Raw genomic sequence first — 115,469 nt, forward strand, 5'->3', positions numbered from 1 at the left:
AAATGTAAAGGCTGCATTATCACATGAGTTATCTCCAAAATAAGCACATAGGCCAAAAAAGACTAGTCCAATATTTCAAACATGGGCACGATATTTAAGACCAGACAGCACAAGCCAACTTAGGCAAATGTATAGTGAAATAAAGTTTCACACTGACATTTGAAAAATGTAAAATTGAGAAGCAGTCTACTTCGCACATTAAAGAACTTGCTACACAGGCAATTATACCATACGACTGCAGCCTGCAATTCTCTTAGAAATGTATTTAGAAGACAACAGCCATAAAATCAGGAACAAGTCTAACACCCCCATTGTACTGGTAACAAGTGACCTTCACATCACTTGTAATTAAAAGTGCAGATGATCTATACATTTTACCGCAACACATTCCACAATGCTGAGAGTCTTTTAGGATGCTCTCTGCAAGAAATGTTACATAGAATGCTATAAAGCTCACACATACATATCCACATATGCTAACCCTTATAAAATGTTAGGGGACATACACTTCAATAGCTTACAACATCTCTGGTCGAGATATAGTGTTATTTGACACCAAGTAGGATAAGATCATGTTGAATATGACAAACTACAGACTGGCTGTTATCACGATTGTTAAAAAAAAAAAGATTCAATGAAATGCTGAGCTTCCAGACACCACTCCTCATCTCTGTCCCTTTTAAGGACATGGTATATTACTTTTCCTCACTGTTACCGTTATGGAAAGATTCTCAACATTCAAAACGATCCAGTCCTATCCTCAAAGCTAAAGGTAATCAATTATGATCCACAGTAGGGAGGGACATATGACAGTGACCTCTATGACTCTACATTAACTGCTCCTACGAGTCCCTCTATCTAACATATGGTATTACAACAGTATATTACCATGAAGGCACTGCAGGGGGAAATGTGCTAGGAAGTTAACACAAGCTGATTCACACTAGTTCAAACTGCAACAAGTCTACGAGATGAATTGTGTTTTATTTACACCAGAGCTGACTTTTCAGCACCACTACATTTTGGCTATATACTCCATCCTGTATATAGCCATGTTATTTTCTACTCCCTATACAGTGCCTTTGGAAAGTATTCAGACCCCTGGACCTTTTCCACATTTTGTTACATTACAGCCTTATTCTAAAATGGATTAAATATTTTTTTTCCTTCAGCAATCTACACACAATAAACCCATAATGACAAAGCGAAAACAGGTTGCTAGAGATTTGAGCAAATTTAGAAAAATGTAAAACAGAAATATCTTATTTACAAAGTATTCTGACCCTTTGAGACTCAACGTTGAGCTCAGTTGCATCCTGTTTCCTTTATGGTAGAGTGGCCAGATGGAAGTCACTCTTCAGTAAAAGGCACATGACAACCCGCTTGGAGTTTACCAAAAGGCACCTAAAGGATTCTCAGACCGTAAGAAACAAGATTCTCTGGTCTGATGAAACCAAGATTGAATGCCAAGCGGCACGTCTGGAGGAAACCTGGCACCTTCCCTACGGTGAAGCATGGGGGTGGCAGCATCATGCTGTGGGGATGTTTTTCAGCAGCAGGGACTGGGAGACTAGGCAGGATCGAAGGAAAGATGAACGGAGCAAAGTACAGAGAGATCCTTACAAAAACCTGCTCCACAGCACTCAGGACCTCAGACACAGCCAAGACAACGTAGGAGCGGCTTCTAGACAAGTCTTTAAATGTCCTTGAGTGGCCCAGCCAGAGCCCAGACTTGAACCCGATCAAACTTCTCTGGAGACCTGAAAATAGCTGTGCAGCGATGCGCCCCATCCAACCTGACAGAGCTTGAGAGGATCTGCAGAGAAGAATGGGAGGAACTCCCCAAATACAGGTGTGCCAAGCTTGTAGCGTCATACTCAAGACTCAATACTGTAATCACTGCCAAAGGTGCTTCTACAAAGTACTGAGTAAAGGGTCTGAATACTTATGTATATGTAATATTTCAATTTTTTTTATTTAATAAATTAGCAGAAATGTCTAAAAACCTGTTTCTGCTTTGTCATTATGGGGTATTGTGTGTAGATTGAGAAGGGGAAAAAAACTATTTAATCAATTTTAGAATAAGGCTGTAACGTAAAAAATGTGGAAAAAGTTGAGGATTCTGAATACTTTCTGAAGGCACTGTATGTTATTTTTACTCGTTATTTACTGTGTATTTATTCCTCGCATCACTATTTCTATTTTATTTTTTATCTGATCTTTAACTCGGCATTGTTGGAAAAGTACCCGTAAGTAAGCATTTCACTGTTAGTCTACTATGCCGGTTGTCTACGAAGCATGTGACAAATAAAATGTGATTAAATTTTTTGCATCAAAAAGTAAATCTACAGAGCCAGTTCCTTCCAGCTTGTAAGACTCAAAAGGCCTTGCAACAGCTGAGACGGAGTGTGTTCTCTGAAACAAAATACACCGCCCTCTGATTCCGCACAATCATCTCTTCAGTCATTGGACAGCAGTCGACAATCACTCCTCCCCTTGCCGCCATTTCTGGGATTCCTCCTGGCGTGCGTCTGGGTGGATCTGGTTCCTCATGCCCCCCAGTACGTTGGAGGTGGCCTCGGTGGCCATGATGAGAGGCTTGACCACAGCTGGGGGGAGCTGTCTAAGGACCCCACCCACTGCCCCGGTCATCCCACGCTGCTCATGCTCCCGTGTGGCCGTGTCATAGATGGTCAGAGCAGTGTCCGTGATTCCCTGTTGGGACACACATTGAACATGATTTATAACAGTCCTGATAAGTAACTTCATTCTGTACTCAATATTGTAGTGTTACACTTTAAGCAGCACTACAAGCAGATGAGATGCAAATTGCTAGCATCTTGCAATTTACCTCTTTTACAACACTGTAAGCGTTGGCTACTCCTTCTCTTAGGTCAACTGGCTGATGAGCAAATCGGTAATGAGAGAACCGTTTTATTCTCTTCATCTCCCTCTCATCGGATCCTGGAGATACCATGTCATAGGCAGTCTCTGCTGCTGCCTGAAGAGCACAAATCGTTTTGCATTCCATTATGGAGCCTGACAAACTGCTAACACAGAAGTTGAGATCCCGGACAGTTACAACCTACATTAGAAATATTTCATCTGGACCAGGGTGTGTTTATACCTGGATAGTCCGCACCATGCGGTTGGTAAGCTCCAGAGCAGCCATAGCTGTGGAAGTGCCAAAGGAAGCAGTACCCCGCTGCAATCCCCGTACAACCCGACCATCCTTCCGGTACTGCTCTATCGGGAGCCACACCAGATCCCTAAATCCCTGGACTGAACAGGCAGAACATTTTATTTGGTCAACACAAAAAAAAAAATAACAGGATTTCTGACTTTAATTTAGTTTATTAATACATAAAAAAAGTACTCTAACATACATACTGAACAAAAATATAAACGCAAATGTAAAAGATTTTACACTTCAAGTATTAAAGTTCATATAAGGAAAATCAGTCAATTGAAATAAATTAATTAGGCCCTAATCTATGGATTTCACATGATTGGGAATGCAGATAGGCATCCCTTGGTCACAGATACCTATAAAAAGTAGGGGAGTGGAACCAGTTAGTATCTTGCATCATGCAGCGTGACATCTCCTTCGCATAGAGTTGATCAGGCTGTTGATTGTGGTCTCTGGAATTGTGTACAGATCCTTGAGACATGGGACAGTGCATTATCCTGCTGAAACATGAGGTGATTGTGGTGGATGAATGGCATGACAATGGGCCTTAGGATCTAGTCACGGGATCTCCGTGCATTCAAATTGCCATTGATAAAATGCAACTGTGTTTGTTGTCCGTAGTAAATGCCTGCCCATACTATAACCCCACCACCCCAATGAGGTACTCTGTTCACACATTGTCTGCGGTTGTGAGGCCAGTTGGACGCACTGTCAAATTTTCTAAAACGATGTTAGAGGCGGTTTATGGTAGAGAAATGAACATTCAATTCTCTGGCAACAGCTCTGGTGGACATTCCTGTATTCAGCATGCCAATTGAATGCTCCCTCAACTTGAGACATCTGTGGCATTGAGTTGTGCAACAAAACTACACATTTAAGAGTGGCCTTTTATTGTCCCCCGCACAAGGTGCACTTGTGTAATGATCATGCTGTTTAATCAGCTTCTCCTTCTATGCCACACCTATCAGGTGGATGGATTATCTTGGCAAAGGAGAAATGCTCACTAACAGGGATATAAACAAATTTGAAAGACAACATACACAACATTTGAAAGAAACAAGTTTTTTGTGCATACGGAAAGTTCCTGGGATCTTTTATTTCAGCTCATGAAACATGGGATAGACACTTTACATGTTGCGTTTATATTTTTGTTGTGTGTAAGCATAAATACTATTGTTTTTATGTTGATCCAAAAGCTTACAGACTAATTTCCTGTTTGGCGCAATTGGCCAAAAGCATGACCTTTGTCACAGTATCTTGTGTGGTGCTGAGAGGCTGAGACAGAATCTTCTTACAAAGATCCAGTTAATCATTTAAGGAAGCCCTTGCAAATTAAACCACATGCAACATGCTGTCTGATTAATAGGTGAAGGCATTAGTGCCTCAAAACCAGTTTAACATACACATGTCCTACTTACCCAACTGTACCAGCGAGTGGATAGGTCCCACTCCACCCAACAGTCCTGGCAGCTGGTTCTTCTTGATGTCGTTAAGCCACTCATTTATTGCATAGGAAAAGAGCTTATCCACTCCCAACAGTCTGGAAGAAAACCAATAATGTCCTCACAGTTACTGCATACTGTATTATTCATACTATACATAGATAGCTTGTGTGTCATCATTTAACATAAAGAATGACCCAATTAAGTGTTTGTAGGTCCAATGATAACAAATCATACTAATATGAGGGGACTGTACTGATTAAACCTACCCTTGTCTGTAGCATAACCGCCTTAGTTTCAACTCGGAGCAATTAAGCTGTGTCAACCCAATCACAATACCAGCAAACGTTCCCTGTAACAGAGGAACAGCGTAGGAAACATGAGCAAAATGTGCTACTGTGAGGGTAAGAAATGTTATACTTATAAGGAATGTGCTTATCCATCAGAGCTTGTGAACCAAAATATTGCACAATATGTAAACTGGACAACACCAGTTGTCAAGCCTGTCAACACTGGAATCACTGAACACAAAACTGAATGTGTAAGCAGTGTTTTTAAGAGATTGTTAAAACAACATACCTGCTCCATTGAAACATGTTTCCCATGGTAATCCAGACGAATGGGAACTTCAGAAGTAAACCGAAACTCTCTGAGGGAAATCAAACAAATTAAAACAAATATTTCATAATTTGCTAACAACATCAAACACAATGTGGACACCTGCTCGTCTCATTCCAAAATCATGGGCATTAATATGGAATTGGTCTCCCCTTTGCTGCTATAAAAGCCTCCACTCTTCTGGGAAGGCTTTCCACTAGATGTTGGAACATTGCTGCGGGGACTTGCTTCTATCCATTTCTTTTTGGACCTTGCCATGCTGAAACAGGAAAGGGCTTTCCCCAAACAGTTGCCACAAAGTTGGAAGCACAGAATCATCTAGAATGTCATTGTATGCTGTAGCATTAAGATTTCCCACGAGTCCAATGGCGGCGAGCTTTACACCACTCCAGCCGATGCTTGGCATTGCACATGGTGATCATAGGCTTGTGTGTGGCTGCTGCTCATCCATGGAAACCCATTTCATGAAGCTCCCGACGAACAGTTCTTGTGCTGACGTTGCTTCCAGAGGCAGTTTGGAACTCGGTAGTGAGTGTTGCAACCGAAGACAGAAGATTTATACGTGCTACAGCACTCTGCGGTCCCGGTCAGGGAGCATGTGTGGCCTACCACTTCGCCGCTGAGCCGGTGTTGCTCCTAGATCTTTCCACTTCACAATAACAGAAATTACAGTTGACTGGGGCAGCTCTAGCAGGGCAGAAATTTGATGAACTAACTTGTCGGAAAGGTGGCATCCTATGACAGTGCCACATTGAAAGTCACAGTTCTTCAGTAAGGCCAGACTACTGCCAATGTTTGTATATGGCAATTGCATGGCTGGGTGCTCGATTTTATATACCCGTCAGCAATGGATGTGGCTGAAATAGCTGAATCCACTCATTTGAAGGGCTGTCCACATACTTTTGTATATACAGTCGTATGAAAAAGTTTGGGCACCCCTGACAATTTCCATGATTTCCATTTATAAATAATTAGGCGTTTGGATCAGCAATTTCATTTTGATCTATCAAATAACTGATGGACACAGTAATATTTCAGTAGTGAAATGAGGTTTATTGGATTAACAGAAAATGTGCATCAAAACAAAATTAGACAGGTGCATAAATTTGGGCACCCCAATAGAAAAATCACATCAATATTTAGTAGAGCCTCCTTTTGCTAAAATAACAGCCTCTAGACGCTTCCCATAGCCTCTAATGAGTGTCTGGATTCTGGATGAAGGTATTTTGGACCATTCCTCCTTACAAAACATCTCCAATTCAGTTAGGTTTGATGGTTGCCGAGCATGAACAGCCCGCTTCAAATCATCCCACAGATTCTCAATGATATTCAGGTCTGGGGACTGGGATGGCCATTCCAGAACATTGTACTTGTTCCTCTGCATAAATGCCCAGGTAGATTTTGAGCAGTGTTTTGGGTCGTTGTCTTGTTGTAATATCCAGCCCCGGCGTAACTTCAACTTTGTGACTGATTCTTCAACATGATTCCCAAGAATCTGCTGATATTGAGTGGAATCCATGCGACCCTCAACTTTAACAAGATTCCCAGTACCGGCACTGGCCACACAGCCCCACAGCATGATGGAACCCCCACCAAATTTTACTGTGGGTAGCAAGTGTTTTTCTTGGAACGCTGTGTTCTTTTGCCGCCATGCATAACATCCCTTGTTATGACCAAATAACTCAATCTTTGTTTCATCAGTCCACAGCAACTTATTCCAAAATGAAGCTTGCTTGTCCAAATTTGCGTTTGAATACCTCAAGCGACTCTGTGGCGTGTGTGCAGAAAAGGCTTCTTCCGCATCACTCTCCCATACAGCTTCTCCTTGTGCAAAGTGCGCTGAATTGTTGAACGATGCAGTGACACCATCTGCAGCAAGATGATGTTGTAGGTCTTTGGAGGTGGTCTGTGGGCTGTTTTTGACCGTTCTCACCATCCTTCGCCTCTCCGATATTTTACTTGGCCTGCCACTTCTGGCCTTAACAAGAACTGTGACTGTGGTCTTCCATTTCCTCACCATGTTCCTCACAGTGGAAACTGACAGCTTAAATCTCTGCGATAGCTTTTTGTAGCCTTCCTCTAAACCATAATGTTGAACAATCTTTGTTTTCAGGTCATTTGAGAGTTGTTTTGAGGACCCCATGTTGCCACTCTTCAGATGAGAGTCAAAGAGAACAACAACTTGCAACTGGCCACCTTAAATACCTTTTCTCATGATTGGATGCACTTGTCTATGAAGTTCAAGGCTTAATGAGCTCACCAAACCAATTGTGTGTTCCAATTAATCAGTGCTAAGTAGTTATAGGTATTCAAATCAACAGAATGACAAGGGTGCCCACATATTTGCATAGCCTATTTTTCACATCTGATTTAATTTCATACAACTTAATATTGCTACACTAAAAATCTTTGTCAGGACAATACCCCAGTACTCAGCTTTTATTAGAAAATAAATGGCATGCCACTGTGATCATTTTCTGTGACGACAGGGTAAATTATTATGCAGCCTCAGAGGGGTGCCCAAACCTTTTCATACGACTGTATAGTGTACCTGTCTCCACCTCTACACATAGTAAGGACATCTACCTGAAGAAGATGGGCTGGTCAGTGAAGGATGATGCAGTGGCAACCTCAGATTCCCCAGAGTCGCTGTTACTGGGCAGGGTGAGGCCGTTGAGACTGAGGCTGGAGCGGCTCTGTGCAGGCACAGAGATGATGGGGGCAGGGTCCTGGCTCCCACCTCCATTCTTAGTGAAGCTGCACGAGACCTCTGGGGCAGACGGCTTCTTCATTGAAACACACAGTGCTGCAGACCAACAAATGCATCATTGAGGGTCAACATTTTGCTCAGCGACAAATCATGAAATTAAAGCAGTGATGAAAATGCTATTCAATAGGCTACATATTTCATACAATAGTAGCCTCTAGCCAAGGATATTTTACCTTCTTGATCAGGTGGAGAGAACATCTCAACTTCAGCAGCAAGGCTAGCAAAGAAGTCTTTCAAGAAAAACAATGCATCCTACATGAAAATAAAAAGCCTGTGTCATTTCAAAGGGATCAATATTAAAACTGAAATGTGTTAAATGAGAGCATGTGAAAGCCTACAAATTTCCATCTTTTTAAATCTTTTGCAAACCTCAGAAGGATGTATGATTAACTAGATAAAACCAGCATGTTTTTCTCTGGCTCACCTGATCGATGTTGAGGCGAAGGGGCATGAGTGAGACTCTCAGACAGCACTCCTGGGGTGCTTGACCCGTCTCTGGACACATGTGCAGAGCCCGAACTGTCAGCTGCAAGAAAACAAAAACGCATTCAGCCTCATCCACTACCATGTCTTTGATGTGACCACAGTCACATGGACATTACTCTAGATGCCCAGTGTCCCTCACCATGTTGGAGTGGGCCGTGCGGGGCATCTCCTTGCTAGAGTAGAGGTACAGGAACTTGTTCATCTGGGAGGTGGCCAGTCTGTCTCTGATCTCCAGGTCCTGCACGATGAGCACCTGCCGGGACACAGGCTGGTCCGCCGCCGACCCAGAGGCCACCGGGACCTGGGGGTATACCTCATGTTGGAACCGCACCTGAGAAAAGAGCAAGAGGTCCTAAACTTTAGCTTCAGACTCATAGGCAACATGTTGTATAGTTACAGGAGAGGGGGGTTGTGTCATGTTCTCTTACCTTGCTGAGCTGGATCTCCATCAGGACGTCAGGGTTCCTGCCCCGCCCTCCCCCGGCCCGTCCTCCACCCCTGCCCTGTCTGACTGGGGTCTGGGAGGGGGAGCTGTGTGGGGTACACCTTCAACATAACCCAAACATTAACAGAGGAAACTTGATAATCTGTTGCACCTTTTGACCATTACATCAGTTTCTTTCTCTAGCCATCCCGACATTTCACACAATCTCAGTTCACATCTCCCAGTATTGTTGTTGTAATAAAGAACAGTTGAACAGTCCAAAGCACACACACACTCACCCCCAACTTCTAGCTGGAGAGGAGGTGAATGTGGAGCTCCCAAAGTCCTTCCCCCCGTACAGGTGCCAGATGACAGAGATCTCCCTGATGAGGTAGCGCAGCTCTGGGACAGGGAAGTTCAGGGCTCCCCTGCTGGAGTCGCTGCTGTCCAGGGGCAGGCCAAAGTGGTCGTCTTTGATCTCAATGGAGTCTGGGATTAACTTGTTCACCACGGGCTCCTCGTCCCGATCCTGAGACAAACACTCCCATCACACCAATGCAATGGAGTGACACTAAAAATGTACAAGTTATTCAACATGTTGAGTAAGTAAGTATGAGATGCATGCTCTTACGTCTGCTCTGGAGCCCGGGGTCTCTAGAATACAGAAGTCGTCGGTCTCTGGGACCAGGATAGGGGCAGGGGTGATGAGGGGTGAGTGGAGCGTAGGGTAAGTGGGACTCAGCTCCTGTGGCAGATTTCCGCTCTCGTCCGGGAAAAGGAAGAGGTCAGAGCGAGGCTGGTCGAGGTCATGATTCTGCTCCTCATGAATTCCTGTGGGGGAGAGTAAGGACAACGTAAAATCACTCAGACAACTACTATGCATGTAGTAAATGTCAAGTCGTTTTAGTTGTATGTAGTCTCACCGTTGTGTTGCAAGGCCAGGCTGTGCTGGTTGTCTGTCTCTTCCATGGCCTCACTCATCAGGTCCTGCAGCATCTGCTGCTCAGCGTCGGGGAGCGGAGGGGCCTGGGAAGGGGGCCGGCTTGAAGCCTCCGACTGACCAAACAAACAAGGACATGAACACCATTTTAAGTCAGCAGACAGTAGTCCATTGCCTCACAACAATATTTACACCAGTATAATTTCTACACAGTCCAGACTGGTCTACTCTCTCTAGGCAATAGTTTGATATGCTGTAATGGCTATGTTGAGTCATAAATAAGCCTCACAATTTACAGATACAACAAATTCTCCACTGCCCGGTCACTGCTCTTCACTCTCAAGGCAACAGTTTGATATAGCGTAATGGCTATGATAAATCATACATGTATCTGAGGGGTATAAATGCTGACCTTGGCTCTATGCTTGGAACAGGTGCTTTTGGCCTCTGGCCCAGGAGGGGGCACTAGGTCTCCATAGCTGGCCACATACTGGATGAGGTTCATCAGAGCAGCACAGGAGTCTGAACACGTTCTGATGTGGATGACGTCACTGGAGCAGCGCAGCTCAAATCTGGGCTCAGTCTGTCAAAAGACACAGTGAGAAGACTGGATCAACGGTGCCATCTTGCTGTTGGAAAGACTTTTCTCATAGATCAACAGAGGTTGTCAGCTCTTACCAATTCTCCGTCCACTCCAGGTTTGACAGCAGTGATCCTCAGCTCTAATGTTCCCATGTCTACCACCTGCACATAGTCTGGGAGATAAAGCACATGGGTTACTGGTTCAATCAAATCTGTTTAAATAGAGAACATGTTAAAGCATCTTTGAATAACACATTTTACCAGAGTTTGTCTCACCTCGCATTAGATTTACAGAGACGGCATTGCTCTTGTCAGAGAGGAACAACGCTGCTTCATCCAAAATGATCCTAGAACCAACACAAAATACATACTGAAACACATAAACGTCCAACTTCTGATTTCCTGTCATTGACACGTCCATTGCTGCAACTGTACCTGAGAGTGGAGGATGAGTGGTCTAAGGAGACACTGCTGGAGATGCTGAATGTCTCCACAACCAACAGAGACCTGAGTGGCAGGTACAGGGGTCTGCAGAGAGGATATACACCATGTTAAAATACAATCATACAAATCGGGTATTCCCAAAATGGGGTACGCACAATGCCGTCGGGGGTACGCCAAATAAAAATGTGATTCCCATTTGTATTTATCTTTTATTAAAAATATTTTTTCACATTTCAAACAGTACATTTATATTTTCCAACGGGGCTATAAAGTTGGGTGAGGTTTTTTTCCTCACCTGACTAGCCTCGTTTCACTGCCAAAAATTAAATTAAACCATCTTGTGTTCAGCAAAATAACACAATGTCAAATACAGTTAGCCTAGTCAAACAATTAACATCCAATCACATTAACCGTTACTTTCTCGCAGGAAACCTTCACTCTTGCGTAGACATTTAGAAACGAAACATGACAATTCGAAAAATAAGCCACAGGAGTTTTTTTGAGCGAGAATAAAGATGACTTTCAAGTAGTAAGACATGTATAAAAGCAACAGATACCATTAATAAGGGTCTAAAAGCGTTTTATATGGTGAGCTACAGAGTGGCTAGGACAGGCAAGCCCCATACTATTGTGGAGGACTTCATTCTTCCTGCTGCTACGGATATGGCTGGGACAATGCTGGGGGAAAAGGCCAAAAAAACTAGACAATGCCTTCATCAAACAACACTGTTTCACGACGCATCAGTGAAATGGCAGGAGATGTTTTGAAACAATTATTACTTTGCATCCAAGCCAGTGAATTCTATGCGTTACAGCTGGATGAGTCAACAAATGTGGCGGGCCTGGCACAGCTCCTGGTATATGTGTACATTTATGGGGTCAATTAAGGAAGACATCCTCTTCTGCAAACCACTGCAAACCAGTACAGATACAAACACATCTTGACCACCAAAGTCCATTTGATGTCACAAATCTGTCCAGTACTTTAAAAATATCCTCTCCTGTTTTTTAAAGTACTGGACAGATTTGTGACATCAAATGGACTTTGGTGGTCAAGATGTGTTTGTATCTGTACTGATGGCGTAAAAGCCATGACAGCGAGACATAGTGGAGTGGTAACGTGCATGCAAGAAGTTGCTCCCGACACCACTTGGGTACACTGCAGCATCCACCGAGAGGCTCTTGATGCCAAGGGAATGCCTGACAGCTTGAAAGATGTTTTGGACACTACAGTGAAAATGGTTAACTTGGTTAAAGCGAGGCCCCTGAACTCTCGTGTATTTTCTGCATCATGCAATGATATGGGCAGCGACCATGTAACGCTTTTACAACAGCGCGCTGGTTATCAAGGGGCAAAGTATTGACCCATTTCTTTTAAATTGAGAGACGAGCTTAATGTTTTCTTTACTGACCATCATTTTCACTTGTCTGACTGCTTGCATGATGACGAGTTACTCACACGACTGGTCTATCTGGATGATCTGAATGATCTGAATCTAGGATTACACTTTCCATCAGTGTATGATTTTTTGTGTGCAAATGAACTCAAGCTTACGGACAATGTCAAATGTGATATAGCGAAGCACCTAAGTGAGCTGGGTGCATCATTACGCAGGTACTTCCCCGAAACAGATGACACAAACAACTGGATTTGTTATCCCTTTCATGCCCTACCTCCAGTCCACTTACCGATATCTGAACAAGAGAGCCTCATCGAAAATGCAACAAGCGGTTCTGTGAAAATGTTATTTAATCAGAAGCCACTGCCAGATTTCTGGATTGGGCAGCTCTCAGAGTTTCCTGCCTTAGCAAATCAAGCTGTTAAGACACTGATGCCCTTTGCAATTTCGTACCTATTCTCTGCCCTCACTAGCATGAAAACTAAATACAGGTACAGACTGTGGAAAATGATTTAAGACACAGATCTCTCCAATACAACCCAACATTGCAGAGTTATGTGCATCCTTTCAAACACACCCTTCTCATTAACCTGTGGTGAGTTATTCACTATTTTTGATGAACAAATAAGGTTTTATATGTAAGATGGTTAAATAAAGAGCAAAATTATTGATTATTATTATATTATTATTATTTGTGCCCTGGTCCTATAAGAGCTCTTTATCACTTCCCACGAGCCGGGCTGTGACAAGAACTCACACTCATTCTTATGTTTAATAAATGTACCGTATCGTGTGTGTGTGGCAGGCTTACAATGATGGCAAAAAATAACATTTGAGAGTGCGCTGACCCTGGTGCTAGAGCAGAACACAACTGGAGGTTCAATGTTCAAAGGGGTACGGGACTAGAAAATGTTTGGGAACCACTGATCCAGATACACAGCCGAATTAGGTTACAAACGTGACTTATCTACACTGTAGTCCCCTATTTCCCCAACTCCAGTCCTCCAGTACCCCCAACAGAACACATTTTTATTGTAGACCTGGACAAGCACACCTGACTCAACTTGCCAACTAATCATCAAGCCCTAAATGAGTTGAATGAGGTATTTTAAGCTGGGGAAACAACAAAAACGTGTGCTTTTGGGGGTACTCGAGGACTGGAGTTGGCAAACACTGGTCTAGTTAACAGCACCTGTAGTCCAATGAGCAGCTCCACAGGTGCAGATGAAGGGTGGTGACTGAGGCAGGTGGGATGTAACCCAACACAGGCTCATCAGACACATTCAGGAAGTCCACAATCTGTTACACACAACAAAGAAACACTGATCAGACAAGAGTATGGTTAATTTTATCCAAGGGATGCTTAATTTTGTGGCCTCAGATCATACACAAACACCTTGGATGGACATGTGTTGTGTTTACCTGGTCATACCAGCCCAGTTTGGGGGGAACCACTCGGTGCTGGAGTGTGGTCCCTCTCACTCCCACTGCAACCAGGAACTCCTGCAGAGGAAACACATACTAACAGTGAGCAAATATCTCCCCGTCTGTCAAAAATGACATGGCTTTTCTTTCTCAAGCAACAGACTAGTGTTTGAAACACTGGCACAAGTTAATGAACACCAATAGTAGAAATGTAAATGGGGTGTACCTACCTTGACATTGCGCTCCATGTTCTGGGAGGAGATCTTGACGGCGACAGACAGCATGCTGTGGTCCTCCAGGCCGATGCCCTCCGAAGGGGACGCCCTATCAGTCTCAGAGGGGTAGATGGCCGGCTCCAGCCAATGAGGACGCGTCCTGCAGGGCAGCTTGATGTCGGACACTGGGGTGTCTCCTTCCACCAGACCTAGGTAGAGATATAAACCCATACAATGTAACAGACACAGTGGCATCCCCATGAACAATGGCATATTGACTCATTTGCAGAGGGGATCTATGAAGCTCCACCTCAAATGTGTGCCCAGGCTTAACATCTCCCGTCTTACCTTGGTGATAGAGACAGATGTTGCTGGTGTGGAAGCAGATGTAGTGCCTGTCTTTGTAGCCTTCGTACTGTGTCACACTGAACAGGACCCCATTCTTCACCTCCAACCAGAACTCTCCATGTCGGTTATTCAATATAGTCTTATCCTCCTGCTGGAAAATAAAAATTGGGGGACCAGTCAGTCAAACAGTCTCAGAGAATACCCAGCTGTTTAAATGCAATGTAACTGAGAAATGACAGATCATTGTGAATGTAACTCGGGGTTACCTTAGCGCTGGTCTGCAGAGCCACCAGGCCGTGGTTGACGGTGAGGATTACAGAGAACAGGCTCTGGGAGGTCTTGCTCTGGGCTTTGGGCTTCTTCTTCCTGCGAGATCTGAAGCACTGCTCAGAGGCAGGGGAGTAGTGGTGCATGGTCTCCTCCTCCGATCCACTGTCCTCCTCTACAGGCACAGGACACCACAGCCATACGGGTGGGGAAAGTTGCAGTTCATTTGATATGAAGGAATAACATTTTAACCATTACATTTTAGTACATTTTTACCTGGTACATTAGTACATCTCAATAATATTAATGCACAGAACAGAGTGCACTACAGATTTGCAGCTGCGTATGAAAACCATGAATGAGGTTGAGATCCAGCAGATGTTGGTTGAACTATGTAGGGAGAGTCTCACCCTCAGGGCCAGTGGAGCGGAACGGGCTGAAGCTGTCCTTGGTGTAGTGTGCAGCATTGATCAGCTGGCTGGCTACAGACAGCCCTACTCCATACGGCATGTTCTCCACCGTCTCCACAGGCGAGGGAGCGTTGGGCTCCCATAACAGCAGGTCATTGTTTATCCTGCAAGAGAGGGGGAGTTGATTATAGACATAGTAAAATGATCATAATAATAAAATACATTTGATTAGTTTCCCCAGTTTTTTGTTCACAGTACCTGTTATGCAGTTTCTCATAAAAGGCTTTGTTGGGTAATGATAATTGCACATTCGGCAAGCACAACTCTAGGATAAAGCGGGAATTGCTCATGGTTTTCTCCTGGAACTCTGTCATTTCAGCCACATCCCCAGGAATGACCATCTAAAGGAGAGGGGAAGAAATGTCAATCATTCAAGTTGCCTTAATTACCAGTCCTAACTAAATGTTGATCAATCAGTCCTAATTATGTTCAAATGAGCGTTTCAATAATAAATGTGCTCCTACCTCCTCATTCTCATACATGACCCGGCGTGAGGAGAAGGGGGAGGGTTCAGGCTTCCCAAAATCACAGACATCCTTCAGTGAGTGGGCACCTCCCCCCTCCTCCTCCTCTTCCTCCTCAGGGGAGTGGCCTTCAGCCCCCTCGTCCTCCTCCGCAGTCACACGCTCCAGGATGGAGTGGACAGCGGTGGGGTTGACTTTCAGCACCACTCTGGAGGGGCAGGGGAGGGTTAGTAAGGAGAGTTTCACAACATCTAAGGGACAAGGTATGACATGAAGCAGTACAGTACTACAGGGACAGGTGTACAGTACCTGGGCCAGTCAAACTTCCCACTGTCAGAGGTGGTCATGTCTCCATCCATGGTGTGAGAGACCCTGAGGAACCTGGCTGCAGGCTGGTCCTCCTGTTCCTGGAACTTCCCTGTGCGAATGGATGAAAAATGAATACAGAAATGATATATATCAAAAGTGGTTCTGGTTTTGAGGCTAACCTGTCCATAAGCAGCTGGGTGACATACATACCGACTAGTTCTCTGAAGGTGAGCTCCATCTTGGTCTGCTCTGGGGAGCTGCCGCCTGTGAACTCTGTCTTCACCTCCAGGTCCTCCAGCTCCAGGTACAGAACCTCCTTCTGCAGGGACTTCTTAAACCAGGGGCCTCTCTCCTGGTCCGAACGCAAGTCTGGGATGGGGAAGCGCACCACCAGCCTCAACACAGGAGCATTGACTCTTATCGACACGTGAGTGTTGGCTGGAGTACGGCTGTCATCAAGGAAGACCTCTGTAAAGGCCTTGTGCTATGGGGTGGATGGAACATTTGAGGTTATTTACTTTTTCATAGTTATTGCAATAATAGGCAGCTTCCTTAAACACATGGTAAAATCGCTGCTATGACTGTGTAAAGATGGTATTAAGACGGTCCTCACCAAGCTGATGTGTTTATTATAGGATGTGTACATGTGAGAGGCCATCATCTCTGTGGTGACCAGTTTCTGTGGCTGTAGCAGAGAGTTGAGGCGGTCCACGATGCTGATGTCCAGCTCAGAGCGGACCGCCCCCAGCTCCACCTGGAAGTCAGCCTTCCTGGGCATGGTGCTCAGACGCACCTGTCCACCCTGGAAGAAAGCATGTAAGGGGGTAATCTATCAGGCACTGTACAGGATTTGCTACATACTGTACATTGTGGGCCGAATACTAACTTGAGATGCACACAAATCTCAGTTTGACATTAATGCATGACTGATGCAGAATTAAGTTGGAGTTACTTGAGAGTATGGCAAGTTGGGTTGTGGAACTGGGAATCTAATTACAGTGCATTCACTGCAGCTTTTAATCTCCCTAAGATTGCTCTTACCTGCGGCCCTCTGCGTTCAGACAGTTTGTAGAGCAGGTGGAGGCAGGTGGCAGATGGTGCCTCAGTGGTGACAGGGGTATCAAATGTCAGGAGCTGAGGTGGGACAGACCGAGAGAACATCAACATCTCTACAAGCACATGCCATCTACGCCTAGATCCAAAAATAGAATTAAACATCTGTTATGTTGTTATGATATCTGTTATGCGCATGTGTTGTAATCTGATTACTGGGACACGGTGGATGTTGTTGGTGGGGAGGGCCTTTACCTCTGTGTACTGGACCCCTCTTAGGGACACACCCCTTTGGGCCTCAGAGGGGAAGAGACACTCCAGCAGCTCCATCTGGCCCAGGGACACGTCTGTGCTGAAGCTGTGCAGGCTGGAGCCCTGACAATGCTCATATGTCACCTTCATCCCCTGAGCCACAAACCTGAGAGATAGAGGACACATATGACATGGGATTGAGTCAGTCAGGTTACTAAGGTGGCAGGGGAGTGCAAAATATGTCAATAAATTCACCTGAGGTGGTCATAGGGGCAGGCATCGTCAAACGCTGTGCGTAACTGGATGAACCCTGCTGGGGGGAGCTGGTCGGAGCAGACAACCCTGAAGAAGTCAGCAGCCATGGGGGCCAGGGGGCTGGGGGCAGCATCTGGTGGGGGCAAGGGGTCGATGTGGAGAACACACACAGCCAGGCTCCCCAGTGTCAGCCTGAAGACCAGCTCCGGCCTGGACTCATCACCATGGGCTTTGGTTGGGTGGGCTGAAACATAGTACAAAATGAGTGAATTACTGACTTGTAAACACCCTGCTCAGTTTATTCTAAATGGTAGTGACAGTGTATCCTGGTTCTTACAGGTCTGTCTCAGCAGCTTGTGTTGGAGTGGTGAGTCCCGCATCAGGAAAGGGCTTTCTTGGGTCTGCTTCTCCCTCTGTCTAGGCACATCAAGGTAATCGTCCCAGAGGTTCTTAGAGGACAAAGGAACAAAGAAATACACTATGTTACAATAACTATGTCATTAGATCAGGTTAAGATGCTTTTACTAAGTCTAGTGAGACGTACCGTGGCATTGCCAGAGGGAGACTCTCCTGGAGAGGGGGAGTAGTTACTGTTGAGTGACAGGTCCAGGTCCACAGTGGGCGGTTCCCCCAGTGGGGGGAGGGATGACAGGCTGTGAGACATGTCCATGTCAGCCATGGAGAAGAAGACATCCTCTGCTCCAACAAGAAAGAAACTAGATCAAACAATTGTTCATGATATTTAGATATAAGCCTATAATAACTACCAAAAAGCTCAATACAAGTCATCAGGTTATTAAACAGTGGTTGGAGGTAACAATTAATCTGAACCTCGGCTGGACACAGTTCTGGTGGTCTGGCTCTCGAAAAGGTCAGGGTCTTCCCCGGCCATCATTGAGTCCTTCTTCAGGCAGCGGTTTAACTCCATGTGGAGCCGATACTCATCCTCCTGCTGCATGGGACGGTTCCTCTTGTCCTTCCCCCACTCCGGCCCACCTTCGGACACAAAAGCAGAGGCTTATAGTGTTTCACTCAACAACCTCTGAGGCAGCTCCTTTTAAGATATCATCATTAAATTGCAATCATTAAACCCACCTGAGCCTGAAAAAACTCCAAACATGTCCAGGAGTAGGTGAAGTTGCCGTGGAGATAGCAGCACGATCATTGTACTGATCTGTCCATCAACATCCAACTGAAAAACAAAACAACCCTTTCAAAGACCAAGACATTCTGTGCATTTCAGTGTGTCCAAGTTTCACAGCTGCTGTGCCATTTCAATCGTGTGAGAATGCTGACCCAACCTTTGCTCCAGGCATGGTTTGGTTCTGTTTCAGGACAAGCGAGAGATCGATTCTGCCACTAAGGTGACCAATCTGCATGGGTTCAAAGGGTGTTGCAGAGGAAACAGGCTCCGTGAACTGGGGGTGTGGCTCACAGATTATTCTGGGGTTCCAGCTGGGGGATAACTTGGCCTCTGTCTCCTAAGGGTGTGCAGAAAAGGGAAGAGCAAGTGAGTATCAGTTATCTGTGCTTAAAACTACACATGCGATTATTTGGATGTAGACTCACTGCTGGGATGGGTGAGGATTTGAAGCCAGCTCTGGCCGCCTCTGAAAACTCGTCCCAGAAGACGGTGACACCCTCCAGTTGCAGGTTTTTATGTGCAAATGTGGTGGGCTGGTGCACATTCACACTGGAGCTCTCCTCGCCCGTCTCATCACAATAAACAATCCTGAACAACACAAAACAGATAAGGATTTAAGAGTTCACGTAAAGAGTGGAAAGCTCTGTAAACTGCTCAATAAAATCAGGAATACCTAAGTAAAAGTTATTGGACACTACTCGAATGTGCAAGTAGTTGTTATAACCTAACTTACTTGTTGATTCGCATCTCAAGACCGATTCCTGTTTTGGAGTTTTCTGGAACATGTTCTATTCTGAGAACCGTGTCCAAAAAAGTCACCTTGACTCTTCTCAGAACTACAGAAATGAAAGTAGAAATCATAATCAACCCTATTGATCCTTGGGAAAAAGGCCCAATCAAGTGTTAACTTATTGTACAGTAACTTTGTACTGCACCTGTTTCTATGGTCTCTGCAAACTTCTCCAATCCCTCTAGTGGCTGAAAGCTTTCCCCCAAGTCATCCGTTAGTCTCTGGCTCAGACACTCTTTGGCAAGCTGCATGCTGCTCGTCATGAAGCTGGACCAGTACATGGGTTCCAAACCTGATGCTAGGGGCACACAGGAAGAAACAGTCATGGTCAACATGATTTATTCAATTTGTAGTCGATGTGGAATCGTTAGCTAGTTAGCTGTGTGCGCACTCGTAGCAGGTAGCCACAGTACAATGATGCTGAAGAAACAAACAAATGGAGGTGTCTTCTTACCCATGCGTGGTCTGGGTCTGAACACCATCTCCAGTCCCTTGACCTCGAGGGCACAGTTCTCCTGCAGCAGGGACGCCCATGGTACGGTCAGGGAGATGGTCTGGATGAAGCCCTCTATTACCTCGAAGGGGGCATCCACTGACTCCAAAATCTCATTCAAAGACTGAAGGGGAAGAAATAGCACTCAGGCAAAGGTACACACAAAGCATTTATGTCAATACAAATCCAATTATGCCATTGCTATTATTTGTTTACATAACAACGGTTGAACTTACCCACTTGTCCAACGGCACTTGTGCCAGGGATCCAGTGCCTTGATAGAGGTCTAAGCTAAGCTGATCTAAACTCAGTTTCTCTTGTAGGAAATTGCCCAAATACCGATGCAAAAGGTATCTGCATGCCCTCTTCTTTATAGACTCAGAAAATGGCCAAGGCATGTTGGTCTGATAATTGTGGTGGCTGCCAAATGGCTCCAAATATGGAGAAAAAGGATGTTGGAGAACTATATATTTAACATAAGCATGGGTAGCATCGGTCTTGTCATCCTGGCAATTTAAAATCAGGAAAATGTCAGCTTAAACATCCTATACATACAGGGAGAATTCTATGGTTTCTATGGAGAGATGTGGCGATAATTCCAACTTCAGTTCGCTGTACCTATCAATGAAAAGGAACATAAGATTGAAACTCAACTTCACATTTGAACACCACACTAGATAACAAGTTAAGACTTCAGTACCAGTACCATAGCAATATTGTTGTCATTCCTAAGAAAAGTAGACAGCATTACTGTTGGTAGCTACATGTGGGTGACACCACCCTGACTTCCAAGCGTCGGGTTAATATCTATAAAGAATGGGTGGCAATATCTAGCTAGCATCACATCATTGTTTGCGCAAACCGGGTGTCTAACGTTACTCGCTTGATAATCCTGTCCATACCGTCAACTGAAAGGATCCGGCGAAATATGATAGGTTTTAATGGTTTGACAATACTGCTAGGTTATTTTAGTTTGATTACAAATATGTAGCTAGTATGACAAGCTTACCAGGGTATGTCGATAGCTATAAAATTAAATCCCCACATAATCGACTTGTTTCTCGTCTGGGGTTGTTAGCTAGCTAATGTTAGCACGACCAAGCTAGCATGAACCTCTTGAACATTTTGGACTAGAACTAGTTTGTCTGCCACGCTCTTTTGAATATAGCTCAACTGACATGGCACGACAATATGTTACGTGTCATATAATGAGTTCTATATAGCAATTTGATGGCATAATAGCTTACGTTTCTCACCGTCTGCATGAATTGTTTACAAACACTTTCATGACACTGCACCATTGAGAGAGTTCGATAACGTAAACCAGTCTATGGCCCGTGACATGTGACCGGGCAAAACCGGTGAGTGAGGGACGCCCTCTCAAATCGAACAGTAATCTGCGCGCTCATCCATGTTGTCAACAAGGCAGCATGATGCATCGTTAAGAAACACACAACATTTATTTTCCATAAAATATGTTCTAATTTTCAAACGAGATAAATCATTTTGATCTAAATCAATCACTTTTGTATTTAAAAACACATAATCAAACTATTACTACACGTGATTAACCTACGCCAATTTTGTTTTGAGCAGTCTTCGCCATCGGCCAGAACCGGGCACCTGGCTCACGACCGGTTTCCAAAACAGATGCAATCAAGGCTAACCCGCTTCACCCGGGGTATGTCCGGGCATTAATATAACTCCCTCTTGACGCTTTCCACGCTCCGCTGTACGTAAGAAGACAGGGGGACGTACACAACCGCACTCCACCCCTTCTGCGAAAATCTACTAAAAGTGTTTACTGCTCATATGCTCCCAGTAAAACTTTTTCCTCCACAAGCCATTCCACTTGAACTGTTTCTTATGACTTCTGATCAGAATATTGCCATGTTCAAAATCAAGGTGTAGAAATAATTGCAAATAATTCATTATCAAAAATAATTCATAACAGTGGTGTTGAGGGGGGTGCTGAGGAGTATTTCTGTCTGTTATAAAGTTATTTTGTGGAGAATAACTCATTCTGATTGGCTGGGCCTGGCTTCCCAGTGGGTGGGCCTGTCTGGGACGGGCAGATGCCTTCCAAGGCCCACCCATGGCTGCACCCCTGCCTAGTCATGTGAAATCCACAGATTAGGGCCTAATGAATTAATTTAAATTGACTGATTTCCTTATATGAACTGTAACTCAGTAAAATCATTGAAATCGTTGCATGTTGCATTTATAGTTTTGTTCAGTATATAAATTTTTTTTAAATGAATCTATGGCATTTATTTAAGATGCTTAAGACAAAAGCTTATACTAAATAAAACAAATGATTTAAACAGTGCAGAAAGTGTGGTTTCACTTTTTTTTAAATGAAACAGTGTGTCTTCAACCTCACCCTCACGTCCCTGAATGTTCTCTGCTCCCTACCTGCTAAGCTACCAGTCAGGGCAATGCCTCAATCACACCGAAAGCATCATTGCGTTTTGGTACACCAGAAGTACATTTATTTCCAATGAAACGCTGCGTTTGCCTTGCAGCATCGCGTTAGAGAGGCAGTTGCCGTACGTTCTGTGTGGTGCATACATTGGATTTATCGAGTGTATGCTTCAAACTGTATGTACAGTAGTTGAATGTTGAACTTTTGTTACACACACAGAGATGATGCTGCATACCACTTTGCACAATAACGCTGTATGTGTGATCGAGGTGTAAACTACTTCTTTGAGGTTTATTGGCAGACTACATAAGGTGTATTGGCACAATCTAATGTAGAGGTAGTAAAAAAAGGTTAAACCTTTATTACAAAATACTAACTATATTTGTAAGTACATTGTCCAGTAGAGGTCAGTGTTTGAAAGTCGTTTGGAATCGAAGAAAGCACCAGAACCACAGTGAAATCAGTGGGATCTCGCATTTTGCAACACATGGTTGCAAACGCAGCGTTCTGTTGGAAATTAATGTACTTCAGGTTTACCAAAACGCTGTCGGTGTGTTCGAGGCGTTAGCTGCTTAGTGATTTCAACTCATGCCTCATTTCCGATATCAAACGTAAAATCACTAGTGAACAGTAGTAACTATGGTATGAGATGCTAGTCATACTCTGGTCTCAGTAGTTATCACATGACTCATGAATGAATTCCAAACCATCACAACACACCAGGCTTTAAATCAAATTCAATGTTATTTGTCACATGAGCCGACAACAGTGAAATGCTTACTTACAAGCCCTTAAACAACAATGCATTTTTAAGAAAAATAAGTGTGCATTGTTAATTAAAAATGCATTGTTGTTTAAGGGCTTGTAAGTAAGCATTTCACTGTAGTCCGGGTAGCCATTTGATTAGCTGTTCAGGAGTCTTATGGCTTGGGGGTAGAAGCTGTTAAGAAGCCTTTTGGACCTAGACGTGGCACTCCGGTACCATTTGCTGTGTGGTTGCAGAGAGAACAGTCTATGACTTGGGTGGCTGGAGTCTTTGGCAATTTTTAGGGCCTTCCTCTGACACCGCCTGGTATAGAGGGCCTGGATGGCAGGAAGCTTGGCCCCAGTGATGTACTGGGCCGTACGTACTAGAGGTCGACCGATTATGATTTTTAACGCCGATACCGATTATTGGAGGACCAAAAAAGCCGATGTCGATTAATCGTCCGATTTTAAAAATAGATATATTTGTAATAATGACAATTACAACAATACTGAATTTTAAAATTTTTATTTTATTTGATTTCACCTTTATTTAACCAGGTAGGCAAGTTAAGAACAAGTTCTCATTTGCAAGTGCGACCTGGCCAAGATAAAGCATAGCAGTGTGAACAGACAACACAGAGTTACACATGGAGTAAACAATTAACAAGTCAATAACACAGTAGAAAAAAAGGGTAGTCTATATACATTGTGTGCAAAAGGCATGAGGAGGTAGGCGAATAATTACAATTTTGCAGATTAACACTGGAGTGATAAATGATCAGATGGTCATGTACAGGTAGAGATATTGGTGTGCAAAAGAGCAGAAAAGTAAATAAATAAAAACAGTATGGGGATGAGGTAGGTAAAAATGGGTGGGCTATTTACCGATAGACTATGTACAGCTGCAGCGATCGGTTAGCTGCTCAGATAGCAGATGTTTAAAGTTGGTGAGGGAGATAAAAGTCTCCAACGTCAGCGATTTTTGCAATTCGTTCCAGTCACAGGCAGCAGAGAACTGGAACGAAAGGCGGCCAAATGAGGTGTTGGCTTTAGGGATGATCAGTGAGATACACCTGCTGGAGCGCGTGCTACGGATGGGTGTTGTCATCGTGACCAGTGAACTGAGATAAGGCGGAGCTTTACCTAGCATGGACTTGTAGATGACCTGGAGCCAGTGGGTCTGGTGACGAATATGTAGCGAGGGCCAGCCGACGAGAGCATACAGGTCGCAGTGGTGGATGGTATAAGGTGCTTTAGTGACAAAACGGATGGCACTGTGATAAACTGCATCCAGTTTGCTGAGTAGAGTGTTGGAAGCAATTTTGTAGATGACGTCGCCGAAGTCGAGGATCGGTAGGATAGTCAATTTTACTAGGGTAAGTTTGGCGGCATGAGTGAAGGAGGCTTTGTTGCGGAATAGAAAGCCGACTCTAGATTTGATTTTCGATTGGAGATGTTTGATATGAGTCTGGAAGGAGAGTTTACAGTCTAGCCTGAACAGTTGCATATCGCGGGGACTATTCGATGCTATTGCAGTCCGCCACAGGATGTTTTTGTGCTGGTCGAGGGCAGTCAGGTCTGGAGTGAACCAAGGGCTATTATATCTGTTCTTAGTTCTGCATTTTTTGAACGGAGCATGCTTATCTAAAATGGTGAGGAAGTTAGTTTTAAAGAATGACCAGGCATCCTCAACTGACGGGATGAGGTCAATGTCCTTCCAGGATACCCGGGCCAGGTCGATTAGAAAGGCCTGCTCACAGAAGTGTTTTAGGGAGCATTTGACAGTGATGAGGGGTGGTCGTTTGACTGCGGCTCCGTAGCGGATACAGGCAATGAGGCAGTGATCGCTGAGATCCTGGTTGAAGACAGCGGAGGTGTATTTGGAGGGCCAGTTGGTCAGGATGACGTCTATGAGGGTGCCCTTGTTTACAGATTTAGGGTTGTACCTGGTGGGTTCCTTGATGATTTGTGTGAGATTGAGGGCATCTAGCTTAGATTGTAGGACTGCCGGGGTGTTAAGCATATCTCAGTTTAGGTCACCTAACAGAACAAACTCTGAAGCTAGATGTGGGGTGATCAATTCACAAATGGTGTCCAGGGCACAGCTGGGAGCTGAGGGTGGTCGGTAGCAGGCGGCAACAGTGAGAGACTTATTTCTGGAGAGAGTAATTTTCAAAATTAGTAGTTCGAACTGTTTGGGTATGGACCTGGAAAGTATGACATTACTTTGCAGGCTATCTCTGCAGTAGACTGCAACTCCTCCCCCTTTGGCAGTTATATCTTGACGGAAAATGTTATAGTTGAACACTTATTTTAACTTAATATAATACATCAATAAAATCAATTTAGCCACAAATAAAGAAACATGTTCAATTTGGTTTAAATAATGCTAAAACAATGTGTTGGAGAAGAAAGTAAAAGTGCAATATTTGCCATGTAAGAAAGCTAACGTTTAAGTTCCTTGCTCAGAACATGAGAACATGTGAAAGATGGTGGTTCCTTTTAACACGAGTCTTCAATATTCCAAGGTAAGAAGTTTTAGGTTGTAGTTATTATAGGAATTATAGGACTATTTCTCTCTATACCATTTGTATTTCATTAACCTTTGACTATTGGATGTTCTGATAGGCACTTTAGTATTGCCAGTGTAACAGTATAGCTTCCGTCCCTCTCCTCGCTCCTCCCTGGGCTTGAACCAGGAACACAACGACAACAGCCACCCTCGAAGCAGTGTTACCCAGGCAGAGCAAGGGAAACAACCACTCCAAGGCTCAGAGCGAGCGAGTGACGTTTGAAACACTATTAGCGTGAGCTAACTTGCCAGCCATTTCACTTCTGTTACACCAGCCTCATCTCGGGAGTTGATAGGCTTGAAGTCATAAACAGCGCAATGCTTGACGCACAAGGAAGAGCTGCTGGCAAAACACAGTAAAGTGCTATTTGAAGGAATGTTTACTCACCTGCTTCTGCCTACCACCGCTCAGTCAGATACTTAAAATACTTGTATGCTTGTATGCTCAGTCAGATTATACGCAACGCATGACACGCTAGATAATATCTAGTAATATCATTAACCATGTGTAATTAACTAGTGATTATGATTGATTGTTTTTTTTACAAGATAAGTTTAATGCTAGCTCGCAACTTACCTTGGCTTACTGCATTCGCGTAACAGGCAGTCTCCTTGTGGAGTGCAACAAGAGGCAGGTCGTTATTGTGTTGGACTAGTTAACTGTAAGGTTGCAAGATTGAATCCCCCGAGCTGATAAGGTGAAAATCTGTTGTTCTGCCCCTGAACGAGGCAGTTAACCCACCGTTCCTAGGCTGTCGTTGAAAATAAGAATGTGTTCTTAACTGACTTGCCTAGTTAAATATAGCTGTAAAAAAAAAAAAAAAATCTAAATCGGTGTCCAAAAATACCGATTTCTGATTGTTATGAAAACTTGAAATCGGCCCCAATTAATCGGCCATTCCGATTAATCGGTCGACCTCTAGTACGCACTACCCTCTGTAGTTCCTTGTGGTTGGAGGCCAAGCAGTTGCCATACCAGGCGGTGATGCAACCAGTCAGGATGCTCTCGATGGTGCAGCTGTAGAGCTTTTTGAGGATCTGAGGACCCATGCCAAAGCTCTAATGTAATATTGTTTACAGTCAGTCTGGGTCCATCCACAAAAACATAAACCCTGGAGTTAGGTGCATTCCGATGTTTGGAACTTTGGACTTACTTGTACCATGTACCTACCTTACATCTTAGTTTACAAACTCTCCTATGATGACAAAACACATTTATTATATGGTGAAACACTACTTTTTTTTCTTTTTTTTGTTGCACTTAGCTTGCATTTACTACACTTAATTGTATTACTTATTGCACCTTTAACATCAGTTGTCCAGTGATTTTGTATGTGTCTGGTGTAGGGGATATAGATACACTACCAACTAGAGGACTCGTTATATGCAGACAATGTACTTTTATACCTCTCCGACCCAGTAGCCAATGTCCCTAAACTACTAGACTTAATCAATTAATTTCACAAACTATCTGGCTATTCAATACATTGGGGAAAAGTGATCTCATGTGTATCGCAGATAATTTGACAATAAGGGAGCTAGAAAGGATACCATTTAAAGTGGTGCATGACCACTTAACTTACCTGGGACTAAAAATACCTAGAAATCCAAAGCTCCTCTTCAAGCAGTGAACAGTGAACTGGTTGCAAAGCTAAATCAAAACATGGAGAGCTGGAGAATCCTGCCTCTTTCTATGATGGGGTACATTAATGCCATAGAAATGGTTTCTCCCCCCCAGGTTCCTTCATCTTGGCCAGAATCTCCCGATTTTTCTTACCTCATAATTTTTAAAGACTTTGGACTGGACAATCTCTTGTAAGGATACAAAAAACACCATATTCGTAAAGCCCACTAGGAAAAGCCCAAGGAAAGTGGCAACTTAGGCCTACCCATCTTTAAGCATTATTACTGGGCTGCAAATGACATTACCGCACTGGCAACTGGGTTTCCCTGAAAGTCGGACACTGTTGCCCCCCTGTGGCTAAATATGGAACTCAAGTCTATCACAAACTCCTCTCTTCCAGTCTTGCTTTTCTCCAAAGCAGAGTTCCATATTCCATAGAAACTGACAGGCAACAACTTGGCTTTGAGAAATTCTTTAAGAATTTTAAACCAGATTAAGCATGTTTGTAAGGTGCCTGATACTTCTGTATACACCCCGATATGCTTTAATCATTATTTTGTTCCATCTCGGTCTGATAAAGTGTTTCTTGAATGGAGGGAGAAGGGACTGGCCACATTGGAAGACTTCTATATAGATAAGCAATTAGTATCATTCATCCAATTAGAATAAGTCCATTCACATGTTTTTCTGTTACTTACAAGTCAGACACTATATCAAAGGGGAAATTCAAAATGCTGACACCCTCCCTGAACAACATTCGTTTTATGATTTGTTACAACGCCCTCCCAATTCAAAACACCTCATCTCACAGTTTGTCTCCTTTTTTCTCCAACTACACAGAAGCCTCTACTAGCCATCTCAAGGAGACCTGGGGTAAAGAGTTAAATATTGAGATCTCAGATGATCTATGGGGAGAAGCCCTGTCAAGAATCCCCTCCTGTTCCATCAATGCCAGATATCAATTGATACAATACAAAGTCGTGCATAGACTTCATTACTCCAAAACCAAATGACATAGAATTTACCCCCAGGTCTCCCCACTGTGACAGGTGTAAAGCCTCAGAGGGTTCCTTAACTCATCTTTTTTGGCTCTGCCCCATACCACACTCAATAATTATTGGAGGAACATCTTTGATCCATTCATCACAGAATGGAAGTAACCCACACCGTTGCTTTAGTGGGTGGCTAGTAGAAATGATTAACACCATTAACTTGGAAAATATTTGTTTTTTTTCCGGACCAACTCCTCAAAGTTTGGGGTCCGTAAATGAGAACTTGTTCTCAACTTGCCTACCTGGTTAAATAAATAAATAAATAAAAATGTCCAATCAATTGAATTTACCACTGGTGGATCCAATCAAGTTGCAGAAACATCTCAAGGATGATCAATGCAAACAGGTCTCATAGCAAAGGGTCTGAATACTTATTTACATAAGGTATTTCTGTTTTAAAAAATGTATACATTTGTAAACATTTATAAAAACCTATTTTCGCTTTGTCATGATTGGGCATTGTGAGTAGATTGATGATCAACATTTTTTATTTAATCATTGTTAGAATGCGGCTGTAACGTTACAAATTGTGGAAAAAGTCAAGTGGTCTGAATACTTTCCGAAAACACTTCAGAAAGTATTCATACATACATACAAGTATTCATTTTGTTACGTTACAGCCTTATTCTAAAATTGATTAAATAAAAAAAATCCTCAATCTGTATTACAGCCTGAATTCAAAATGGATTAAATAAAAAAAATCCTCAATCTGTATTACAGCCTGAATTCAAAATTGATTAAATAAATAAAAAACACCTATCTACACCCAATACCCCATAATGACAAAGTAAAAAAAAAAAGTGACATTTTTACAAATGTATTGAAAATAAGAATACAGAAATATCTCTGGGATGCTGGCGTTCTAGGCAGAGTTCCTCTGTCCAGTCTCTGTTATTTTGCCCATCTTAATCTTTTATTTTTATTGGCCAGTCTGAGATATGTCTTTTTCTTTGCAACTCTGCCTATAAAGCCAGCATCCCGGAGTCGCATCTTCAATGTTGACGTTGAGACTGGTGTTTTGCAGGTACTATTTAATGAAGCTGCCAGTTGAGGACTTGTAAGGCATCTGTTTCATAAACTAGACACTCTAATGTACTTGTCCTCCTGCTCAGTTGTGCACAGGGGCCTCCCGCTCCTCTTTCTATTCTGGTTAGGGCCAGTTTGCACTGTTCTGTGAAGGGAGTAGTACACAGCGTTGTACGAGATATTAAGTTTCTTGGCAATTTCTTGCATGGAATAGACTTCATTTCTCAGAACAAGAATAGACTGACGAGTTTCAGAAGAAAGTTCTTTGCTTCTGGCCATTTTGAGCCTGTAATCGAACCCACAAATGCTGATGCTCCAGATACTCAACTAGTCTAAAGAAGGCCAGTTTTATTGCTTCTTTAATCAGTACAACAGTTTTCAGCTGTGTTAACATAATTGCAAAAGGGTTTTCTAATGATCAATTAACTTTTTAAAATGATAAACTTGGATTAGCTAAAACAATGTACCATTGGAACACAGGAGTGATGGTTGCTGATAATGGGCCTCTGTACGCCTATGTAGATATTCCATTTTAAAAAATCAGTCGTTTCCAGCTACAACAGTCATTTACAACATTAACAATGTCTACACTGTATTTCTGATCAATTTTATGTTATTTTAAAGGACAGAAAATGTGACCCCAAACTTTTGAACGTATATATACAGTACCATTTAAACGTGTGGACACACCTACTCATTCCAGGGTTTTCTTTATTTTTACTATTTTCTACTGTTAGAATGTTTTGCAATTGCCTGCCATAGCCCCAAATAAAATGTAAACATTGGCTGGTTGGGGTCGCGAGAATTTTCAGATATCCAAATGAGGTCGTGGACGAAAAAAAGTTTGGCAACCCTTAGTCTACAGTAACAAATCCATCAATCCAACGTTCACTTGTTAACTACCTTTCTATCTTCGTTTGAATATACACCGATTATAACAAGTTGTGAAAAATATATATTAGGCGAACAAAACAACTTTTTAAAACACACCGCTTGGGTCCTTCAGGCACAGTTAGAATAAGCCAGATATTTCACCGGATGTATTAATGATAAGCATTCCTGCCAGCATCTGTTTGGCGTTTCCACTCACTACCAAATATGGTCATGAGAGGAAGCCCAGTTGCCGGAGGTGGGAGAAGATTGAGCGATATGGATTTTGGCCGAAATTCTGCACATTTTCTCATCAATTAAACATTTGATCACCATACAGTGTTTTTTGTTGCCAAAACTGGAATCGGTGTTTTGTAGACTACCCTTTCTCAACGTTTCTAAAAGGTGCGTTGTTTGGGAGTGCAAGGGCGAATTGCGTTACTGCACACGCGCACTTCGCAGAGTAGGTATTCCCTAACAGAAATATGCAAATAAATGCTAGAACGCGACAATAGGATCTCACTAGCTCGTTCTTGGCTCTGTCCACCTCCTTTCTTGTTCTGCCCACGATTAATAATTTTCTCCCATTAGAAACGACAGGCTCTGGTCTATCTTGGGTTACTTATAAAACATCTTTGCTTCAGGTACAGGCCGACAGACACTCCTTGTCACAGGAAAATGTCGCGAATCTACCAGGTCCGCTGACTGACGTTGAATGTAACGAATCAGATATTTTATATATTGCACGGTAGGCGTTTCTTGTGACGTCGTGACCAATCGTTTTCCGTCACTTGATCTGACGCCGCAGTTTCTCCATGTTGGGGGTGGGCTTTCTAGCTACAGTGTTATGGAAGATGTCATTCCTAGGTCGAGGAGCTATGTTGAGTGCGACAAAGACAAGAGCATGGACCCTTGCTAGGTATACAATAAGCAATTATATGGGTATTGAAATATACGGGAATTGTTTAAGAAGGCATATAAACAACTTCATTCTGTCCATTCCGCTCTCTTAACATTACAGCATTGGTTATCATTTTGTGTCAGTCAAGCTTTCGTCATCTAGCTACGTAAAAGTTTGATTGCTGTTAATAAAACATTGTCCTACCATCTAATCAGACAAATACTTTGGACTTAGTCAACGTTGTGTGTCTTGATCTAGCTACACATGGGTCTAGCCAGCTCTCATGATCCACTGAGCCTTTATACATGACCCCAAGGCTGGACCCATCCCTATAGGCTTTGGGACGCAGGTTAGACTCCCAGAGTTGTGCATCGTTCTGGTGGGTGGCGATGGAAAAAAATAACCTTACCACAATATTAACCAACAGACTCCCGATGTTGTGTTCCAAAGCTAATGCCTCGATCACACAAACAGTGTGATTGCATTTTGGTACCCCGGAAATACATGCATTTCCAATGGAACGCTGCGTTTGCCTCGCAAGAGCAGTGGCAGTGTGTTCTCTGGTGCCTATGTTGGATTTATCCAACGTATGTGTAGACTGCTTGACAGAAATGGTAGCAGAAGGTGAATGTTGAACTTCTGATGATGCTGCCTACTATTTTACGCAAATTCTCTATTGGTGTGATCAAGGGGTAACGCCCCGATCACACTGACAGTGTTATCACATTTTGGTACACCAGAAGTACATTGGTTTCCAATAGAATGCTGTGTTTGCCTTGTAATATTGCGTTCTATGTGGTACCTACATTGGATTTATCAACATATGCGTCAAACTGTAAGCATAGAATTTTGCACAAACGCCCTTTTTAAAATATATACTTTTTTAACCTTTATTTAACTAGGCAAGTCAGTTAAGAACATATTCTTATTTATAATGACAGCCTACCAGGGAACAGTGGGTTAACTGCCTTGTTCAGGGGCAGAACAGCAGATTTTTACCTTGTCAGCTCGGGCATTTAATCCAGCAACCTTCCAGTTACTGGCCCAACGCTCTAACCACCTAGGCTACCTGCCACCCCTTCCCTGCAGCGAACGCCTCGATTACACCGATAGCGGCTTTGTGAAAAATGGTATGCAGCATCATCTGGATATGTGTGCAACAAAAGTTACACATTCACCTTCTGCTACCATTTCTGTCAAGCATACAGGTTGACGCATAAGGGTTCCATTGGAAATGAATGTACTTCTGGTGTACCAAAATGCCATAACACTATCGGTGTGATCGAGGCGTAAGGAGTAGTAACTAGTAGACTGCACTGCTGTCAGTGTAACGTTAGGCCTTATATGTCAGTAGTATAGGCATAGAGTTGCATTAATTTGTACTTAGTTGGTCAGCATTAACTAGTTGATTCGTTTTTATTTGGATGAAGAAATTGTAACTACACTATATTTACAAATGAGTGGATTTGGCTATTTCAGCCATACCTGTTGCTGACAGGTTTATAAGATTTGTGCACATAGCCATGCAGTCTCCATAGACAGATATTGGCAGTAGAATGGCCTTACTGAAGAGCTCAGTGACTTTCAACGTGGCATCGTCATAGGATGCCACCTTTCCAGCAAGTCAATTCGTAAAAATGTTGCCCTGCTAGATCTGCCCAGGTCAACTGTAAGTGCTGTTATTCTGAAGTGGAAACGTCTAAGAGCAACAACAACAACAGAGCCGCGAAGTGGTAGGCCACACAAGCTCACAGAATGGGAACCCCGAGTGCTGTCCTCTGTTGCAACACTCTACCGAGTTACAAACTGCCCTGGAAGCAACGTCAGCACAAGAACTGTTAGTCGGGAGCTTCATGAAATGAGCAACCATGGAAGCGTCGGCTGGAGTGGTGTAAAGCTCACCGCAATTGGACAACGCCCCCTGCCTGAATGGATAGTGCCAACTGTAAAGTTTGGTGGAAGAGGAATAATGGTCTCGGGCTGTTTTTCATGATTTGGGTTAGGACTCTTAGTTCCAGTGAAGGGAAATATTAACACTACAGCATACAGTGACATTCTAGATGATTATGTGCTTCCAACTTCATGGAAACACTTTGGGGAAGGGCCTTCCTGTTCCAGCATGACAATGCCCCCGTGCACAAAGCAAGGTCCATAGAGAAATGGTTTGTCGAGATCGGTGTGGAAGAACTTGACTGGCCTGCACAGAGCCCTGACCGCTACCCTGCCAAACACCTTTGGAATGAATTGGAATCCCGACTGCGAGCCAACATCAGTGCCCGACCTCACTAATGCTCTTGTGACTGAATGGACGCAAGTCCCTGCAGCAATGTTCCAACATCTAGTGGAAAGCCTTTCCAGAAGAGTGGAGGCTGTTATAGCAGCAAAGGGGGACCAACTCCATATTAATGCCCATGATTTTAGAATGAGATGTTTGACGAGCAGGTGTCCACATACCTTTGGTCATGTGGTGTATATTCAAAGTGAGTGATGTGTATGTCTTGAGCATCTTTGGTACTGTGATTTGACTGAATAATTGTATTTATTTTAGGGCCTCTGCTCCCCTTGTCACCAATGTGGGCCAACCAATATTACTGAGATGTTCCCAAAGGTCACAACCCTTCTACACAGATTTCTCTCGATTAAGCAGCACATCAGCGGAAGAGGAACCAGCAGAGTCCAGTCCAGTTGAAGAGAAAGTATACCTCAGTGCATCATGTGTTAAGGTTAGGGCAATTATTCACTCAAGTTGCTTACATGTCATGTACAGTATACCATGTAGCGTCTCATTTGAAATAATTCCCATATGTGTGGGCTGTAAAAGCTCTGTTTTTCTCAAGCACTCACTTTCACTTTCATCAACCCTGATCAAGTGATACAAGGACACTCCACAATGTCAAGGACTGACATAATTACCCTTTTCTCTGTGTGTTGTTCAGAGGTTAGGAGAGATCATGGATAAGGGAGAGTACCTGAGAATACAGGTGGAAGGGGGAGGCTGCTCTGGGTTCCAGTACAAGTTTATCGTTGACAGTACTAGGAACGAGGATGACAGGTAATTGTCATTGATTGATTGTACCTCTGTAATCATTCAAGAAGACCTCATTATGAATGAACTATTTAATGTGTTGAATGGCATGCAGCAGGAACACAATTATTTGTGCTAACACAATCATTATTTCAAATCAAATTTTATTGGTCACATACACATGGTTAGCAATGTTATTGCGAGTGTAGCGAAATGCTTGTGCTTCTAGTTCCAACAGTGCAGCAATATCTAACATGTAATCTAACAATTCCACAACAACTACCTAATTCACACAAATCTAAGTAAAGGAATGGAATAAGAATATATACATATATGGATGGGCAATGACAGAGTGGCATAGGCAAGATGCAATAGATGGTATAAAATACAGTATATACATATGAGTGATGCAAGGTATGTAAACATTATTAAAGTAGAATTATTAAAGTGGCTAGTGATCCATTCATTAAAGTGGCCAATGATTTCAAGTCTGTATGTAGGCAGCAGCCTCTCTGTGTTAGTGATGGCTGTTTAACAGTCTGATGGCCTTGAAATAGAAACTGTTTTTCAGTCTCTTGGTCCCAGCTTTGATGCACCTGTACTGACCTTGACTTCTGGATGTTAGTGTGGTGAACGGGCAGGGGCTTGGGTGGTTGTTGTCCTTGATCTTTTTGCCATTCCTGTGACATTGGGTGCTAAAGGTGTCCTGGAAGGCAGATAGTTTGCCCCCGGTGATGCGTTGTGCGGACTGCACTACCCTCTGGAGAGCCTTGCGGTTGGGGGCGGTGCAGTTGCCGTACCAGGCGGTGATACAGCCTGACAGGATGCTCTCAATTGTGCATCTGTAAAAGTTTGTGAGGGTTTTAGGTGACAAGCCAAATTTCTTCAGCGTCCTGAGGTTGAAGAGGCGCTGTTGCGCTTTTTTCACCACACAGTCTGTGGGTTTGTATAGCTGATCATTACACTGTGTTACATGCTATCTCTCTGTCCTCAATCCCTCGAATTCTCCTTTTTTAAAATTCCATTCTAAACTCTTTCTACTGCACCCCATTTTTTTCTCAGGGTGTTTGAGCAGGGAGGGGTAGGGATCATTGTGGACCAAGATAGCCTGGAGTTTGTGAAAGGCTCGACACTGGACTATACTCATGAGCTGATCCGCTCCTCCTTCCAGATGCTGAAGAACCCCCAGGCAGACCACGGCTGCTCCTGCGGAACCTCCTTTTCAGTCAAGTTATGAGTCTCGGCCTGAGGCTTTCAGCTCTCAAACCCTCATCCCCTACATCCTTCACTAAGTCATAAAATTATATATTCAGAGACCGTGTTCTCATGGTTGCATAAGTTATTACACAATTCACAGACGATACTTGTAGCAACTCAGCAACTAAAAACATTGACAGACTGGTGTATCTTTAGGTAAAGTATGCTTGGTTACAAATTAAACTAAGTGGATGAGAATGTGAGATTTTCTTGGATACAAATAGATGGATTAGTGTTACATTTCATTACAATATAAAACACTGTCTTATTGATTCATTATACATTTATACTAAATGAAGACTATGCTTTGGAGTGGTTTGAATGCGCTAGAGTGTATCCCGTACCTAGATGTGCTTGTATATATAAAAATGGGTCATATCTCTAACAATAAAATGTGTTAAAAGGATGTTACATGGCTTTTTGATTTGGGATCAAATTGATGTTGGTGTATTTAAACTGGTCATAGAGTTTACGACAGTATGAGTCATAATACCCATAAAACCTAGCAGTCAAACAGGGAAATGATTCCAATTGTTTTTCCACCATTCATTATTCCCATAGGGGATTTTAGAAACACTTAAAATAAAGGCTGTGTTTCATGTAGGTTTACCCTCTCATGATGTTTTGATAACTGTAAATCCCACTAGGACAAGGTGATTTATCAATATATTTGCCTGGATTAACCCCGCAAAAATGAAATGCAAATTAGCTGCTAATATGGCTACCATAAAGAACTACAAATGCCATGATGATCTGGACGAGACTGCCGAATCGAGGCAAAGGTAAGAATCTCTGGATTAACTATCTGTTAGTTAAATGTAATAATGAAAAAATTGGCAAAATATCTTTAAATTGACAATTATGTGAACTATCTTGTGCTAGTATTAAATTGACACAATACCTGTTAGCAAAAGTGTCAGCTAGAGATGACGTGCAGGATCTTGCAGCGATTTGTAGTTTTGCATGATGCAAATGTTATTCACACCAGATACTGATAGATTTTCTGATCCAGACCCTACCTTTTTTAAGGTATCTGTGACCAACAGATTCATATCTGTATTCCCTGTCATGTGAAATCCATAGATTAGGGCCTAATGAATTCATTTGAATTGACTGATTTCCTTATGAACTATATGAACTCAGTTAAATCTTTGAAATTGTTTCATGTTATGTTTTTGTTTAGTGTAATTACCCACTGAAATGGGAGCTTTCTGATTATGTCATGAAGATGATTGAGTAGCTAGGAAGTGTGGTCAGTCAATCACAGATAGGTCTATCAATCAGCACTAGGTAACTACAGTACAGGAGTTCAAGTTCTCATCACTGCGAAGGATTTCCTTATAAAGGTTTTCAATGTTTTTATATAAAAAAATATTAAAAAGGAGGATTGGTCAAACTCACAGTTCAAATGTACAAAATGATCATCTTTCCCTAAAATCATGATGGTCATGACTTTTTACATGAAAGGGGAAGTTAGATTGTTTAAGGGGCCAAGTTATCTGAGATTGACAGTTTTAGTCATGGCATTTTGTTGTTGTTTCTTTAACGCCTGCAACTACCATTAGGGCATTACCATTTTAAATACTCTTCTCTGTTTCGGAACATCAACGTCATTTTGTGAATGATAAGGGAATTATTTTTTCTGAACAGGCTATCATCTCAACAGTTTATTATTAGCTCAGCAAACCATCAAATTTACATAGCTTAGATCACTGCTGTATGCAAATAGTTACTGGATTGATATACCTTTTTGGTTGAGTTAGTACCCTCTGCCTGATAAAGAACTTATGTTGTTGTCTATACATTTTCTTTATTAAAATGTGATTTAAGAAACATTTCACAAAAAATATACAAAATAATATTTACAAACTATATTTACATTGATGTAATGTAAATCAAATATGCAGTAAACATGTCATCTATTTAACAACGTAATTAAAACAAGAGGGAAAACATTCTTCACATTTCATATTTTCAATTTACTCTGTTAGGTGTATCATATCTGGTTACAAGAAACATACACCTATATCCTTGTAAAAAATAGCCACTCACTTTTAAACATACAGTGCCTACAGGAAGTATTCATACCCCTTGACTTATTCCAGATTTTGTTGTGTTCCAGCCTGAATTAAAAATGTATTACATTATTATTTTCTCACCCATATACACATGTTGACAAAGTGAAAACATGTTTTTATATGTATTGAAAATGAAATACAGAAATATCTAATTGACATAAGTATTCACACCCCTGAGTCAATACTTTGTAGAAGCACCTTTGGTGGCGATTATATTTTTGAGTTGTCTTTGGTACGCCTGTATCAGCTTTGCACATCTAGATTTGTGGATTTTCTCCCATTCTTCTTTGCAGATTTTCTCAAGCTCATAAATTAGATGGGGAGCGGCATTGAACAGCAATCTTCAAGTCTTTCCACAGATTTTCAATGTGATTCAAGTGTGGGTTTTGACGATGCCACTCAAGGACTTTCACATTCTTGTTCTGAAGCCATTCCAGCATTGCTTTGGCTGTATGCTTGAGGTCATTGTCCTGTTGGAACATAAATCTTTGCCTCAGTCTAAGGTTGTTTGCACTTTGAAGCAGGTTCTCATCAAGGATGTGCCTGCATTTGGCTCCATTCATTGTTCCCTCTATCCTTACCAGTCTCCCAGTCACTGCTGCTGAAAAGCATTCCGATAGCATGATGCTGCCACCACTGTTCTTCACGGTAGGGATGGTGCTAGAAGGGTGTTGAGCTGTGCCTGGTTTTCTCCAGACATAGTGCTTTGCATTTAGGCCTAAGAGTTACATTTTCGTATCATCAGAAAACATAATATTTTGCCTTATGCTCTCAGTCTTTCACGTGCCTCTTTGCAAACTCCAGGAGCTCGGTCATGTGCCTTTTTTTGCTTCCATCTGGCCACTCCCATAAAGCCCATTTGTGAAGTGCTGTACAGACTGCTGTCCTTTTGATGGGTTCTCCCATCTCAGCCAAGGAACTCTGTAGTTCTGTCAGATTGATCATTGGGTTCTTGGTCAAATCAAATCAAAGTTTATTTGTCACGTGCGCTGAATACAACAGGTGTAGTAGACCTTATTTGTAAGTACAAGCCCTAACCAACAGTAGATTTTTTTAAACAAAAAAAATAGGTTTAGGTTAACAATAGATAAGTAAAGAAATACAAAATAAAAAAACAGTAAAATGACAGTGAAAATAACAGTAGTGAGGCTATATACAGGTGGTACCGGTACAGAGTCAATGTGCGGGGGCACAAGTTAGTCGGGCTAATTGAGGTAATATGCACATGTGGATATAGTTAAAGTTACTATGCATAGATGATCAACAGAGAGTAGCAGCAGAGTAAAAGAAGGGGTTGGTGGTTGGGGGGGTGGCGGGACACAATGCAAATAGTCCGTATAGCCAATGTGCGGGGGCACCGGTTAGTCGGGCTAATTGAGGTAATTAATATGTACGTGAATGTATAGTTAAAGTGACTATGCATAGATGATAAACAAAGAGTAGCAGCAGTGTAAAAGAGGGGTTGGGGGGGGTTAGCCATTTGATTACCTGTTCAGCAGTCTTATGGCGTGGGGGTAAAAGCTTTTGAGAAGCCTTTTGGTCCTAGAGTTGGCACTCCGGTACCGCTTGCCATGCGGTAGCAGAGAGAACAGTCTATGGCTGGGATCTTTGAAAATTTTTGGGGCCTTCCTCTGACACCGCCTTTTATAGAGGTCCTGGATGGCAGACAGCTTAGTCCCAGTGATGTACTGGGCTGTACGCACTACCCTCTGTAGTGCCTTGTGGTCGGAGGCCGAGCAGTTGCCTTACCATGCAGTGATGCAACCAGTCTGCAACCAGATGCTCTCAATGTTGCAGTTGTAGAAACTTTTGAGGATCTGATAACAAATCTTTTCAGTCTCCTGAGGGGGAATAGATTTTGTCGAGCCCTCTTTGCAACTGTCTTGATGTGTTTGGACCATTCTAGATAGTTGGTGATGTGGACACCAAGGAACTTGAAGCTCTCAACCTGCTCCACTACAGCCCCGTTGATGAGAATGGGTGCGTGCTCGGTCCTCCTTTTCCTGTCATCCACAATCATCTTTGTCTTGATTACATTGAGGGATAGGTTGTTATTCTGGTACCACCCGGCCAGGTCTCTAACCTCCTCCCTATAGGCTGTCTTGTCATTGTCGGTGATCAGGCCTACCACTGTTGTGTCGTCTGGAAACTTAATGGTGTTGGAGTCGTGCCTGGTCATGCAGTCGTGTGTGGACAGGGAGTACAGGAGGGGACTGAACATGCACCCCGGGGGGGCTCCAGTGTTGAGGATCAGCGTGGCAGATGTGTTGCTACCTACCCTCACCACCTGGGGGCGGCCCGTCAGGAAGTCCAGGATCCAGTTGCAGAGGGAGGTGTTTAGTCCCAGGATCCTTAGCTTAGTGATGAGCTTTGAGGACACTATGGTGTTGAACACTGAGCTGTAGTCAATGAATAACATTCTCACGTAGGTGTTCCTTTTGTCCAGGTGGGAAAGGGCAGTGGAGTGCAATAGAGATTGCATCATCTGTTTATCTGTTTGAGCGGTATGCAAATTGAAGTGGGTCTAGGGTTTCTGGGATAATGATGTTAATGTGAGCCATTACCAGCCTTTCAAAGCACTTCATGGCTACAGATGTGAGTGCTATGGGTCGGTAGTCATTTGGGCAGGTTAACTTAGTGCTCTTGGGCACAGGGACTATGGTGGTCTGCTTGAAGCATGTTGGTATTACAGACTCAATCAGGAACATGTTGAAAATGTCAGTGAAGACACCTGCCAGTTGGTAAGCACATGCCCGGAGCACACGTCCTGGTAATCCATCTGGCCCAGCGGCCTTGTGAATGTTGACCTGTTTAAAGGTCTTACATCGGCTACGGATAGCATGATCACACAGTCGTCCTGAAACTGCTGATGCTCTCGTGCATGTCTCAGTGTTGCTAGCATTGAAGCGAGTATCGAAGTGATTTAGCTCGTCTGGTAGGCTCGTGTCACTGGGCAGCTCGCGGCTGTGCTTCCCTTTGTAGGCTGTAATAGTTTGCAGGCCCTGCCACATCCGATGAGCATAGGAGCCAGTGTAATAGGATTCAATCTTAGTCCTGTATTTGCACTATTTGCCTGTTTGATGGTTTGTCAGAGGGCATAGCAGGATTTCTTATAAACTTCCGGGTTAGAGTCCCACAACTTGAAAGTGGCAGCTCTAACCTTTAGCTCAGTGCGAATGTTGCCTGTAATCCATGGCTTCTGGTTAGGGTATGTACGCACAGTCACTGTAGGGATGACATCCTCGATACAATTATTGATAAAGCCAGTGACTGATGTGGTGTACTCCTCAATGCCATTGGAAGAATCTGAGAACATATTCCAGTATGTGCTAGCAAAACAGTCCTGTAGCTTAGCATCTGCTTCATCTGACCACTTTTTTATAGACCGAGTCACTGGTGCTTCCTGCTTTAAGTTTTGCTCGTAAGCAGGAATCAGGAGGATAGAGTTATGGTCAGATTTGCCCAATGGAGGGCGAGGGAGAGCTTTGTATGCGTCTCTGTGTGTGGAGTAAAGGTGGTCTAGAGATTTTTTTCTCCTCTGGTTGCACATGTGACATGCTGGTAGAAATGAGGTAAAACTGATTTAAGTCACCCCCCTGACCAAGGTCCTTCTTTCCCGGTTGCTCAGTTTGGTCAGACAGCAAGCTCTAGGCATAGTCTGGGTAGTTCCATCTTTTTTAAATTTCCCAATGATGGACACCACTCTGTTCTTGGAAACGTTCAACACCCTAGAAATGGTTTTATATCCTTCCCCAGATATATGCCTCATCACAATTCTATCTCGGCGCTCCAAGGGCAGTTCCTTGGACTTCATGGTAGTTTCTGCTGTGACGTTCTCTGTCAACTGTGGGACCTTATATAGACATGTGTTTCTTTACAAATCAGGTCCAAACAATGGAATTGGCCACAGGTGGAATCCAATCAAGTTGTAGTGACAGATCAAAGGAATGATCAAAGGAAATTGGATGCACCTGAGCTCAATTTGGAGTGTAATAGCAAATGCGTGTGAATACTTGTGTAAATTAGATATTTCTGTATTACATTTTCAATACAGTGCAAAACAAACATGTTTTCACCGTCATTATGGGCTATTGTGTGTAGATGGGTGAGAAAAAAACATTTAATCCATTTTGAATTTAGATTAATGAAACAAAATGTGGAATAAGTCAAGGGGTAGGAATACTTTCTGAAGGCACTGTATATCAATATGTATGCTCTTAGTACTGTATCATAGCAGCACACTGAAAAATGATGAAAGGAAATATGCAACAGTGCATTGAAACATCCCTTTTTCGCCTTTTTCCTTATCTGAGGAATTTAGTTGGACAGGGAATCCGGTATTGTCTTTCGATAAGCCATACACTCCCATTTCACACATACACAAAGCCTCAAACAAGTATACACACACATGACATGTTATGAAGGGTTACAGCACAACCTAAAAGATCGCTACAACATGGTCACACACTGCTGGGGTTTTGAGGTTCAACCAGTGGACAACACGGTCACATACACAAATCATTAGGGTAACACAGTGACCAGGTCGGGTGTACAGTGCATAGTATGCTTTGGCATGCTGACATCCAGATCGTAACTGTGGATGTTACATTCAGGAGGAAGGCCACAGGAGTTTAAATCATTGGTCAAAAAAAAAAAAACTAGAATTAGTCCAAAAAACCCCTCTGAAATGATATAAAACAAACATCAAACCACTCCAAACCTCATCAGTCACTCCAGTAGATTAAGGCTAAGATAGTTTGTTACACGTCTTTAAAAATGGCATTTTCATCAGTCACATTTACTCGTACTAACTGGCAAAACTGCAATTTAGAACGTTGACACAGAAACACTCCACAATGACCATCAAAATCATGTGCAGGTGATATGAAAGGACGTTTTACAACAGTGATGTTTTGGAGGGGTATTTTGCAACGGTCGTGACTCAATGTCCTCTACCTCAGGGCTTCTGAAAATGAGGCTCACTCAGACGATTGCACCTAGTGTTGAGGCAGTGAGTCATGATTACTAGCTGCCAGGTGCGTTGTCCGTTTTGACATGCTTGCCCCACAGCGAAGCGGGTTCTTCTCTCTGAATAGCCATGCTGGGAAAAGCCCATGCAGCCCCCTGGACTGGATGATGTGTCGCTCCAGTTATGTATCTCAGTGTGGGGCATGGACGCACCTCCAGACAAACAGGCTGCAGAGGACACCGGAAAGGAAGATGCAAAACACACTTATTACTGTAACAGTTAGACAGCAGTCTAACCTACAGTATTTCATACACAATTACAATGTTTATTTAATTGTTAATTGCTGCAATGAACCAAAAACACTATTAATGACAATGTTGTAAATTGAGACTTTCAGCGGAATATTATACGAATAGAGATGGGAGTTCTACCTTCTATCGTCCCCGCCAGCACTAATGACGAAGCGATCCCCACTTGTGAAGCGAATATTAGTCAAGTGGGCTGAGTGGCCCAGAAAGCGTTTATGTTTGGCCTGCAGGGAACAAGAAGTGTTTTAACAAAATGCCTACTGCAAAATACCAGTAGCTGAGCTAAATTTAGACTGAATTTAGAATAGATGCATACTGTAGGTTAGGTGGCACTGTTATTATGTCATCCTGGTCAACCACAGGCACAATAACATCACACAGACACATGAATGGTACACATTGAAACCACAAACATAAGCCCGGAACACATTAGTGGAAGTTCACCAGCAAAATAAATAACTCCATTCAAATCAAATGTCGAAAGCTACTATTTTATTTAAGTCAAAGTGAATAATGTAGACTACTGTCCAACATGATACAATTAATGAGTAGTCATTCAACAAGTATTAGCAGTTGTAAAAAATGTGCAGTATTACATTTTTGTAAGTGACGTAAATAAAGAAATATATTCTATTCTATAACTGTAAATGTATACATTTCTGCCATCTTGGATTCATAAGGTACAATTCAACCAGAATTCAATATTTACACAGACACACAAATCAGCATCATAGAACACAGATTATACTTACAAACTTTTCTGGACATGGAAAGTCAAACAGCTTTACCATTCCAAAGTCATCGCCTGTGACGATGTTCAGGCCAGAGTGGGACACACAGGCACAGGTGACGTCTGCTTTGTCAGTGTTACGGGACCAGATCCCCACAACCTCGTCCCCCAGGACACTGACCAGACAGTGAAACATCACACGTTAGACAGGAAGTAACTCCAATGATTATGTGGTGCTTTGACGGACCTATTCTAAATTTTGAATTTGCTCAACTACTGTGTCCTCTTTCCTCAGTCCTCTCTCGCCTCCTTATGAAAAAGGTCAAAAGGTAATTGAGGAAAGGAGGCGAGGAGAAGGAACACGGACGAAAATGCGCTTGTATTAAATGAGACTCTACTCACACATCAACAGGCAAATGACTATTACAGGGAAGGAATCCCCAAAAAATGCAAAGTGAGGATAAGTAGCATATCGTTTTTAACTGTTGCATGTTTTTCTCCTTCGAGAAAACAACTGCTTTAAACGGGGTGCGGCAGATATCAAAACTCTTCCACGAAGAACTCGGGTAGGATACACATGACTGTCCTCGATGAAAGGTGGCTAACGAGGAGGCGAGGACACTCTTCCGTTCGCCTACTAACTAATTGGCACTCTCTTTGACCACTTGACCAATTATCGGTTTCCAGGTCACAGAGGAGAGAACAGACTTTTGCCCAAATGAGAAAAGGCCAGGGTGTAACCCCTGTGTCCTCAGTATGGATTACTTCATATGGCCACGTCAGTAGTGTGATTACTATGGCCCTAACATAACGCACACTCACCTTGTCCATGTGGCCCAGGTTATCCTGTCTATGACTGCCTGCTCTGTGGCCTGCTTCCCAGATGGTACCTCATACACCAGCCGCTTGTAAGCACCAGTAGATATCTGTTTGGGTAATAGCAAATAATAATGCAGTCTGAATATTGTGAGAGTTTCATATTGGAGAGTTAGTACACATTTGCACAATCCTAGATACACAGATCTTGTGCCTCTACCTGAACATAGCAGCTGTCTGCAGAGAAGTCCATCTGCATGACAAAGCTGGGGATGTCCCTGCAGCAGTTAATACGGTTGAGTTGTGGTCCAAGCGTCAGGTCGTAGAAGTCAACCGCACTCTCACTGGAGCCCACTGCCAAGTAGCGTGAATCTGGACTGAACCTGAGGAAGAAACATGTTCAGTTGAAAATGTGTCCTCTGACACTTGTTCCAACACAAAGAAGAATACTCAGTACAATTGGGACAGGTTTCCCCATAATAAGCACTGCGATTTATTTATAGGGATCCCCCTCCCACCTGATATCTTGGATGGGGGAGCGGCGGTCCCTTTTCTTGCCCCAGATCTTGAGTGAGGTGACCAGCAGGATAATGAACTCTCCGTTCTTCATGCCGATGGCCACCATGTCCCCCTCAGGGCTGTAGGCCACCGTACGTGCTGGGTGGCCCAGGTTCACCTTGTTCAGCATCTTCTGTTACCCCCAAAAAGATTCAACACAGAGAAAGTCAACACACAAGGTTCTTATAGTGCCTCACTCACAACACATGAGTAGAATCAAGTACAATACATCTGTAAGAAAGATTCCATCAAAAAGCTAACAGGACACACAGAGGCTCCTGACCTTCTCTGGGATGTCCCACAGCCTCACAGTGCCATCCTCTGCAGCGGACAGGAACACATCCCGAGTGGGATGGGTGCCCACACCCCAGATCGGTCCATCCATGTGGCCGTTCACCAGGATGTTGCACGCCGCGTTCTTCTCCCCCACCTCAATGATCTCAGCATTCCTCGTTCCTACAAGGATTTTACCCTTCAACAGAAACAAGGGAAATGTGGATGAAAAATCCAGATGTGGACTTGATCCTTAACCAAAGCATGATCCATTACCATATTCTTCATTCCCAGTGGATGGTGGAGAGCCTTACCTTTCCTCTGCATACGGAGCGCACACAGTCTATGATCTGTCCGGTCTCCAGGCGGAAGGCTCTGCAACGCTTCAGCTCCTGGTCCCACAGCTTCAGAGCACCTCCTTCCTTTGACCTATAGGGGGCACCAAAACACAACACCGTTGTGACTACTGTAAACCATTCAGGTTTCTTACAAAAACATATTTAGGAATGAGAGTAAGAAACCGTATTAAATAGCAGACTTAGATGAATTAATCCAAATCAGTTTATTGAGTTCAGAGGGCTAACAATAGTGGTAGCTGGTACAGTGAGGAGAGGAGCAGTACTCACGGCCTTTCCTTGCCTCCTGTAACGATGAGGCCATCTCTTAGTGTGGTGTACATGGTGAATACAGGCCCTGTGTGGGCCTTAGCCACTACTCTCACTAGAATGTGCTCCTTCCACACACACACATCCCCACTAATCGTACCTGTAAATGTCAAGTTATTCTGAAACAAAAAACAAAAACTGCACTTATCTAGTGATCTGAAAGAGCAGAGGATCATTGCACAGACAATCAAGAAGTACAAGAACCAATTACATGGCATGTTATCAGTTGTTATCCGTATCATCGTTGTTAACCATAGCCAAGTATATTCAATAGGCTTTTATATGCATGTAATTATTTCTACATTTATCATATCATACTACACACCATTGTCATGCCTTTGAAATGAAAGGTAGGTTATATTCAAATGTTTTCAACATGAATTCAAGTCATTAGGAAATAAATTAAATAAGTATAGTATGTCTTAACAATAAGCCAAATGTCAAAAATATTAACGCTGATTATACATATACCATAGGGGAAATTGCATATGCGGTAACTGTATTGTCCGATTAGGTATCATATGGCAATAGAGAGTGGGGAATGGACTTACAGCCCCAAAAGCCACAGAGAGCATGGTCTGCATGCGGGCGTCCTCTATGTTACTCATCATGCCCTTCTTACTGAGCAGAGACCGGCCCGCCAGCGTCCAGAACCTCACATGCTTGACACCCACAGACACAAACTGGGTGTCCGAGTCTGGACGGAACTCCGCCACAAAGATCCGCTGAATGTGGCCTGACCGACTGGCCACGTTGGCACCTTGAGAAGAATGATTTATTAGAACAAGCTCTGTAGGTGATACATTGACCTGTATTAATTCCAGCTGGGCACTAACAGGTGCACCGTGATGAGGTGAATAGCCTCTACTGAGTTAGTGTCAGGTGTTTACCTTCTTGCCACTTCCAGATGGTAATGGTGTGTTCTGGGTCCAGACCCACAGAGAGCAGCAGCTTCCCAGTGGCACTGAAGCTGACCGAGCAGACCCCCCGCGAGTGGAAACAGCGCAGGACAGACAGCGTCTGCTTGTTCATGGCGTCCCACACGTGAATGGAGGGCGACGTGGCTGAAGGAGGGAACAAGACAATTGTAGATTCAAGCTTCATGTATGCTGACTGAGAAGAGGACAGAAACGTTTGGCCCAAACTAAATCCACAAATGAAATGATTATGCGATTGTGACTTTTTGATGAAAAATAGTTGATCATGGATATCAAATATCAATGGTACATTCATATAAAAATGTGCCTTGAATAAAGTAGCCTACTAATGTAAGTGGGGGTCAAACAAGAGCTGCAAAGACTTCAAAGCAAGCAAGTTTGTGTGAGGTGCACATTTGACCTTCCCAACCCACTAGGTGGCAGTGTATCAATATAATACATTGTGGATGTAGCAGAACAGGGTTCCCCAACTGGCGGCCCGTGGGCCGAATTTGATCCACGGGTGGTTTGATTTGGCCCCCCCAAGTTTTCTGAGCAATAATTTTGATTTTTTTTTTGATGTCGGACATCAATTCTGTAAAAACACCAGTTATTAGAATAGTTTTAATCTGTTCCCAAGTATTCCCATCCCACACCCATCCCACACATCCCATGTTCCCATCCCACACATCCCATGTTCCCATCCCACACCCATCCCACACATCCCATGTTCCCATCCCACACATCCCATGTTCCCATCCCACACCCATCCCATGTTCCCATCCCACACCCATCCCACACATCCCATGTTCCCATCCCACACTTAATAAAGAGACACGTGATCGTATACAAATGTAAGCAAGGTTTGAAATGATCATGTTTTTGTAAAATATTATATCTGTTTGGGATTTGTGAGGTCAAATTGCAGTCTACAAATGATTTGTAATTATGTTCCAGCTCCCTGACCGTCCGCTCAATAAAAAAAAAATTGCCCATGGCTGAATCTAGTTGATGATACCTGTAGTAGAAGGTATCTGGGTAGCTGTCGATCAATTAAACCATGCTCTGTATGAAGAAGATTAGGATATTCTCAATCTACCATAAGAAACACATCTTCATATTTTCCCTTTAGTTTATTGAAACCCTCTCCTTCAGAACAACATTCTCTGCTGTCTGGAACAAACCAAAACTATTGAACCAAAACTAGTTCTTACCTGACATATCACCAGTATCACCTGTAAGGAAAAATAAATATTTAAAAAATACTACTAAGATCAATGGCACCACTACAACTCTATGACACTATTTTACACAGTCCAAGTTTTAATAAGATTTTTGTCATCATACTGTATTGTAGTAGTCTTCCTCATTAAGAGCCAATAGGCACATGGGAAATGTACAAGGAGCTCCTACATGCAGCTTTTGATTCTCTCTTTCCAGACAAATAACAGTTGCTTACAGACTTTGACTTTGTTTGATAGGTTTCTGTGGATTGCGAGGCACAGAGCATGCGTGACAATGATTATTTTTATTCAACCGTGTGAATATTGCGATTATACAGGTTAGCTGCTTCAGAGGACAGATAAGAGAGGGGAGGGGAGCACAGTAGTCCCCCAGCAGAACACACAGTTATAACACATAGGGAGAAACACACGAGGTCAACCTCTCACAAACATACCTACTTGGCCAGTTGCTACCACGTTGGGGAATTTGGGGTGTTGATTGATAGTCAGGCACAGAATGTCATCACTATGTTCTATATAGAAGCTTTGGCAGGCTGCAAGGAAGCACACACACACACACACGCACACAAAAATATATATGAATTGACAGTTCTCGTAAGAACATGAAAGAACATATTTAGGATCTGAAAGAACAGCATTAAGACTCATTCAACAGAACTGTAAAACTCTGTTCAGATGAACACAACTCTGCCCATCCCTTCTTTACTCTAACCCCCCCCCACCTGTGGTTAGGTTGAGGATGATGCCAACAGAAGCTGTGTGGTAGATGATATCTGCCCCCTCATTCAGGTAGTGGACGTTGTTGCGGCAGTCATTGCCACGGTAACCAAAAACCAGATCCAGCACCAGGTCCTGTGGGAGAGTCGTGAAAGGGCCAGGGTCAGAGGTAATCCTCATAGCTACAGAGGGCGAGACAACTTTCTTTTTTGTCAGTGCCAGGAATGGCAGAACAGCAGGAGCATGTACTTCCTCAAAATGAAATTAGGATTAAATCAGGGTCCCTGAAGAGGAGGTCTGGAGTGGACAAAGAAGAACACTTGATTCTAAAGGATTGCATTACCAAAACAATGACCAACCCATTTGCTGAATGACAAACGCATTTGATGAAATAGGTGGGTTGCAATAGCCAACATCCATAAAACATGATTTGGACGTGTGTATTTGTCCTGAGGTAACACAAGTCTCACCTCGATGGGCCTCTTCTTCTTGCCCACGTTGTTGGTCTGCAGCTTCTCAGGCTGTGGCAGCGCCCTGCTAACAGGAGGTCTGACACAGAATAAGAGGAGCTGCTGTGTATGATCCCATCGACCAATCTTTCTCAAGTCAAAGATCCAAAATACAAGTCAAGACATTCATGAAACACGTATTTCCAGAAGACCTTTCTTGAGCTGTAAGTGATCAACAAGTGAAATTTGTGTCTGAAATATTTAATCAGAACTTAATATGGACCAGAGGAGATGTGTCTTACCTTGACCCTCTTCCATGGCAGCGATAACAAAGGGAAAGGGAACATTAGAACAGGGGTTCTGACAGCACAGCGTTCACAGCTGCCCCACCGACTCAGCAGCGTAACACAACACTGACCCTGCAGCTACTGAGGACATAAAATACACCATATTCAGCGCCACGGAGTATCCATAACAACCAGCACCTTCAGGATCTCTATGACAACCACTAACCAGCACCCACAGATGCTGCACGGGTTGTCCATCCATAGACTGAAGCAGACATGATTTTTTTATTATAGCCGGAAACCAAAAACATTTCCAAAACCCAAATAAAGACCTTATGTACGGCTTATTTAGACAATAGGTTATGTGAAATACATATATTAACATCCTTTATCAATCGATACTTGAGATAGCTGAAACTGAGATACTGTATCTCAGGGTTTACAGTATATTGTGCCTAGCAAGAGGTACTTTTCCCTAAAGTAATAGTTATGTCTTGTGTAAAGTCTCTTACCTGACTACCCCCTGCCTTCAAGTAGAATGAAAGAGGAGAGCAGGACAGACAGAGACAGATGGACAGACATTGAAGAGAGAAGAAGAGAGAGGTGAGGTTATCCTCAAATGGGCAGTATGAATTCACGTAAAGGCAAAAAATAAACGTGATTGAGTAAATTTGAATTTACACAAATTGAGTTGGTGGACCGTTTGGTCTCACTTTGATACATTCACTATGAGTCCCCAATTGGCTGTGCTTTCACTACATCTCGTTTCACTTTAAACTGATTGGCTCAAAGTATTTAGACTGTTCAAGATTTGTCCATCATGTGTCCAATAAAGAAAGCTCAAAAGAAAAAGAGTTGATCCCTTGGGTGTCTCTCCACAGTCCTGTGGTTCGTTACCTCTCGTCCACAGACGGCTCCTTCAGCTGCAGGTGGGGTTTGACCCCAGTCATGGGACGCATGTTGGTGGATAAGGCCTTGATGGTGTAGTTGATCTCATTCTCCCTCGTCACATCACTGTCATAACCTGGCCAATGACAGAAAATATCACACAGCCTTTTTACTATCTAGGGGAGGCTACATAGAATGACGTATTAGAGGGAGGCTAAATATATCCGTAGATAGTGACTCTGTGATGACTTCAGACTGAAGCCCCCGGTTTAGCTTGGGGTGTATTTCTCACCCCCATCATCCTCGCTCTCGATGTCCGACTCTTCACTGTCACAATGTCTGGCCTCCCGGTGGCCCTCTGCCTCGTGGGTCCAGATCATGAGGCACGTGTCACCCCCGCCGACCGTCACCAGGAGACCGTCATCATGCGTCCAACGTACGTTAGTCACATGGGTACTATGGGCCACGTAGCGCTTGAACTTTGCATACTTTCCCTGTGGGCAGAAGAAGCATTAACTTAAAATAAAATTGTTTTAACATTAGCATAGAATTAACATTACATTAGTGTAAATGTTACAATTTTATAATTAAAATTAAATAGTCATTTAGCTCTTATCCAGAGCGACCTACAGTTAGTGCATTCATCTTAAAACAGCTAGGTGGGACAACCACATACAAGCATCTCAGTAAGTCATTTTTTCTTCAATAAAGTAACTATCCACAAAGTCAGTGGTGTAGGAAAAAGTAAAGTGCGAGTCTGTGCAAGGGTGTTTATATTTATGCTTTTTTAGAGGGGTAGGGTGGGGGGGGCTTGGGTGCTGTGTGGTTATTTAAGATATTTAAGAGGGTTTACATTCCAGTAAGGGCAAGAGGACATTAAAATATAATATTTATTATATTATAATAAAATATTATTAACAGTGTCTTACCTTGACAGGATACCTGAATAGCTTGACGTATCCCAGATCATCCCCCGTTGCTAGCACCTTTCTGTCGTTGCTAAGGCAGGCAGCAGTCACCTCGGTAACCTCACTGACCACAGGCCAGATCCCCTCACAGGACGTCCCGAGCACACAGGTCCATGTGCTCCAGTCTATCTTCTCCACCTGAAGGAGAGGAGGAGTGAGGAGAAGTGCGAGAAAGGAGGAGAGGAGGACACCAGTGGTTCCTATGAGATTTGACACAGCACCAGCCTGACAGACTCTATCATCTCTAACCCCTATCTTCTTAGTGCCCCCCGCTCTCTGTGTCTCACAAGGTGTCTGAATGTCACACAGTATAAGGCCCTAAAAACACTATCCCATTGAAATTGCCAGAATAAGAACGATGCTGGTGAAAAGTGGGCCGTGTTAATGCTTGAATGCCCTTCCCACGCCGTCCTGTGACATGCCAGGGGGGGAAGTAGGCCAGCCCCGCTATACCCACCACAACGCCATGAGCCATGGCAGCAGTGTCTGTGCTGTGCTTACCTCGGTAGCAGGAATGGTCTGCTTCTTCCCCCGTGGAGCTTCGAAAAATAACTGCTCTTTAGCACCAGTGTTTACTTGAAGTAGTTTTCCTGTGAATGAGAGAACACAGTTAAGATTGAATCAGATTACAAATTAAACACATTTGTAGCATTATCATTCAGTTTTATACTTGGAATAACACAAAACAACTATTTATTTACCCAGGATTTCAACACATTGTGAATGAGCCAACAGTAACAATTGCCTGAAATACAATGGCTTTGGTTCAAGTCCACAGTCAGTGTAGATGTTAAACCAACATGTTTACCTCTCTTGTCCCAGTCCAGATGGGTGATGTAGATGTTAAACCAACATGTTTACCTCTCTTGTCCCAGTCCAGATGGGTGATGTAGGTGTTAAACCAACATGTTTACCTCTCTTGTCCCAGTCCAGATGGGTGTTGTAGATGTTAAACCAACATGTTTACCTCTCTTGTCCCAGTCCAGATGGGTGATGTAGATGTTAAACCAACATGTTTACCTCTCTTGTCCCAGTCCAGATGGGTGATGTAGATGTTAAACCAACATGTTTACCTCTCTTGTCCCAGTCCAGATGGGTGATGTAGATGTTAAACCAACATGTTTACCTCTCTTGTCCCAGTCCAGATGGGTGATGTAGGTGTTAAACCAACATGTTTACCTCTCTTGTCCCAGTCCAGATGGGTGAGGTAGATGTTAAACCAACATGTTTACCCCTCTTGTCCCAGTCCAGATGGGTGATGTAGATGTTAAACCAACATGTTTACCTCTCTTGTCCCAGTCCAGATGGGTGATGTAGATGTTAAACCAATATGTTTACCTCTCTTGTCCCAGTCCAGATGGGTGATGTAGGTGTTAAACCAACATGTTTAGCTCTCTTGTCCCAGTCCAGATGGGTGTTGTAGGTGTTAAACCAACATGTTTACCTCTCTTGTCCCAGTCCAGATGGGTGATGTAGGTGTTAAACCAACATGTTTACCCCTCTTGTCCCAGTCCAGATGGGTGATGTAGATGTTAAACCAACATGTTTACCCCTCTTGTCCCAGTCCAGATGGGTGATGTAGATGTTAAACCAACATGTTTACCTCTCTTGTCCCAGTCCAGATGGGTGATGTAGGTGTTAAACCAACATGTTTATCTCTCTTGTCCCAGTCCAGATGGGTGATCTAGGTGTTAAACCAACATGTTTACCTCTCTTGTCCCAGTCCAGATGGGTGATCTAGGTGTTAAACCAACATGTTTACCTCTCTTGTCCCAGTCCAGATGGGTGATGTAGGTGTTAAACCAACATGTTTATCTCTCTTGTCCCAGTCCAGATGGGTGATCTAGGTGTTAAACCAACATGTTTACCTCTCTTGTCCCAGTCCAGATGGGTGATGTAGATTAGGGACCCCTTGCACACCCCCACCCTCTTGCTGCTCATCACATTATAGATGTCCACAAAGCTGTCGCCCGACGCCACCGCCAGGTACTTCCCTGCACCTGAATAAACACAGCAGCCATGTTTCAAAAGGGTTTCCTCATGTGTTTCACAAGACTGACAGACCTTCTGATCAGCAGCCAGGACAACAACACAAATAAAATAAACTCTGACTCCATATCTACAGTATGTGGTCACAATTCTTTATAACAAAAACAACTATCTTCGAACCCTTTTAAGTTACTATCAGTGATGTGTTGGGAAACTGGATCGAGAGTTTAGTTTCTAGCTCTCACTTTATCCTCCCCCACTACTCTCTTCCCACGCAGACAGACTTTGTCTCTCCCTGCCTGGCCTTGTTACATACAGTAGTGTATTTGGGTCAAGCCTGCAGCAATACCTCTTCTCCTCACAGCAGGGGGAAATATGAATACCTGGCCACATCTCTGCTTATTTTTGATTTATTTTTAAGAAAGTTCACTTTTACACTCTGTCTTTCTTTCCTCAGGGAAGAATATCTGGATGGGGTTTATAGGGAAGGAGGGATGAAGAGAGGGAGAGGTGGAGGGAGGCGAGCATCTGACCTGGTGAGAAGCGTATGTCTGAGATTATGTCCTTGCGGTGGTGGAAGGACACGAGGTCCTCCAGGGTGTCTGCGTTGACGATGAGGAAGCTGCCGTCGTTCAGGCCCACCGCCAGGGCCTTGCCCTCGGGGGAGAAGCAGCAGCAGCGCCCCCCTATGGAGGACGTCAGTTAGTACCAATGCACCTAATAACTGTAAGAATGCACCACAGAAAGAAAGGAAGGAGGTGAATGAATGTAGCATAGACCTCTCTATTTTGAGGGTTGAGTGACTCACCTTTCTTGAGCTTGCGTACAGCCAGCATACAGTGGCTGGGGGACAGGTCCCATATACGCAGGGTTTTGTCATCGCTGACAGTGGCACAGAGAGGGAGATGAGGATGAGTGGCCAGGCCCCACACCTCACCCTCCATGTGACCCTGTGGACCCATCAAATAGACAATATCATTGAATTCAGTGCAGCTCAGTTCAACCTAATCAAGGTCAGAGAGAAAGGAGTAAGGAACCACATTTTATAGGGTGAACCATCTTCTGACCCCTACATAAAATATTTTATATACTTAGTTAAATAAATACATGTCTAGCACAGCCTTGTATTTGGCAAGCACACATCCACAGATTTATTGGTGGAATTATTAAGTGCATCATGAAAATCAATGGAGGAGCCATAGCCTCTGTTGCTTGGCTTCACCCATAAGAAATTGCTCATTTGCTCTAGAGCATTTAACAAAATAAATCAATAGCATTAGTTCTGGGTTTCCTATGGGTCAAAGAAGGCCTGGGGAATTTGAATTTACATAATGAAAAGTCTGCAGTGCAAATGTATCAGTCTTGTAAAAAGTTGCCTAACTTTTTCTGCCACATTAATCCAGGGAAAGGGAAAGGGAAGTGGGGATACCTAGTCAGTTGTACAACTGAATGCCTTCAACTGTAGTGTACAGTAGTTTTACAATGGTTTCCAAAGTGATGGGACAGTTCCCCTCACTGCCAGTCTGTTTGCAGGATTTAAACCCCCAAATAATGTGCCCCCCAGCTAACCCCTTCATTACTGACATCTCACTGGCTCCCACAAAACCAAACGGCAAAAACCTCGCTGACACATCCCTGCTGGCCGGAGTTACAGCTGGAGCATGGCACGTGTGCTGGTCATTGTGGCATTTGTGACAGACAGTTGACTTTTTAATGACACTGTATGTAACTCTGTGTAACCGCTCACCTGGACCAGCAAGGTGATGGGTCCACTCTTATCCACCTCCAGAATCTCTCCGTTCTTTGTCCCCACCAGTATATAACCATGACCAAGAGATATGGCACGTATGGAAGGGTTGTCCTCCAACAGTAACCCTATAGAGTGAATTATAGGATAACGTCAAAGACCTTCACTTTAACCAGCGTCAGAGGAAGCCATCTTCATTAAAGCTAAATGGATTGAGTGTTTAAATGGATTTCCACTGAATGATTCCATTGGCGTTGGAGCTATGAGCCCAGTATGTAATGTGATTGGCTCCACGGTGGCGGTATGAGAGAACGGTGGTCTTTCTACCTTTGGAGCCTGGAGCGAGGACTGCTCTCTTGATGGCGTACGTCTTGAGGCATCTCTCAAAGGTGTTGTCCCACAGCGCCACTATGCCGTCCTTCCCTCCGGTCACAAATCCCTACAGAGTGGAACGTCACGAGAGAACAGGAGATAGATTAGAATCTCTCTTCTTTAATCACTCACATAGCGTCTTCGTATAAAACTGACGACTGAAATAATACAATCCTAGTACTCTCTTCATTGACAATACTACACCATCAGAATTGTAATGGCACAAACAAAGAGAGAAACAGAGATAGCGAGAGAGGAAGAAAGAGAGTTATAGAAACAGAGAGAGACGTCTCTATTTAACATTTCAAATGGCCAGTGTGTTAACCCCTTCCCTTCCAGTACCTTCTCCAGGGCGTGCATACTGAAGACTGGGCCATCATGGGCTTTGACTGTCTTCACCAGGAACATGTCCCTCCAGATACAGATGTCTCCTGTGCATGTCCCCGAGAACACCATCTCCTCTGTCCAGCCATACACAGCACACATCATCGTCTCGGTCTTCCCCATGTTGCCCTTACGCCCGATCAGACCACCACCTGAAAGAGAGGTTGTGTCAGTAACTCACATGACAACACATCACACCGTTCCTCGAGACACTGCCGAGTCAACTCTCGTCTGACTTTGGGGCCTCTTACCTGTTTTATGCCAGAACTTCATATGCTTTATTCCTGCTGTGATGAGCTTGTCAGGACAGTATGGATTCACTTTGATGACGAAAATCTTATCCTTGCTTCCCCTGAAAAATGATTGCATTAATTCCATTCACACAAAAATACTGTGGATCTGAAATGGAAGAGGAATAGACTTAGAAGGCAGTTAGTAAACAGTGCATCTGCATAGTGTGGCTGCCACCCTCCCTCAGGGCTCTTAATCACTTCACATATGAACAATAAGGATCAGTGGCCTTTCCTGTCTGATCCAATGGAGCGTAGTGCACTCTGGGATGGCTCCCTAATCACTGGCCTTTCCTGTCTGATCCAATGGAGTGTAGTGCACTCTGGGATGGCTCCCTAATCACTGGCCTTTCCTGTCTGATCCAATGGAGTGTAGTGCACTCTGGGATGGCTCCCTAATCACTGGCCTTTCCTGTCTGATCCAATGGAGTGTAGTGCACTCTGGGATGGCTCCCTAATCACTGGCCTTTCCTGTCTGATCCAATGGAGCATAGTGCACTCTGGGATGGCTCCTAATCACTGGCCTTTCCTGTCTGATCCAATGGAGCGTAGTGCACTCTGGGATGGCTCCCTAATCACTGGCCTTTCCTGTCTGATCCAATGGAGCGTAGTGCACTCTGGGATGGCTCCCTAATCACTGGCCTTTCCTGTCTGATCCAATGGAGCGTAGTGCACTCTGGGATGGCTCCTAATCACTGGCCTTTCCTGTCTGATCCAATGGAGCGTAGTGCACTCTGGGATGGCTCCTAATCACTGGCCTTTCCTGTCTGATCCAATGGAGTGTAGTGCACTCTGGGATGGCTCCTAATCACTGGCCTTTCCTGTCTGATCCAATGGAGCGTAGTGCACTCTGGGATGGCTCCCTAATCACTGGCCTTTCCTGTCTGATCCAATGGAGCGTAGTGCACTCTGGGATGGCTCCCTAATCACTGGCCTTTCCTGTCTGATCCAATGGAGCGTAGTGCACTCTGGGATGGCTCCCTAATCACTGGCCTTTCCTGTCTGATCCAATGGAGCGTAGTGCACTCTGGGATGGCTCCCTAATCACTGGCCTTTCCTGTCTGATCCAATGGAGCGTAGTGCACTCTGGGATGGCTCCCTAATCACTGGCCTTTCCTGTCTGATCCAATGGAGCATAGTGCACTCTGGGATGGCTCCCTAATCACTGGCCTTTGAGCTGCTGCATCACTACATGGCCCTCACTGAGGCCAGAGCAGAACTGACACCTACTTCATCTCTCGATCCCTTTCAAGCTCACTGAGGCCAGAGCTGTACTGACACCTACTTCATCTCTCGGTCCCTTTCAAGCTCACTGAGGCCAGAGCAGAACTGACACCTACTTCATCTCTCAGTCCCTTTCAAGCTCACTGAGGCCAGAGCTGTACTGACACCTACTTCATCTCTCGATCCCTTTCAAGCCTTCTCACTCACTGAGGCCAGAGCAGAACTGACACCTACTTCATCTCTCGATCCCTTTCAAGCATTCTCACTCACTGAGGCCAGAGCAGAACTGACACCAACTTCATCTCTCGATCCCTTTCAAGCCTTCTCACTCACTGAGGCCAGAGCTGTACTGACACCTACTTCTTCTCTCGATCCCTTTCAAGCTCACTGAGGCCAGAGCAGTACTGACACCTACTTCATCTCTCAATGCCTTTCAAGCCTTCTCACTCACTTCCTTCCATCCCTCTCTCTTCCTCCCCCTCCCCCTCTCTCTTCCCCTCACCATGCTCCTCTCCCAGCTGAGGACTAGGCAGTGCAGTGCACAAGGCAGGCTCTGTCAGGCCCCATTTCCCTCTGTCCGCCTCACTGCACTGCCCACCAGGGCCTGCAAAGGAGATTAGTGCAGCTCCAAGCTGTCTCTGAGCTGCCACGGGAGCACAGTACACAACAGCTACGGCACGCAGGCTCTAACCAGCCTGATGGAATTCCAATGGACTGTATTATAGCTATGAATATCAAGTGCAAAGCCATAGAGGAACAAGACCAGCAAAGACTGGGAGAAATGGGGGTGTCCATATAGATGCTAGATGACTATTTTGAAATCCTGGATATTGGATGTTTGCTCGTTTGAATTGCCATTTCGATTTGACATAATTGTCTATTTCTAAATGGGCACTTTTAATTTGAGATTAGCACCCACAGTGAATGCAGTCTGAACCCAGGTAAGATGGATCCGGGTTAAGGTGGATCCGGGTTAAGATGGATCCGGGTTAAGATGGATCTGGGTTGAGATGGATCCGGGTTGAGATGGATCCGGGTTGAGATGGATCCGGGTTGAGATGGATCCAGGTTGAGATGGATCCAGGTTGAGATGGATCCGGGTTGAGATGGATCCGGGTTGAGATGGATCCGGGTTGAGATGGATCCGGGTTGAGATGGATCCGGGTTGAGATGGATCCAGGTTGAGATGGATCCAGGTTAAGATGGATGGGCAGGAGATCTGTACCAGACATACACTTTAATCATTCAGCTGTGAGTTGGCAGGGCCAAGTGTTCTCTATTCAGAAAGTCTGCAGGGTGGTTCCCCTCCCTCCTCTCTTTATCAATCAACCAGTGAACCCTCCTATATAAATGTCCACATTTAAAGTGGAGGTGCTCAAGTTGTCTAGAGAATTAAAGGGAAGGTTTAGATCGAGAGCATTGATGTACTTGTTGTTGTTCTCTCAGCTCTGGAGCCTGTACTGTACAATGGCCAGGGGATGGTTGAGATGCTCGACATTGCATGGCTGGACACGTATCTGTGAATCAGTGGGGCTGGATGACTCATTTATCCTGCAGGGACTACTGACCGGGTTATAGCCTGTGGACAAAGATCTCACATTTCCATGAATACAACCAAACTGAATCTGCACCAAAACTAGTATTATGAGATCAGCATGTATAACACGAGCTGACTCACAGAGAAAACAGAAAACATCCTCTGTTCTTGTTTTTCATCAGTAAGAGCGCAGTGTTCCTAAAGCATGTCAACCCACTAGGACTTATCTTGACCTTTGACCTCTCCAGTCTATGCCTATCAAGGAGACGGCTGTTGAGATCTGAATGGCTCATCTGAGATGCCATAACAGCCACTGTACTGTACCAACCTGATGGCTGAGAGCTTCTCCCCCTTCCTCCAGTCCCAAAGGACAATGGTGTGGTTGTCATCCAGCCCCACCGAGGCCAACCGCTTGCCATCCGCTGAGTAAGAACAACAAAACACAACTTCATTCAATACAAAATTCACAGGGAGGCTTCTTATTTACTCTTGTTTTGTGAGGAACAGTAAACTAGCCTGCTCCCTGGTATGATCCATGGCATGTAATGGCTGCTATGCCTCGGTCTGTGGCCAATTAGTGGGAGAGAGATGAGCGCCTTTTCCTTGATGTGCCAGCCTGCCAGAGTACACTATCTCTGTAACATGTTTGTTCAGAGCGATGCTCTTAAATTGGCACAGATTTTAACTCGCCCCTCCTGTGTGAAGGAAGAGTTATTTTTCTTCATGGCTGACTGAGAATGTCAGGTTAGATTAAAGCAAAAATGGATCGTTGTTGTGTTCAATGTGTTACATTATCTGGAGAGTGTATGGAAAGCAGCTGTAAACAACTCTGGGGGTATTACCTGAGAAGTCCAAGGCACACACTCCCAGTTGGTGGAATCCTTTCAACACAGACAGGGGTGTCATAACCTCTGTGTCCCATACGTGGATGGAAGAGTCTCGCCCCACCTGGACAGACAGAAGAATACAATTAGCTTCCACATAATGCTTCCACTCATCCACAGCAACTTCCACACCCATTCATGACAATTCAATCGTTTTAGCACAGTCTTGGCAGTAGGAAATCAACTTTGGTTACTCTGCACCATAAGCATATGAGCCTCCATCTCCCAAAGGCACCCTTAGAAGTCAGCCTCTCTACCCTTAGGCCCTGAGAGGGGTTGCTACTCTATCCCTGTCTCTGAATAGTTCATTGGTAGCAGTTCTACCTACCTGGCCTGTTGCTACATAGTCCTTGAGGGGGTGGATGGCCAGGCACAGGATGTCGTCGTCATGGCCCATGTAGAAGCGCTGGGTGTTCTGCTGTCGGTTGTACACCACCCCCACGGCCGCCACGTGGTACACCATCTCCCCTGTCTGGGTGTAGAACAGGTTGTTCCTGCAGTCGTAGCCTCTGTAGCTGGAGCACCACAACACAGGGAGCAATTATTGAGATCAATAATAATGAATGATTAATATCAGTCACAATCTATCTCTTGCTTGTATGATGTTTGATGGTATGTGGTGCTGCCATGGATGATGGTATGTGGTGCTGCCATGGATGATGGTATGTGGTGCTGCCATGGATGATGGTAATGAGGTGTCCTAACCCGTGGATGAAGTGTAGCTTCAACCCGCTCCCTGGTGCTCTCTCCCTCTTCTTCATGGCCACCGCACGGTGCTTCTCCTTGGACAGTTCTTTGAGCTGAGGTAGATCTTCTTTGTAAACCTGGACATGGAAACACAACATGAGGAATCTGTTCAGGTTTTTACTCAATGTAACATCAATTGTTTTTCATATGCAATGTTCACAAATGTGTCATTTTCAAAGGCAAAGCCATCTGAGAGGAGAGCAGGTGTTGTGTCACTAACCTGCCGCCGATATGTGAGGTGTGTCTCCTGCTCGATCTCAGAGTCCATCTCAGGCCCGTCTGACTGGTCCGAGTCCGACTCCTCACTGTTGGAGTCGCCCAACGTCTCTGCGGGAGAAGAAGACTACATCATTTCTATTCTCCCACCCAGCTGCTCCCACATCAGTCTGTTCAATAGGGTTAAACACACTAATCCAGAACTAGTAGACAACCAGTATTGAGTACCATTTTAGCCAACACCAAAGTGGATCACAGAGCAATTAGTTTGCTGGGTGAAGATGACATCTCATATTCATCAAGCAAGCCTTTTAAAAGTCCACTAAGTGGCGGACTGCTTGCCCCGTTCCACAGCCCTATTACTCAGACTGAAACATAAAAATGCTGATGCAGAGAGACTCGGTTGGCCGTGCCAAGACCAGGCAGTGAGTAGCCCTGGCACTGCCAGGCCGGTACTCGCTGGTCCATTAGGAAAATTAAATGGAAAGGCAGTTAGTGTGTGGTTTCATTTGACAAAGCGCAGCGCCGCTCTGTCTGAGACCATTTAGTTGAGAAACATGACTTACAAACGAGGACAAGGTTGTAGGTGCTGTACACAAACACAAAAGTGCTCTTCTATGAGCTGATGTGGAAAGCTTTTAGCTGGGATAAGGAACATCATTCAAGGGGAAGGATCACAGACTTCGCTGCACTTCAGTCATATTCACATTGAGCAGGAGTGATGTTATAGAATAGAACCGGGGCAGTAATAGAAATGGGACAGCGACGTACCTTGAGGTGCTATGTGAAGAGCTTCCTTCGACTTTCTGTCTGTGACAAACTTCCACTGGAACACTGAGTGGTCAGCTCCACCAATGGTTATCACCCACTGGTAGTCATGTGACCACCTGGCATTGGTTATATGGGCAGAGTGACCTAAATACTTTTTAAACTTTGCACCTGGGATAGAGAGAAGAGTAGTTCCAGGTTAATTTGTGAATGCATGAACTGACAACGTCACATCCATGAATAGAGGAACCCATGGAAATCCTCACCTTTTCTTACACACGGGTACCGTAATAGTTTCACTAATCCATAATCATCTGCGGTTACTAAAACTTGATTATTAAAGTTGGCGTCAACAGAGTTGATGTCATTGATCTCCGAGTATTTGGGCCATATTCCGTTGACCTCGGGGCCCAGCACACACGTCCACGAGGACCACTGCACCAGCTTCAGCTCTTCCCTGTTGGTGACCTCTTTACCACCTGTGCAGAAAGACAGTAATAACTCCATCATGTGCAACTAAAGCATCAAATGAGCAGCACACGAGTCATCATGACAATGTTGTCTCATGGCCATATGTAGGGCTGGCACAATTATCGTATAACTGTGTAACCGTCAATTATGACCAAACGAAAAAGAATAAACATCATAATCGTCTCAATACATTCATATTAGAAGGGGGAAGGGATTCAAATGTATTTTCAAGTAGATACACAGTAGTTTACACAACAGCAGCTGAACATTTTTACATGAAGTTGATCAAGTTGTTCATCATATTACAACAGGACGGCACAGTCGAGAGGAGAAGCTACATTTCCAAAAGTTCCAAGCAGTCAAAACCATTTGTTTTTGAGCCAGGGGTGTCACCAAGGCTGTGTTATATGTAGTAGCTCATTGTCAAAGATGGCCATTTGAATGACAATTAACCGTTACCCACCATTCCACGATCGTCACAACCCTAGCCCTACAAGGCATACATGACACGTATAGCTGTAAAATATCATTCATAACAGTGTAGAAATGACACAAGAGAAATCCTGTCTTAGCCGGTGCACTTCCCTTCCCATAGAGAATAAGGCTCTTCACAGTGTCATTTATCGACATGCTGAGACATCTCATCGACAGACTTACTTGGCATCCTGTAGAAGAGCCTCTTTCTGTTGCCGTCATTGGTCTGCAGATACTTGCTGTCTGTGGACCAGTCCATGTGTGTGATGAAGCTAGTGGAGCCGATGCACTCTCCCACCTTCTTGTACCTCTGCACCACGCCGTAGATGTCCACAGAGTTATCATTGGAGCCCACGGCCAGGTGAGCTCCGTCAGGAGAGTACTTCAGCTCATGGATGGCCTCCTTCCTGTCTTTGATGTGGACCACCTCTGTCATATCTCTGTGGAGCGGGAGGACGTTACTGGAAAGGTCATTCACTATATTCTTTAAATAAGAAACAACCATTCTCTAATCAAATTGAGTATCCAAGCATCCACTAACTTGTCATATTGTTCATGAGTAATGAAATTGCAAAAAAAAGGAAGTTAACATGAAGTTCATACCAAGCTAATCAGAAAAAAATCCGATGTGCCCTTTGACCTCTGCCCTGTACTCACCTGACCCGTAGGACGGTGAAGGAGCCGTCCTTCATGCCCAGCGCCAGGTGAATGCCGTCCGTGCTCACAGCTGCACAGCGGATAGGTTCCTCCATATTACAGCGAGCTATCAGCGCATGATCTATAAGGCTCCATATTCTACAGAGACAGAGGGAGAGGGAGAGATAGAGGGAGAGGGAGAGAGAGGGAGAGACAGAGGCAGAGACAGAGGCAGAGACAGAGGCAGAGGCAGAGACAGAGGGAGGGACAGACAGAAAAAGACAGGGAGAGACAGAGACCGAGGAAGAGACAAAGGGAGTGACAGAGACAGAGGAAGAGACAAAGGGAGTGACAGAGACAGAGGGAGAGACAAATGGAGAGACGGAGACAGAGGGAGAGACAGAGGCAAAGGGAGAGACAAAGGGAGAGAGAGGGAGAGACAGAGACAGAGGGAGAGACAAAGGGAGAGACAGAGACAGAGGAAGAGACAAAGGGAGAGATAGAGAGAGGGAGAGACAGAAAAAGACAGAGAGAGACAGAGGGAGAGACAGAGAGAGGGAGAGACAGAGAAAAAGACAGGGAGAGACAGAGGGAGAGACAGAGACAGAAGGAGAGACAGAGGGAGAGAGAGGGGTGGAGACAGAGAGAGGGAGAGAGAGAGAGGGGGAGAGACAGAGACAGAGGGAGAGACAGAGGAAGAGACAGAAAAAGACAGGGAGAGACAGAGAGAGGGAGAGACAGAAAAAGACAGGGAGAGACAGAGACAAAGACAGGGAGAGACAGAGGGAGAGATAGAGGGAGAGACAGAGAGAGGTAGAGACAGAGAGAGAGATAGAGGGAGAGACAGAGGGAGAGACAGAGACAAAGGGAGAGACAGAGGGAGAGACAGAAGGAGAGACAGAGGGAGAGACAGAGGGAGAGAGAGAGAGGGGTGGAGACAGAGACAGAGGGAGAGAGAGAGAGGGGGAGAGAGGGAGAGACAAGGGGAGAGACAGAGGGAGAGACAGAGACAGAGGAAGAGACAAAGGGAGAGACAGAGGAAGAGACAGAGACAGAGGAAGAGACAAAGGGAGACAGAGGGAGAGACAAAGGGAGAGACAGACAGAGGAAGAGACAAAGGGAGAGATAGAGACAAAGGGAGAGACATAGACAGAGGGAGAGACAGACAGAGGGAGAGACAGAGGGAGAGACAGAGACAAAGGGAGAGACAGACAGAGAGAGAGACAGGGGGAGAGACAGACAAAGGGAGAGACAGAGACAAAGGGAAGACAGAGGAAGAGACAAAGGGAGAGACAGAGACAGATGGAGAGACAGAGGGAGAGACAGAGGGAGAGACAGAGGGAGAGACAGAGACAGAGGGAGAGACAGAGGGAGAGGGATAGACAGACAGATGGAGAGACAGGGGGAGAGGGAGAGACAGAGGGAGAGACAGAGACAGAGGGAGAGACAGACAGATGGAGAGACAGAGGGAGAGGGAGAGACAGAGACAGAGGGAGAGACAGAGGGAGAGACAGAGACAGAGACAGAGACAGAGACAGAGGGAGAGACAGAGACAGAGACAGAGGGAGAGACAGAGACAGAGGGAGAGACAGAGACAGAGGGAGAGACAGAGGGAGAGACAGAGACAGAGGAGAGACAGAGACAGAGACAGAGGGAGAGACAGAGACAGAGACAGAGGGAGAGACAGAGACAGAGACAGAGACAGAGACAGAGGGAGAGACAGCTTTGTAAGTACTCATGTGGGTCCAATTCCTTAATGAACCATATAAGTACCTGAATATGTGTACCTGTATGTATACATTGCTTTGGACACACCAGATCATTGAGGGTAACTGCATTTGTGGGAGGGATACTGTAGTTCTAATGAGCATAAACTAATCCTAGGATTTGACAGTGGTTGTGCTTGGTCACCCACCTGACTGAACGGTCATCGCTGCCGGTCATGGCCAGGGGCTTGGTGGGGTGCACTGCCAGCGCCCACAGCTCCCCCTCACAGTGACCCTGCATGATGAGGAAGGGCTTGGTGCGATCGTGGACCACCACCTCAAAGATCTCACTGTCCTGGGTGCCCACCAAGATGTGATCTCCCCGCCAACACACGCTGCGCACTGACAACCCTGCCAACACACACACACGCACAAACAGTTAATAAATAAAAACATTCACACAGACACCTACACACAGAGTGGCTGTTAGAAACAGAACAAGACAGAAGGAATACAAGAGGACTACACAGTCTATTAGTTGTTATGGAGACAGTGTAGTTGGCGGTCTCTGGGGTAAGAAGGAATTGAGGTAGCTATATACAGTATATTCATACATATTCATATACTGTACATACATACATATGTATACGAGTAATAGAATAAGACTTTGGGCTGAATAAGGGGGAGTGGAACAACACAACACATAAGAACAGAGGTAGTACTCTGATTGTCCAGTGTCCTGCTCACTGTTACCCACCTCCACTAGTTTCACCTCTAGCTACAGTTCGGCCCAAGACCACAAATCAAGCCAAAGAAGGAAGAAAGGAAACAACTATTAGTCCCTAGAATACATCCTCTAGATGTAACAGAAAGGGCTCTAGGAGGCATACAAAAAAGGCCTGTACTATCAAACAGCATGAGAAGAACACACTGGCTCATTTAACGACTCAGTGCACATTGGCATCCTGTGGACTGGCTCTGTGTGGGGTTAGAGAAGAGGAGAGTAGATGAGGGAGTTGCATGTCACCTTTATATCCCTGGTCTGTTTCCCTGAGATGGATAACAGTGATGGGTTTGAAGTTGAGATCCCACAGCCGGACACAGCCGTCCCGGCCCCCGGTGGCAAAGCCCTCCTCACAGGCATTCATGCTGAAAATCCCAGACTGGAAGAAAAGACAGTCTGTCAGTGGGGATGTGCACCACAAATGAACAAGACAGCCCAGCGGTACAGCAGCTAGCGACAGCCCTGCTGCAGCCGACACGTGTCTGACAAGGCTTTCACAATTAGAAACTAGCCGCTGCGCGAAGAGATAACACAACGGTGCGTTACAGAAAGCCTTCGAACCATTGTTTTTTTTCCTAACTTATTGGCAGGCTCCGGGGGCCACCTGCTGTGCAACACAGTGACTGAAGTAGACTGCTTGGAGTGTAGAGGACAGACATGGACCAACGTAGAGGGCCCTTCCCCCACCCCTCCAGCCCTGCATGCAGCTGTTGAACTCACAGATATCATTTCATCCCGAGAAGTAAACGGCTGATTCATTTCACTGAGGAAAATAAGAGAGAGCCAAAGAGGCTACATGACATGGTGTCACCCTGCTAAACCGGTCCTCTTGTATGCTGGCATCAGGCTAAATAAACCATGCTGTATAGACGGAGGAGTTGATCAGTCGCAGGTGGCTGAGTTGGACATGGATGATGACCTGTTTAATCATCCACTGGTCAGCACTAAGGTGGGTGTAGGCAGGCAGGCAGGCAGACAGACATGTGGGGGCTGTAGCAGAATGCAAGCCTGAGCTGTATAGCATGACATCTCTTGATTTGAGAAGAGTCTGCTGCTTAGCATTCCCCAAACTACATCCCACTACTGACAGGGGTGACACATAAACAAGAGACACCACCAGGAAGTGAGGCAGAACTAAAGCTGATCTGAAGTTAGAACCAACAACCACACACACTTACTCCATGGGCTCCTTGGACTGTCCGGATCAGGTTGATGCCCTTCCAGACGTAGATGTCACCGTTCAAGGCACCTGAATAAGTGACCTCATCTCTGGCACAGGCCAGGCAGAGGATGGTTTGGAGATCTCCCGTTTTGCCAAAAACTCCTCGCTTAGGGGTCAGGGCGTTGCCGCATAAGCTCCAAAACTGAACGCAGAAACAAACAGGGGAGACCGGAGAGAAGACTGAGTTTAACAGGGTGGCTAATAAATAAATCAACCAACTCATTCTACCTGAGAGTCATACATTAATAATATCATACAAAAACATGATCTAGCATGGAAACAAGGCTGCAGCATTTTAACTTGTGAACATTAGTTTAATGTTGTAAAGTACAAGGTCTATACAAAATGACAAAGACAAACACTGGGATCACATTGCGCACTTAACTACATGTAACATCTCCATTTGCATGCACACACACCCAGACACACACACACACAGATCCATCTCCATACACAAACTAAAATCTAAATCCCTCACCAAGTCCACAGTGGTGAACCCACGCTGGAGGTCAGAGCTGTAATCAGCTGATCAGCATGCAGACACACCCTGCCTCAGGGCAGGTATCACCATCACACACAGTCTCCACCACCACCGGTCACTATCAAGCCCAGGCCCACCATACTTCATGAACAAGGTCATTGGGATGCACGGGCACATTCCAGACCGCGGACAAATTCCATAAAGCGGAGAGCCGCTTTGTCTGCTTGACGAGGAGATCAAAGGAAAGAGTTGAGTGTGTGTTGGGTTTCCTATGCCCAGACACTGGCACCGTGACACGTGTCAGAGCACAGAGAGATGCCCTCGTCAAAGGGAGCAGCTGGAACATGACAGCCCTTTTCATTTCCTGCCTTAGGAGGATGTCTCTCATGCCAATGTTTATCCCCCTAGCTTTAGCTAGAGCTTGGATCTCTGTTCATTTGTAAAATGCCTACAGGTGTAATCATGATGCATTATACATACAGGCTTTAAGTAAACCAACTTCCAAACAACCTTTGAGTTTGATGTAGATAGTAGCAATATCCCAACACTGAGGGTACTAAGTGCAGTGTAGTGTGTCCTACGTATCAGACGAGAAGAGAGCTGTACGTCTGTAGAGCTAAGATAGGATCCAGGGATGAACTCTGGTACCAGCCCAGCCGGTGAGAGCATCACTAACACTGTTGAGGGAGAGAGGGCCAGTGTGTTAACAGGAGGGATTGATTATCACAGGCCAGCATCATCAGCTCCACTACACAGCCTGAGGTCCTGGGACACCACAGGGGAGGATGTTCTTAATCCTGTTGGGGAAGTCAAGCCAGAAAGTCGTTCCCAGGAAGAGAGTGGGTGCTTGGCGTGAGGGCAGGTCGTGTTGAGTTGTGTGGTTGTGGAGGCAGGCAGTGGGAATGGAGGCGGCTCGAGTGGGCGCCTGGCTGGCCCTGCCTGCCTGGGTCTGATAAGACAGGGACACGCAGGCCGCGGCTAATCCCCTCACTGCTCTAAATTACTGCTGAGAGGAGACGAGAGGCTGGAGGGTTTATAATGAGACCAAAGGAGGGGGGAGAGAGAGAGAGAGAGAGAGAGCGAGAGAGAGACTGAGCTAGTGAGAGAGAGTGTGAGTGAGAGAGAGCCGCAGTGACAGCGGAAACACTTCAATTCTGCTAAAGAATAACAAGTAAAACCACTCTCTTTAAAAGCAGAGAGAGCAGCAAGACCAGACGATCCTCCCCAGCCAAGACTTAGGCTGGCCACAATGAGTCATAAAGAAGATGAAGGGAAAAGAGAGGAGGATGCTCTAGCTAACAGTGCCCAGCCCAGGATCTGAAGAATGTCAGTAATCAGTAACATGGCCACGTGCACAACAGAACCTTCCTGCACCACTTCTCCAGGGAAAGCCTTTTAATGTTATCAAAGTTGAGAGGGTGTAATCCATCAGTCAGGGCAGGCAGGCACCAACCCCCCCCACACCATTCCCCCTCTCTGCTTGCCACTCATAACCACCACAGTGACTCTCAATGTCATGGCATTGACGCCTTGACTGAGCATTATAGAACTGATTGACTGACTGGCTTATTATTCATTTTACAGCAATGACTGACTGACTCAGTGTAATGATACTTGCTGACTGAGTTGTGCCAGGGCAGTGGTGTAAAGTACTTAAGTAAAAATACTTTAAAGTACTTCTTAATTAGTTTTTGGGGGCATCTGTTCTTTACTATTCTATTTTTGACTACTTTTACTTCACTACATTCCTTAAGAAAATATTGTACTTTTTAACTCCATATACTTCACGGACAGCCAAAAGTACTAGTTACATTTTGAATGTAACTAGAAATATAGTCCGAAAATGACTCAAGTATGACAGTTGGGTACTTTTTCCACCACTATGTCAGGGTCCTGCTGGAGGAGACTCTGAAATCTTCCCACCCTACTGCTTAACATCTCTCTTCACATGACTGCCTCTCTTTTCTGCCTGTCTATATCTTTAACATTTCAAGTTCTCCTTCAATCAATCAAATGTATTTATAAAGCCATTTTTACATCAGCCGATGTCAAAGTGCTTATACAGAAACCCAGCCTAAACAATGCAGATGTAGAAGCACAGTGGCAAGGAAAATCTCCCTAGAAAGGCCGGAACATAGGAAGAAACCTAGAGAGGAACCAGGCTCTGGAGGGGTGGCAAGTCCTCTTCTGGCTGTACCGGGTAGAGATTACAACAGTACATGGCCAAGATGTTCAAACATTCATAGATGACCAGCAGGGTCAAATAATAATAATCACAGTGGTTGTAGAGGGTGCAACAGGTCAGCTCCTTAACAGCTCAGCACAGAATGGGTGTGTTAGTGTGCTAATGTGTATAGGAATGTGTGTATGTGCACATTGGATGCCACCCTCATGAAGGGAAAACAGAGTGCAAATGGTGAAAGACCATTTAAGGATCTCCTTAAATCAACAGTAAAAATGTCGTCCCCCACAAATGTCAAAACCAGGCCAGTGGTGTCTGTAATATTGCGTGTGACTAGCATACATACAGTTGATTACCACAGCACCCCCCTTTGGCCAATCAGTGTAATTTTGTCTCTATGACAAGATGCATCATTCACCCAAATCTTGTAAAAATCGGGCCATCGGTGTCTGAGATATTGTGTTGGTTAGCTAGATTAATATCCCTGAACATGTGTACCAAATTTCATCACTCTGAGTCAAACAGATCAAGAGATATAAACATGTGTCCATTATAGCACCACCGTGTTGTCAGTATGAATGTTGTTGCACATGCTGAGTCTAAACAGTGTTTGCAACATGTGTACACATTTATGTTACAATACAAATATCCTTGACTGATTTATATGCCAGACCACACCCACATGAATGTTTATTGGTCAATGGCGTTTTAGGTACTCGTCTGGAAAATATTGCCTTGAGAGACCTTTGTCCAGATGCCACATATCAAGATTTGTGCCAGAAAAATTCACAAAATTCTGAATAGCAGAAAGTCAATCATGGTGGACCTGAGGGATCCCTGAGGGATCCCTGAGGGAAATGTGTTCCTTGTGAGGAGAGGTACCTACGTACCAAATTACTTTAGGTCAAATGGGGTGAGGAGCGTGATTTTTAAAGATATTTTAAATATCTTGTTATATTGCCACCTTCTGGCCAATCAGTATAATTGTGTAAATGCCGGATCTCTACAGCAAGAAGCATCATTCACCCAAGTTTTGTCAAAATTGGGCCAGTGTTGTCTGTGACTAACGTACGAATGTACTAATGTACCAACGGACGGAGACAGAACCACAGTCCCCTCCCAGACTTCATCGTGGGGGACAACTAATCATCTAACAGCCAGACGTGTGCGTGTCTGCAAGTCCCAGGCACAGGGCTGCTAAGCAAATGTCACAGTCAAAGCCAAATCAAATGACCTTTTGATGGCAAAAGGATTTTAGCTAATGGTGGATCCTCTTGCTTCCCTCTTGTCTTTTGTGTTGAAGTGGGGGCAGCAGACAGTCCCAGAGACTGTGTTTTTCTGGGACTATGGTGAGGGGATTATTGGGGCTAAATCTGCTGGATGCATTGAGTGCTATAATCGCTGAGTGAGCACAGGGCTGGGGAGCAGATGTCACACGGTCCGCAGGGTAAAGGCTCGGGAATTATGTGGGACGATTGCTGGATTGCCTTGGCATCATGAGATAGAAAGAGAGGGAGAGAAAGACAAAGAGAGAGAGAGACATGGAAAGGGAAAAAGAGTGAGAGGGGGAAGGGAGAGAAAGAGCACGGGCGTGCGAGAGAGAGAGAGGAGGGGATTGGTTTGCTGCACTGGGGTCCGTGTGTGGGGTTGTGGGAGAGTGGAGGTATTATCATGAGGGATAGGGGTGGGGGAGACACCAGGCAAAGAGGATGGAGAGTCATCATTGAGATCCACGTCTCATAAGAAATACTAAACATATGTCAAAGAGGACAGCACCTCCATATTACAGATAAGGTAGATCAATTCCTATCCCAATGGTGAACACACAATCGAACACAGAAGCACACTGAACTAAATGAATAATATTTTATGAACGCAGAAGTTCCCTGTGATATGATACCTAATCTCAAGACAACAATTTGGTCTAAATTTCATCTGGGGAAAAGTGTTTAATGACCATTCAAGGGGAACACCGTGAATCTAATACAAGGTGTTTGCAGAGATATGAGTGCTTCATTGAAGACAGTAGTTTGTATAGAGAAATGTAAAGCTGAATGTGGAGAACTGAAAGGGAAACATGTCCATACAGCTGAGTATCATAGCCACGGCTGAATTCTCCTTTAAAAATAAGAAATTCTTCCTCCTCTGCAGTCCACATTAATAGAGATGAACTTGAAAAGAGAGAATTCTATGAGTCATTGCCTGTCCTACTTACGTTATGGATTAATAGTCATAAACTCCAGAATAAAAGTCATTTGCATATATCACTTAGGGCTTTGATATGATCATGATTCAGCAAAGAAGATAGAGAGAAAAGGAGAGCATTACCGTTAAATTCTTTGCCGAACTTTCTGAAAACATTATGCTAGTAAGACTTCATACCTTCTGAAAACATTATGCTAGTAAGACATCATACCTTCTGATAATCAGACTGGTTATGTACAACATACACGACCAAAAGTATGTGGACACCCGCTCGTCGAAAACATCTCATTCCAAAATCATGGACATTAATATGGAGTTGGTCCCCCCTTTGCTGCTATAACCTCCTCCACTCTTCTGGGAAGGATTTACACTAGATGTTGGAACATTCCTGCGGGGGCTTGCTTCCATTCAGCCAAGAGCATTAGTGAGGTCAGGCACTGATGTTGGGCGATTAGGCCTGGCTCACAGTCGGCGTTCCAATCCATCCCAAAGGTGTTCGATGGGGTTGAGGTCAAGGCTCTGTGCAGGCCAGTCAAGTTCTTCCACACCAATCTCGACAAACCATTTCTGTATGGACCTCGCTTTGTGAAGGGAGGCATTGTGATGCTAAAACAGGATAGGGGCATTCCCCAAACTGTTGCCACAAAGAAGGAAGCATAGATGTGTCTAGAATGTCATTGTATGCTGTAGCGTTAAGATTTCCCTTCACTGGAACTAAGGGGCCTAGCCCGAACCATGAAAAACAGTCCCAGACCATTATTCCTAATCCACCAAACATTACAGTTAGCACTACGCATTGGGGCAGGTAGCGTTCTTCTGGCATCCGCCAAACCCAGATTTGTCCGTCAGACTGCTGGGATGGTGAAATGTGATTTATCACTCGAGAGAACGTATTTCTACTGCTCCAGAGTCCAATGGCGGCGAGCTTTACCTCTCCAGCCGACGATACCTCTCCAGCCGATGCTTGGCATTGTGCATGGTGATCTTAGGCTTGTGTGCGGCTGCTTGTCCATGGAAACACATTTCATGAAGCTCCCGAAAAAACAGTTATTGTGCTGAAGATGCTTCCAGAGGCAGTTTGGAACTCGGTAGTGAGTGTTGCAAACGAGGACAGATGCTTTAGCACTCCCGCTCTGTGAGCTTGTGTGGCCTACTACATTTACACTTCACAATAACAGCACTTACAGTTGACCAGGGCAGCTCTAACAGGGCAGAAATTTGATTAACTAACTTGTTGGAAAGGTGGCATCCTATGACGGTGCCACGTTGAAAGTTACTGAGCTCTTCATTAAGGCCAATCTACAGTCAATGCTTGTCTATGGAGATTGCATGGCGGTGTGCTCAATTTTATACACCTGTCAGCAACGGGTGTGGCTGAAATAGCCGAATCCACTCATTTGAAGGGGTGTCCACATACTTTCCTATATATAGGAAAGTATCTGTGTGTGCTAAATATCCAACCAATTCTAGATCCAAACACACCTTGACAGCTGAGGGCCTTGAGTAAGCCAGTTTTGTAAGGTTTAACCTTGATTTAAACAGTACCTTGATATGTTTGACACCACAGCTAACAAGCTTGCTTGGCTGGTACAAGTCCCATGATATGTCAAATATCTGTGGGAAAGATCACATGGTAAGTTTAACTATGTACAACTAAATGCGTAACATACCGTGCAACAAATTAGTTTACAACACTTTTGATGTCATCCTCAATTAACGTCATTGTACAAGGCTTCACACAAAAACTTAAGGTGTGGCAGTGTGTGTATGCCTTTGTCTGTGTGAGTCTTTGTGTGTATGTTGGTTGAGTAAAAAAAGAACACAGCAGCATACATATCTTTTTAAAATTCTACTCCATTAGCTTAGCGTCTCTTCAGACAGAGTCTGAAATGCTAACCGTCAATCAGGCCTAACTTGTTCATGTGCGTCTCCTTTGGGCTGCCGCTCCTTCCTGGCTGCATTTCTAACTACAGTAATTGAAGAGATTGATCTAGGCCTGGTGCTTGGGACAGAGAGGGGAGGATGGTGTTGTATAGTTACCCTGTCAGTGTGGCCAGGAGCCGCTGCCAGCACCTTGCCCCTCCTCCAGTCCCACACGCAGATGGTGTTTTTGGAGTCCAGACCCACAGACACCAAACACTGGAAAGGAAACAGCATTTTATGAAAACAGAATGAAGACTACAATTAAATAAAAGAAAACTTTGGCTGACAACAGTAAAAACACCCGTTTTCATGCCTCTGTCTCTGGCTGGGAGCCCATCTGGATGAGTCTGCTGGAAGGGGCTCCTATAGCCTAGTGAGTAGGCAACACCGGGAGGGGATGCTTATGGAAATCCAGCTCTACTCTGCTGCACGTTGCTGTGTGTGGTGGTGAGAGGCCACTTCCATCTGCCATTGAATTAATGTCTGGGCATGGAGAGAATCCATGGGAGGGGAGGAGAACTACTTTAACTGTGTTTGAGAAGAATGAAGGGTAAAGCTCCACCCCACGATGAAACATTGTGGAACTGGGGGTATTTTTTCAGCAAAGAATGCAGAGATGATCTGGATGGAAAAGTCTACATGAAGAAATGTACTGAAATGATTCAGAAGGTTTACGCATGTGGATATAGGGCTCTAACTTCTGCCATTGAGGGGATTCGATTAAGCTGGGTCGGGTTGCACCGAGCTTGACCCGCCGAAACCGGTGAGGGAGGCGCTCCCTGCTCAAATCGAACCATAATCTGCGGCGTTCTGTAATATTGGTCAACAAGGCAGGAAGATGCATCATTCAGAAACATACAACATCTCTTTTCCATAAAATACCCTCTGGGGAAAGGGTTCCACATGGGACCCAATAGGGTTCTACCTGGAACCAAAAAGTGTTCTTCAAAGGGTTCTTCCGTGTGGACAGCTGAAGAACCCTTTTAGGTTCTACATAGCACCTTTTTTTCTAAGACTAGTTTTCATTGGGAATGTTGCTATTATCATCTGGGTGAATTGTTTTCTGCGCATACTGGTGCTAGTCTGGTTGCAAGTCTTCGAAGCTAACATTTCACTCCTTTTATGGCACATGGCATATGACACAGAGTACAAGGAGTGGCATAAAAAGACTGGCAAACAGACTGCACTGGTGCAACCAAATCAACATACCAGGACGCACAGCAAAGATATTTAGTGGCATATGTGACCAACTGGTTGCAATTAAGAGCCCTATGTGGATATTTAAGGCTACTATACAGAGTTAGAGCAATATTGTTTAGCCAATAAATATGTCAAATGTCTTGGATAAAACATTAAATCAATTAGACATGGTTGCTCTATTTCTTTTTCTGGAAGGGGCAACATAACACAGAATTCATCCACACAAAGTTGACTTGAACATAGACATGACCAGATCAGTAGACGACAGAAAGAGATCAGGAGACCCAGTGAACACAGAAGCATTCCGAGCCAGAGCCGGTTATGGTTTTACAACTGTCACATCCTATCTCAATCCCTAGATGACTCTATCCAACCAGGAAAATGTATGAGGTCATTTCCATGGTCTAGCTCTGTAAACAGTGGCGGTAGAACCACTGAGGGGCCCTGTGGGAAACTCACAGAGATAAAAATGAGTCCTTGAGCCATGACATATAGATTTTTGAAAGATGAGAACTCCAGCAAACACTAGACAACAAACGACTGTACATAAACCCTGACTGTCCATAAGCCCTAAGTATTACTCTGTGGAGAGTTGGCAAAGAAGCTAACATTTCAGTGGAAGGATATACAGTGGGGAGAACACATATTTGATACACTGCCAATTTTGCAGGTTTTCCTACTTACAAAGCATGTAGGGGTCTGTAATTTTTATCATAAGTACACTTCAACAGTGAGAGATGGAATCTAAAACAAAAATCCAGAAAAATCACATTATATGATTTTTATGTAATTAATTTGCATTTTATTGCATGACATAAGTATTTGATACATCAGAAAATCAGAACTTAATATTTGGTACAGAAACCTTTGCTTGCAATTACAGAGATCATACGTTTCCTGTAGTTCTTGACCAGGTTTGCACACACTGCAGCAGGGATTTTGGCCCACACTTCCATACAGACCTTCTCCAGATCCTTCAGGTTTCGGGGCTGTCGCTGGGCAATACGGACTTTCAGCTCCTTCCAAAGATTTTCTATTGGGTTCAGGTCTGGAGACTGGCTAGGCCACTCCAGGACCTTGAGATGCTTCTTACGGAGCCACTCCTTAGTTGCCCTGGCTGTGTTTCGGGTCGTTGTCATGCTGGAAGACCCAGCCACGACCCATCTTCAATGCTCTTACTGAGGGAAGGAGGTTGTTGGCCAAGATCTCACGATACATGGCCCCATCCATCCTCCCCTCAATACGGTGCAGTCGTCCTGTCCCCTTTGCAGAAAAGCATCCCCAAAGAATGATATTTCCACCTCCATGCTTCACGGTTGGTATGGTGTTCTTGGGGTTGTACTCATCCTTCTTCTCTATTTTTGTCTCATCAGACCACATGACCTTCTCCCATTCCTCCTCTGGATCATCCAGATGGTGATTGGCAAACTTCAGACGGGCCTGGACATGCGCTGGCTTGAGCAGGGGGACCTTGCGTGCGCTGCAGGATTTTAATCCATGACGGCGTAGTGTGTAACTAATGGTTTTCTTTGAGACTGTGGTCCCAGCTCTCTTCAGGTCATTGACCAGGTCCTGCCGTGTAGTTCTGGGCTGATCCCTCACCTTCCTCATGATCATTGATGCCCCACGAGGTGAGATCTGCATGGAGCCCCAGACCGAGGGTGATTGACCGTCATCTTGAACTTCTTCCATTTTCTAATAATTGCGCCAACAGTTGTTGCCTTCTCACTAAGCTGCTTGCCTATTGTCCTGTAGCCCATCCCAGCCTTGTGCAGGTCTACAATTATCCTTGATGTCCTTACACAGCCTTCTAGTCTTGGCCTTTGGGGAGAGGTTGGAGTCTGTTTGATTGAGTGTGTGGACAGGTGTCTTTTATACAGGTAACGAGTTCAAACAGGTGCAGTTAATACAGGTAATGAGTGGAGAACAGGAGGGCTTCTAACAGGTCTGTGAGAGCCGGAATTCTTACTGGTTGGTAGGTGATCAAACACTTATGTCATACAATAAAATGCAAATTAACTACTTACACTTTAACACTAAGTAAATGGACATGAACCGTAATATTTAATATTTTGGTGCTTATATTTGTCCTATTTCACACATTAATACGAATGTGAGAATTGGAAATGTGTTTTTTATTTTTATTTCCCACTCTCCCTGAGACAGCCTCTGAGAGTTGGGTCACGGCCAGGGTCTGCCATTATCAATGGCAACCCTGAAGCAATTAGGGTTAAGTGCCTTGCTCAAGGGCACATCGACATATGTTTCACCTTGTCAGCTTGGTGATTCAAACCTTTCGGTTACTGGCCTAATGTTCTAACCGCTAGCCTACCTGCCACCCCTTTAGTTTCATATTACAATATGTAGGTGTTGTGAAGGTCTTCAACTGTCTCAGAACACTCCCCAAAAGACCTTTAGTCATTTATAAATTGGGGAACATGTGCATGAAGCTCTGCAATATTATAGCAAGAGTTTGCACAAAGAAAACAACCCATAAGTAACTACTGTAGTACAGTCGTCAAAGCTCAGGGCCCTTTACTGTTCGGTTGGCTCACCGTAACTTCACAACATCCTGTCAAACTCTGAGTCAGTGGATGAAAAAGATTCCAGCCGACTCTTAAAGTTAAACCTCCCTCTCTCACGCTCTCGCTCTCTCCCTCTCTCTCTCTCTGTATAGCTGTCCTGCTAATACCGCTGGTCTAATCCCAGATGTGTCATTAAGAAACACAAGCCAGCAGGGATCGCTTCTGCCATCCCACAGCAGAGGAGACAACAGTCATGTAGCTGTTATATTCATCTCTTACTGAACTATTCCTGTTCATCTACAACTGTCTGGAGGGTTTTCACGTTATCTGTCACTTGATGTGGTACAATAAAATGGAAATCTAGCAAAGCACAGTAAAAATAGTTTGTACAACAGGAGGGATCGGTGGGATGTGGAAGGTTTACAGTGACCACTGCAGCTCAATATTGGATCCAACATTCTCTTTGAAAAATCCACATTTTACATAGAATTCACTCTGTCAATACTGATTCATGAGTAACCATATGTATCACTGTTTTTGTATGAGCACACAGCATGGTTACGCATATATGTGGAAGACACATTTCGGTTGGATGCATTCAGTTGTGCAACTGACTTGGTATCCCCCTTTCCCCCCTTTCCCCCCTTTCCCAGAACTGTACCTGTCCATCGAGGTCGAAGGCTAGGCAGGCGATGCCGTGTGTGTGAGTGTCCTTGAGGATGGACACGGTCTGTACGGTGTAGGAATCCCACACACAGATGTAAGGCTCCTTGCCCACCTGTCCCGTAGCTACCAGCACACGCTCCGGATGCAGAGCTAAACTGCAAGGGGAGCGAGAGAGAGATCCAGTCAGAGAAAGAAAAAAGTAGAGTGACAGAGAGTGGGGAAGAGAAAGAGAGAACTCAGAGTACCCAGCTGCACCCTCCAAAAAGAGACCAGTGAGATGATTCACAGTCTATAGGCCTAATGATCAGTGATTATCCCCCTCAGATAGCCTGGGTAAAAATAGAACAAAAAAAAAGACAGAGCAGAGGAAGGCCTTGCATTATCAGAGAGTGGAAGCCATTAGCCTGAGTTGCCACGTTGGATCTGTGATAGGCCAAGGCAGGAACATGGTGAATCAGAATGGTAGCTTTAGCCCTCCTTTTGATATTATACACTCACACAGGGCACGGCAGGAAATAGCCTACCCAAATTCAGGATTTCTCATCCTCTAAGCTCTGCCCTTTGTCCCCTTTACAACATCATCTGGGGCTCCCAAGCACAGATACTGTAGGCATCAAAAGCAGCCACTCTTTGCTCCCCCCTGCTCTCCCCCTCTTCCACTGGGGAACGCTCTACATCTGAGCAACAGCCTGCAGTCTGATGCATGTAGCATCCCCCATACAGCAGCTGCCAGTCAACCTCCAGGTACGTCTGAATGATTCACAGGGCAATTCTTCCCCTGCGTTGGCCTGTTATATATTTCATAATGTGACGGAGCTCCCACCATTATAATCAGGGCACCTGTTTTGCCAACTGCCCTCCACAACTTCTAATCCTGTGTCTGTGTATTCAGAGAGCAGGCCAGAGATCAACATGCATCAGCATGCTGGGGGGATTCTCTGGGAAACGAGCCTTCCTGGGGTCAGGAGTTTTTCATATTTTATTGTGACACTCAATTTGCATTTGAAATGCGCTTCAGAATTATTCTGCTCGCTCTGTCACAGCTCCGGAAATTGCCTTTTAGCCTGGTGGTGTAATTCCTCTATTCAGCCGTGGTGCTTTGTTAGCGATACAGATGTAGGATCTTAATCTGATCACTCTTTTGTTGCTGAGAATTTTCCTGCACTGCAGGAAATACAGATGAGCTTTGTGATTTACATAAATTCACTGAAAACCCACACTAACACATGGTGATATTGACAGTATTGCACGTTGGGGTATGATAGTAGATGTCAGGCGCACCAGTTTGAGTGTGTCAAGAACTGCAATGCTGCTGGGTTTTTCATGCTCAACTGTTTCCAGTATGTATCAAAAATGGTCCACCATCCAAAAGACATCCAGCCAACTTGACACAACTGTGGGTAGCATTGAAGTCAATATGGGCTAGCATCCCTGTTGAACACTTTCGACACCTTGTAGAGTCCATGCCCCAACGAATTGAGGCTTTTCTGAGGGCTGAAGGGTTGTAAACTCAATATTAGGAAGGTGTTCCTAATGTTTTGTACACTCAGTGTAGGTCAAATTAAGATCATACATCTATCTGTAAGTCTGAGATGGGCTAATAGGCTTGAAGAACAGGGCTATCGCACCACATCTCCACGTCGCCTTCACTCACTCACGAGAGAGGTTTACTCTTTATCTCACCCCTCGCCCTCCCTGTCATCTCCCCTCCTCCCTCCAACTTCTCATCACCTCTTGTATGAATTACATAATCATATCCAAGCAGCTAAAAATAGTAGTCAGAGGAAGAGAATATGATTGGTGCTCCTTGGGATAGAGGAGATGAAAATGCTTTTCAAACTGTAATAGTCATCAGGTCAAGAGTACACTGATACCAATAGCATACATTCAGCAGCTTTATTCAGTACACAGATGAAACAAAGAGAAGGACATCGGATCAATGAACCTTTGTATAAACATTGCACTTTGCATTGCTGAGTACAAACTCTGTGCAGGTCAGAAACAGACAAAAACCATTTGACTGTGACTCAGAATAAACTCTACATTTCCTGCAGAGAGGTTGCATTACTCTAGCCAAATAGCACTATGAATTTCACTGTCTTTGTACACAACAGACTCAGAGAATGCCAGCTGCAGGGACAGGGGACTTTCCTTTCTAAATCCGAGGGTAGAGAAACATCCTTATTCAGGAAATTCCAAGCAGTGGTCTGTGTTCTCCTCAGAGCAGCTGGAGAGATGGGGAACCCGTTTACTTTTTCATTAACAGTGACAGTGAGGGTTGAGACAAGGGCATTAACCTCTCCTCCTCCCAACTCAAGCCCGTGAAGGCAGGGCTAAGCTGGGGCACACCACATCAATCAAGACTCAAGCCTCTCTACTAGGGCCGCTCTACTAGTTTATAAAGATAGTACATCTCTTGACCCGTAGAGTCAGTTTTTTTCTTTACTCGATGTCCAGTCAAACCTCTCTCTTGGAGTTTTCCTTTTCCTGTACTGACATAATGTGACAAACAACTACAGACAGTAAAATAGCAACACTCCTCCCAGTCCTTCCGTCACAATAACGTCACTGCTTCTATTACATTTCTATCAGCTAATGAGATTGGGAAATCTCTGGGCTGGGGGGTGCTCTGGTTTGATAAACGGCTGTTTGACGTGGCTGGCTTCCACCTGCCAAGAGCACTCGGAGTCCTGGCAGGCAGGCGTGTTGGGCTGGATAACTCTGCAGTCATGGAGGGTGGTGCTGGATGCCACTGCTATACAGATGTAGGATCTTCATTTTGTTGCTAAGAATTTTCCTGCTAAGCAAGAAATGCAAAAGTGTAGTGTATTTAAGTTTTAAAAAGGCTTCTAAAGTTTGTAATTTCCACTTGACATTTCAGACTTGATATGACCCCCCCCCCCCAAAGAAAAAAAAACTAAACCCCTACAAGAATTCCCATTAATTATAATCCACATAATAATTCACATTTCCTGTTGATCAAATTAAGATCGTACATCTGTACTGTTGGGAAGAGGAAGTGAATAGGGCATGTTCAGATGAAGCAATGTAAAGCCCAGGGACAGGGACAGTGGCTCAGGGACTTGGCATGGATTATGGCCCATCATCATGGTGACAGAGCCATGGCAGGAGAAACATCATTCAGGGCAAAGCCATGGAACCATTTAACTAAAGTGTTCGATCAATGGAGTCATTAGGAAAAAGGGTTTCACTGAAGCCTGGTGTGTGTGCTTGCATGCGTGTGTTTATTTTGTTTCACAGTAAGTCTGCTAATTGTATAAATCTTCATTGATTCCTCTCAAACAAGAATTGTTGCAACTCAATTATATTGACATGGCTAATAAAGGAACAAATTATGCACTCAAAATCGGCAACTACATCAGCCTCTTTCTTGAATCCAAGTCCCTACATTTGTAATGACTTCACTCAACAACAACAAAAATCTAATACAAACATATTTGTCTCTTGATTGATAGAGTAGAAAATGCATGTTAAAGGTCTATTAAAAAGGGATATGATGACGTTTCACAGCCAAACACACACACACACACACACACACACACACACACACACACACTCACTCACAGACACACCACTTGTCACAACATGGCTAGCTTCCAAGTCCGTTTTGATCCACACTAATGCAGCAGTCACCTTGTCTGCTCTTGTTCAGGATTATAAGAAAGTGTAACATTAGCACATTTTTAAAAGTATTTATCTTCCTTGGCTTTTAAAGCTTGTTTAATCTGTCCGCCAATATTACACCATGACTGTGTTTACACAGGCAGCCCAATTCTAATATTTGTTCCCATAATTGGTCTTTTGACCAATCAGATCAGCTCTGAAAAAGATCTGCTGTGAAAAGATCGGATGTGATTGGTCAACAGACCAATTAGTAGAAAAAATATCAGATTTTGGCTGCCTGTGTAAACACAGCCAATGTACTACACCTGTCTGTCTGTGGCGAGGCAGCTCCAACCTATAAATACAAAAGTGGCAAAATTGAGTTTTTCCTATTAATTGAGATCACAGTTTGTTATGCTATTATCTGGAACCAAGACCATATTTGAGCTTTGTAGCAGCACTAACCAAGATAAGCAGCTTTGGATAATGAATGAATGGATGACTGTAGTACTAGTGTACTCATTGGGATTTTGAACAGGCATGCGCCAACCAGGATGCAGAAATGAATAGCCAAGCTGACGAGTGTGTGCTGGAAAACCATGAGCAAAAGGCTTATCCCCAGCTATTATCGTCACAGTAATAAGCTAAACCGCATGCATGACTTCACACTGACAACATGTTCATGCCGTGTTTGACCGAGCATAGGTTCACCACATGTTACACACACACTATGCCCTGCAAACAAAAGGTATCAATAAGACGTCCCCGGAACGTCAGGAGATGTGTCATGGTCCCCTGTTTGCTTGGATGTGTGGTTTTTGTGTGTGTGTGTATATATATATATTATATATATATATACACACACACACACACACACACACACACACACACACACAAATATATATAAATATATATATATATATATATATATATAGCACACCAACCCTAATAAAGGATGACACATTACATTTCTACTGCACAACTACATCTCTATAACCTAGATACAACACAGTGCACATTCATTACCAATGAAGACTAGGGACCTCATCTTAAAAGAGCACAGCAAGCAAATGTGTCAGAGTGCACGAAATCGAGTGTGGTTGGATCAACTGTCCCTGTGTGAGCATACTTAAAATCTCTCTCATCATATCAATAACAAGGACAACCCATCTGAAGTCAGAGAGAAGTGTTAGACAGATGTGTCAGACATTCCTGCTCTCAAGCGAACGCTTGCGTCAAAAGAGGGAACAGCCTCACGCAAAGTCCTGCTAATAAGATCAGGGATTCCAGAAGAGTTGAAATAAATCGCTGGTTTGGTGAAACAGAGAAATGAGGCAAAGCGAGAGTGAGTAGGTTGCTTAGAAAGGCTAGAAATACTACACATCCTCAGACAGACGCAAGCAGTCCTGCTGCACCCTCTCATTGATACTATTAGAATAAAGAACGTCACGAATCAACACAGATTTGGCGTTACATGAGAAACGAGTGAATCCAGGTGCACATGGTTTACATATGGACATGGCCACACAGAGCACAGAGAGTAGGGACGAATAGGAACGTAGAGAGAAAGAGAGGAAGAATTACAGTAAGACAGACAGAAAGAAAACAAGTAACAGTGGTGATTTTTTTTAAACTTCATTTAAGCTGGGGGTCATGCTGATGTAAAAGGGTAATATTCAACAAATATTCATATTATATACAGTTGATGTCGGAAGTTTACATACACTTAGGTTGGAGTCATTAAAACTCGTTTTTCAACCACTCCACAAATTTCTTGTGGAGTGGACTATAGTTTTGGCAAGTCGGTTCAGACATCTACTTTGTGCATGACACAAGTAATTTTTAACACAATTGTTTACAGACACATTATTTCATTTATAATTCACTGTATCACAATTCCAGTGGGTCAGAAGTTTACATACACTAAGTTGACTGTGCTTTTAAACAGCTTGGAAAATTCCAGAAAATTATGTCATGGCTTTAGAAGCTTCTGATAGGCTAATTGACATCATTTGAGTCAATTGGAGGCGTACCTTCAAAATCAGTGCCTCTTTGCTTGACATCATGGGAAAATCAAAAGAAATCAGCCAAGACCTCAGAAACAAATTTGTAGACCTCCACAAGTCTGGTTCATCCTTGGGAGCAATTTCCAAACGCCTGAAGGTACCATGTTCATCTGTACAAACAATAGTACGCAAGTATAAACACCATGGGACCACGCAGTCGTCAGACCGCTCAGGAAGAAGACGCGTTCTGTCTCCTAAAGATGAACGTACTTTGGTGCGAAAAGTGCAAATCAATCCCAGAACAACAGCAAAGGATCTTGTGAAGATGCTGGAGGAAACAGGTACAAAAGTATCTATATCCACAGTAAAACGAGTCCTATATCGACATAACCTGAAAGGCCACTCAGTGAGGAAGAAGCCACTGGTCCAAAACCGCCATAAAAAAGCCAGACTACGGTTTGCAACTGCACATGGGGACAAAGATCGTACTTTTTGGAGAAATGTCCTCTGGTCTGAAGAAACAAAAATAGAACTGTTTGGCCATAATGACCATCATATGTTTGGAGGAAAAGGGGGAGGCTTGCAAGCCGAAGAACCCCATCCCAACCGTGAAGCACGGGGGTGGCAGCATCATGTTGTGGGGGTGCTGTGCTGCAGGAGGGACTGGTGCACTTCACAAAATAGATTGCATCATCAGGTAGGAAAATGATGTGGATATATTGAAGCAACATCAAGACATCAGTCTGGAAGTTAAAGCTTGGTCGCAAATGGGTCTTCTAAATGGACAATGACCCCAAGCATACTTCCAAAGTTGTGGCAAAATGGCTTAAGGACAACAAAGTCAAGGTATTGGAGTGCTCATCACAAAGCCCTGACCTCAAACCTATAGACAATTTGTGGGCAGAACTGAAAAAGCCTGTGCGAGTAGGGGCCTACAAACCTGACTCAGTTACACCAGCTCTGTCAGGAGGAATGGGCCAAAATTCACCCAACTTATTGTGGGAAGCTTGTGGAAGCCAACCCGAAACATTTTACCTAAGTTAAACAATTTAAAAGGCAATGCTACCAAATACTAATTGAGTGTATGTAAACTTCTGACCCACTAAGAATGTGATGAAAGAAATAAAAGCTAAAATAAATAATTCTCTCTGACATTATTCTGACATTTCACATTCTTAAAATAAAGTGGTGATCCTGTCTAACCTAAGACAGGGAATTTTTACTAGGATTAAATGTCAGGAATTGTGAAAAACTGAGTTTAAATGTATTTGGCTAAGGTGTATGTAAACTTCCGACTTCAACTGTGTACACCACATAACTGACTCCATTTTAAGGATATGCATATTATTGGTACCATTTGAAAGGAAACACTCTGAGGTTTGTGGAAATGTGAAAGGAATGTAGGAGAATATAACACAATAGATCTAGTAAAATATATATATTTTTAAACAACGTTATTTTGTCTTTTTTTGTACCATCATCTTTGAAATGCAAGAGAAAGGCCATAATGTATTATTCCCATCCCAGCTGCAATTTAGATTTTGGCCACTAGATGGCAGCAGTGTATGTGCAAAGTTTTAGACTGATCCAGTGAACCATTGCATTTCTGTTCAAAATTAATAACTTTTCATGTTCAAAACTGTGCACTCTCCTCAAACAATAGCATGGTATTCTTTCACTGTAATAGCTACTGTAAATTGGACTATGCAGTTAGATTAACAAGAATTTAAGCTTTCTGCCAATATCAGATAGGTCTATGTCCTGGGAAATTTTCCTGTTACTTACTTAATCATGCTAATTGCATTAGCCTACGTTAGCTCAACCCTCCCTTGGACGGGACACCGATCCCGAAGATTAAGTTACAAGGCAATACTAACATTAACAAAGCATTCTTATAGGCATATTCTGTAGATCCTAAGGTTAACTTACAAGACAAAGTATGGACATGCCTATTAGACCAGAGAACTAGAAGTCTAGGAAATGAGAATTGATCATACAACCTTCCTCCATGGACAGGATACGAGAGAGAACAACAGACCTTCATATCTGAAGGTGTAAAACCAACCACCATTGACCAATCAAACGATACTAAGTTTACAGTAACCTAATCACCCACGCCCAATCTCCACAAGGTGTCACAGCATCTAAAGGCCTGTGTGCTTGATTAGACCAATGTAAATAAGATGTGGTGTCCTCATCACCAACAAACTATCATGGTCCAAACACAGCAAGACAGTCGTGAAGAGGGCACGACAACACCTTTTTCCCCTCAGGAGACTGAAAGGATTTGGCATGGGTCCCCAGATCCTCAAAAAGTTCTACAGCTGCACCATCAAGAACATCCTGACTGGTTGCGTCACCGCCTGGTATGGCAACTGCTCGGCATCCGACCCCCCCGCTACTCACTGTTTATTATCTATGCATTGTCACTTTACCCCTACAATACCTACATACAGATAGCCTCGACTAACCTGTTCCCCGCACATTGACTCAGTACCGGTACCCCCTGCATATAGCCTCATTATTGTTTTTTTATTGTGTTATTTTTTTTACTTTAGTTTATTTAGTAAATATTTTCTTAACTATATTTTCTTAAAACTGAATTGTTGGTTAAGGACTTGTAAGTAAGACATTCACGGTAAGATCTACACCTGTTGTATTCGGCGCATATGACAATATAATTTGATTTGATATATGAATTTAAAGTTCACCTTGTACAGATACAAGTTACCATCAGAGTTCAACTCAGAGGACAATAATCAACAATGACACTAATATATATATATAAAAATCAATTACACAATACATGAATGGCAAACACAAAAATAGAAAAACACAATCATATGAAATGTCATGGAAATACTTCTTAAAAATATCTCTTAGACACCGGAGCTTGTAAATTCAATCTAGACTTTATTACAAAGTAACAAGCCGAGCTGGACCATGGAACAACTGTTGGTCCCAGACTAAGAGATCACTTTATATACTGTTTCAGTTTGACACAACATACATAGTCACTCCTCTTTATGTATATGATCCCCGTATTTTGGTATTCTGCCACTTATTTTTTCCTAATCTTACTTCTAGTCTGTCTACGACCATCTTTACATGGTTTCTCTTCCCCTTCTTGGCACATACTTCAGGGCATAAATTATATTGGTGGCGTAACCATAGCAATGACACATGAAAAAATACAGACATTCAAAATGCAGGTGTATGCCCAAGGACACCCACAGGACTAGGCAAAGGCCTCCCTCAAGCCCACAATGGCCCAGTCACACACACACACACACACACACACAATGGCCTCCCCCCAAGCCCACACTGATTGTGCTCACCATTCTGAGACGCACGTCACATGCACCGGACAATCCCCCATAGAAACAAACCCATTCTTCAGTAAAAAGGCCCTCTAACATCCACACATACTGTAGTTACTGTAGACTAGAGGACAGAAAACACATACTGTAGTTACTGTAGACTAGAGGACAGAAAGCACATACTGTAGTTACTGTAGACTAGAGGACAGAAAGCACATACTGTAGTTACTGTAGACAGAAAACATACTGTAGTTACTGTAGACTAGAGGACAGAAAGCACATACTGTAGTTACTGTAGACTAGAGGACAGAAAGCACATACTGTAGTTACTGTAGACTAGAGGACAGAAAGCACATACTGTAGTTACTGTAGACTAGAGGACAGAAAGCACATACTGTAGTTACTGTAGACTAGAGGACAGAAAGCACATACTGTAGTTACTGTAGACAGAAAACATACTGTAGTTACTGTAGACTAGAGGACAGAAAGCACATACTGTAGTTACTGTAGACAGAAAACATACTGTAGTTACTGTAGACTAGAGGACAGAAAGCACATACTGTAGTTACTGTAGACTAGAGGACAGAAAGCACATACTGTAGTTACTGTAGACTAGAGGACAGAAAGCACATACTGTAGTTACTGTAGACTAGAGGACAGAAAGCACATACTGTAGTTACTGTAGACTAGAGGACAGAAAACACATACTGTAGTTACTGTAGACAGAAAACATACTGTAGTTACTGTAGACTAGAGGACAGAAAGCACATACTGTAGTTACTGTAGACAGAAAACATACTGTAGTTACTGTAGACTAGAGGACAGAAAACACATACTGTAGTTACTGTAGACTAGAGGACAGAAAATACTTACTGTAGTTACTGTAGACAGAAAACATACTGTAGTTACTGTAGACTAGAGGACAGACAACACGTATACTGTAGTTACTGTAGACTAGAGGACAGACAACACGTATACTGTAGTTACTGTAGACAGAAAACATACTGTAGTTACTGTAGACTAGAGGACAGAAAACACATACTGTAGTTACTGTAGACTAGAGGACAGAAAATACTTACTGTAGTTACTGTAGACAGAAAACATACTGTAGTTACTGTAGACTAGAGGACAGACAACACGTATACTGTAGTTACTGTAGACTAGAGGACAGACAACACGTATACTGTAGTTACTGTAGACTAGAGGACAGAAAACACATACTGTTGTCATGACTTGACTTTAACATGAATCTGAAGACTGTTATTTATCTAGTTACCTAAATAGGTTTAATTGTTATCGATTAAATTAATCATGGAACAATTAACTCATTAGAATCTGGGGCACCACGAGAGCAGTTCTTTGAAGAGTTACCATCTCCTGAATTAAACTACACAGAAGTGATAGTTAAAGACCTTTAAACAGTCAACTTTTTAATCATAACCTTGTATCATCGTTCTGAACCGTCGTAACTTCCTTGCATCTGCAAAAACCTGAGTCTTACTTATGAGGACAGAAAACACATACTGTGATTTGATTTGATACACAAATTGGTTTAATTATTTATTTACTATCTAATTAAATGGGAACACAGGATAAACATACACACTTAATACATTAGAAACAGGTCCCTAGCGGACTGATACAATATGGCTGCTTGTTACAAAAGACATGGAGAGGGCGAGAAAGAGGGACAGAGACACTTAACGTTGGTACATTTAGAAGCTACTCACTTATAGTGACGCAGTGGTCTCCCAAGTGACGCAGTGGTCTAAGACACTGCATTTCAGTGCAAGAGGCATCACTGCAGTACCTGGTTCGAATTCAGGCTGCATCACATCCGGCTGTGAGTGTGAGTCCCATAGGGTGGCGTACAATTGGCCCAGCATTGTCTGGGTTTGGCTGGGGTAGGCTGTCATTGTAAATAAGAATTTGTTCTTAACTGACTTGCCTAGTTAAATAAAGGTAAAATAAAAATATTAATCTTATAATTGCACATGAACCGCTGCCTGCTTGGAGTAAGAAATCATGAATGTATTTACGTGAAATGCCTTGGTTCGCCGTGTATCTCTTTCGGAACCGGGCTGCTTTGGAAAGGGGGTTGGGCCTTTTTGCGGCACGCTTGTAAGCCTTTGATTGTCCAAAAGGGAGTCTTCTACTGTTGTTCTCCTCTGCAGTCGTATGGTATCCGGTGATTTGTCGTGTAGTCCTGAACAGAACTACAGAGTTTATTCTCCATCCATTATCTCTGGAAGATGCTTCTTTGAAGATAAGCTAGCCAGCCGTGTTGATGGTTCCCAGTGAGAGTAGCGTAATAAGATGGTCTGAACAGAGTAGTAGAATGGTCCCACTTAAATTAGGACAGCTAATCAGCCGTACTAGTGATTGTCCAGGAGGTGAGTTCATCGTTTCAACCTCGTGTTTAGATTCAGAGTTCAGACAACTTTAAACGTAACCTGCAGCTCTATGTCTCTCTGGTCTGATGTGTTTTTTTCTTAACCCATCATTTTAAACAATTTGTTCAAAAGGGGCGGTTCCGTCAGGCTGACACGCTCGCTGACCTCACTCAGGGGCGTGACTTGTCACTATGCAAAGCTTATGAAAAACAATTATCTCTTATAGCTTCAGAAATCACATCCCTCTCTTAACAAAAACACTTTCATAACGTTTCATATTTCATGCACAACGCATAGGATGGACACTTCATACATGTAATGGGTATACTTTCCAAGTTACAGTATTTCCTTTATACAATTTTTCATGACATCACAAAATAACAAAGAAAATGACATGAGTGTTCTATAGATCACCTCTGACAATTCCCCACGTTCTACGTTAGAAATATTGTTCCAGTATTCGCTTTTGAACGTGTTAGAGTTTCAGCAGGAAAAGGTCTGATGAAACAAAGGACATTCCTTGTGTCCTAGGGTGAACCTTGGAGAGGGAGAGCTGAATGTTCTCTCCTTGATTTACAACAGGGCATGAGTTGTTAACCCCCCTCTGCGGGTGAGAGGGGGATCTGAGTGAAGTTATTCATTGCAAACCTGATCTGACCTAATTGGATTCTCGTGGACAGCCATGACACTGTAGTGGAGTGGATAGACAAGACAGTACCACAAAGTACAATGCTGGGTGCGACTCAGTGAGAATGAACAGGTCCTAGTCAGCCCAATGAAATGGCCTTTCATTCATGTTCCTAACCTGGCCATTAACTAGCTCTCCTCAGTCAGTCAGACAGGAAAACTGGCAAACTGAGAATGCCACAGGGCAAAATAACATCAGCAGGGTGATATATTAGGAGAGGAATGAATTCATCCAGCACACAAAACACAAATCTAAACATAGTTACAAGACAAACAAACTGAAGAACTGAATAAAGTCTGACTCTGACTGAATAAAACACAGACTGACTCTAAGAAATGAAAGTTAGACTCCATTCACTGCAGAGCTTTCCTCTGTGGCTGTTTCTTCATAGAAAATGTAATCACAGCACAGTGAGGAGGGAGATGACTGCACCTCCCACTGCTATTTGAGGCGGCTGCATCTTTTTCACATGACTTTGTGCAGTGTGAGCGAGAGCTGCCCGCCAAACAGCTGCAGTTCTGTCTTCTGTGCCTGCTCCGCACTGCTTCCACTGAGCCCTACCTCTGAGGTTACCCCAAACAGTCATCTGCGCACCACAAGACTGTATTAGCTCACCAAGCTAAAGTCTAAGCATGGAGAGCCAACATAAGTCCTCAGGTCTCAGACAAGAACACTCATGGCATGAGCTTCACTGAACTACCTCCACTACACATATGCTTCTGATACAGTACCAGTCAAAAGTTTGGACACACCTACTAATTCATAGGTTTTGTCTTATTTTTTATATCGTAGAATAATAGTGAAATCCTCCAAAATATGAAATAACACATATGGAATCATGTAGTAACCAAAAAAGTGTTCAATCTATATATATTTTATATTTGAGATTCTTCAAAGTAGCCAACCTTCGCCTTGACTGCTTTGCTCACTCTTGGCTTCATGAGGAATGTTTTTGAAACAATCTTAAAGGAGTTCTCACATATGCTGAGCACTTGTTGGCTGCTTTTCCTTCACTCTGTGGTCCAACTCATCCCAAACCATCTCAATTGGGTTGAGGTCAGGTGATTGTGGAGGCCAGGTTATCAGATGCAGCACCATCACTGTCCTTGGTCAAATAGCCCTTACACAGCCTTGAGGTGTGTTTTGGGTCATTGTCCTGTTGAAAAATGAATGACTGTTCCACTAAGCGCAAACCAAATGGGGTGGCGAATCACTGCAGAATACTGTGGTAGCCAAACTGGTTGAGTGTGCCTAGAATTCTAAATAAATCCCAGATAGTGTCACCAGCAAAGCACCTCCACACCATCACAACTCCTCCTCCATGCTTCATGGTGGGAATCACACATGCAGAGATCATCCTATGATATGTTACATTTCATATTGTTACATGAGATAGATGGTTATGACAGGTGGATGGGTGGTTGTATAATGTGAATGTCTCGCAACCCAAAGGTTGTGAGTTCGAATCTCATCACGGACAACATTAGAATTTTAGCTAATTAGCAACTTTTCAACTACTTACTACTTTTTATCTACTTTGTGTGGCTGATGTGAAATGGCTAGCTAGTTAGCGGTGGTGCGCGCTAAGAGTGATTCAGTCGGTGACGTCACTCGCTCTGAGACCTAGAAGTAGTTGTTCCCCTTGCTCTGCAAGGGCTGCGGCTTTTGTGGCGCGATGGGTAACGATGCTGAGTGAGTGACTGTGGTTGATGTGTGCAGAGGAGCCCAGGTTGGGGCGAGGAGAGGGACGGAAGCTATACTGTTACATTTGCAACTACTTAGCATGTTAGCTAACCCTTCACCCTAACCTTAAGCTTTTTAGCTAACTCCTAAACTTAACCCTAACCCTTAGCCTAGCTAGAATTCGTAACATAGCATATATTTAGCAAATTCGTAACATATTGTACATTTTGCAAATTTTTGTCACATAAAATACAAATTGTAATATGTATCATATCATACTAAAGGAGTCTTGCAGATTTACGTACAGAATAATATGAAATGCTCTGGGACCAGGTTGAAATCCTGCTCAGAATCCTTTGATAAAATGTCTCACCTTTTCCTCCTAAAAAAAACAACGGTATCAGAGATATGATACAGCAACTGCATCCTTCAAGACAACTAACACGTTCAAATCATTACTCCCTCCCCAAAGCCTCTACTTTGATTAAAGTCGCTCAATAGGTGCTGAAACGAAAGCTACTTTTAATGAAGTGGCTGTCCATCCAGTAGGTGCTGAAAGAGGTTAGTTAGCTCACAAGTTAGGACTCAGTCGGATATTTTCATAAACTATAACATTTTCACTCTTTGAAAGTGTATAACGTTAGTCACATATTACTACTCATAACCTCGATTCAATAGGCAAAGTATCTCCTCGCCAGAAATATAAACTTGATCATTTTCGTGTGTTTTTTGTTGGCCATGTCGTCGCGTGTTATGTTTAATCTCGGTATATCTGTGGATGAATGAGTTTCTGCAAGTGGGATTACCTGATTATGTCATCGTTGTGTCCCAAGTAAAATTTTTGCTTGTGTTCCCGTGTGTTGTACACTACTCCGACACCGGCGACGAAGTAGACAATTTCCTTGGCCGCTGTGTAGTACAGGTTGTTGCGGCACTGATGTCCACGATACCCGTAAACCCACTCTAGTCGCAGGTGACAATTCGGAGCGGTCCTGTCAGCCATGTCCGTATTTCTTTTTTGTCGAGAGTTTTTTATATTTCTTCATTCACCAAGACGGATTTCATTCAATCCCGTATCCCTTAGTTCCACTGGAAATGCATCGTATCCGGTACAAGCGGTAACAGCGGGCATTCGAGTGCCATGTGCATAATAGTCTAACTGAATCTAGTTTTACTTCGAGATTATATGCTTATCTTTAATTAAAATGGTTAACTATGCCATCCTTTTCATAGTGAAAACCATATATCTACCTCTACTTCAGCCTTAGGCTAGCTGCCCCTCTTGAGAGTCGAGGCAGGTCGAAGCTCTTGTCAAATCCTATAAAGATGGAGTTTTCGCGTTTACTTACAAGCACCTCCCCCAAATGTTATCTACATTGGTGATAGATCAACAATCTGTCCAATCACATCCCCAAATATCTATTTAGCGTTTGAAGGGATGTTCACGGACCAATGGCAATCATTATAATTGGACATGAACTTCCTCCCATAAAGAATGTACTCTAACCATGTTGTGAGGTCAATGACAGGAAGATTTTGACAGCTGTCAATCCAAGTATATGGCGTCACCGTTTAATATTTTACCCCATTGCACATTTCTTCAACATTCTGCAGTAGTTTTTCTATCTATACAAAGGCTCTATCCCACGGGAAGTAGGTATACTTATATGTTTCAGAGACTATATCAATGCTGTTGAAAGTGACATTCAAAACATTAACTGGATTTGTTTTTGATAAAACACGCATTCAGGTTCACATTATGATACTTTTGCCTCCTATCCTCACAGCTTCTACTTTAAATAAAGTCGCTGTCTACTCAGTGGGTGCTGAAATAAAGGTCACATCATTTAGCGAATGAAACTTTAATACAAAAAAGCGCTCGAAAGGTTTTTGAGGAAAACCATTGAACATGCTTCACTTCAGAGAATACTATTTGTTCTCGCGGTAAATACCTCAAAAAAAGCAATGCACCGGGTGGGGAGAGTTCGTACTAAAATGGATGGGATGGTCTTAAAAGCAGTGCCAGTGCACACCTCCATCCGGCATGCTGAGCGAGCTCAATCAAGTGCACATACAAGAGGACCTCCCCTCTCCTCCGTTGCTGGGAGTGACAGGACACTTGCTGCTCAAGCAACAAGCTTAGTGTTGATATCTAAGCTCTAATTTACCTAGCTAGCTACCTCTTCATTAATTTTAGCACTACAAGCAGTTAAGACAAAATGGAGATACCTATGGATCCCTTGTTTCTTGCATGGAGCTACTTTCGAAGACGGAAGTTCCAACCATGTTCCAATATTTGTTCGAAGATATTGGAGGACAGTCCATACGACCAGGTAATTAAAAACTGAACTTGCTAGCTAGCTAGCTAGCTAGTTATTTTAGCTCTGCTAGCCAGCTCCAAGCATTAATCCAATTTAACTAGCAGTAGCAAGCTAATGTTGATAGCATGCTTGCAAAATCTGCCATTGCTTGCTTGCTGGCTAACTAGCTGTTTTCCTAGCACATTGTTAGCTAGCTAGGTAGTATTGGTTGCAAGAAAAAACTACTTGTTAACTAGCTAGCTAGCCTAGCTATCGTGTATGGCAAATTAAGACCTTAGCTAGTGCCCCGCTGTCAATTTCATCTCACTTTTAGTTAATCTAGCTACTTTTAGCTTCCTTTTTCTTGAAATGTGCTTTCTATAATGTATGCATCAAATCTTCATTCACCTCTTCTCTCATAATTTCACTCACTGCTGTATTAAAAGGAACCTGACTCCTCATCATATATCTCTGAGGTAACCTCTTCCTTGCCATGCTGATTCTAACCTGGCATGTTGAAATACAAATAGAATGTATAGCTAAATTAATGAAATATCTGTAGTACATCTGTACTGGAGTTCCATACCTTGTAACATCACATTGTAAAATAAAATCTGAATCACTGTAAATATGCCTTCTAAACACACCTGTTACTTCTTTGACAGGCTGCATGGAGTCTGAAGACCCGTGCTCTGACAGAGATGGTGTACATTGATGAGGTGGAGGTGGACCAGGAGGGGATCGCTGAGATGTTGCTGGATGAGAGCTCCATCGCTCAGGTTGCTCGTAAGTCTGAACTCTGAACTGTCCCAGAGGGCCAAGAGTTTTTCCTGGTCAGGCCAATTGGTCAGGAAAAACTCTTGACCATACCCACAGTACAGCCTACTGAATCTCAAAGTCTGTCTCAATCACAAAAATATATTACCATTCTGATCTGGTAAAATCTGTCCAAAATGTTCTCAGCTCTTTGAATGTACTGTAATGAGGCTTTCTTTCAGGCCCTGGGACATCACTGAGGCTTCCAGGAACAAGCCATGGAGGTGGACCTACTCCAGCCATCAGGTATGTGACATTTTAGAATTCACAACTATCTTGTATGTGTTAGGTAAGTATCCCAAAGCATTTCCCCTACTGAAATTGTGTAATTACTGTAACAATGTTTCTGAAATTGAGTCGTGGGGAGCATTATGTTCCTTGAAAAGCATCAGATTAGTTCTGAATCTGAACTGAGCTTTTTTGTCCTGAATCTAGGCCCATGACCCAATCGGGACGTCCTATCACAGGGTTTGTGAGGCCCAGTACCCAGTCTGGCAGACCAGGGACGATGGAACAAGCCATCAGGACCCCTCGTACGGCACACACTGCCCGTCCTGTCACTAGTGCGTCTGGGAGATTTGTCCGGCTGGGAACAGCCTCCATGTTGACCAATCCTGAGGGACCATTTATAAACTTATCTAGACTCAACTTAGCTAAATATGCCCAGAAGCCCAATTTATCCAAGGTAAGAGTATTTTTATGAATGTAAGGCAATGAACATGGTCTCTCCAAAAATATTTTTGTCATTGTACTATTCATTGTACTATTCGGGTTCAATACATGTTATGACAATTTCTGTGGGTTTTTTTTTCTGCCCCCAGACCTTATTTGAGTACATCTTCCATCATGAAAATGATGTTAAAAATGTGAGTTACCAATACAGATATACACTGAGTTTACAAAACATTAGGAACACCTGCTCTTTCCATGACATAGACTGACCAGGTGAATCAAGATGAAAGCTAGGATCACCTATTGATGTCACTTGTTAAATCCACTCAATATTAGTGTGTGTCTTTGGCTTTCCATGTTGCTTTTGTTTGTAAGTTTCACTCTAAATCCATTTGTACCTTTTTGTTTGTGTACAGGCTTTAGACCTGGCTGCTCTGGCCACTGAGAATGCTCAGTTCAAAGACTGGTGGTGGAAAGTCCAGCTGGGGAAATGCTACTACAGGTAAAGCTTTAGATAATTACTTAGATCTCATACAACTGTTATTATACTACCACTACAATTCTACTACATTGTGACTGCTTTCATTGACAGACTTGGTTTACACCGGGAATCAGAAAAACAGTTCCGATCTGCTCTCAATCATCAGGAGGTGGTGGACACGTACCTCTATCTGGCCAAGGTTACAACCTACAATGTCCCTAACACTGTAAATACTGTGTAGCTACAAGTGTAAAACTACTGTGTGTACAGTATGGATTAACCATGACACGAGGCTTCTCCGTAGCAGATGGTGCGTCACTCAACGTCGAGTTGTTTCTATAAGTCCAAATAGGTTTTTGTTTTTAATCAAATGTATTTATATAGCCCTTCTTACATCAGCTGATATCTTAAAGTTCTGTACAGAAACCCAGCCTAAAACTCCAAACTGCAAGCAATGCAGGTGTAGAAGCACGGTGGATAGGAAAAACGCCCTAGGAAGGCCAAAACCTAGGAAGAAACCTAGAGAGGAACCAGGCTATGAGGGGTGGCCAGTCCTCTTCTGGCTGTGCTGGGTGGAGATTATAACAGAACATGGCCAAGATGTTCAGAAATGACCAGCATGGGCAAATAATAATAATCACAGTGATTGTCGAGGGTGCAACAGGTCGGCACCTCAGGAGTAAATGTCAGTTGGCTTTTCATAGCCCATCATTGAGAGTACCTCTCCTGCTGTCTCTAGAGTTGAAAACAGCAGGTCTGGGACAGGTAGCACGTCCGATGAACAGGTCAGGGTTCCATAGCCGCAGGCAGAACTTCGATCTACAGCGATCTACTACCCTATATTTGTCACAAATTATATAAAAATACTTATTGTTCTGTTTTGCCACTAAAACAGGTGTATCAGCGGCTTGATCAGCCTATAACTGCACTGAACCTCTTCAAGCAAGGTCTGGACCACTTTCCTGGGGAGGTCACTCTCTTAACAGGAATTGCTCGCATTCACGAGGCACGTGACATGATTCCTTTTTTGTTTGTGAAGCGTTCTCTTGCTTTAAGAAAGCACCGGTTGAAATCGGCATGTCAGACGTGTAATCTGAAATGATCAGCTGATTGCCCTGGAATTTGGAGCCTAATTGTTTTGTATCTATAGCAGCTATTGAATAATTCTACTGTCAATTGAGAAAACAGATGCAGGTTGATCAGGAGGTCCAAAATCTGTCTTTAATAGTATCTGTTATCTGCGTCTCTCACAGGAGATGAATAACTTCACCTCAGCCACAGAGTACTACAAAGACGTCCTGAAGCAGGACAACACTCACATTGAGGCTATCGCCTGCATAGGCAGCAATCACTTCTACACGGACCAGCCTGAGGTCGCCCTGCGCTTTTACAGGTTAGTCACTCACACACACCACTCCCTTTAATTCCCTCATTTTACTCTGATTATTATGGCTATGCCAGTGCGATATTAAAGAATGTTAATCATGTCAGTGAATACACATGCCTTGTGTGGTTGCATTGACTTTACAGTTGTTTTTCCCTCTAACCCTCCCTTCCCGTAGACGGCTGCTGCAGATGGGAGTATATAATTGCCAGCTGTACAACAACCTTGGACTGTGCTGCTTCTATGCCCAGCAGTATGACATGACCCTCTCCTCCTTTGAGAGGGCTCTGGCCCTAGTGGCCAACGATGAGGAGCAGGCTGACGTCTGGTACAACATTGGACACGTAGCTGTGGTGCGTTAGCGTTAGCACACACAGATGTTATTGTTACTGCATGAAGTTACTCTACAGCACCCTCTTCTGTATGCCAACTGGTTTCTCTTGGACAGGATCCAAACTCTGGCTGTGTGCTTAGAACATATAGCATGCTATCACTTCTTCACATTTCTGTTTATGTTACATGCATCTTATGTTTCTCCCCACAGGGAATAGGAGACCTGACTCTGGCATACCAGTGTTTTAAACTGGCCTTGGCCTTCAACAACGACCATGCTGAGGCCTATAATAACCTGGCGGTGCTGGAGCTACGCAAGGGGCACATTGAGCAGGTGAGTGAACTGTGGTTTCTAGATCCTAAAATATATCATATTGATCAAATGTTAGTTTTGGTAAAAGAATTGAGAGAGTAAATCTGTTTATAAATGACATACCTTCTTTCCAACTGGTGGAAGCTTCTTCCATATAGTACAACACGTTATGTAAAAAGTCTTTAGGAACATCTACAGTAGTCGACTGTTTATGCTGTTTTGATATAGTCTAATTCAGAATGGTTGTTTTTGATTTCCTCCTTTTTCTCAGTCCAAAGCTTTCCTCCAGACCGCTGCATCACTCGCCCCTCACATGTATGAACCACACTTTAACTACTCCACTCTGTCAGACAAGGTAACGAGACACTTCATCAGCACTTTTTAATCTATTTAACTATTGACATGCAGCCTGCACATTCATAGCATTGTTTTAAATTAAAAGGACAGACCGTTTTTAGTCATGAGGGATCATATTAATTGATGTGCTGTTGTCTTCTGCTGTGTCCAGATTGGAGATCTGCAGAGTAGCTATACTGCTGCCCAGAGGTCAGAGGATGCCTTCCCTGAGCATGTAGATACCCAAGAGATTTTGAAACACCTGCGCCAGCACTTTGCTGTGCTGTGAGCTACTGACCAACACACCCGACCTGAAAGTCCAGTCTACCTGTGCGATAGCTCACTTGTCATAGAGTGTTGCTATTAAACAACAGTGACTGGCCTCCTCATGTAATGGTTAGACATCTTCACGATCTACAGACAAATATTTTTCCTGCAGGGACACAACTGTTACTTGATGGTGACATTATACAGGCTAAGTGATACCAAGGGCAATCTGGCTTGGGAAACTCACTGCACATACATTTTTGTAAAACAGTAGTTTACAACTGCCTAGCCCAATGTAGGTCTTATTAGTTGTAATTTAAGTGTTTTATGTGCTTGTTTTTCTCTTCAATGGTTGGTTCACAGGCTTGTAGAATAGTGTAAGGTACTTTTAAGCACTGATTAGTAAATGTACATAGTAAAGTATGAACATGGAAGAAACAAATATTTATAGTAAATGTATTTATACGGCTATCTTTTTAGTGTATTTTTGTACTACCATTCCTCTTGTCACAATTGTTACGCGGAGTGGAACAGGGCAACCCAAGAGCAGACTCCGATGAGGAGACTGGGATGAAGTAACCAAGGTATTTATTGAAACATGGGGAGATGGAGTGCAGGTCAGGGGAAGCTCTGGCAGGTTGCTGGAAAACAAATGCGGAGGCTGAGGCTAGAGCGAGGGGAGTTGAGACAGGGTAAGCAGGTCCGGAGAGGAATCCAAGGGAGTAGTAAAGTGGGGAATCCAGGACAGAGGAGCAGGATGACGAGATGTTGGACTGGAGACGGACCAGAGTCAGAGCAGGCATAATGAGCAGAGATTACGATCTGGCAGTGAGGAAGCGGCAGGACTGAGTATTTGTAGAGGTCATGATTATGAAACAGGTTGCAGCTGGTGGGGATCTGCTCTGACTCCAGCACACCTGTCTCCGCCCACACATGGAGAGGGAGAGAGCACTGGGGGAGTGGTGGCAGGTCAAGGAGACACCGGATGAGCACTAGAGGGCGTGGCAGGAGCAGATGTGACAACAATTTGTAGTCTTTGTTTTTGATTGATTACTCGTTATAATCAAAGATACAGAACTCATTCATTTCTATGTGTTTAACTTTACAGTATGACAATTTATTTCAACAGATACAATCTTATGCTATGTACAACTTCTATTTACATTTGATTCCAATGCCTATTATTTTCAATGTATGTATTTACTTAATTAAATAATGGACATTTTACAGTAATTTTATAAGCCTTCTTTGATTGCATTTCACTTGTACAAGTAGCATCATTCCAGAACTTCATGGGATTTATTTTGATGGCCGCAAAGTCCTCCATTCCATAGTGGTCATTGGGCTCTCCGTCTTCCCAGTACCTTTTTAAACCAAGTTAAAGGTTACTTTCTAGACGTTCTGGTATTATCCTGAATGATAATGGTACAGTGTCACAGGCAGTGGAAACATTTAACCAAGAACTGCTTAACATGTTGGTCTATACAAATACATAGAATATCATACATGATTAAACCTGTATCCAGTCCAATGACTTGTGCAGCTCTTACCCCTGAGTCAGATCAGTCCCATCAAGCCATGTCCAGGTCCCCTCTGTATCCTCTTCCTCCTTCAGTCCTATCCAGAATCCTTTTTATGTGCATGGGTTCGGAGTTAAACTGCACTGTGTGCATCAACTTATATGCCTGAGCAAACAAACACAACAAGGCAGGAAAGAAGCTTATTTAATCAGTGGTAACTGAATTTTGGACAATCTTTCTCTTATAGTGCTCTCAAACCATTACAATGTAAAGGGGCCTACTCCATGGAGAAGAGCACTTACAGTATTCCACATAGAGACACAGCATAGAACTGATGGAAATGTTGGGGGAGGGGTTCTACTAAGCTAACATATGGAATTGTTTTGTCATGGATCATTTAGCTATTTGATTTTGAATTTTAGGACCCCTGTAGTTATTTTATATATAAATGGAAAAACAAACAGTCAAAGAATAAATCATAAGGAATAAGGTTTTGAAGTGTCTGTCCTATCTAGGAGATATTTATGAAAGCTCAGGAAATACTGTATATATTTTTGGGGGGACACATATTAAACCCTCTTTTTGTTGGCACAAAACTACTTCCATACGTTCATGAATTTGTTTAACCAGTCCTGGGTTACTTTCAGACAACCCTTGTGGAGAAGACTCTCGTGAGAGTCCGCTTTCCACAGTGTGGTCATATTAGTTTGTAGAACAAACCGTATTGTTCAGACGCTAGAGTCATTTTCTGAGACTGATTTTTGGGATGTCTCCTGGTCTGGCAAACAGCGCTGTAGATCTGCCATTTTCCATTGCAGGTGTGGAAGGCAGACCTAGGCGTATACGGTGGATTCAGACTCACCCCATACAAAAAAAACATATCTCCCCAGCTTAAACAGACGAGTCAATCGACTCTTAAGAATTTACATTCATCAATGTCTGTTCTACATACAATATTGCATAGCATACAAAAGAGTCCCAAAAGTCTCACCAACTTCAGTGACGCTGGACTGCAATGCCACCTTCTGTTCAGGCTTTCAACCTGCCTCTGTAACTCCATGCCAGTGTGTTTGGCACTCCCTAGCTGCCTGCTGGTTTTGTTCACCTTTTGGAGCTCTCGCAACCTGGTCTCAGAGCATTTCGTATTCTGTACCTAAAACCGGGGCACTTTCTGTTCCTGAAGGCTTTCAACCTGCCTCTGTAACTCCATGCCAGTGTGTTTGGCACTCCCTAGCTGCCTGCTGGTTTTGTTCACCTTTTGGAGCTCTCGCAACCTGGTCTCAGAGCATTTCGTATTCTGTACCTAAAACCGGGGCACTTTCTGTTCCTGAAGGCTTTCAACCTGCCTCTGTAACTCCATGCCAGTGTGTTTGGCACTCCCTAGCTGCCTGCTGGTTTTGTTCACCTTTTGGAGCTCTCGCAACCTGGTCTCAGAGCATTTCGTATTCTGTACCTAAAACCGGGGCACTTTCTGTTCCTGAAGGCTTTCAACCTGCCTCTGTAACTCCATGCCAGTGTGTTTGGCACTAGCTGCCTGCTGGTTTTGTTCACCTTTTGGAGCTGCCTGCTGGTTTTGTTCACCTTTTGTTCCTGAGCTTTCAACCTGCCTCTGTAACTCCATGCCAACCTGGTCTCAGAGCATTTCGTATTCTGTACCTAAAACCGGGGCACTCCATTTAGATTGATATGTTAAATTTGGCATGGTTTCATAAAACAGATGGTTACTTACGGCAAAAACGAAAGGAGGATGGTTAATCGAGGTGGGTGGATAACGCGAACATCAAGCAAGCCATAAGTTGCAAGTTTGAATCTCTAATTAGCAACATTGCTACTACTTAGCATGTTAGCTAACCCTTCCCCTAACCTTAACCCTTTTAGCTAACCCTAACCTTAACCCTTTAACCATAGCCCCTAAACCCTAGCCTAGCTAACGCTAGCGAGTTGCAAATTCGTAACATATTGCACATTTTGAAAATCCATAACATTGTAATTTTTTTGAATTGTAATTTGTAACATATCATGCAAAATGGATGATGAACATCCACAAAATAATACATACTGTAGCGACCCGCACACACATCTGTGTGTTATGTGTTAGGCTATTAGTTAGTTGTCTTGTACTTACCAGCACCCAGTGTTCGTGGGGTCCGCCATGCCAATCAACTTGCTATCTGCCAATCACGGGAATGCCTGGAATGTTCTGATGCCGGGCATCCTGGTGGTTGGCGGAGGGGGGATGGAGCATTGGAAGATAAGACCAGGTTTAGCCATTGTTCTCTCTCTTACGTCTGGCCTTCACAAGAGAAGGTCACGGTTGTTTTATAGGGGTATCCTTTGTTTATTTGGTGTGGGCTACAGCCAAACAGTAGCCTGTGTGATTTTGGGTTAATGAACCGTAAATTCTTAAACTCAATCCCCTCTGTCTGGACAATTGTTCCTTTATGATCTAGTTAGGTCATTACAATACCATATGAAATGTAACATATCAAACTAAATGGGATGTCTCAGATTTACATACAGAATAGTATGAAATTCTCTTAGACCAGGTTGCAACCTGTCAGGACCTCCTCTTTGTCATGGATCATATTGCTGTGGGTGGCTCTGAGTTGCTCCAGCTCACTGCTGCTCTGTGTCAAATTCTGAAATAGTGGACTGTCATTCTCACTGACTTTGCTGTCTGTGGGGACCAAAGAGAGACCTAACATCACTTGAGGAAGATGACAGAAGAGCTTTCAATTAATGATTTAAAGCAGAGTGAAATGATGAAGGACACTACTCACATTGGACCACCAGACCAATATCAATGACCAGTAGAAGAGCACTGAGAATGCCCAGACTCACTGCAACCAATCAGTAGAATCGAGAACTCTGCCCATCTCTCACCATGAACATGGACACTGACAAGGGACAATTTTATCAAGTATTACCGCAATAATATTTGGGTTAATCCACAGGATTTTTGTGACATACCTGTATTCGGAATTACATTCTCAAATCTATAATCTGTCACCAAGCTCCTGGATTGATATTTTAAATGAGAGCAGTTAGTCTCTTGATTTTCCGAAAAGGTCACGTTTTCCTTGCGGTACCTTGTTGTTGGTCTTGTCTGTTATGGAGAGGATGTCCATCTGTGCTGAAATCATCCTGACATATCAGCTCATTATATGTTCCCTTGAATCCTTTCAACACATGTTCTGATATGTCAGAATTCTCCATTGACTTGTCTGTCTGTGTCTGACAATATTGAACTAAAACAACTGTCTACTCATTCTCTCTGCCTGTGGATGATTTGTTTAGTCATTGCCCTATGTCAATGCTTCATGTGAATACTGTGAAGCCATTGGTGGTTTGAGTGGAGGGAGGTGTGTGTGTGTGTGTGTGTGTGTGACAGAAATATCCTCAAACAGCCAGTGATGTATTATAATTGCCCAATATTAGTTTAATTTACTTTTGTTATAAACATTTTCATTTAACATGTAGTATCTTTGCATATGACAACACTCATGAGACAAATTATTACATCTTTAATTCCTAGGCTGCCTTTGCTTTCATTTCACATATCCATTTCAGTGCATATCTACATGGGGCATCGTTCCAAGTCTTCATGGCATCCCAACTCGCCTTGGGATGGTTTTTGGAGTAAATGGCTGCACAGTCCTCGTTATTCATATCGTCGTTAGGCTCCCCATCTGCCCAGTATCTTGAACAAAGGTCAAGGTAAATTTTTATACAATTTGTCTATCTCCATACCATGCCACAGCAGATAGGTTAAACTTATGTTAATCAGAGTCTACATGGCTCTGATATAAATTAATATGTAATAGGACAGTAGTAATAGTCAATGGTAATACTAGCTACTAAACAAACCAATTCCAATAACTTGTGTAGCTCTTACCCCCGAGTCAGTTTAGTCCCATCAAGCCATGCCCAGGTTCCCTCTTTATCCTCTTTCTCCTTCAGTCCAATCCAGAACCCTGTTAGGTGCCAGGATCCTGAGCTGTATCGTAATGCTTGTATTGCCTTATTGATAAACTCCTGAGCAGACACACACACACACACACACACCACACATACAGAGAGAGAGAGAGTGTGTGTCAAACCTTTACCATGTAAATGGGTCTATTCCATGGAGTGGGACATTAACATAATTCCACTTAGAGAGACATTCCATAGAACTGATGAGAATGCTAGAACGTTCTACTCAATCTATGCTAACCTGGTATGTACCCAATATTTTCTTTAACACATTGTGGAAGTTACACCATATTTAAAAAAATATATATTTAACCTTCATTTAACTAGGCAAGTCAGTTAAGAACAAATTCTTATTTACAATGATGGCCTACCCCGGCCAAACCTGGACAACGCTGGGCCAATTGTGCGCCGCCCTATGGGACTCCCACTCACAGCCGGATGTGATGCAGCCTGGATTTGAATCAGGTACTGCAGTGACACGTCTTGCATTGAGATGCAGTGTCTTAGACCGCTGCGCCTATCGGGAGAAATACGGAATATATCCAAATAACTTACCTGCTTCTCTTCACTATTTATTATTGCCAGGTCAGCTCCTTTTTTAATGCAGCTATCTCTGCTTCTGTCCCACGTTTTCAGAGGAATGGAGTTCGACAAGGGAAAGTAGTAACACACCGAGTTGAGCAATTTCCACCCTGGCAAACAACGGCCACAGCTTTCCACTGTTATAAAATGAGATGGAAAACATTGAAACATTACTTTTGTTGTAACGTGACAAATGCAGGCCCCCATATAAGCATGCACTGCTGTTACAGATCTCCAGAGTGGGATATTATCAAAGCAATTATTTTGTTATGAACATCTACCAATAATAAATTCATCAAGGTCTCTTCTAGATACAATATTGCATAGCATACAAAAGACTGAGTCCCAAAAGTCTCACCAACTTCAGTGACGCTGGACTGCAACGCCATCTTCTGTCCCTGAAGGCTTTCAACCTGCCTCTGTAACTCCATGCCAGTGTGTTTGGCACTCCCTAGCTGCCCGCTGGTTTTGTACACCTTTTGGAGCTCTTTCTGCAACAATGTCAAGGCCTCCTCTTTGGCATGGATCATGTTACTGTGGGTGGCTCTGAGTTGCTCCAGCTCACTGCTGATATGTGTCAAGTTCTGATATAGTGGACCGTACTTCTCACTGACTTTGCTGTCTGTGGGGACCAAAGAGAGACCTAACATCACTAGAGGAAGAGGACAGAATTATTCATTTAATGATTTAAAGCAGAGTGAAATGATAAAGGACACTACTCACATTGGACCCCCAGACCAATGTCAACGACCAGTAGAAGAGCACTGAGCATGCCCAGACTCACTGCAACCAATCGATAGAATTGAAAACTCTGCCCATCTCTCACCATGAACATGGACACTGGACAAGGGACAATTTTATCAAGTATTACCGCAATAAGCTTTGGGTTAATCCACAGGATTTCTGTGACATACCTGTATTCAGAATTACATTCTCAAATCTACAATCTGTCACCAAGCTCCTGGATTGATATTTTATAGGAGAGCAGATATTCTCTTGCTTTTCCGAAAAAGGTCACTGTACCTTGTTGTTGGTCTTGTCTGTTATGGAGAGGATGTCCATCTGTGCTGAAATCATCCTGACATATCAGCTCATTATATGTTCCCTTGAATCCCTTAAACAGATCTTCTGATATGTCAGAATTCTCCATTGACTTGTCTGTCTGCTGTCTGCCAATATTGAACTAAAACAACTGTCTACTCATTCTCTCTGCCTGTGGATGATTTGTTTAGTCATTGCCCTATGTCAATGCTTCATGTGAATACTGTGAAGCCATTGGTGGTTTGAGTGGAGGGAGGAGTGTTTGTTTGTGTGTGTGTGTGTGTGTGTGTGTGTGTTTGTGTTGTGTGTGTGTGTGTGTGTGTGTGTGTGTGTGTGTGTGTGTGTGTGTGTGTGTGTGTTGTTTGTGACAGAAAGATACTCAAACAATCAGAGATGTATTATAATTGCCCAATATTAATTTAATTTACTTTTGTTAAATACATTTTCATTTAACATGTAGTGTCTTTGTATATGACAACACTGATGAGACAAATTATTACAACTTTAATTCCTGGGCTGCCTTTGCTTTCATTTCACATATCCATTTCAGTGCATGTGTACATGGGGCATCGTTCCAAGTCTTCCTGGGATAGGCTGTGGAGTAAATGGCTGCACAGTCCTCGGCTATCTTATAATCATTCGGCTCCCCATCTGCCCAGTACCTTGAACAAAGGTCAAGGTTCATTTTTAGACTATGTAATAGGTAATAAGACAGTAGTAATAGACAAAGGTAACACTAGCTACTGAACAAACCAATTCCAATGACTTGTGCAATGCTTACCCCTGAGTCAGTTCAGTCCCATCCAGCCATGTCCAGCTCCCCTCTGTGTCCTCTTCTTCCTTCAGTCCAATCCAGAACCCTGTGTCGTACCTGACTATTGAACTGTATCTTAATGCTTGTATCGCCTTACTCATAAAGTCCTGAGAAAACACACACACACACAAACAAACACAGACAATGAGAGAGAGTAACAAACAAGCTGTTGAACTAGGTTGGTTAAATGATCAATAATGCCAAGTTTGGAACAGTACTCACTTTCCCAATACAATGCCCTCAGAGTCACACAAAATATGATAATAAACATCACGCTCCCAGTTACAGGAACAAGATCCGCACTGCCAGTCCATGCCTTACCTGCTTTTCCCAGCTATCTACCACAACCAGGTCAGCTCCATTACTTAAACAGTCTTTTCTGGCCTCTCCCCAGCTTCTAGACTCAATGGCATCAGAAATGGCAAAGTAGTAACATGTTGAGTTTAGCAGATCCCATCCTGGCAAACATAGGCCACAGCTTACCTCTGTAAAGACACATTGGATGTTTGTTTTTTGACTAGTCGGTAGATCAAATCCTAAATTGGGTGTCTCACAAAAAGTTATCTCACCAAGCGAAGATATTTGTGACTGCAGCTGCGTCTTGTCCTTGCGAAGGCTCTCAATCTGCGCCTGAAAGTTATCGTTGCTGGTCGTCTGTTGCTGTAATGCTATCTCTAGTTGGTGGAGGCTAGTGAGCTCTCTGTGTAACTTTCTCTGGGCCTCCTCTTTATCATGAATCACATTATTCTGGACGGCTCTGAAGTGCTCCAGCTCACTGCTGATCTGTGTCAAATTCTGATAGAGTGGAAGATGACTCTCACTGACTTTATTACCTGTGGGGATCAAAGAGGAACCCAATATCACTAGGGAGAAAAAAAACACCTTTCGTAAAACAAAGTAGTACATTTACGTTTTTTCTATGTAAACAACAGGACATGCATGCTGCATTGACATGTACATCAAGAGTGAGAGATTACTATACTTAGTGTTGAGTCTTGTCTTTGGACATGGTTATACTCACAGTATACTCCCAGGACAATGGCAACAACCAGTAGAAGAGCACTAAGTGGCCCCAAACATATTGTAACCAATCGGTAATGTGGAAAACTGGGCCCATCTCGTACTGTGAATGTAGATACTGAAAGGGATCATTTCTGTCAGTATCAGAGTGTCGAGGTTATAAACAAGTTATAAACGGTCCACAAAATAGTCATGTTTTCACTGAACGACTTCAGTGAAACATTCTAGACAGCTTACTAAAAGGTATGATTTGCACAAACTGGATCAGAGTTACACTTTTAGAGATGGGCAGTGTCAAAGACCACATTGTCTCAAAGAGCTTTTCTAAAGCCAATTCAAAAACACACTAAAACAAAAATGTACAGTCACATTACAAAAATGTATTTGTTTATGGTACCTGGTTTCTGGTCTTGGCTATAATAGAAGGGAGCTTCATCTGTGTCAAACCCATTTTCGGTATATTTCTCGTAATTCTCCATTGAATTGTCTGCCCTGTTAAAAATGTTCCAGTCAGTGGGGATGGTCGTATCTCTCTGTGGAGTTTGTTCAAACATTGGACTGTGTCAATATAGTGTGTGTGCTTGTTTGTGTGTGTGTGTGTGCGTGTGTGAGTGTGTGGACGTGTCTATTTGCGCAATGACAGGATTGACTTCAGATATACAGTGATTGTAGAAAGAGGTTACGTGATTTTGACAGTAGCTTACAGGCATCTCGGTGGCAAGTAAAATTCTATATTTCATATTAAAACACACCTACTGTAATATAAATACAGTATCAAAGCAAGTACTGTGTAGTGACACACAGTACAATACCGTACTGTATTATTATACTGTAAATAAAGTAAATGCTACCGTAATCGAAATGAATGAAATCCATTGATGGGAGAGGTTTGTATTCCACAGTATTTTATTGTAATTACAAGGGATTGTTGCAAGCAGGTTGGCTGCTAGGTAAAATGTTTACAAACATTAAGGCATATGAATGAATATTTGGTGTTTTATATCACTTGCACTTCTAGAGGCCATAACAAAGGCTTCCAAACTGGCAGCGACTACAGTGAAAAACAGACCAAAAGGACATGGCGAAATGCTCAACCATTTAAGGTTTAAGACTTGCTGCCTCTCCAATCTGTCTCCTATACATTTTAAATTGATGGGGCACTATAACCACATATGAGTTAAATAAGTACAGCATTCTCATTAATGGGTGCAAAAAAATATAGCCTCTTATAAGGGACGACTCAAAATATGTCAATGAGCCAGAAACAACAATACCATGCACCCACTAGTGCTCCAAAGTTTTTTGGGCGCTTCAAAGGTACGGTATGGGAAATCAATTCAAATCGCATTGTATTTGTCACATACACATGGTTAGCAGATGTAAATGCGAGTGAAGCGAAATGCTTGTGCTTCTAGTTCCGACGGTGCAATAATATCTAACAGGCAATCTAATAATTCCCCAACAACTACCTAATACACACATATCTAAAGGGGTGAATTAAAATATGTACATGTAAGTATATGGATGAGCGATGGCCGAGCGGCATAGGCAAGGTGCAATAGATGGTATAAAATATAGTATATACATGTGATATGAGTAATGCAAGATACACGTATGTAAACATTATTCAAGTGGCATTATTTAGTGTGAATTGTATAAAGTGACTAGTGATCCATTTATTTAAGTGGCCAGTGATTGGGTCTCAATGTAGGCAGCAGCCTCTCTGAGTTAGTGATTGCTATTTAGCAGTCTGATGGCCTTGAGATAGAAGCTGTTTTTCTGTCTCTCGGTCCCAGCTTTGATGCACCTGTACTGACCTCGCCTTCTGGATGGTAGTGGTGTGAACAGCCAGTGGCTCAGGTGGTTGATGTCCTTGATGATCTTTTTGGCCTTTCTGTGACATCGGGTGCTGTAGGTGTCATGGAGGGCAGGTAGTTTGTCCCCGGTGATGCGTTGTGCAGACCGCACCATCCTCTGGAGAGCCTTGCATTTGAGGGCGGTGCAGTTGCCGTACCAGGCTGTGATACAGTCCGACAGGATGCTCTCAATTGTGCATCTGTAAAAGTTTGTCAGGGTTTTGGGTGACAAGCCGAATTTCTTCAGCCTCCTAAGGTTGAAGAGGCGCTGTTGCGCCTTCTTCACCACACTGTCTGTGTGGGTGGACAATTTCAGTTTGTCCGTGATGTGTACACCGAGGAACTTAAAACTTTCCACCTTCTCCACTGCTATCCCTTCAATGTGGATAAGGGGGTGCTCCCTCTGCTGTTTCCTGAAGTCCATGATCATCTCCTTTGTTTTGTTGACGTTGAGTGAGAGGTTGTTTCCCTGACACCACACTCCGAGTACCCTCACCTCCTCCCTGTAGGCTGTCTCATCGTTGTTGGTAATCAAGCCCACTACTGTTGTATCGTCTGCAAACGTGATGATTGAGTTGAAGGCGTGCATGGCCACGCAGTCGTGGGTGAACAGGGAGTACATGAGGGGGCTGAGCATACACCCTTGTGGGGCCCCAGTGTTGAGGGTCAGCGAAGTGGAGATTTTGTTTCCTACCTTCACCACCTGGGGGCGGCCCGTCAGAAAGTCCAGGACCCAATTGCACAGGGCGGGGTTGAGACCCAGGGCCTCTAGTTTGATGATGAGCTTGGAGGGTACTATGGTGTTGAATGCTGAGCTATAGTCAATGAACAGCATTCTTACATAGGTATTCCTTTTGTCCAGATGGGACAGGGCAGTATGCAGTGTGATGGTGATTGCGTCATCTGTGGACTTCTTGGGTCGGTATGCAAACTGAAGTGGGTCTACCTTGGCCGGTAAGGTGTAGGTGATATAATCCTTGACTAGTCTATCAAAGCACTTCATGATGACAGAAGTGAGTGCTACGGGGCGGTAGTCATTTAGTTCAGTTATCTTCACCTTCTTGGGTACAGGAACAATGGTAGCCATCTTGAAGCATGTGGGGACAATAGACCGGGATAGGGAGCGATTGAATATGTCTGTAAACACACCAGCCAGCTGGTCTGCGCATGCTCTGAGGACGCGGCTAGGGATGCAGTCTGGGCCAGCAGCCTTACGAGGGTTAACACGTTTAAATGTTTTACTCACGTCAGCCACGGAGAAGGAGAGGGGGTGGGGCGCAGTCCCTGTTAGCGGGCTGTGACGGTGGCACTGTATTATCCTCAAAGCGGCCAAAGAAGGTGTTTAGTTTGTCTGGAAGCATGACGTCGGTGTCCGTGACGTGGCTGGTTTTCTTTTTGTAGTCCGTGATTTCCTGTAGACCCTGCCACACACATCTCGTGTCTGAGCTGTTGAATTGCGACTCCAACTTGTCTCTGTACTGTCATTTCGCTTGTTTGATTGCCTTGCGGAGGGAGTAACTACACTGTTTTATATTCAGTCATATTCCCAGACCTCTTTCCATGGTTAAATGCGGTGGAGCGCTTTCAGTTTTGCGTGAATGCCGCCATCCATCCACAGTTTCTGGTTAGGGTAGGTGTTAATGGTCACAGTAGGTACAACATCTCCAATGCACTTCCGAGTCAGCGTATAGGTCGATGTTGTTCTCTGAGGCTGACCGGAACATATTTGTTTGTTCATTAGGGTGTGCAGGGTGAATACGTGGTCTATCGTATGATAATTTGGTAAAAAGCCAATTTGACATTTGCTCAGTACATTGTTTTCACTGAGGAAATGTACGAGTTTGCTGTTAATGATAATGCAGAGGATTTTCCCAAGGTTGCTGTTGACACATATCCCACGGTAGTTGTTGGGGTCAAATTTGTCTCCACTTATGTGGATTGGGGTGATCAGTCCTTGGTTCCAAATATTGGGGAAGATGCCTGAGGATGATGTTAAAGAGTTTTAGTATAAGCAATTGGAATTTGTTGTCTGTATATTTTATCATTTAATTGAGGATTGCATCAATACCACAGGCCTTTTTGGATTGGAGGGTTTTTATTTTGTCCTGTAGTTCATTCAAGGTAATTGGAGAATCCAGTGGGTTCTGGTAGTCTTTAATAGTTGATTCTAAGATTTGTATTTGATCATGTATATGTTTTTGCTGTTTGTTCTTTGTTATAGAGCCAAAAAGATTGGAAAAGTGGTTTGCCCATACATCTCCATTTTGGATAGATAATTATTTGTGTTGTTTAGTGTTTTCCCATTTTTCCAGAAGTGTTTAGAGTCTATGGATTCTTCAATTACATTGAGCTGATTTATGACGTGCTGTTCCTTCTTTTTCCGTAGTGTATTTCTGTATTGTTTTAGTGATTCAGCATAGTGAAGGCATAGACTCAGGTTTTGTGGGTCTCTATGCTTTTGGTTGGACAGGTTTCTCAATTTCTTTCTTAGTTTTTTGCATTCTTCATCAAACTATTTGTCATTGTTGTTCATTTTCTTCAGTTTTCTGTTTGAATTGATTTATTTTTGATAGGGAAGCTGAGAGAATATACTGTTTAGGTTTTCTACTGCCAGGTGTAGACCTTCACTATTACAGTGAAACGCTTTGTCCAGGTAATTGTCTAGAAGGGATTGAATGTGTTTGTTTCCCAATTGTTTTTTGGTAGATTTCCACACTACTCTCCTTCCATCTATAGCATTTCTTAATATTATTCAGCTCCTTTGGCTTTGATGCCTCATGATTGAGCAAAGCTCTGTTCAAGTAGTGTGATTTTGCTGTGATTGGGTTGAGGTCAGTGATAAAGTAGTCTACAGTACTACTGCTAAGAGATGAGCTGTATGTGTAGCTACCATAGGAGTTCCCTCGAAGCCTACCTTTGACTCTGTACATACCTAGCGTGCGACAGAGCTGCAGGAGTTGTGACCCTTTTTTGTTGGTTATGTTGTCATAGTTGGTCATCCCCAAAGCCAACACTTACTTTGGCCGCCTTTCCTTCCAGTTCTCTGCTGTCAATGACTGGAACGAAATGCAAAAATCTCTGAAGCTGGAGTCTTACGTATATCTCCCTCTAACTTTAAGCATAAGCTGTCTGAGAAGCTTACAGATCACTGTACCTGTACACAGCCAATCTGTAAATATCACACCCGACTACCTCATACCCATATTATTACTTATCCTCTTGCTCTTTTGCACCCCAGTATCTCTACTTGCACATCATCATCTGCACATCTATCGCTCCAGTATTAATGCTACATTTTTATTATTTTCACCACTAGGGCCTATTTATTGCCTACCTCCCTACTCTTCTACATTTGTTCACACTGTACATAGATTTTTCTATTTTTCATTTATTTTGTGTTATTGACTGTACGTCTGTTTATGTGTAACTCTGTGTTTTTGTTTTTGTCGCACTGCTTTGCGTTATCTTGGCCAGGTCGCAGTTGTAAATGAGAACTTGTTCTCAACTGGCCTACCCGGTTAAATAAAGGTTAAATAAAATTAAATAAATAGTTGTGCCTAGGGGGGCATATGGGGGAGTGAATGCTGTCCCCTCCAGGTAGGTGTTTGTCCCCCTGTTCGCTAAGGGTGTCAGGTTCTTGTCCAGTTCTGGCATTTAGGTTGCCACAGACTAGTACATGTCCCCGGGCCTGGAAATGGTTGATCTCCCACTCTAGGATGGAGAAGCTGTCATTGTTAAAGTATGGGGATTCTAGTGGGGGGATATAAGTAGCACACATGAGGCCATTTGTCTCTGTTGAGATAATTTCCTTATTCATTTCTAGCCAGATGTAAAATGTTCCTGTTTTGACAAATTTAATAGAGTGGGTTAGGTCTGCTCTATACCAAATTAGCATACCGCCTGAGTCTCTTCTCTGTTTCACACCTGGTAGTTTGGTGGATGGGACTGACAGTTCTCTGTAGCCTAGATGGCAACCAGTGGGTCTGTCTTCTTTAAACTATGTTTCTTGTAGGATGACAATGTCTGTATTTCCAATTTCTTTGATGAAGTCTGTGTTCCTGCTCTTTAGGCCAAAGGCAGATGAGATAGTAAAAGCTTTGTGTTCCATATTGTCTAGTGTTGTTTTTGTATGGTTTACGTCCAAAGATGTTATAACAAAATGTGGTGAGTAAGGGTTCACTAATTTTTTTGAGAACTTCCGGAATTGAATGGTGGAATGTGAACAATTGTAGACGACACACCCCCTTCAACATGCATAAACAGACAAAACTCATCTTGTCTTCTCTTATTATCTTTGGTTTCTGTGAGAAAATAAAGCATGGCTGCGTGCAAAAACTACCCATCGTCGGATTACTTTCGATTTCTAGAAAGTGTTTTACTCAAATATTTCGATAAATGGTGAGCTCACCCGTGACCGAAAGGTTGCAAGATTGCATCCTCGAGCTGACAAGGTATAAATCTGTCATTCTGGCCCTGAACAAGGCAGTTAACCCACTGTTCCTAGGCCGTTCTTAACTGACTTGCCTAGTTAAATAAAGGTAAAATAAAAAAATAAAACATCTTTGAAATGCAAGAGAAAGGCAATAATATATTGCTCCACCTCGGGCATTTAGATTTTGGCCACTAGATGGCAGCAGTGTATGTGCAACGTTTTAGACTGATCCAATGAATCATTGTATTTCTGTTCAAAATGTTGTATCAAGACTGCCCAAATGTGTCTAATTGGTTTATTAATACATTTTCATAACCGTGCACTCTTCTCAAACAGTAGCATGGTATTATTTCACTGTAATAGCTACTGTAAATTGGACAGTGCAGTTAGATTTTGTTGGGTATTAATGCGCACTGAGATCTACAGAAACACAGTCTAAATAAAGATTTATGAAGTTTGCTTCTGCCCACAGACTTTGCGCTGCGCCACCATTCAGATCTAAGCACTAGTAACTTGAGTGTTTCCGGGTCTTTAGTGAATGCATAGAAATGAAAAAGATGGACTCCTTGTGCTGTGGCACAGTCGAGTGAGCGGTACTGTCAGCTTCCAAAATGTACATTTAGTAAAGTGGGTGTTTAAACTGTAGATATCTTCTTTTCTGTATACATTACTATCAGAGATCAGGGGAGATGGTTATTGTATTACTGCGCATTAACAACGTCCAAAGGTTTCGAAAGACCAGGCCAAAATATTTGTAAGTATCTTGGTAACTAGCAAACCAACAACATTGTTGCACACTATTGCTGTGGGATAATTTTTTTGAAGCAGTCGTAACTATGATGATGTAAGGTTCTGTATTTATTTTCTTAGTCAACCTTATGTTCTATTTCATTGTGTTCTTGAACGTAGTCCTTTCATTTTTGTTCATTGATTTCACCTGTGTTAGTTACTCACCTGGTCTCATCAGCTCCTTATTTAGTTCAGATCATTCTGTTTGTGCCTTTGTGAGGTATTGTTAGTTTTGACTCTACTAAGCCTTTTCCTAGCGCGTTTGTGAAAACCAGGTATAGCCTTCAGTCCTAGTTTTGATTCACTTAGTGTTTGCCTACCTGTGTATTTTTTATTTTACCTTTATTTAACTAGGCAAGTCAGTTAAGAACAAATTCTTATTTTCAATGACGGCCTAGGAACAGTGGGTTAACTGCCTTGTTCAGGGGCAGAACGACAGATTTGTACCTTGTTAGCTCGGGGATTTGAACTTGCATCCTTTCGGATGACCTTTGCCTGCCTGTGACCACGATTCCTGCATTCTGCGAATGGAAAATAAATACCTGCCGCGCTCTGCTCGTGAATATACACCTTTTTGTCCTTGAGTATTCATTACATATGCCCTCTTTTACTGACTGATACAATGTATAGCAGTTCTCTGTACATTCTACTCCCCCAAATGTTATTTTAAATTAATAGGAGTTTGTTTATGCAATTGATTTGTAAATAGTTTGCAATTGTTAGGCCTGTTGTTTTCCGCTTATTATACTCAAAATGTCACTGGAAGACTATGAAAGGCATTTCACCTCACTAAATTCATATTCTGTCAGTGAATCTTTCGCCAGTAGGCGATCGACGTCAGAATACAACGGCAAGGAAGAAAAGTTACATTACATTCCAATCTGGATCCTTGGAAAAGGGGCATTTGGCGAAGCAGACAGAGGTAAGCAGGTCAAGCATTATTTCTATCATTCACACACGCACACACCTCTGTTCTGTCAGAGCAAAATGCATAAAAAATGTACTGATCTATTAGGCCTGTTTTATTAGTGATCTACAATAGCT

At 43.4% G+C, this 115,469-nt stretch overlaps 6 protein-coding genes across 16 annotated transcripts; 2 read left to right on the forward strand and 4 right to left on the reverse strand.

The window, feature by feature from the left end:
- Positions 1-2,103: 2,103 nt before the first annotated feature.
- Positions 2,104-21,485, reverse strand: LOC112256710 (autophagy-related protein 2 homolog B). 4 transcript variants are annotated; one of them, XM_024430146.2, is made up of 43 exons: positions 21,358-21,485; positions 20,018-20,399; positions 19,743-19,905; positions 19,434-19,586; positions 19,232-19,334; positions 18,924-19,086; positions 18,656-18,835; positions 18,450-18,546; positions 18,186-18,350; positions 17,899-18,050; positions 17,692-17,803; positions 17,355-17,598; positions 17,103-17,265; positions 16,836-16,928; positions 16,408-16,596; positions 16,005-16,278; positions 15,795-15,903; positions 15,486-15,693; positions 15,220-15,362; positions 14,962-15,125; positions 14,551-14,726; positions 14,285-14,435; positions 13,952-14,145; positions 13,719-13,799; positions 13,489-13,595; positions 10,888-10,980; positions 10,729-10,799; positions 10,549-10,625; positions 10,283-10,453; positions 9,854-9,986; positions 9,562-9,761; positions 9,230-9,459; positions 8,935-9,052; positions 8,646-8,837; positions 8,445-8,546; positions 8,194-8,272; positions 7,837-8,056; positions 5,212-5,281; positions 4,902-4,984; positions 4,609-4,730; positions 3,128-3,282; positions 2,852-3,001; positions 2,104-2,715 (listed from the first exon to the last, which is right to left on the reverse strand). In XM_024430146.2, the coding sequence occupies exons 2-43, from the start codon at positions 20,177-20,179 to the stop codon at positions 2,485-2,487; spliced, it is 6,243 nt and encodes a 2,080-aa protein (XP_024285914.1). In that variant the 5' UTR covers positions 20,180-20,399; positions 21,358-21,485; the 3' UTR covers positions 2,104-2,484. The 4 variants fall into 4 exon arrangements, with proteins under 4 accessions (XP_024285914.1, XP_024285916.1, XP_024285915.1 ...); XM_024430148.2 differs by lacking the exon at positions 21,358-21,485 and adding an exon at positions 21,038-21,278; XM_024430147.2 differs by lacking the exon at positions 21,358-21,485 and adding an exon at positions 21,029-21,278.
- Positions 21,486-30,901: 9,416 nt separating this feature from the next.
- Positions 30,902-35,686, forward strand: LOC112256708 (iron-sulfur cluster assembly 2 homolog, mitochondrial). The gene is made up of 4 exons (XM_024430145.2): positions 30,902-31,016; positions 33,547-33,721; positions 33,935-34,050; positions 35,086-35,686. Exons 1-4 carry the CDS (start codon positions 30,913-30,915, stop codon positions 35,258-35,260), a joined length of 570 nt encoding a protein of 189 aa, XP_024285913.1. The 5' UTR covers positions 30,902-30,912; the 3' UTR covers positions 35,261-35,686.
- Positions 35,687-41,475: 5,789 nt separating this feature from the next.
- LOC112256707 (echinoderm microtubule-associated protein-like 5) lies at positions 41,476-92,813 on the reverse strand. 6 transcript variants are annotated; one of them, XM_024430143.2, is made up of 44 exons: positions 92,301-92,811; positions 77,776-77,935; positions 73,507-73,605; positions 73,012-73,080; positions 66,555-66,740; positions 65,620-65,755; positions 64,802-65,003; positions 62,908-63,045; positions 62,434-62,690; positions 61,572-61,784; positions 61,309-61,476; positions 60,542-60,648; positions 60,280-60,398; positions 59,903-60,089; positions 59,533-59,638; positions 59,019-59,112; positions 55,891-55,991; positions 55,598-55,791; positions 55,211-55,322; positions 54,884-55,011; positions 53,945-54,086; positions 53,670-53,822; positions 53,016-53,147; positions 51,649-51,737; positions 51,109-51,285; positions 50,472-50,673; positions 50,189-50,315; positions 49,804-49,818; positions 49,307-49,315; positions 49,026-49,104; positions 48,561-48,690; positions 48,273-48,371; positions 47,809-47,829; positions 46,568-46,741; positions 46,229-46,437; positions 45,639-45,796; positions 45,327-45,441; positions 45,023-45,211; positions 44,700-44,872; positions 44,402-44,564; positions 44,188-44,291; positions 43,388-43,541; positions 42,759-42,859; positions 41,476-42,554 (listed from the first exon to the last, which is right to left on the reverse strand). In XM_024430143.2, exons 1-44 carry the CDS (start codon positions 92,495-92,497, stop codon positions 42,518-42,520), a joined length of 5,925 nt encoding a protein of 1,974 aa, XP_024285911.1. In that variant the 5' UTR covers positions 92,498-92,811; the 3' UTR covers positions 41,476-42,517. The 6 variants fall into 6 exon arrangements, 3 of the variants coding, with proteins under 3 accessions (XP_024285911.1, XP_024285912.1, XP_042181325.1); XM_024430144.2 differs by lacking the exon at positions 49,804-49,818; XM_042325391.1 differs by lacking the exons at positions 41,476-42,554; positions 42,759-42,859; positions 43,388-43,541; ... (5 more) ...; positions 45,639-45,796; positions 46,229-46,437 and having other exon boundaries at positions 46,574-46,741; positions 48,277-48,371; positions 92,301-92,813.
- A 739-nt stretch (positions 92,814-93,552) lies between these two features.
- On the forward strand, positions 93,553-99,621 carry LOC112256706 (tetratricopeptide repeat protein 8). 2 transcript variants are annotated; one of them, XM_024430141.2, is made up of 14 exons: positions 93,553-93,827; positions 94,241-94,270; positions 94,460-94,580; positions 94,793-94,856; positions 95,046-95,295; positions 95,432-95,476; positions 95,699-95,784; positions 95,875-95,962; positions 96,659-96,769; positions 97,017-97,156; positions 97,326-97,500; positions 97,692-97,814; positions 98,065-98,148; positions 98,302-99,621. In XM_024430141.2, the coding sequence occupies exons 1-14, from the start codon at positions 93,714-93,716 to the stop codon at positions 98,416-98,418; spliced, it is 1,548 nt and encodes a 515-aa protein (XP_024285909.1). In that variant the 5' UTR covers positions 93,553-93,713; the 3' UTR covers positions 98,419-99,621. The 2 variants fall into 2 exon arrangements, with proteins under 2 accessions (XP_024285909.1, XP_024285910.1); XM_024430142.2 differs by lacking the exon at positions 94,241-94,270 and having other exon boundaries at positions 93,556-93,827.
- Positions 99,622-103,330: 3,709 nt separating this feature from the next.
- On the reverse strand, positions 103,331-105,685 carry LOC112257145 (C-type lectin domain family 4 member K). The gene is made up of 6 exons (XM_024430709.2): positions 105,497-105,685; positions 105,197-105,313; positions 104,832-105,095; positions 104,447-104,610; positions 103,812-103,951; positions 103,331-103,616 (listed from the first exon to the last, which is right to left on the reverse strand). Exons 1-6 carry the CDS (start codon positions 105,621-105,623, stop codon positions 103,448-103,450), a joined length of 981 nt encoding a protein of 326 aa, XP_024286477.1. The 5' UTR covers positions 105,624-105,685; the 3' UTR covers positions 103,331-103,447.
- A 223-nt stretch (positions 105,686-105,908) lies between these two features.
- LOC112257143 (C-type lectin domain family 10 member A) lies at positions 105,909-107,901 on the reverse strand. 2 transcript variants are annotated; one of them, XM_024430708.2, is made up of 6 exons: positions 107,746-107,901; positions 107,350-107,466; positions 106,898-107,161; positions 106,650-106,813; positions 106,296-106,435; positions 105,909-106,165 (listed from the first exon to the last, which is right to left on the reverse strand). In XM_024430708.2, the coding sequence occupies exons 1-6, from the start codon at positions 107,825-107,827 to the stop codon at positions 106,150-106,152; spliced, it is 783 nt and encodes a 260-aa protein (XP_024286476.1). In that variant the 5' UTR covers positions 107,828-107,901; the 3' UTR covers positions 105,909-106,149. The 2 variants fall into 2 exon arrangements, with proteins under 2 accessions (XP_024286476.1, XP_024286475.1); XM_024430707.2 differs by having other exon boundaries at positions 105,909-106,176; positions 107,746-107,900.
- Positions 107,902-115,469: the final 7,568 nt, after the last annotated feature.

This window comes from Oncorhynchus tshawytscha, linkage group LG08 (assembly GCF_018296145.1).
Source record: "Oncorhynchus tshawytscha isolate Ot180627B linkage group LG08, Otsh_v2.0, whole genome shotgun sequence".
In the NCBI taxonomy this organism is placed as follows: domain Eukaryota; kingdom Metazoa; phylum Chordata; class Actinopteri; order Salmoniformes; family Salmonidae; genus Oncorhynchus; species Oncorhynchus tshawytscha.

Bases quoted from the DNA above. Each gene is read 5' to 3' on its own strand.
- LOC112257145 (XM_024430709.2), bottom strand. From the start codon at position 105,623: ATGGAGAATTCTGACATATCAGAAGATCTGTTTAAGGGATTCAAGGGA. The intron at 105,096-105,196 runs GTGAGTAGTGTC...TGGTCCCCACAG, and splicing joins CATTGGTCTGGGGGTCCAAT to ACAGCAAAGTCAGTGAGAAG. The intron at 103,952-104,446 runs GTAAGTTATTTG...GTGTCTGCTCAG, and splicing joins TAAATAGTGAAGAGAAGCAG to GAGTTTATCAATAAGGCAAT.
- LOC112257143 (XM_024430707.2), bottom strand. From the start codon at position 107,827: ATGGAGAATTACGAGAAATATACCGAAAATGGGTTTGACACAGATGAA. The intron at 107,162-107,349 runs GTGAGTATAACC...TGATCCCCACAG, and splicing joins CATTGTCCTGGGAGTATACT to GTAATAAAGTCAGTGAGAGT. The intron at 106,177-106,295 runs GTAAGCATTGCA...CCTTTGTTCAAG, and splicing joins GGGACTGAACTGACTCAGGG to GTACTGGGCAGATGGGGAGC.
- LOC112256710 (XM_024430146.2), bottom strand. From the start codon at position 20,179: ATGCCTTGGCCATTTTCTGAGTCTATAAAGAAGAGGGCATGCAGATAC. The intron at 17,266-17,354 runs GTGAATTTATTG...TCTATCTCTCAG, and splicing joins TGCCCCTATGACCACCTCAG to GTTTGTGGCTCAGGGGATGA. The intron at 15,126-15,219 runs GTACTGTGAACA...CCTCTCTTGCAG, and splicing joins TATGAGAAACTGCATAACAG to GATAAACAATGACCTGCTGT.
- LOC112256706 (XM_024430141.2), top strand. From the start codon at position 93,714: ATGGAGATACCTATGGATCCCTTGTTTCTTGCATGGAGCTACTTTCGA. The intron at 94,857-95,045 runs GTATGTGACATT...TCCTGAATCTAG, and splicing joins GGACCTACTCCAGCCATCAG to GCCCATGACCCAATCGGGAC. The intron at 96,770-97,016 runs GCACGTGACATG...CGTCTCTCACAG, and splicing joins GAATTGCTCGCATTCACGAG to GAGATGAATAACTTCACCTC.
- LOC112256708 (XM_024430145.2), top strand. From the start codon at position 30,913: ATGTTGGGGGTGGGCTTTCTAGCTACAGTGTTATGGAAGATGTCATTC. The intron at 33,722-33,934 runs GTTAGGGCAATT...TGTGTTGTTCAG, and splicing joins TCAGTGCATCATGTGTTAAG to AGGTTAGGAGAGATCATGGA. The intron at 34,051-35,085 runs GTAATTGTCATT...TTTTTTTCTCAG, and splicing joins ACTAGGAACGAGGATGACAG to GGTGTTTGAGCAGGGAGGGG.
- LOC112256707 (XM_024430143.2), bottom strand. From the start codon at position 92,497: ATGGCTGACAGGACCGCTCCGAATTGTCACCTGCGACTAGAGTGGGTT. The intron at 66,741-73,011 runs GTACTGTTTAAA...TTCTGCGTTCAG, and splicing joins GTGGTGTCAAACATATCAAG to TTTTGGAGCTTATGCGGCAA. The intron at 50,674-51,108 runs GTAAGACACTGT...TTCTGCCCACAG, and splicing joins TATTCAGGTATCCTGTCAAG to GGAAAGTATGCAAAGTTCAA.